At 43.9% G+C, this 109,718-nt stretch overlaps 3 protein-coding genes across 3 annotated transcripts; all 3 read right to left on the reverse strand.

The window, feature by feature from the left end:
* Positions 1–7,025: 7,025 nt before the first annotated feature.
* LOC129325324 (intelectin-1-like) lies at positions 7,026–29,157 on the reverse strand. The gene is made up of 7 exons (XM_054973006.1): positions 29,142–29,157; positions 28,528–28,674; positions 11,861–12,108; positions 10,591–10,749; positions 9,386–9,506; positions 8,214–8,317; positions 7,026–7,178 (listed from the first exon to the last, which is right to left on the reverse strand). Exons 1-7 carry the CDS (start codon positions 29,155–29,157, stop codon positions 7,026–7,028), a joined length of 948 nt encoding a protein of 315 aa, XP_054828981.1.
* Positions 29,158–37,845: 8,688 nt separating this feature from the next.
* LOC129325331 (intelectin-1-like) lies at positions 37,846–71,853 on the reverse strand. The gene is made up of 7 exons (XM_054973019.1): positions 71,709–71,853; positions 45,172–45,318; positions 44,762–45,009; positions 43,066–43,224; positions 42,678–42,798; positions 40,936–41,039; positions 37,846–37,998 (listed from the first exon to the last, which is right to left on the reverse strand). Exons 1-7 carry the CDS (start codon positions 71,851–71,853, stop codon positions 37,846–37,848), a joined length of 1,077 nt encoding a protein of 358 aa, XP_054828994.1.
* A 6,150-nt stretch (positions 71,854–78,003) lies between these two features.
* On the reverse strand, positions 78,004–84,430 carry LOC129325341 (intelectin-1-like). Its single transcript, XM_054973023.1, has 7 exons — positions 84,370–84,430; positions 82,926–83,072; positions 82,505–82,752; positions 81,184–81,342; positions 80,803–80,923; positions 79,235–79,338; positions 78,004–78,156 (listed from the first exon to the last, which is right to left on the reverse strand). Exons 1-7 carry the CDS (start codon positions 84,428–84,430, stop codon positions 78,004–78,006), a joined length of 993 nt encoding a protein of 330 aa, XP_054828998.1.
* Positions 84,431–109,718: the final 25,288 nt, after the last annotated feature.

A 109,718-nucleotide genomic window follows, 5' to 3' on the forward strand; every position in this document is an offset into this window, starting at 1 on the left:
TCATCCACAAACCGGAACCATACACTGGGTTTGTGGGGTGCTGATTCTAGAGCTGTTTTTTCAAAATGTTCCATGTAGAAGTTTGCTATAACTGGGCTGAGTGGGCTCCCCATGGCCACCCCATCCATCTGTTCATAGAATTCGTTGTCCCATTGGAAGTAACTGGTTGTCAGACAATGATGGAATAAGGCTGTTACATCCTCTGGGAAAATCTGATTAATCAGTGCAATAGTGTCTTTTACTGGAACCTTGGTAAACAGGGATACAACATCAAAACTGACAAGTATTTCTTGTGGATTGAGTTTCAGAGAACTGATTTTGTTGATGAAATCTGCTGAATCTTTGATGTAAGACGAGGTTTTCCCGATGTGGTCCTGCAGGAGATCTGCCAGATGTCTAGCTAATTCATATGTCGGTGAACCAATGGCACTCACAATGGGTCGGAGTGGGACTGAATCTTTATGTATTTTGGGGAGTCCATATAGTCTAGGTGGCTGTGCTTCAGTCTTGCATAGTTTTCTGTGCGTGTCGGGATGTAGTGAGGAATTCTTTGCTTGCATATCAACACCAGCCATAAAATGAGAAGTCAGGATTGGGACAAGGTCGATAATCTCACCTACAGGAAGATGGAACAAGTGTTTACCAACCACACATCCAGACAGAAGCAGAAGTTTAACAAACTACAGGAAAAAAGACAGACAAGCCCAATGCTCGACAATGCACGCATTGTCATCAATCTGACAGACCGTCAACTCTCACCAGAAGAAACCTCCATCTTGGCAAAGGGAGGAAACTTTGCAGTCACCCCCACCAGAATTCCTGTGGAAGACATCATTGCAAATGTAGAAGCTGCCATCCGTCATCTACCTGAAGAGGAAGCTGAGGAAATAAGAGGAGAGACAGCCAGGATTCTACGAAAGGCAAAGCTTCCCACCAGCAATATAACACGCAAGGAGAGAAATGCCATCAAGACCCTCAATGCAGATCCAGACATCATCATTCTACCAGCTGATAAAGGCAATGCTACAGTGATCATGAAAACGGAGGAATACATAAAGAAGATTAAGGAACTCCTGGACCCCTCCACCTACAAAAAACTAAAACGAGATCCCACTTGCAAAATCACCAGGCTAACAAATGCGGTGATCAAGAATTCCTCACTACATCCCGACACGCACAGAAAACTATGCTATGACCTCTTAGATTCGAGCCAGGATGCTGATGTTTGGCCTTAGGTCACCTGCATGAAAGTTGAAATCCAGACTTCCTGGACGCATAGTGATTTGAATGCTTCTCCAAATGGACGCTGCTTATTCTAGAGGTTGCGTGCCTCATCCACTTTTCTCGTCACCAGGACACAGGGCCAATGTCACCAGAAGTACAATGCAGGGCAGAGATCCTGATCCTTCAGAGAGTCCAACTCGAGATCTACCTAGAAGAACTCAAGAGTTACAAGAAGGGGTCAGCTATACTCAAGACCAGCATAGTACTCAAGTTGAACCCCTACCTCAATGATGACAGTCTACTTTGGGTAGGAAGGTGCTTGAAGGTGGCTGATGTGGCCCCAACAGTGGCAAATCCAATCATCCGTCCAGCTTGACATCACATCACTGTCCTTTTGATGCAACACCACTACAAACAGGTCCATCATCAAGGATGCCACTTCACGGAAGGAGCTATCAGAATAGCAGGTCTATGAATCATGGGAGCAAAAAGATGCATTCCTGCAGTCCTCCCAACCTATGTACAATGTCGGAAGCTCAAGGGCTCCCATCAACAACAGAAGATGGCCAACCTACCACCGAATCAACTCAATACCACCAGTGTTGGACTTGACATGTTTGGACACTTGACCCAAGTGACACACAAGACTAGGGGAGGACAGGCCAACAACAAGTGGTGGGCAGTGCTCTTCATGTGTCTGAGCACTGAGCCATCCATATGAAGGTGATTGAGTCCATGGATACCTCCAGCTTCATAAACACCCTCAGAAGATTCTTCATCATACAAGGACCTGTCAAACTACTGAGGTCTGACAACGGCACAAACTTCGTTGGCGCCTGCAGGGAGCTGGGAATCAATGGAATCACAGACATCAACCCGGCACTCAGTAGCTACTTGAGTGACCAGAATTGTATGTGGATCTTCAATCCTCCCCACACTCTTCATATGAGAGGAGCGTGGGAGCATATGATTGGCGTCACACGCAGAACATTGGACTCTATGCTGGTGGGAATTTTTTTTAAACTTTTTATTTTATTAATAATATTAAAAGCCCAATAAAAAGTGCAGAGAAATAGAAGAAGAAAGTAAAGAAAAAAGATACAAAGAAAATGATCAGATTGAAAATAACAAAGAAAAATAGTACATTTCATTTTCCGTTTTTCTCTACACCTATCATATTTTAACAAACATTATTCTTTTAGTTTATCTCAAAAATTTACCTTTTCAATACCACCTCCATTCTATTTATTTTTCCAAATTTATCTTCTTAAAAATCAAAACCACAGATCATCAGTCCATTTTTCCTTGTCTCATGCAGAAAGTCAATAAGGGGTTCCAGTTAACCATAAAAGTAGACAATGTTTTACCTCTGATCAAAGCTGTAAGTTTAGCCACCTCTGCTAACTTTGCTAACGTTGTGGAACATGCCAGGAAAAATGCAGAAGATCGCGTTTTCTCGTGCGAGTTTTTCCCGGCGTGTTCCACAACGTTCCGGCTTCAGGTAAGCTGTGCAGAATCAGCCACATACTACTGATACATCATTTTATAGACATTTTCTTTAAGTGTGGAACTCAAAGTGAATTTGAGCCCCTTTACCCACATATTTTCCCACTGGTCTGTTGGATTGGGAAAATCTTCTCTCACCCATGAGACCTTGACCACCCTCTTAGCAGAAGTATCCAACATTATCAATGCAGGACTATTGGTTCCAGTGTCCTCTGATCCTGAGAACCGATCTATCTTGACACTAGCCATCTTGTTGACACAGAAGACAGGTGCCTGACCTGCACCCCTGCTGCATTGCAAGCTGCAATGGAGTCAAGTTCAACTCGCTAACACCTTTTGGAAGCGATGGAAGCAAGAATACTTCCCAACTCTATAATGCTGATGTAAATGGAAGAAGTCTGAGCCCAACCTAGGATAAGGCGATGTCCCCCTGAAAGACAAGGATGCTCCAAGAAACTCAGCCCACGGATTTCATAGATCAGATCTTACCCAGCTCAGATCAGCTAGTCCGCAAAATTGACATTGAAGTTGTCAGACATAATGACCCTAAGACTATCACCAGACTGGTCACTGAAGTGGTCTTGTTTGTACCAAAGGTTGACCTTGAAGACTGAAGCTCAAGCTTTGCAGGCCACTGTTTTGCTTAGTTGTAGCTGGCAGCATGACCGTGTATAGTCATAGTCACACTAGAATTGCTTGTTGGGGGTGGAATCCACGAGATTCCAGGTGAGGAGTGTGCTGTGCTGTTACAGCAGAATAGAAATGCCTCTGTATTGGTAATAGAGACCACTAGAGAATAGGAATCTGCACCTTTAAAGGACAGACTCATGGGAAATGTAGCCTTTTAACTCTTTTCAGCCAATTTCCTCTAAGGGAGAGGGGGGTACTGTGTTTTTATGGTACCTCTTCTATTTTTTGTCTTTGTATTCACTCTCCAGCAAGGGATGGAGAACCATCTTTATCTTTTTACTGTTAGCACATAAATAGATCTGGTTAAATAAAAGATGTATCAATTTGAACCATGTCTGAACTGCTGTTTTGAACTGTAAGTAAGATTCTTTTTGAGAGCTGGAATCTCTAATGTCTACGTGTTAAAATGCACCAGGATAAGCTAGTTTAGCTATAGGATGGCATAGACTCTGTTGGCAAGTGGCAACTTAAGACTCCTTGAGGCAAAGAAGACAAAGTTCATGCTGATTGGTTTGAGGCGTTTTGGTAGAACACCGGGTACATTTCATGAACAAAGTCTTTTGAGCTATGAAGAATTCTACGGTTGTTATGAAGGAAACTGACCAGAATGAAAAAAAAGATACTCTGAGGTAAATTGAAATCTAGGAGCTGTCTTGACAGCAGCAAAAGGAGAACTGAGGGAAGCAGGCACCTCTCCATCACTACACATGACCATCTCGGTAGGAAACCGTGCCGGAGGAGTGGTGCCCTAGGAGCCTTCTAGAAGCTAGAAATATCTCACTGCTGTTGGCCTGCAGCGTTGCAGAACTCATCTGTGCCTGCACAGAAGACGTAGATGAACAACAATTACAGATAAGTGCAATCCTGTTTTCTTGCCATTGCAGTGCCCCTCACCCTCTGAACCTAACCAAGCAAAACTCCATTCTATTTTCCCTCCTCTTTAAGGTTGCACATTCTGAAAAGAAAATCCAGAGGTCATAGGACCAGAAAGAACCCATCTCCATTGCCTTGCCATTCCTCATGCCATCAGCAATGTATCCCTGTTAGAAGGCAACAGGACTCTAGTGTTGTGCCACTTTATAGTTGCAGCTCCATTGCCAGCTTTTTCCTTGTCATGATTGGGGACTGCTGGCTGTCACCTCTCTTCTGATACTGCTATGAAGCTGAGCTCATTCCTGTGCAGCCAGTGGTTTTAGTCTGCAGCAAGCAAAAGCCATTGCTGCCCCAAACCCATAGCCACCTGAAGAGGAGGTACAGTTCAAGACGGAACTCTCTTATCAATGGCCCACAAAAAAACAGAAGTGGCCATATAGATAGGCTGGAATTTGCAAAACAAATTTGAAAGGGCAAGACTACATAGCCCTATTCAGCTGAATAGGAGAGTCTGTTACTGGGAACAGGCCTCCTTGTGAGTAAGGGGAATTAGCAGCAAGGAGAAGGCTATGGGAGAGGGGTAACAAGTGGGATACACCACCAATTTTATGGGGTCCCCTCCCCAAGGAAACTAATAAAGAGTATTTTTATTTAAAAGGGAAAACTCTCTCACACACAAGAAGTAACTCACAAGTATACAAGATTCCTAGGAAAAGCAGTGGTGAATAGATTTGAGGACTTTTTGGGAGATAATTACCTATCCAGAAGTGGGGTAGTCCATGGAGGAAGAGGGTTTCAAATGGCCAATGTTCTTGACCAGGAGAAGCTCTGAGGGTACAGCACTCAGATCTGGATAAGTGTGCATAATTTGAATGGAGCAAAGCCCAGGTTCTTACAGGGTGAATCTTGCCCTGGAGCTGGGGAGCACCTCAGCCTTAGGAAAAACACCTTAAAGGTCATCTCATGGGAATGACAAAGGTTTTATTACCTTTGATTGGTGCTACTGGGGTGTGACAAAAGAATTAGATTGGTTACTCATGGTGTTGCATAAATAAACAGCAGTTAATTAATATTCCTGGATCTTGGCAAATGAATTTAGACTCTTGATTAGATGTTCCCAGGGAGAGCTTCAAACTTATCAGAGCTGATTGATGGCCCTCAATCTTAGGATAGGATTTAATCAAAGGAAAGAGGTGAGATTGGAATGTTCAGAGTGATGAATCATGAGCACCTTTATTGTCAAGATAGCACATTCCCCAGCATGGGGAGGCAGGAGCCAATCACGCCCATCCGCTTGGTTTGCATTCTTTCTATGCACAACTCATTCTCCCGGGTAGGATATGGCAACGCTTTGCTCAGCAGACTGGTTCATTAATGCAATTTAAGGCACATCAAATTAAAGGAGCTTATGAGCTGTTATAAAAAGGTGGATGCCAGGCTGACTGCTCACAAGCAGAGCTTGGAGTGGTCAGCAATTGTTGACACACACAGGGCAGAAGGGCAGTGAACAGAGCTGGACTTGCTTTCTTTCCAAGATTACACGATGATCTGCTTCCGTCCTACCACTTAGCATCCTAAAGCCTGTATTTCCATAATAGCTGTCACCAGGATAACTGGACATTCTCACTGAACGCTTCTGTTCAGTGTCCAAGAACTGATTCACAATGTAGTACAATTCATGGATCATACTATGGAAAAGTTTGCATAAACCACAGTTTAGAGACAAACTATAGTATGAGCTTACAAAATACAGGCCAGCTGTGGTCAGCAGCTGTTTTTCTCCTGTGCCCAGCGCTCCTGTGCAATGGCCTCTAGTGGCATGGGGTGGCTTTAACAATTATTTGTCAAGTCAGATATTCATGCCAAACGATATGCTACACCATGGTGTCAGAGCACTGCTGGAGGTAGTTGAGGCACTGACAAAGAGATGACAGAGGGTTCCATGCTTGTGAGGCTTTCCTGCTCCCTCCACAGGCCTTGACCAGGAGTAGACTGGGAGGCAAAAATAGTCCTGGAAAGGGCCCTGCCTCTTGGCCCACTTCCAGCCTACCTACTCAACAGAGGTGGGGTGGGGATGAAGAGCAGGCTTCCCGTGGCTGCAGGCCTGGATGGCCAGCTGGCTGGCTTGCTTTCTGAGGCTGCTGATCTCAGAAATCAAGTTGGCCACTTGGGGTTTGGGCTTGCTGGAGTTTCTCCTGTGTGGGTTGGCCTAGCCAGCCAGCTGCAACAGTTGCCTGGCGTAACCTTCAGAGCAGTAGGGGCAGCATGGCCCCTGGCTGCCTCGTGCTCAGGTCCCGAGCATGGTTACTGGAGCAGCTGCTCTGGATGCCCTGTGCCCAAAACAGCCCCTGGTTTTTGCTTTGAATTTTGATTAGCTACTTTCCAAATGGACATTCCGACTTGAGCGATGTCTGGCTGCCCACTGTAGGAAATGGGATGCTGGCTATGAGGGCCCATTGGTCAGCTGTAGCTGTGGGTGTTCTTAGGTGAAACTAGCAGGCACCAGCATATTTTCTGTGGTGACTGTGCATGTTTGGCATCCTGTTCTACAGTAGCGATCACCTTCGGAATCTTTTTCTTTGAGGCCTTCTCAGAAGAACAAACTGCACAAAAGGCACATCTTTGTTCAATTACTTTAATTATCAATTCCATTGACAGCATATATGCACAGAGGACAGGTGTTCATGCTCAAGACTGTGCCCCTGCTACTCCTCTTTCTACCACACCAGCCATCAACGGTAAAAGAGCAGAACAGCAGATTCAGTTATCTCTTTGGAAGCGCTCCAGGCACGATGTGTCCCATATCCATCCCAGTCAAAGCTGGTGAAGTCCCCACACTGCCGAGGAGCTCCTTTTAGGAAAAATCCTCCTCCGCCAATACAGTGCTAAGAAAAAGAAGGGAGAATAAAACAAATGGCACAAACTGGGAGGAACTGCCAACCCTGTGGAGATGGGATTAGAACTGGGCCATGAAGAACAAATCTAAGTTCATCAAATATTAATCTCAATTGAAAATACCTACAAAACAGGGACTAGACCTTATATGGGGCAGATGCAGGAAGGCAGCAAAATGTTATTTTGATCAAAAAGAGCAGTAAGTTGTTTTCACATACATTCATAAAGACACAGAATGCTAGACAGACGTGTCCCTTGAGCAGCATTGGTTTCTCCTCAGCTTTTTTTGGTGACTACCTTTCCATACGGAGCTCAACAAATACAATTTGCAGAGCTACTTTCAGATAGGTAATTGTGTAGGTTTGTGGAAGAACAGCATGTAGCTGATGAAGGAAGCTTTATACCCTGGAAACCTTGGTCTTTAACATGCTACAGGACTTGAATCTTATTGTATGCTATGTGTTGGAATTATATATTTATATATTTAGTTTAGTAAGTTAACAGAGTAACATAGCAGTCGTTAGTCAGAAGCGTTTAAACCCTTACAAATGTGCATTAATTAATCCTCAGACAAAATCCATAGAAAGATAGAACTTACAGTTTATTGTAGCAGATTGCTTGCATAGCTTCTGGTAATAAGAAGGGAAAGATCCTAATCTAAAGAGTTACATTCCCTAGTCTAATGCCACAGCCTGAAACTACGCAGCGAGGCTGGAAGTGGGTCTGTGGACAAAAACAAGGGCTCCATAAGGAGCATGGTGGCTTTACATCTTTTCTCTTTGGAAGACCATGAGGGAAGGTGTGAAATTTCCCAAGAGGCACAGAGGCAAGAGAGGAGGAGTCAGTAGGCATTCCCAACTTAGACAAGAGAGTGGCAGATTGCCAGACTTATACATTACATTCAAAGAGACATGCAGCACCCCCCAGTGTCCAAAGGCAGGCTGAGTTGCCTATTCCAACACTATGGAGCATGGGTGTTGTTGACAAGAGGTTGGAAGCTAAGAGCCTGTCACCAGGATACTCACATGTTCTGTGTTGCATCCTCTGACTCTAACCCCAGCACAGAGAGCCATGGCTGCTTTCTCATAATTGAACACTCGGAACTGAATGAAGCCAGGTTCAAATTCCTCTGAGAAACCACAAAGAAGAAATCATAAAGAGTAGGAAAGGCAAGAAGGATGAAGGGATGGGAATGAAATTGTCTGCTGAACACTGATTAAAATACCAGATGATGGGAAATCCTTGCCTATCAACTTCAAACTCCACATTTCCACAGAGAATGTCTGCTATCTTCCTAAGGTGGGTACCACATTTTAAAGAAGTGAATGAAAAGCATAACCAATAGAAACACCTATGGCCCGCTATAACTTTTCTATTAAAATTGGAATAGATAAGCGCCAATGGATTGTTATAGCACTGTATTAATTACCGATTTGTTTAAAAAAGTCCTCAAAACACAGTCCTGTGGTGTAGGTGGGGGCCCTGACCTGGATAGCCCAGGCAAGCTTGATCTCATTAGATCTTGGAAGCTAAGCAGGGTTGTCCTTGTTTAGTAATGGTATGGGAGACCTCCAAATAAGACCAGAGTTGCTCAACCAACATGTGGATGGGACTGTTGGAGGGCAGGAAAATGTGCTTCATTTCTTCAGTGGTCTTGGGCTGGGCTCCTGCCCATAAGATTGGAACAAAGTGGGTTTGGGAAAGAATGCATTGAGGGCAGGGATAACTCAGAAAGAAGACAATTAAAACATGAGGTTGTGTAGAAGACAATCACATCACAGGGTTGTGCAGAAGATCCATAAAAAGGGCTCCAGTTGAGAAGCCAGGTGAAAACAAACCTCCTTGTTGGACACATTCTAAGCTGTTTCTTGTTAACAAAGGGTTGTGTAAAATGATGATATCAATGTAAGCAAAGGTATCAGATCCTTCAGTAAAAATATAGATGAGGAAGGACGAGGCACTTAGACCTCCTCCTTGGTCCTTCTGGCGGGCCCTTTGAATCCTCTTTTCAATACCCAGTTTCTTTTCTCTCGTTTTTTAGTCCAGAGGTCTTGTCATCTACTTGTGAGCCTCACTATGAATAAGTAGGTATAGATGAGGAGGAGAATCAAAACATTCGAGTTGGGTCCTGCTTGTTTTGTCACAACACAGTTTTGGCGGATTGAGTATAGAATCTGAGCAAATGAAAAAGACTTACTCTGCCCAAATGGAGAGTAGTACTCAGCCGTCTTCTGGGCATCGCCCGCATCGTAGACAACAGGCACCACTGGGCCATTGTCAGCTAGGCATTTGCCAATTCCATATTTCACTGGGTATTTCTGAAAGGAGAAGCAAACTGATTACCGCCTTCCATTTATGGGCCAACTTCCTTTGTTAGGAGGGCACGATAATATATTGTGATATCTCTGCTACCATTTATTTACAAAATATTCAAGTTGAGCAAATACTTATTTGAGTGTAAGTCCCTGTGATTCACAATAGGGGACTAAGATCCATAAGCCCCAGGAGTGCTTGCCTTAATTCCCGTCTTCCAGAATTCCAAATGCTGAATAATCAGACGGAAATTCTGAGTCAAGCAACACAAGAGAATCTACCAGTCTAAATAGCAAATGTAAAGGGACTGCCCCCATGGTATACAATAATTCACACTTATATACAATAAGTAAAATTTTAAAATTATTTTTAAATATTGTAAAGTGCTAAGTGCTAAATACAATAAATAACAGTATCAAAAGGTCATCTATAAATAAATAAAGTCAATCACTATGAAGAATGACAGCCAAGACATTCGATAGCAATAAATATAATCCTGCTTACAATATATATTTCTTAAAGATACAGTGTTCCCCATACAATGTAACAAAATCCTTCAACTGCAGAGAATGTTATAAAAAGGGATCGAGGTAAGTGACTAATTCGAGGTAAGTGACTAATTCATATAAAGAGTCTTATTCATCTTTGTAATTCTTGTTTTCATAGGTCACCCTCGGGTCCAGAAGAAGCTGGAAGAATCAAAGATGGTCCTGACAGGCTGGTGGGTGGCCCGTTTCACAGAGCCCACGGGCACTATCCGTCAAAATCTTTTGGGATGCCCACGCTAGTTCCTATCTGATTGAGTACTGCCGCTGAAGGATCCCGTGAGGAAGGATAATAACTAGTATGGACATCATCTCCCAAAATATTTGATGGATAGTGCCCATGGGCTGACTTATTTATTGATATATGACCTTTTGATACTGTTATTTATTGTATTCAGCACTTTGCAGTTCTGAACTTTACTATATTTAAAAATAATTTAAAAACATTTACTGATTGTATATAACAGTGTGACTTATTGTATACCACGGGGGCAATCCATTTACTCTTGCTAGAAATTCTGAGTCACCAAGCAACCATCATTACCTGGTAAAGCCGGAGAAGGTTACCTCCTTCTGCAGCGAAGAACCCAATTTCGGTGCGGTACCTCAGGAGGGAGGCATCCCGCCATTCTTTCATTGGAGTTTTGTTGGGAACGTGCCATATAGCCAGATCTCTTGCTGTCAGGTCATAATAGCCAGGATTCTGGAAAGCAAGGAAGGAGAGAGGGATTTTTCTTTTAAAAAACTGAAGGAATTGAAGACCAAACAATAAGCAGATATTCATTAAAGGAAAATGTATCACTAGATATAAATTCAGAAAATAATGTTTAAGCAAAGGGGAAGGGCCATTGTTGATCACGATACTTGAGAGCAGGAGAAGGAAGAGTGAATTTTTGGAGTTGACTTATGCTGTCAGACCATTAATCTGTCCAGCCTGATACTGCATATTCTGGCACTTCTGGAGGAACACTTCATAGTTTCTCATAGGGGTTTTCTCCAGTCCTCTTACCTGTGATTATTTAACTGGATAGGCTGGCGGTTGAATCTGCAACATTATTCATGGAATTTGTGCGTTTGTTTGCTAGTAGTAGAGACTGCTCTCAAGTCATAGCTGACTTATGGCACCCTCTGTTGGGGTCTTCATAACAAGAGACCAACAGAGGTGGTTTGCCATTGCTAGCCCTTGAATATATGAAGCTGCTTTTAGTTTAGTTAGTCTGGTCTGTTCAGATTGCTTTCAGTTTCTTAAGATCATAGAATACAATTGTGAATATGATCTCAGAATAGGATCCCAGTGCTGCTGGGATCCTTTTAAACTGAGATGGCAGAGATTGAACCTGGGATATTCTGCATGCAAAGCAAGTGTCCTCCCAAATAACATGTGAAGTGGCCTTCTCTTGAGTGAGACCATTGGTCCCTCCAGCCCAACAGTATCACTTGGAAGTGACTCTCCAGGGTTTTATGCAATGAAAATTTTCTACTTGAGATCTTTTAACTAGCGATGCTGAGAAATGAAGTTCTACAGGAATACCTAAACTACTTAAAGTGGTGTTGGGATTTCCTTGTAACCAGTTCAAGAAAATTAATATCTTACAGCCTAAACAACAAAAACGCTCGGGCAGATTTATTGTGGGATATGGTTATATGAACCAAAACCACTTCAAGGTTCTTCCTTGGAAACTTTTAACGGCAGGCTGGGACAAAGTTGATTTATTATGCTTTACATGTATAGAGATAAAGTTGACCTTGCTGATATATTGTATCTACGGTTCCCGCTACTCTAATCCTCACATCTTCTAGGAAGAATTCCTCACCTTGTAATCATCACTGGTTGAGGCCATGGCTGACCCAAAGGTGGAGTTATTGGACCAGTTTCCATCTCCTTCTGGATAGTTGAGGTTGTTCCCTTGTTGGCTGGACCAACGATCCCCTACAGTGCACTTGCCATACATGTTGTTCTCATGGACACTGGCCACAAGAGTCCAACCTCCTCCATTGGTGGTCATGTCGCAGAAGGTTTGGTAGATCTCACCATCTTCTGTCTCCAGGAAATACAGCCCATCTGCACAGGCCCAGAAGGTGGTGTTGTGTAAGAGAAAGAATTTTGTTATTCAGTGCTTTTGTTATTGATTAATGTTATTATTTTGGAGACCTAAAATTGGATTTTAATGGTAGCTAGCTAAGTAGGTAAATTTGATGTATATGGCCATTGGCCTTTACAAAGCAAAACATATATACAAATTAGAGCCATACAATTTGAAAGGATTTCTAAAATACCAGACAGGATTTTAATGTAGGTTGCAACACATTTTCTGTCTGATGGGCAGAGACTTCATTTCTCACCTGTGGCCCTTGGTTTGGACTCCTTAATTTGTTTGCAGCTTTGAGGCAGATTCTTCTGTGGCAAGTTTGGAAGGCTGCAAGTCCTTTCCCATTTCTCTAGAAGTCTGAGGATATCCCTCTTCAGTAAATAGATGCAGTTGTCACTGCCTATATACATAACCAAAGTTAAATTTAGTGGGGAGAGACTCTGGAATAATAACTCTTTAGGATAACTGGAACAGCAAAGTTTTCACTCTGATCCCATCGCCAAAATGAAGGCACTGGTACCTCCAGTGCCCCTCTCCTCGTGAACAGAAATATAAAACTTTCACCCCTCCTGGCCCCCCTTTACTCCTAAGGCCTGTGCAGACAGAGGGACAGCGAGGCTCTTTATGAAGTCAAACCAGACAACCTTACTGTGGATTAAAGGCAGTAAAACATCTCAAAATATAAAAGCTAGGTCTTGGTGAGAAACTGTCACACAACCCTTAATCGGGGTGACTCCATGAGATCTCTCATCCAGTCGAAAATGAATGACCAGAGCTTGCAGAATAATAACCAGGATTTTTTTTTCTGGGCAAAGAGGTGGTGGAACTCAGTGGGTTGCCCTAGGAGAAAATGGTCACATGCCTGGTGGTCCCGCCCCCTGATTTCCAGACAGAGGGGAGTTGAGATTGCCCTCCATGCTGCTCGGCGGCGCAGAGGGCAATCTAAACTCCCCTCTGTCTGGAGATCAGAGGGCGGGGCCACCAGCCACATGACCATTTTCAAGAGGTTCCGGAACTCCGTTCCACTGCATTCCAGCTGAAAAAAAGCTCTGGGCCGTTTCCACATGGCTTACTGCTGCTCGTAACAACCTGGAAGATTGTGCAAAAAACATGGAAGATCGCGTTTTCTTGTGCAAGATTTGCGCAATGTCATGTGATGCCGCGCAAATCTCACGCGAGAAAACGTGATCTTCCGTGTTTTTTGCGCGATCTTCCGGGTTGTTACAAGCTGCGGTAATCCGTGTGGAAACGGCCCTGATAAAAACCAAATATTTCATTCCCACCCGGTGTGTCCCTCACTATATAGAACTGCCTGGTCACCTCATAAACTCCTTAATCAACAGGGTAGATCAACAAATCAGTCGGTTTCAGCATGCAGAGCTCACCATCTCCCATCTCCAGGAAATACAGCCCATCTGCACAGGCCCAGAAGGTGGTGTTGTGTAAGAGAAAGAATTTTGTTATTCAGCACTGTTGTTATTAATGTTATTGTTTTTGAGACTTGTCTGATGGGCAGAGACGTTATTTCTTACCTTTGCCTCCTTGTTGGGTCTCCTTGATTTGAGGCAGATTCTTCTGTGGTGAGTTTGAAAGGCAGGAAGTATCTTCCCATTTCTCTAGAAGTCTGAGGATATCCTGCTTCAGTGAAGTGAAGCAGTTGTCACTGCCTATATACACAACAAAAGTTAAATTTAGCAGGGAAGTAATCTTGACAACAATCACCCATCACCAAAATGAAGGCATGTTAAGCAGGCATTGTGGCCCAGAAATACAGAGCTGTCACCCCTCCTGGCCCCCCTGCACTCCCAAGGCCTGTGCAGACAGAGGGACAGCGAAACTCTTTATTAAATCAAACCAGAGAACTTTATTGTGGATTAAAGGCAGTAACACTCCATTTCATAATGAGACAGCTGTGTCTAAGTGAGAAACTGTCCCAACCCTGAATCCCAGTTTGTTTTGTGATTCCGTAAGTTCTCCTCACACCTCATCCAAAATAAATGACCAGGGGATGCAGAATAATAACCACATATTTCAGTCCCACTCAGTGTGTCCCTCACTATAAAAAACTGCCTGGTAACCTAATCCAGTCCTTAATCAACAGGGTAGATCAAAAAATCAACCCGTTTCAGCACTCGGATGATATGATCCCTGTATCCATCTTCTGACTATAACCTGGCTACTGCACTTTGGACCAATGGTCCCTTTTGAACAGTCTTCAAAGGCCAGTTTCTCCAGAAGGAAACTGCAGTCAATGGTATCAAAACCCACGAAGTGATCCAGCAGGAGCCACAGGGACATGTCTTCAGTTATTATGAAGATCACCAATCAGTTACTATGAAGATCACCAATCAGGGCAACCAAGCCATTTCTGTCCCAAACCCAGGCCTGACCCCACCCTTTGAAATAGGTCCAGATAATCTCCTGCCCCCAAGACTGCTTGGAGTTGCCCAGCTGCACTTGCTTGCACACCTTGCCCAAGAGCAAAATGGTGGCCATCACCAAAGTTGGATGGTCGAATATTATTTAGGTCATTTTGGTGCAGGGATGCTCTTTTTGGGAGGGGTTTCACCACTGCCTCTTCCTAAGAGTTGGAATTACAACCTCCCACAGAGAAGTATTTTTACCTCCTAGACCTACTCAACCAATTCAGCCTGGGTTGATACTACCAGCCTCAAAGAGCAGGGGTTGGGTCTACATGCAGTTGAATACACATTTTCACTTTGTCAGTCACCTGCTGAAATCTGTCCATGCAACTAGAACCAGACTGTGTTCTGAAAGCCTTTTGTCTGGAGTCATGGATGATGCCCCAGTCATACCACCACCACCCCCATCAGCAGAACCCACCTGGAGGTACCGGAGGCGGGAGCTTGCGAGAGGCCGCAGGGGCAAGGAACACTCTGATTGGAGGGAGAAGAGGCTCGCTGCCGGGACAACCAGACAGGCTGCCAAGGATCCTGTCAGCCAGCTGGGCCATGCCGCAACCACCAGGAGGAGGGGGTGAACCACCAAAGAGCCTGTCCACCTGCTGGGCCTCGCTACAGCACCCAGCGGCTTCCCCGAAGCAACCAGAAGCAGGAGTGAGCCGCAGCATGGGTAGGGCAGCTGCCCAAAGATGTGCAGCCCAGCTGCGGCTGCAGGCCACCACTGCCATGCCTTCTGGAATCTCCCAGGGCAGCAACTGGCCTTGGAAGCAGCAGGCCAACTGGTGGCCAGCCCACAGGGGCAGTCCTTGCCAAGGGGCAGGGCTGGAGAAGGGAACGGCCAACCAACCGCTGGAGGGGCCAAGGGAGGGGAGAGCAGGAGGGCTGTGGCCACCCCTTGCCCAGGTGTCGAGTCTTACCTTGAGGCCTGGGGGATGGTGCCATGGCAGAGCTGGTAGTCAGGGGAAGGGTATAAAAGGAGGCTCTGTACCCAGGCCAAGGAAGAGAGAGGAGGTCTGTTCCTGGAGTGAAGGGCAGCCTCCTCAGGGGTGATAGAAGCAGAGCAAGGGGAGAGCGCCCCAACCCAGTGTACCCCATTTCTGACACCTTAAAAAGGAGGAAGCCTTCCAATGGGAAGAGGGGCCCTTCCTGCTGGGGCCGACTAGGCAGCCCAGAAGACAAAAGTCAGGGCAAGGCAGCGTTCCTGTGGACAGCACCACAGCAAACAGGTGCACATGGGGCGGGGACATGCCTAAACCTGATACCTTTGTAATATGTCAGCCAGCCTGAACACCTTTTGCCCCCCAGGGAAACTTAATATATATTTATTTTTTCCATTTACAAATATAAAGCATAGATTAAGCATACAAACAAAGTATAGACTAAAGTCACTTATATCCATTTTTGTGTGTTTTTTAAAAAATAGTGTGGGAGGTCTTGGGCTGAGTTGGGTCTACTGGGTGCTCGTTACGAAGGGCAAGTCAAGAGGGACGGCCCTTGCCTCCTTTTCTGCCATCCATCGCACTGTGACATGCTTGATAGAGAGTGGTGATCAGGTGGATGCTTACAGCCCTGGGCATGAGCTAGGAAGAACGTGGAGGGTGCTTGATAAATAATTCATATGACAGCACTGCAGCTCTGTCTCCTGTCTACAAATAGGGAGGGGTTTTATGGCCCATGAGAAAAGAAGATGGTCTGTTCTTTCCAGGGCTTTTTCTCTGGGAAAAGAGGTGGTGAAACTCAGTGGTGGAACTCAGGATCGCACAATGATGTCACTTTGGGTCAGCTGGGAGTTTTTTAAAGTTTAAATCACCCTTGGTGAAAATGGTCACATGGCCGGTGGCCCCGCCCCCTGATCTCCAGACAGAGGGGAGTTTAGATTGCCCTCTGCGCCGCTGCAGCACGGAGGGCAATCTCAACTCCCCTCTGTCTGGAGATCAGGGGGCGGGGCTACTGGCCATGTGACCATTTTTAAGAGGTGCCGGAACTCCGTTCCACCATGTTCCCCCTGAAAAAAAGCCCTGGTTCTTTCTGTTGGAAGAATAGGAAGTGCTCCGGTAGGTACTGGCTTCTGAAGCTCCTCCTTCAACCTGTTGACCTTGTCAATGAACAGCAAAGTGTCAGTGTTCTCCTCCAGGGACTCCAGACCTTGGGAAATTGATGCTGTGCTACCTCATGGGCGTGGCCCAGATGTGTGCTTTAGATCAGGTGGTTTCCAACACCCTGTTCTTGACCAGACAGAAGTCTAGAAACAGAATTTACTAGGGCTCATGGGAATGCTTCTGTTTCTGGTGCTCTTGGCAGACCAGTTTCATGGCGTGCTAGAGCTTTTCCAACGTGGGCCTCAAGCCTCATATTCTGCTAACAACAGTACTAATTTCTGCCCTTTCTTCCCAGGTTCCAGCCCGGACATTAAATGGTTTCTTAGGGCTGCCTCCCTATTAGCTCCCTGTGTGGGTGACATAAGTGCCCCACTTGGCAGCCAGACTTCATTCTTGAACCCTCATCACCAAGCGAAGCTGCAGGAAATTTAAAGGGAAGGTAACCTGGCTTGGAGCCTCATGCTGGGGGTAATGTTGAATGACAAGCAGGGGACTTCCCTTGTGTGCCAATGGTGAGAAAGGCACGCTATGCATGAAGAAGGAAATAAATCACTAAGAGAGCAAATCACTTGGGCGGGGGGGGGGGGGAGGTTGAACTGACCTAAAAGAGGAGAAAACAGACTGTGCGTCAGCCAGAAACTACTCTGACTCCTCACTTTACAACCATATGGGGCTGTGTGAATTTGCTTTCAAGCCAATAGTGTTGCTGCCATCAACTGATCTTCTGCTCTGAGAATGGAAGAGTCTCACGTCACTTGATCCCATCCTTTAAAGAGCTCGGAGTGATGGATGTGGTTCTCTCTTCCTCCTATTTGCTCCAAGTTTTGCTTCTGACCAGGGGTCAGGTTAATGGTTTAAATTTAACCGTACAAATTTAATTTTTAAAAATGTTCTAGACCCGCTCTCCCAGATTCCACACCAGTGTCCCAACCCACCCTGCTCCCAGCACATACTTACTAAGTTCAGCCTTTGGGGCGAAAGCAGAGAGCAGAAGCAGAAGAGCAAGTTGCCTCATTGTGGACTGCGGGGAAAATCAGAGGGGCAGCTAGTCAATGGCTTGTCTTCTGGGGTGGTCGACCACTAAATAATATGCATTACATTCATTTATATCCTGCCTTTCTCCCAGTGGGGAACCAAAGCGGCTTACATTGTCCTCGCCTTCATTTTATCCCCAAAACAACCCTCTGAGGTAGCTTAGGCTGAGAGTATATAACTTGCCCAAGGTTACTCAGCAATCTTCCATAGCAGTGTAGGGATTCGAACCTGGGCCTTCTAGATCCTAGTCAGATGCTCTACCCACTACACTACACTGGCTGCCATCTCTAAATAGTAGGGATGTGCATTTGGATAGCAATGGAATCTGAAAATTATACACCGTTTCTTTACTGTAGTTTTAATTTTCACTCCTCCTAATTGCAAACTGAGTCCAGGTGCAGCTTACAGTTTGTAATTGTACACCTGCTTCTTCAGTTCAGTGCATAGTCTGAAAGCACCTGATCAAGCAGCCTTGCAGAAGATAAACTAATTTCAATCTGCTTAGTGTCTGGAGGGGAGCTGGGCTGGCCCATTCACTAGGCGCTCCTAGGGAATAGCCAAGGGTGCAAGGGGTAGAAGGGTGTCAGCCAGCCCTTGCCATCAGGATGTCGCCCCTAACCTCAGTGGGCAGCCTGCTGGACATCCTTCCGTGCAGGGGGTGAAGAAAGTGGGCAGCAGGCTCACTTCCCCATGTCACAGTGGAGTGGTGAAGAGGGTGGGCAGCTGTTCTGGTGCCTAGAGCACCAAATCTTGAGACCCAGCCCTGGAGGAGAGACATATTTGAAAATCCCATGAAACCTGCCTTCTTTCTCTTACATTTTTTATCATGCCCTTCATCCCATGAATTCAGGGTGGCATCCATGGCTCTTTCCCTGACATTTTATCTTCACAATAGTCCTGAAAGATAGACTAGGCTGAGAGAGAGACTTTCTTGGCTGCAGAGGGATTTGAACCTGGGTCTCCCCAAGAGTTCCTGAGGAATCCCACAATTTAATCATTGTACACACTGTCTGTTAATTCTATAAAGCAGGAAAGGTGGAATAGTGATGCAACAACATTTGTTTCCAATCGTTCACATATACCCATTAGTTTGAATAGCATTACTGTCCTTCAAAGGAAAATGGCCAGCTTACCTGAATAGCAGCTTCCTTTTCTTCAGTGCAAAAGCTCTGACCTTCTGTCTTATCTGTTCCTCTTCCTCAATATTTATTAGCCCCAGTTCCCAAGTGGCTAACAGCCAGACAATCAAAATAAGGCAATCCAATTGACAAGAACACCATTGTTTGCACACAGGGCAGGATGTTGACAAATAAGTATTGCATTCTTTTCATCACTTCTTCCAGGAAAAGATGTTAACCCCTTGGAAGGGCCTCCCCTCTGTAAGAGTCCAAGTAGAAAATCAAGATTTATGCAAGGGTATGTTGAAAACTGACCATTGCAAGAGATAGCTCGCATTGCAGAGCTGCTTATCAACTAGAGATCAAACCAGAAGAACTCTAGAAAGGTCCAAATGTCCCATTTATTCACCCTTAGGCCCTTTTTGAGATGATGGGGCTTTCCTTCATGTGAAAATTGGGACCATGAGTGAGGAAAGTGCTTGTAAACCCTCAGCGTATCAGCTCCCTGCTTGTGTATTATGTACACCCATTGATAGACAATACTTTTTAATACAATGTGAGAAAGGCTAAAAAGACACTTGTAGAAAAGAGCACAGTAGCATCTCAGATACAGATGGTTTGTCAGTGAAGCTAAGACCAATACTATCAGGAGTACAGACTTAGTCAAGAGTCTAAACTTGTAGAAGAGTCACTCAAGGCAGAATGTCCCTACCAGATTAAGATATCAGATTAAGACGCACCGCCCCCTTCAAGAATCAATGGTCACATCAGCAGAAGGAAATGGACTGTTCCAATGGTGATGGGAGCAGAGGAATTCTTGAAGATTAGCTACTGGGTAGCTACAGTGATGGAAGGCGACACTGGCAGAGGATCTTTCATAGACAACAGCAGTGGCACTTCAGTCCACAGTTAGTACTGTGCAGAAGAAGGCAATGGGAAACCACCTCTTACCTCCAAATCCAAAAGGAAAATCCAAAATAAAAGATGTCATAGTGCTGGAAGACAGGACCTTCAGGTCGCATGGCATTCAGGTCGGATAGTTACAGGGGTAGAGCAGAGGATAAGTATGAATAGCTCTGTTCTTAATGATGGGACTGGATTAAAGCTGAGAGGACATTCAGTTGCTGATGTGAATAAATGCAAAAGTATGTCCATAGCTCTGTGACACATATAATAGGAACATGGAACGTAAAAGGTATGAATCCAGGTAAGCTCAAAATCATAAAATGAGAATTTTAAAATTTGTAATCCTGGGCGTGAGTGAGCTAAAGTGGACTGGATTAGGCCATTTTAAGTCAGAAAATTACAAAGTGTTTTACTCTGGAAATGACAAACTCAAAAGAAACCACATTGCTCTAATAGTGAGGCAAGACATAGTACAAGCAGCCGACCTATAATGCAAAGTCTGACCTATCAATATCAATCAGAATTCGGGGTTGGCCTATTAAAATAACCTTCATTCAAGTTTCTGCCCCAACTACAGATGCTGAGGAGGAAGAAATCTAAAAATTTTACATGTCGAAAAAGAAATTGATCATTCACTTAAGTAAGATATGCTGATAAGCATAGGTGACCGGAATGTAAAATCAGGAGATAAAGCAAAATCAAACATCGGAAAATTTGGACTAGGATCACAAAATGAGGCAGCAGAGTGACTCAGAATTTTGTGACATCAACGACTGGTTCATGGGGGGTGGGTTTGAATTTTTTTATTTAGAAAAAGAAATAAAAATAACAATTGAAAGTGCATAGAACCTTATACAAAGAACATTAGGTTACATCAAATATATATATATATATATATATATATATGGTATAAAGTAGTGGATCTGAGCTACATGAAAGATATAATCAGAATATATAAGATACTTTTGTTCCTCTCCTTCAATTCCATTATATAAAAAAAAGAAAAAAAATTAGCTATGATGTTTTTAAATGTATTTGATGTTATATCACAGACTATTTGATATATTTAATTACTCATTTCATTATTTAACGGTTAGTCTATTTTTATATTAATTGTATATTCTAAATTTACCTATTATATGTATAATAAATTGATCCAATCATACAAAAAGAACACAACAGTAATAAGAACATAATAAAAGTACAATTCAAAACATTTTAAAAAGAAAGTTGACAATTTCTGTGACCTAATTATATAAATCATGTTAATTGTAATTTTAAAAGTTTTTTGCTTCTCATATTGGCTTAAGCATTCAGCACTATACAATGGATACCCAATAAGATAGAGATCTTTTTTACTTGTGTTGCACCAAGGCTGTTTCCACACGGCCTTAGTGTAGCACAAAACTCGCACATACTATCGCTGTTCTTTAGCTAAACCTTGTGAATACCTTTATCATCCCGCAAGCAGTTATTCCACTTAATGATGCTTTTTAAGCGGTTCGTGAGAATGACTGGTGACGATTAGGAACTATTGGAAACTCTTCACCAGAGACTCCCCACCTAGCCCATCCCCCTTTTCCTTTTCCCGAACCCTTTACGGGCTCTCATGACCAATTGCGATATGGCGATGTTTCTTTGAACAAACCAACAGCTGATTACGTACAGGCATAGTCTGTTGGTAACGTTGAAGTTCTGTTCCCTCAGTGACCACAAAATGGCCAGTCTGAGCATGTGGACAATCCAAAAAAAAAATTTTTTTAAAGGAAGAGATTTGCACAATTGCAATGTTTCTACTGATGGGGAAACACCGGGCAAATATTGCCGTGTCCTACAGTGACTGCCGGTCACATTTGTATGTGTTCATTAGCTGCTGTGAGTTTTGCACCATGAAGAAGTGGACCACTCTGGTATTTGAAGTTTCCCTCTGTGGACGCAAAATTGCAGAGTCCCGCAAGTCTGCACCATCGGGCAGTCTAGACCTTTGTTTTAAATGAAGAGATTTGTGCCAAAGCGATCTCCCTGCCGTGGCAGCTGGTCATGTTCTGCATGTGTTCAACAAATGATGTGAATTACTTACTGTGAGGAGGATAACCTCTCTATTCGTAAGAGTTTCCCTCGGTGGCCACATGTTTGCGATGTTCCACAAGTCTGTGCGGGCAAAATTTGTGCAACTGTGCAGTTTCTATCAATAAAAACTACACACCCGTCTGGACATTTATGAGGTGGTGTAGTTCCTATTGATACAAACAATGGATTTGTTTCTATCAATTTTTTTTTCAAGAATCTATAGTTGATGGTGTGCTTTTTAAATCAAGGATGTAACTTATGCAGTCATGAAGAGACATAACCTCCATTGTATTGTCGAAGGCTTTCACGGCCGGAGAACGATGGTTGTTGTGGGTTTTCCGGGCTGTATTGCCGTGGTCTTGGCATTGTAGTTCCTGACGTTTTGCCAGCAGCTGTGGCTGGCATCTTCAGAGGTGCTGGCATCTTCAGAGGTGCCAAGACCACGGCAATACAGCCCGGAAAACCCACAACAACCATCATAACCTCCATTTTCACCTTTCTTTTTGACTTTTCTCTCAGTGGTTGCACAGTAGCGCAAATCTACTGTCTTAAAGGCTGGTAGTGGTTTGTGGATCATTGGCGCGCCATTTTGTGACAACAACTCCCAAAATTCCCCATACTGATGACCCCTAACCTACCCATCCAGCTCCATGTTTTGAGGAATTCTAGGTGGGATTTGCACATTCCAAGTAAGTGGCCATTCCACCAGGACTGCTTTCTTCTACTATGGCTGAAACCAGCAATATCATTGGGAAAGATGGGGTTTCATGGCAGCATAGAGAGATTTTGGATCTTTTACATTTTTGGGGAGAGGAGAAAATACAGGAGGCTTTATGCAGCACCCACAGAAATCTGGGCTACTTCGAAAAAGTATCTCAATAGAGGGCTGCATGAGACCGCCGAAGGTTGGCAATGGAATGTGTTTGGAGTACAAGAGGGTTGTGGTGCACAAAACTGCTCTGGAAATGCACCCATGACTTGCCCATACTTCAGGGAGCTTCACAGCCTCCTTACAGAAGATGCCAACGTCAACCCCAAATGTGTGGCAAGAAGTATTGTGCTGGAGGTCGAGGGACAAATGGGGACAGACCGAGTGGACATTCAGGAAGGCTTGGAGGAGCTTTTCTTGCATGACTTAATCACAATCAACACAGACTATCTAAGGAGCTCCACACCATACCCAATAGGTAAACCAGGTCAGGGGAGGGCATAGGGCGATGTTGGTTTATTCAGTGTTCCAACTCAGTCAAGTGAACAAGCAACCCTTTTCTCTTACTTGCCCCTTCTACAGAGTCCCCACACCATGCAGATAAAAGCTTCTTAGATCTGGGTAGAGACCCTGATGCCACAGTAAACGGCCTTGTAGGAACCGGTGAGAGAGGGTGCCCATCGCTGTTTTTTTTTTTCCAGTGCCTTATGCTTGTGGCTGGGTTGTGCTTTGTTCTGTTCTGTGGCGTTCTCCCACTAGCTGACCCCGGTACCTGGCTTCTGTGAATGTAACTAGTTCTGTTGGGCCAAAACGCAAGAGTGTCCCTTGCTTTGGTTTGGGTGGTATGGGTATGATTCTCTGGTATAATGTTGGCCACCTTTCCTCACTTTGATTCTGGGTTGATTCCATCCCATTGATTCCTTTTGCTTTTGTTAAACCTGTCCCTCGCCACATTTTGGTTGGAGAGGCATAGATGAGATTCTCTGTTGTGAGGTTGGTCCTCATTGGGTACTATGGAGAATGTCTAATCAGCCAGCTCAGGAGACACATATGGGTAAGAGGCATGTGTGTTGGTTCAGTGTGTGTATGTGCACTGAGACCTGGCTTGGAAAAACTCCCATCATTGGGAAGAATGGACTGTTGGGCTTTCTTTACACAGAACAAGAATTTGAGAGTTTGTCCTCGGCCGTGGAACTATATTCCAAGGTTCTGGGGGGACCTCAGTTGACACCTCTTCCAAAATAATGCCATGGCACTAGAATGACACACTAAAGTCTAATACAAGTCAGGTGCTGTGTTTGATGAGCCCCCTGTCCCAGGCACATTGGTTCCCCATTTTGCGTTGAGGTGTGTGTGTGAATGCTGGTGAGTGGTTAAGGGCATGTTAGTTTTTTTCAGTACATATGTTCATGGATTCTTGTATTTGGGTGGCAATGGGTCATGAGCCGCTCATTCATAGGGGCTGAAAACCTATGCCGGCCTGATAACCATGGGAAAGTAACCTTTACTGTCACTAAACTGTTGTTCCCTATTGTTCGGATGAGACAGAAGATCAGTCTGGAAGCAGGGCGGAGGACAACTTGGACAAAGAGAACTGCCCACCATCCCAACAGGCCCACTGACAAGGTAGGATTCCAATGCTGGTATGCCCAAGAGGGATGTCCTCTCACTACAGACAGGGGACATAATTCATTCTAAATAAAAGGGGGCACCCCAGACTGCCACTAACAGTTAATCAATAAATTTTTCGAAAGCAGGACACACATCATCCTTCATGGTGGTGTGCTGAACTGTGAAACCACTTTAGTCAGCATTGTCAACATCAACCATCTTGGACGAGGTTCGTGAGCTCTAGGACCACGGGCTCCATGGCTGGTGCAGGAGATGCTAACGCTTCTGTCATGCATTGCAGCAGTGTTAAACGCAGTGATTATGTAAACGCTGCCCTTCTCTCTTTCATTCAGGAACTCCAACCAAAACCACGGCAGAGCTTTCTCCGGCTGACAGTTGCTGCTCCCTCCTGCTCTTTCTCCTCTCCAGGGACAGAAGGCATCGTCCTTGTCCATGAATAGTTCATTCCAGGGTCGTTAGCCGGCTCTGGAAGGTGTTCACTGTGAATTTAAAACAGACAAACAAAAATTAGCATCATGTTGCTCAAACCAAGATAAAAATTAAGGCATACTCACAGGTGGTCATGATTCTATGCTCTATGCCCTGGAATGAGTATAAAAGTATTTCAAAGGCAGCGTGTGTGTGTGTGTGTGCGTGTGCATGCATGTGTGTGGTAGGAGAGACTTGCACACCGCTGGTGGATGGTATTGGCTCTGGTTCGGCAGAGGCCACATCCTTGCCAGTTCTCACAGCTGTAGGAAAAATTGTTCGATTAACTGTGCATTGACAGCTTCTGTCTGAATTTGGTGCATGGATCACTGCTAGTTTTGTTGTATTTTGGATCTGTTTGTGTAAGTTTGTGTAAAACGTTATGCTTTAAGCAAATCCATACTAATTTGAGAACAAGTGCTGATTCACTGTGCTGGTTTCTTGGTATTGATGAACGCCTGGTCGTCTTGCAAGATGTGTGCTAATGCATGTGAATAGCTAGTGTCATGGATGGAAAAAAGGGATCATGTGAAGATTGACAAACGTGCGGCAGGCACGATCAGAAGTCAGGCACACCCTACCTCATCCACCCAGAAGTGCTCTCCCACTGCGGTTCATGGAGTTCACAAGTATTGGATTGTGTTTTACCTTGGGGTCCCTCAGTGGACTCCTGGACATCTGCGGCCTCTGATGGCCCCCCCAGCCTGGCTCCCCGCTGTCCCTGGAGTGTCAGCAGCACCCTCATGGCCTCCTTCCCGCTGTGGCCTCTCTCTCCCCCTCAGGACAGCTGCAAACAATGTGGGCAGTGCAGCATTAATCTGTTTGCTTGAATTTGCCTCTGAACAGTGTCTTTGATGGCTGTCTTGTGCAGTATTGGCTCATGGCTTGGACCTTGCATTTGGGGGGCAAAACGGCCGCTGTTACCAAGGCCCTGCCCAATTAACAGAATGCAAGACAAGTCACCTACAAGACATCTGTTAACTCAGGAACAATCAGACATGAACTGTCACCTTGCAGATCACACCTCCCTTCCAGAGAAACATAGCCAGGCATCATACACTGAATAGAGTCATCTCATGATGGGCACACTACGCAAAGGGTAGGTTTGGGGAATGCCATATACAAGTAGGGAAATTCCTGGAGATTTGGTGGGGCTAAGCCTTGAGATTTAAGGTTTGGGGAAGGATCAGGACTTCAGCATGGAGTCACTCCATAGTGTCCATACTCCAACCATTAACTTTCTCCTGGTGAACTCCAAGCAAAAACCAGGGAAAGGGTGCAGAGGAGAGCGACGAGGATGATCAGGGGTCTGGAGACTGAGCCCTACGAGGAAAGGCTGAGGGCCTTGGAAATGTTTAGTTTGGAGAAGAGGAGGTTGAGGGGGGACATGATTGCTCTCTTTAAATATTTGAAAGGCTGTCATTTGGAGGAGGGCAGGGAGCTGTTCCAGTTGGCAGCAGAGGGTAGGACGCGAAGCAACGGGCTTAAATTACATGCAGAAAAGTACCAGCTGGATATTAGGAAACACTTTTTCACGATCAGAGTAGTTAAAAGGCCTAGGTAGACCATGAAGAGATTCAGTAAAGGTGTCTTTTTGTGTGTTTGTGTGTGTGACAGTAAGCACTTGGTTGTCACCACTTTTATTGTATATTGTGATTGCATGGCTTGAGCTGCCACTGATTTTATTTGTAGCTGAGCCTTCCTATGATGGCAAGGGGTGGGGGAGGGGAGAGAAGGAGGGAGAGCTCTGAGGCAAACGTCTCTTGGACTGAATGCTGTCCTATTACCCCCCATACTCTGGCCTCTTCTTCTGTTTAAACCTCAGCCACCAAAATATCCTTAAAAAGGGGGTACACAAGCTTTATTTACTGGATGGTAATATGTAACTTCATTTAGCTAAATGCAGCTTTATTTATTTATTTACAGAAAATAAGTTATAGAAACAGTTATAAGAGTTTGTGTGAAAATAATAGTAAGACAGATATACAACCACCTCACAACTCCACTCCCCAACATCATTCTTTTAAACTTTCAGAGAACCTGGCCTCAGAAAAGTTAGATTTTGGATGGGCCCTTTTCAGGGTGCAATTTGGTACAATGGCCTCTGGAGGCAGGGGGATGGCTTTAACAATTGTTTTTCAAGTCAGATATTCATGCCAAACCATATAATGCCACACCACAGTATAAGGGCACTGCTGGAGATGGTGGGGGCATTGACAAACAGGTGGCAGAGGGCTGCATGCTTGAGAGGCTGATTCTTTCTCCTGCAGACCTGGACTGGATTCACAATAGGGGACTAAGATCCATAAGGCCCAGGAGTGCTTGTCTTAACTCCCATCTTCTTGAACTCCAAATACTGAATCATCAGGCAGAAATTCTGTATCTCCAAGCAACCATCATTACCTGGTAAAGCCGGAGAAGGTTACCTCCTGCAGCCAAGAACCCAGTTTCGGTGTGGTACTTCAGGAGGGAGGTGTCCCGCCATTCTTTCATTGGGATTTTGTTGGGAACATGCCATATAGCCAGATCTTTTGCTGCCAGGTCATAATAGCCAGGATTCTGGAAACCAAGGAAGGAATGAAGGATTTTTAAAAAAATGAATGTATTGAAGACCAAATGGTGGTAAGCAGCCATTTGTTAAAGGAAAGTGTATCACTAGATCTAAATTCAGAAAAAAGTGTTAGAGCAAAGGGGAAGGACCATTATTGATCATGGAGAGCTGTGACTGCCCCAAGGTCACCCAGTTGCCTTGAAGCAGAGGAGTGGGGAATCAAACACAGTTCTCCACTACACCAGACTGGCTCTGCAGTACACTGTGCAATTTTATGCCAAGTTTTTCCACAGTCCTCTTACCTGTGATTCTTTAATTGGACATGTTGGAGGTTGAACCTGGAACCTCATTCATGCAATTTGTATGCTAGATTGTTAGTCCCTGGATATATGAAGCTGCCTTCAGCTGAGTCAGTCTGATTTGTTCAGATTGTTCAGGTTCTTAAGATCAAAGAATACAATTGCAGAATGATATCTTGGGATAGGATCCCAGTTCTGCTGCTGGGATCCTTTTAAACTAGAGATGGCAGATACTGAACCTGGGATATTCTGCATGTAAAGCAAGTGTCCTCCCAAATAACATGTGAAGTGGCCTTCTCTTGAGTGAGATGATTGGTCTATCCAGCCCAACAGTGTGACTTGGAAGTGGCTCTCCAGGGTCTTTTGCAATGAAAACTTTCTACTTGAGGGCTTTGAGCTAGTGATGCCCAATACTGAAAGTCTACAGGAGTAGCTCAATTACTTAAAGTGGTGTCAGAATTTCCTTGTAACCAGTACAAGAAAGTTAGTATCTTACAGCCTATACAACCAAAAGGCTCGGGCAGATTTATTGTGGCATAAGGTTATACGAACCAAAACCACTTCAAACTTCTTCCTTGGAAACTTTTAAAGGCAGGCTAGGCCAGAATCAATTAAGCAGGCTTTACATGTACAGAGGGAAAGTTTACCTAGATGATATTTTGTATTTATGGTTCCCTCTATTCCAGTCCTCATATCTTCTAGGCAATATTCCTCACCTTATAATCATCACTGGTTGAGGCCACAGCTGACCCAAAGGTGGAGTTATTGGACCAGTTTCCATCTCCTTCTGGGTAGTTGGGGTCATTCCCTTGTTGGTTGGACCAACGATCCCCCACAGTGCACTTGCCATACATGTTGTTCTCATGGACACTGGCTACCAGAGTCCAACCTCCTCCTTTGGTGGTCATGTCACAGAAGGTTTGGTAGACCTCACCTTCTCCTGTCTGCAGGAAATACAGCCCATCTGCACACACCCAGAAGGTTGTGTTGTGTAAGAGAAAGAATTTTGTTATTCAGTGCTGTTGTTGTTAATGTTATTATTTTGGAGACTTGTCTAATGAGTAGAGACTTCATTTCTCACCTGAGGCCTCTTGTTGGGACTCCTTGATTTGTTTGCAGCTTTGAGGCAGGGTCTTCTGTGGAGAGTTTGGAAGGCAGGAACTCCCTCCCCATTTATCTAGAAGATTGAGGATGTCCTGCTTCAGTGAAGTGAAGCAGCTGTCACTGCCTATATACACAACAAAAGTTAAATTTAGCAGGGAGGTAATCTAGAACCCGTAACCCTTTAGGATAACTGGAATTGCAAAGTGCTCAGATTCTCATCCCATCACCAAAATGAAGGCATGTTAAGCATGCATTGTTACCTCCAGTGGCCTCCTGAACACATATACAGAACTGTCACCCCTCCAGTGGTCCCTCTGCACTCCTAAGGCCTGTGCAGACAGAGGGACAGGGAGACTAGAGAACCTTGCTGTGGATTAAAGGGAGTAGAACATCTCAAGATATAATAGCTAGGTCTTGGTGATAAACTTTCACATTCCTTAATCGGGTTTGTTTTGTGATTCCATGGGATCTCTCACCCAGTCCAAAATGAATGACCAGGGCTTGCAGAATAATAACCAAATATTTCATTCCCATCCAATGTGTCCCCCACTACCTCATAAAATCCTTAATCAACAGGGTAGATCAACATACCAGCCAGTTTCAGCATGTAGATGATATGATCCCTGTATCCGTCCTCTGACAATAATCTGGCTGCTGCACTTTGCACCACTGGTGCTTTTGGAACAGTCTTCAAAGGCAGCCCCAAAACCAGTTTCTCCAGAGGGAAACTACAGTCAGTGGTATCAAAAGCAATGAAGAGGTCCAACAGGAGCCACAGGGACAGTTCCCAGTTACTTTCCCTCCCCTATGAAGATCATAAGTCAGGGCGACCAAGCCGTTTCTGTCCCAAACCCAGGCCTGAACCCCTCCCCCTTTGAAATGGGTCCAGATAATCTCCTGCCCCTAGATCTGCTTGGAGCTGTCCAGCTGCATTCGCTTACACACCTTGCCCAAGAACAGAATTGTGGTCACCACCAAGGTTGGATGGTGGAATATTATTGAGGTCATTTTGGTCCAGGGATTGCCATCTTGAGGAAGAGTTTTATGACTGCCTCATCCTAAGTGGTTGGAGTTACAACCTCCCACAGAGAAGTATTTTTACCTCCTGAACCCACTCAGCCAAATCAGCCTGGGTTGAGATTATCAGCCACAAAGAGCAGGGGTTGAGCCTACGTGCAGTTGGCCACACACTTTTACTTTGTTAGTCACCTGCTGAAATTCATCCATGCAACTAGAACCAGATTGACAGCTATCTCAACTGAGCCCTTGTAGTAGTCTGTCAGCTGGCCAGAACCCCTTTTGCCCCCGCCCTCAAGCAGAGCTGCAGGAGATTTAAAGGGGAGGTCACCTGGCTTGGAGCCATATGCTGTGGGTAATGTTGCGTGACCAGCAGTGGATATGCCGTGTATGCCAATGCTGAGAAAGGCACACTATGGATGAAGTAAGCAAATAAATCATTAAGAGAACAAATTACCTTAGTGGTGTGTGTGGTGGTGGTGGTGGTGGTGGTAGGGAGGTCGGACTGTGCTAAAAGTGGAGAAAGCAGACGGCATCCGCCAGAAATTACTCTGACTCCTCACTTTACAACTATATGGGGCTGTGTGAATTGGCTTTCAAGCCAATAGTGTTGCTGCCATCAACTGATGTTCTCCTCTGAGAATGGAAGAGTATGAGCCAAACTACAAGTGACGCCTTACACAGGTTGGACACTAGTCGGCTTCCCTCAAGTTTTGATGGGAAATGTAGGCACCCTGGTTTTACAGCTTGGCTCTCCATTACAGCTGCAAGACCAGGATGCCTACATTTCCCATCAAAACTTGAGGGAAGCCGACTAGTGTCCAACCTGTGTAAGACGTCACTTGTAGTTTGGCTCTATGTCTCATGACACTTGATCCCATCCTTCCTTTACGGAGCTCGGAGTGACGGATGTGGTTCTCTCTTCCTCCTATTTGCTCCAGCATTTGCTTTTGACCATGGGTCAGGTAAATGGTTTAAATTTAACCATAAAAATTTAATCTTTAAAAAAAAATTGTAGACCAACTCTCCCCGAGTCCACACCAGTGTTCCAACCCACCCTCCTCCCAGCACATACTTACTACACAGTTTGGCTGTTGGGACGAAAGCTGAGAGCAGAAGCAGGAGAGCAAGTTGCCTCATTGTGGACTGCGGGGAAAATCAGAGGGGCAGCTAGTCAATGGCTTGTCTTCTGGGTGGGTGACCATTAAATAATATTTATTTAATTCATTTATATCCTGCCTTTCTCCCAGTGGGGACCCAAAGGGGCTTATATTATTCTCTCCATTTTATCCTCAAAACAACCCTCTGAGGTAGCTTAGGCTGAGAGTATGTAACTTGCCCAAGGTAACTCAGTAATCTTCCATAGCAGTGTAGGGATTCAAACCTGGGCCTTCTAGATCCTAGTCAGATGCTCTAACCACTACACTACACTGGCTGTCATCTCTAAATAATACAGATGTGCATTTGGATAGAAATAGAATCTGCACCTTATATACCTTTACTATAGGTATAATTTTTACTATACTGGACTTGGACTTCAGTGGTGCCTGGACTTGGTCTTCAGTGGTGCTCCGAAGCTGGTGCAAGGCAAAAGCATTGTTGAACCAGCTGGGAAGAGGGACCACAGTGCTAGTAAGTTAAGTAGAACAGAATTGTATGGCCTGTCCCCTGTTGCAGTCCATTAATCTTCCCAAAATGCTGCTCGAGGCAAACAGAGGATCCAGGAAAAGCATGAATGGCAACTGGGACTCTGCAGCAAGAAGGGGGAATCGGACGAAATTATTCCTCTGCTTCTGTTCCTGGGAAATTTCATTCTGGACCCAGCACACTATTTTCAGACAGGGTGTGCAAAGAACCGAGTCACAGAGGGGACAAGAGATGACGTTCCAGGCCTGATGGACAAATTTAAAAATCAAGTTATCAGCTGCAGTTTACAATTTGTAATTTTAGACTTAATTGTTCAATTCAATGCATAGTCTGAAAGCACCTGATGAAGCAACCTTGCAGAAGATGAAACCAATTTCAATCTGGTTAGTGTCTGGAGGGGAACAGGGCTGGCCCATTCACTAGGCACTCCTCGGGAATAGCCTGGGACACAAGGGGGAGAAGGGTGTCTACCAGTGTATGGCATCAGGAAGGGGCCCCTGACCTCAATGAGAAGCCTGCTGGACATCCTTCCGTGCAGGGGGTGAAGAAAGTGGGCAGCAGGCCCACTTCCCCATGTCACAGTGGGGTGATGAACAGGGTGGGCACCTGTTTTGGTGACTAGAGCACCAAAAATCTTGGGACCAGCCCTGAAGGAGAGACATATTTGAAAATCCAGTGAAACCTGCCTTCTCTCCCTTCCATTTTTATTATGCCCTTCATCCCATGAATTCAGGGTGGTATACATGGTTGTCTTCCTGACATTTTATTTTCACAACAATCCTGAGAGATAGACTGGGCTGAGACAGAGTTTCTTGGCTTCAGGGGGATTTGAACCCGGGTCTCCCTGAGGAATCCCACAATCAAATTATTATACACACTGTCTGTTAATTCTATAATGAAGGAAAGACGGGATAGTAATGCAACAAAATTTGTTTCCAGTAGTTCACATTTACCCATTAATTTAAACAGCATACCTGTCCTTCGAAGAAAAGTTGCCGGATCACCTGAACAGCAGCTTCCTCTTCTTTAGCTCAAAAACTTCAGCCTTCTGTCTTCTGTTCCCCTTGTTTATATTTATTAGCCCTGGTTCTCAAGTAGCTCAGAGCCCGGCAATCATAATAAGGAACTTTGATTGATGAGAACACAATTGTTTGCACACAGGGCAGGAGGTTGACAAATAAGGATCACATTATTTTCATCACTTCTTCCAGGAAAAGATGCCAATCCCTTGGACGGGGCATCCCCCCCTGTCAGAGTCTGGGTGGAAAATCAAGATTCATGATTTTCTGTATTTTATGCTCTTAATTTTGTAACTCTTGTATTTTATTGTTCTGTGCCACTCTGAGCCCATTTGTGGGGAGTGCAGGATATAAATACAATAATATAAAATAAACAAATAAAAATAAATATGCTAGAGTATGCTGAGAATTGAACATTGTCAGAGATCACTCGCTTTGCAGAGCTACATATCAACTAAAGAGTAGACCAGGAGAACTCTAGAAAGGTCAAAATGTCTCTGTTTATTCACCCTTAGGCCCTTTTTGAGATGACGGGGCTTTCCTTCATGTGACAATTGAGACCACGGGTGAGGAAATTGCTTGAAAACCCTGAGCATATCAGTTCCCTGCTTATTATTTACACCCTTTAACAGACCATCTTTTTAAAATAAAGTGTGAAGAGGGTTAGAAAGACACTTGTGTAAAAGTAGCACAGTAGCACAAGTACCCCCTCCTAGATACACATCTTAATGTGGTGAGAGGGTTCGAGTTAGTCAGTGAAGCAAAGACCAATACCATCAGGAGCAGAGCTCATTTTGAGGGGGAACGCCAGGAACGCAGTTCCGACAGTTCCCCAAAGAGGTCACATGTCAGGTGGCCCCACCAACTGACTCTCGGCCATTTGGGGCCCGTTTCAGCCTAGAATGGGGCCAAAACGGCCCGGATCAGGCCTCTGATGGGTGGTGGATTACTCTCCCACTCAGCAGTGGCCCGATCCTGACCATTTGGGGCCCCTTTTCAGCCCAAAATGGCAAAAGGGGGCCATTTTCAGCCCCTTTTTGCCATTTGGGGCCCAATTTCTGCCCTGAATGTCCAGGATTGGGTCCAAAACAGCCATGATAGGTGGCTGTTTATTAAATATTGTGAAGAGGTGCAAAGGGCCAGCCAGAAGGACCAAGGGAGGGGGGGACTAAGTGCCCTGTCCTTCCACTACTACATTTTAACTAAAGGATCTGATACCTTTGCTTACATCGAGAACACCATTTTACACAACCCTTTGTTAACAAGAAGCAGCTTAGGATGTATCCAAAGAAGAAGGTTTGTTTTCACCTGGCTTCCCAACTGGAGCCCTTATTATCATTATCATTATCATTATCATTATCATTATCATTATCATTATCATTATCATTATCATTATTCATAAACAAACATAACATAGTTGTAGTGGATTTTCCGAGCTGTATAGCCGTGGTCTTGGCATTGTAGTTCCTGATGTTTTGCCAGGAACTATACAGCTATAAAGCCCAGAAAATCCACAACAACCGTCATTGTCCGGCCGTGAAAGCCTTCGACAATACAAACATAACATATTTAAACGGTGAAATGCAAATCAGTTATGCTAATGACACACTTCTGGTGATGGCAAGGGGCGTGGCATATGCTAATGAGTTATGCTGATGAGTTATGCTAATGAGTTCCTCCAGCTCTTTTTCTACGAAATGACCCCTGATCAGGAGCACAAACTTAGTCAAAAGTCTAAATTTCTAGATGAGTCATGCAAGGAGACACCAGACTAAGATGCACCCATACCATTCAGTAATCAACGGTCACATCAGCAGAAAGGAACTGAGTGTTCCAATGATATAGGAGTGGAGGAATTCTTGAAATTTAGCTACTGGCAGCAACATTAATGGAAGGTTACACTGGTAGAGGATCTTTCACAGACAACAGTAGAGAGACTTCAGCCAGCAGTGACACTTTTGATTACTACTGTGCAGAAGAAGGCAATGGTAAACCCCTTCTGGTCATCTCTTACCTCAAAAACCCTATGATGAGATAATCCAAAATGAGAGAAGTGCTGCTAAGACAGGAACCCCAGGTCAGAAAGCACGCAATTGTCTACTGAGGAAGAGCAGAGGGCAAGTACAAATAGTGCTGTTCTTAATGATAACAACAACAACATTCAATTTATCTACTGCTCTTCAAGACAACTTAACACCTTCTCAGAGCTGTTTACAAAGTAGGTTATTATTATCCCCACAACAATCACCCTGTGAGAGCTTCAGAGAGCTGGGACTGTCCCAAGGTCACCCAGCTGGCTTCAAGTGGAAGAGTGGGGAATCAAATCTGTTTCTCCAAACTAGAGTCCCGTCACTAACCGCTACACCAAACTGATGGGATTGGATCAAAGCTGAAAGGACATCCAGTTGCTGATGTGTGGAGATGCATAATTGGAAGCAGAAGCTGGAGAAACTCTATTATGTCTGCTAAAACAAGACCAGGAACTGATTGTGGTGGTACAGATGTGAAATGTTAAGATCAAATCTTAGAATAAAGCTGCAAAGAAACACTAGAAGAATCACAGAGCCAAAATATAATCTAAATAACATTCCTGAAGAACTTGAAGACCATGTAAAGAAAATAGATTCATTTGAAATGAGAGATTTGAAGACCATGTAAAGAAAATAGATTCATTTGAAATGAGATGCTGGAGGAGAGTTTTGCTGATACTATAGATGGCCAAAAAGTCAAATAAGTGGGTTCTCTGTCAAATCAAGCCTGAAGATGAACTCTCTGGAATAGTCAATAATGCTAGGAAAAGTTGAAGGCTGTAGGAAAAGAAGACCCAAAATGAGATGGTTTGACTTAATAAAGGAAATCATGCCCTCCAGTTTGCAGGATCTGAGCAAGTCCATTAATGATAGGATGTTTTGGAGGTCTTTCATTCATATGGTCACCATAAGTCAGAAGTGACTTGACTGCACATAGCACACACATGCACTACACAGGCCAAATCCTACATACATGCATGGTGTGTGCAGAAAGGGTACTGGTCTTGTGCATTCAAATGATTCCCCTCTGGCTACTGTGTGTTGATCCACCCCACCACATTTTAGCTGGGCAAAACCATATCCCATCTCTTCTGTTCAAGTGAAGAGTAATTTCCTGGGAAAAGAATATCTACATTGCTCCCACAGTATCATTATCCCTCTTAAGCAGGTGACGTATCTAGAAACGTAAATTGGTAACCTCAGTGAAAGGTTTTATGTATGCAAATATATAACCTCAACAGAAGGTTTTATTTATTTAAAACATTTACACTCTACATGTTCAACCAACAGTATCTGGCAAACTTCAGAAATCAACACTGCAGTTCATGGATGGGAAGAGGCCATGGCTCGGTGGTACATGTTACTGATGGCTGCTGTGCTGTGTGTGAAACGGTAGGCTGTGCATTGCATGGTAACTTAGTGGTTACAACTATACATAGATGTACATGTGCATGAGAGATACAGGGGTGGATTCAACCATCCTCAGAGGAGACTTCCTCCAACTTAAGTGGTTCTTCCTCCAGCTGAAGAGCAGTTTGAGTTGGTGGGATGTTCATTAAGCTGGAGGAAGGCTTCAGACTTTGCTCAGTGGAGTGGTAGGATAGGGGGAGTATCTATCCCATGATGTTTTACCTGCTTGTCCATTCAGAGGTCTAGAGTCCTTGAGCACAGAGCTGAATCCTGAAGGGTGACAATTCCAGCATCTCACACTAAAAACATTTTAATAAGGCATCCACTCCATCCCCCCCCAATGATCCTGTCTCACTTTTCTTGAAATAACTGCTCAAATTGGCTCACAAAATTAATATCAACTAATTTACATTACTCAGACAAGTAACATAATAAACCGGTATGGTAGTGGCTCAATGGTATAGCATCTGCCTTGCATGTAGAAGGTCCCTGGTTCAATCCCAAGCATCTTGCTTTAAAAGAATGAGATACTGTATTTATCCAAAATAGTAGACAAACCCCTTAAAATGTTACACCCAACAGTTTTTTATAGTGTATACTTTTAATTTGTATATGAATGTAATTTAATGCCATTTTTTCTTGATGGCTCACTTGGAAAAATAAACCTTTTCTTCCTTTTGAGTAGTAGGTGATTTGAAAGACCATGCATAGCTGCTGCCACCAGTCAGAGAAGGCAATACTGGCCCTGATAGATGAGGTTCACTAGGAGGTGTCTTTTTGTGTGTTTGTGTGTATGACAGTTAGCACCTGGTTGTCACCATTTTTATTGTATATTGTGAGTAACTGCATGGCCTGGGCTGCCACTGATTTTATTTGCCTTCCTACAATGGGGGAAGAAGGAGAAGGAGGAAGAACTCTGAGGTAAAAGACTCTTTGGCCTGAATACTGTCCTATTACCCCAACACCCTGGCCTCTCCTTTCCTTCTGTTTAAACCCCAGCTGCCAAAATATCCTTTAAAAGGAGGTACACATGCTTTTATTAACTCAATGGTAATGTGTAGCTTTATTTGGCTAAATGTAGCTTTACTTATTTATTTACAGAAAATAAGTTATAGAAACAGTTCTAGTTTTTTGTGTGGAAAAAAAAACAGTAAGACAGATATACAACTGGCTCGCAACTCCATTCCCCAGAAGTTATGCTTTTCCCCCTGTAGGGAGTTGACTGACTGAATCTGAGCCTGAGAGCTAAGCTACCAGAGACGAATTACACAAGGAGGAGCATGTGAAGGGGATCCCAATGTTAGCCGGGGCGCTGTGTTTTAAAAGAGATCGGAAGGCTTTGTCAATTTCCCCTCTCTACAGAGCCAGGGAGATGGCTGCTCAGAGGGTTTGTCTATTTCCTCTTTGCCTCTTAGAAGGAAACTGACAGAGCCTTCCAGAGGCAAAGAGGAAATTACTTGAAATCTATTTGTAAACATTTATATATGTGTGTGTGTAGCCTTTTTCAGTACTTCCCCCAACTTGTGGGTTGCCACTGGTCAATAGTTTACTGTTGGGGTGAGGCTTCCTTGTAGCTTGCTTGCTGAGGCTGCTGACTCCTGCAAGCAAGCTGGCCACTTAGGGCTTGGGCTTGCTTGTGGTGGCTGGCCCAGCCTACCAGCTTGTTTGGTCTCTGCTGCAGTGATTGCTTGGGTTGCCTTTGGAGCAGTAGGGGCAGCGTGGCACCTGGCTGCCTGGTGTTTAGGTCCCCAGCATGGGAACTGGGGCAGCTGCCCTGGATGCCCCATGCCCAAAACAGCCCCTAGTTTTTGCTTTGGGTTTTGATTAACTACTTTCCAAATAGACACTCTGAATTCAGAGATGTCTGGCTGCCCATCGTAGGAAACTGGATCCTGGATTTGAGGACCCATTGGTCACCTCCAGCTGTGAGTGTTCTTAGGTGAAACTTGCTGGGACCAGCACATTTTCTATGGTGACGGCGCATGTTTGGCATCCTGTTCTACTGTGAAATCCTTTACTTGGAAGCCTTCTCAGAAGAACAAATGGCACAAAAGGTGCATCTCCATACAGTTATTTTAATTTTCAATTCCATTGACAGTATATAACCACAGAGGACAGGTTTTCATGCTCAAGATTGTGCTCCAGGTACTTCTGTTTCTAACACACCATCTATTAACGGTAAAAGAGCAGAACAGCAGATTCAGTTATCTCTTTAGAAACGCTCCAGCCACGGTGTGTCCCATAGCCATGCCCGTCAAAGCCGGTGAAATCCCCACACTGCCGAGGAGCTGCTTCTGGGAAAAATCCTCCTCCGCCAATACAGTGCTAAGAAAAAGAAGGGAGAGTAAAACAAATGGTACCAACTGGGAGGAGCTGCCATCCCTGTGGAGATGGGATTAGAACTGGGCCATGAAGAACAAATCTAAATTCAGCAAATGTTATTCTCAATTGAAAATACATACAAAATAGGGAGAGGTCAACATGGCGACTGACTGAGAGACACACTCCGGCGGGTTCTCATGCCAGTTGTTTCCTGGGCTCATTGCCAGGCAGGGTTGGGAAACCAGCCTGAACCCGTATCAGTATCATTACTGGTATGTTCCAGCTTATACGTATCAAGGGGGGAGTTTGGGGCTCTTTTTAATTAAAGAGCTCAAGATTATTCTGTGTTCTGATGATGTAGCAACCATCAATGCAGGAACACGCTGAGGCCCCATTCCAACCTCATAAAATTCATAAGAACTCCATTTAAATATTTAATATTCAACATGTTTTTCCCCTCCTTTTTCATCTTTTCTGCTTTTTTTATTCCTCTATGGTTTGAAGAATGAACTGGGCTGAAAAATAAACTGACATTCAACACCTTAAAAAATTCAACACTTAAAAAGAATCTATTTGTTGGATGCTGGTCTGATTTTAAAGCAGAGATAAGAAGATTTAAACAGCCACATGATTTATTAGTATAGTTTGACTAGCTAATTTTGATATCTATACTGAATACCAGTGTTTATACTTATATTGATACCTCTATTGAATACCAGTGTTTATTAATTATTACAAAATTAACAATAGCACTAAAGTATTATCTACACAATGTGTTAACCTAAGATTTAGACTATTTATCTGCTCACCTGGTTATTTTGCTATATGAATGTTGGATATATTGAATGCTGAATATTGAAAAATGAACTTATAAGTATAGTTTTATAAATATATTGTTATATGGGTAAGTTGCATATGATCTTCAGGAGACAAAAGAGATTAGCTAAACTTGAGAAAATGGGCAAAGGCACCAGAATAGCAAAGGAGTGAACTCTCCTCAGAGGACAACTTCAATATATTAGTGGAGAAAGTAATGTCTTCCATGTCACGACAGTTTCAAACTTTATCTACTGATGAATTGGTTTGGAAGACACAGGTGAAGATAAAATTTAGGGAAGACATACAAAATCTAAGAACTGAGTTATCTTCTGTACTACAAGACATCAGTAAAAAACCTCAGGAAAATAAACAAGATATTAAAGATATCAAGGACCCGCAGAAAGGACTCAGAGGCACACAGAAACAAATTCAATTAGTACAAAAACTACATGCAGGCTTCTTCATAAAAGCAGAACAGAGAATAGAAATTTTGGAAGCAAAACTCAGGAGCAACCAATTGAGATTTCGTGGGATTCCAGAAACACTTGGGAACTTGGGCTTAGAGAATGTATTCCAAAAGTTAATATAAAGTTATTTGAAAGTACAAGGGGATTTCCCAATTGTATATTTATGTGACAAAGGCTAAATTAACTTCTTATATGCTTAACAGACCAATTTCAGAACTTCAGGAAAAACAGAATGCCTTTTTTGATTATGTGCCTGAAAGATAAGGATTTTTTTTTAATACGCTGAATATAAAATAGCAAGTATAATGCATTTTAACATAAATAAGTGAAGGGATGGAGAGGAGAAATGCTATGTAGTTTAAATAATCTGTTATATATTCTGTTTTTGATATTCTGTTTATTCTTTAATGTTCCTTTTTGTTATATTATTATGTGGTTTTAATACTATGCTTACTGTCTAATCTTACATTCTGTTATATCGTTTGCTTTTGATATTCTTTCTACAGTTCAATGCTATTTCCTTTTTTATTACATAATTTTTTTAAAAAAATACGTACAAAATAGGGACTGGAGCTAAAATGGGTTAGAAGCAGTAAGGCAGCAATATGTTATTTGGACCCCCCACCCAAAAAAATAGCATACCATTTTGGGATGCATTAATAAACACACTGAATACTAGACAGATGCACCTCTTGAGCAGCACTGGTTTGGCCTCAGCTTGTTTCGGTGATTACCTTTCCATACAGAGTCCAACAAATAGGTAACTATGTTACAGAGCTAGTTTCAGGTGGGCTTGCTGTAGAACAGCAAGTATCTGATCTGATGAAGGGAGCTTTGACTCTCAAAAGCTAGGTATTGGTTATCACATACAAAGCTCTTCATGGCCTTGGCCCAGCATACCTATGGGACCACCTCCCTCCCTATGTTTCTCCATGGCAGCTCTGCTCATCGGAACAGGTGCCAACCTGCACATGGGCGAAATTAATAACAGTCCATCCATGGGCTTTGTCTGAGGTGGCCCCTACCCTGTGGAACGGTCTGCCCAAGGAGGTCAGGAGAGCCCCCACGCTCCTAGCTTTCCATAAATGATGTAAAACCAAATTATTCAAAAAGGATTTTGTACTGTAGGGAGGGGCTTTCAGATGCTTCGCTAATGAGTTACGGATCATAAACTTCACCACTATATCACCTTATGTACTACTGATCGTCTTAAATATGTGCTCCTATGAGCTACTTGTGTGGTCTAATGTCATCCCGAGAATTGCTTATGTTCTGTTTCAGCATTTTTTCAGCTCTGTACTGCATTCTTACTAATGCTATGTCCTTGTAAAATTGTGTTTATTTACCTTATGGCATTGTTTATGGAAATTTGCTTGAAACTGATTGTTCTGGTCTCACATTGTGTAATCTGCTTTGAGTCTCAGTGAGAAAGGCGGACTATAAATGACACTGAATGAATGAATGAATGAATGAATGAATGAATGAATGAATGAATGAATGAATGAATGAATGAAGCTTATATCCAGGAAATAATGGTCTTTAGGGTGCTACTGGGCTTGATTCTTGCTGTATGCTATGGAGCTTGGCTGTTGTTGTCAAAAGGTTTGAGAACCATCCCTGGTTGAGGCTAAGAGCATGAAGCCAGGTTACTCACGTGTTCATTGTGACATCCTCTGACTTTAACCCCAGCACAGAGAGCCATGGCTGCTTTCTCATGATTGAACACTCGGAACTGAATGAAGCCAGGATCGAATTGAGCTGAGAAAATACAAAGAAGAAATCATAGATGGTAGGAAAGGCTGGAAGAATGAAGGGATGGCAACAAAACTGTCTGCTGAACACTGCTTAAAATAACTGATGATGGGAATTCCTTGCCTATCAGCTTCAAACTCCACATTTCCACAGAGAACATCTGCCATCCTCCCGAGGCGGGTGCCACATTTTGCAGGAGTGAATGAAAAGCACTGTTCTCATAACCAATAGAAACACCTATCGCCCGCTATAACTCCTCTATTAAAATTGGAATAGATAAGTGGCAATGGTTTGTATTGTATTAATTACCATTTTTAAAGCCCTTAGAAATGATGCTGTGTTGTAGCAGTAAAAAAAAAAGGCACCTATGTGGGTGGGGCCCAGTCTTGATCTCATTAAATCTTGAAAGTTAAGCAGGGTCGGGATTAGTTAGTAATTGTATGGGAGACCTCCAACAAAGACCAAGGTTGCAGAGGCAGGCAGTGGAAAGCCACCTCTGTTAGAGCTAAACTACACAAGACGCCTGACACGTGTCATGTTCCCACAAGTTTAAGTGTGAAGTGTATTTAATCCCCATCCCTGAACCCCCAGAGGAAAACCTGAGCAGAACACGGTGGGAAGGGGGATGTCAGAAGAGCAGCAGCAGCAGAGCCAGAAGAGAAAGAGTCAGCGAGGGAAGCCTGAAGAGAACCAAGCCTGAAGCTGACAGGCAGCTAGCAGTGGCAGAAGGAGCTGCTGAGGCTGCCACCACCGCAGCTGCTGGACTCAACCATCCCTTCTCACAAAAAGGGAGAGGAGACTTTATCCCCCTGAGCCTGGAGCTCTGTGGGAAGGGATGGTTGAATCTACATTTCATTAGATCTTGGAAGCTAAGCAGGGTCGGGCTTGGTTAGTAATTGTATGAGAGACGTCCAAAACAAGACCAGGGTAGTTATGCAGAGGCAGGCAATGGCAAACCACCTCTGTTCGTCTCTTGCCTTGAAAACCCCAGCAAGGGTTGCTATAAGTCAGCTCTGACTCGACAGCATTTTCCACTACCACCATGTGGATGGAACTGTTGGAGAGCAGGAAAATATGCTTCATGTCTTCCAAACAGTACGACTGTGCTTTTGAGCTGGGCTCCTTCCCATAGCATAGGAGCAAAGTGGGTTTGGGAAAGAGTGCCTTGAGGGCGGGGGTAACTCAGAAAGAAGACATTCACAGTACGAGATGCAGAAGATCAATAAAAGGGCTCCAGTTGGGAAGCCAGGTAAAAATAAACCTTCTTGTTGGATACATCCTAAGCTGCTGCTTGTTAACAAAGGATTGTGTAAAATGGTGTCATCAATGTAAGCAAAGGTATCAGATCCTTTAGTAAAAATATATAAGAGGAAGGATGGGGCACTTAGCCCTCCCCCCCCTTGGTCCTTCTGGCTAGCCCTTTGAATCCTCTTCAAAATACCCAGTTTCTTTTCTCACATTTTTTTTTATCTAGAGTTGTTGTCATCTACTTGTGAGGCTCACTATGAATACATGAATAAGGAGGTATAGAATCTATAGATGAGGAGGGAGAATCACAAAACTCAAGTTGGTTCCTGCTTGTTTTGTCACAACAGAGGTTTTGACAGAGTGACTGCAGAATCTGAGCAAATGAAAAAGTCTTACTTCGCCCATTTGGAGAATAATACCAAGCTGTCTTCTGGGCATCACCCGCATCGTAGACAACAGGCACCGCTGGGCCATTGTTAGCTGGGCAATGGCCAATTCCAAATTTCACAGGGTATTTCTGAAAGGAAAAGCAAATTGTTTACTGCTTTCCATTTATGGGCCAACTGTTAGGAGGGCAGGATAATATATTGTGATATCTCTGTTACCATTTATTTACAAAATATTCAAGTTGAGCAAATATTTGTTGAGTGTAAGTCTCTGTGATTCAAAATAGGGGACTAAGATCCATAAACCCCATGAATACTTGTCTTAACTCTCATCTTCCTGAACTCCAAATGCTGAATTATCAGGCAGAAATTTTGAGTCACCAAGCAACTATCATTACCTGGTAAAGCTGGAGAAGGTTACCTCCTTCGGCAGCCAAGAACCCAGTTTCGGTGTGGTACCTCAGTAGGGAGGTGTCCCGCCATTTTTTCATTGGGGTTTTGTTGGGAACATGCCATATAGCCAGATCTCTTGCTGCCAGGTCATAATAGCCAGGATTCTGGAAAGCAAGGAAGGAGAGAGGGATTTTTAAAAAAAACATGAAGGCATTGAAGACCAAATGGTAAGCAGACATTTGTTAAAGGAAAGTGTATCACTAGATCTAAATTCATGGATTTAAATGTATGGATTAAGAACCATGAACAATAGAAAAAAGAGGGCTTTTATGTTTAACTTAGAACAAGTAAGATTCTGAAAATGATCTATATTTGTGATGGAGAAAATTGGAAATCAATCTGTAGTTTAGTTTAAGGGTTTCCTTTTCTTTTTTTTTCACTTGTCTATGTATTGTTGGTGTGTCTTCCTTTTAGAATGTTTTTTATCCTTTATGTTTGTTGCCTGTGGTTTTTATGTTATTGTTTATAGCTTAAATAAAGAAAAATTATAACTGGACTAGGGCCGTTTCCAGACGGCTTACCTGGCTCCGGAACGTTGCGCCATCTTGCGGGGAAAACACGATATTTTGCGTTTTCTCTGCAAGATGGCGCAACGTTCCGGAGCCAGGTAAGCCGTCTGGAAACGGCCTAGATCTAAATTCAGAAAAGAATGTTAGAGCAAATGGGAAGGACCATTGTTGATCACGATCCTTGAGAACAAGGCAAGGAAGAGTGAATATCAGAAGCTGCTTTATGCTGTCAGACCATCAATCTGTCTCTCTAAGTACTGTATATTCTGGCACAGCTGTCGAGACACTTCACAGTTTCATCCAGGGCTTTCCCCCAGTCCTCTTACATGTGATTCTTTAATTGGATTTGCTGCCGGTTGAACCTGAAACCTTGTTCATGCAGTTCATGTGCTTGATTGCTAGCCCCTGAATATATGAAGCCGCCATCAGCTGAGTCAGTCTAGTCTGTTCAGATTGCTCTCAGTTTCTTAACATCTCAGAATACAACTGCAGAATAAGATCTCGGAATAGGATCCCAGTTCTGCTGCTGGAATCCTTTTAAACCAGAGATGGCAGGGATTGAACCTGGGATATTCTGCATGAAAGCAAGTGCTCTCCCAAATAACATGTGAAGTGACTGTCTCTTGAGTGAGACCATTAGTCCATCCAGCCCAACAGTACTACTTGGAAGTGGCTCTCCAGGGTCTTATGCAATGAAAACTTTCTACTTGAGATCTTTTAACTAGTGATGCTGGGAGCTGAAGTTCTCCAGGAGTAGCTAAACTACTTAAAGTGGTGTAACAATTTCCTTGTAACCAATTCAAGCAAGTTAATATCTTACAGCCTAAACAACAAAAAGGCTTGAGTAGATTTTCAGTGCAGTCCTATGGAGAGTTACTCCAGTCTAAGGCTATTGACTTCAATGGGCTTAGACTGGAGTAACTCTGCATAGGATTGCACTGTTATTGTGGCATAAGGTGACATAAGCCAAAACCACTTCAAGATTCTTCCTTGGAAACTTTTATAGGCAGGCTGGGCCCTGCCGCTGAGTCAGTTTAGCATGCCTTATATGTACACAGTTAACCTAGATGATATATTGTCTCTATGGTTCCCTCTACTCTAGTCCTGACAACTTGTAGGAAGAATTCCTCACCTTGTAATCATCACTGGTTGAGGCCACGGCTGACCCAAAGGTGGAGTTATTGGACCAGTTTCCATCTCCTTCTGGGTAGTTGGGGTTGTTCCCTTGTTGGCTGGACCAACGATCCCCCACAGTGCACTTCCCATACATGTTGTTCTCATGGACACTGGCCACCAGAGTCCAACCTCCTCCATTGGTGGTCATGTCACAGAAGGTTTGGTAGATCTCACCATCTCCTGTCTCCAAGAAATACAACCCATCTGCAGTGGCCCAGAAGGTTGTGTGGTGTGTTAAAAAAAAAGAATTTTGTTATTCAGTGCTATTGATATTGATTAATGTTATTATTTCAGAGACCTAAAATGGGATTTTAACGTAGGGTGCATTAAATTTTCTGTCTGGTGGGCACAGACTTCATATCTTACCTGTGGCCCCTTGTTGGGATTCCTTGATTTGTTTGCAGCTTTGAGGCAGGGTCTTCTGTGGAGAGTTTGGAAGCCAGGAAGCCCCTCCCCATCTTGCTAGAAGACTGAGGATGTCTTGCTTCAGTGAAGTGAAGCAGCTGTCACTGCCTATATATACAACCGAAGTTAAATTTAATGGGGAGGGAATCTAGAACTATAACCCTTTAGGATAACTGGAACAGCAAAGTCACTGCTATCTTGGACTTGATCCTCACTGGTTGACAAAGTGAGAGTAGTGGGCAGCCTGGGTTGCCATGACCATGTAATGTCAGTCTTGGGGAAGGGAAAAACTGTATGTAGTCAGACCTATAGGTCAGATTTCAGGAATACAGATCTTAACAAACTGAAAGTGATGCTATATAGAATCCCAGAAAAGGGAGTTCAAGGGGCTGGGAGTTTCTTAAAGGTGAAATACTGAAAGCCCAATCACAAATGATTCCTCTGAGAAGGAAAAATGGAAGAAGTCTTAAGAAGCCAAGGTATGTCCATAAACAGCTTTGTAAAGACTTGAGAAATTAAAAAAATCATTTAGGATATGAAAGGAGGGCCTTATAACCAAAGATGACTATAAACAAATAACTAGTGCTTGTAGGAAGAGTGTTAGAAAAGCTAAAGCTGAGAGCCAAGCTACAAGTGACACCGTACACAGGTTGGACACTCGTCAGCTTCCCTCAAGTTTTGATGGGAAATGTAGGTGTCCTAGTTTTACAGCTTGGCCCTCCATTACAGCTGCAAGACCAGGATGCCTACATTTCCCATCAAAACTTGAGGGAAGCTGACAAGTGTCCAACCTGTGTACGGTGTCACTTGTAGCTCGGCTCTCAGTATGAGCGCAGGCTAGAAAGAGATGCTAAAAACAACAAAAATAGATTCTTTACTTATGTTCAAAGTAAAAAAAAAAGAGCAAGGACATGATAGGCCCATTGCAGGGACAGAGAAGTGAAGAGAGGGCAGAACTGCTCAATTCCTACTTTTTCTCAGTCTTCTCCTGCGAGGGAAATGGTGCTCAACATTGAAATAACAGAACACATGATGAGGGAAGGGAGTGGCAGCCTAGGATGGGCATAGAAGTAGTACATAAACACCTAATTTCTTTAAATGAAACTAAGTCCTCAGGGCCGGATGAATTGCGGCCAAGGGTACTAAAAGAACTTGCAGTGTAATTTCTGAACCTCTGTCTATTATGTTTGAGAATTCTTGGAGATCAGGCGAGGTGCCAGAAGATTGGCGGCAGGCAAATGTTGTCCCCATCTTGGAGAAGGGGGAAAAGTAGGGTTTGGGTAACTCCTGACCTATCAGCTTGACGTCTATCCCTAGAAAAGTTTTAGAACAAATCATCAAACAGTCAGTCCTTGAGCATTTAGAAAGGATGGCTGTGATTACTAAGAACCAGCATGGGTTTCTCAAGAACCAAGTCATGTCAGACTAACCTTATCTCTCTTTTTCAGAAAGGTAATGCCTTGCAGGATTAGGGGAATGCTGTAGACATTATTTATCTTAAATTCAGTAAGGCTTTTGATAAGGTTCCACATAATATCCTTGTTGACATGTTGGAAAAATGTGGTCTGAATCCTATTACTCTTAGGTGGATCTGTAATTGGCTGATAGATCTCACCCAAAGAGTGCGTGTTAATGGTTCCTCATTTTCTTGGAGAAGAGTGACAAGTGGTATGCGTCATGGATCAGTCCTGGGACCTGTTTTGTTCAAAATTTTAATAAATGATTTGAATGAAGGAATAGAAGGAATGTTTATTAAATTTGCAGATGATACTAAATTGGGAGGGACAGTAAACACGGCAGCAGACAGGACACAGGATGATCTTGACAGGCTGGAAAACTGGGCTAAAAGAAAATGAATTTCAACAGAGATAAATGTTAAGTTCTGCATTTGGGTAGGAAAAATCAAATGCATAACTATAGGATGTGGAAGACTTGTCTTGGCACTAGTATGTGTGAAAATGATCTAGGGGTCTTAGTAGACCTTACACTGAATATGAGTCAGCAATGTGATGTGGTAGCTAAAAAGGCCAATGCGATTTTGGGCTGTATCAACAGAAGTATCGTTTCCCGATCACACAAAGTGATGGCATTGCTCTACTCTACTCTGGTTAGACCTAACCTAGAGCATTGTGTTCAGTTTTGAGCACCAAAATTTAAGAAGGATATAGACAATCTGGAACGTGTCCAGAGGAGGGTAACAAAGATGGTGAGGGGTCTGGAGACCAAGTCCTATGAGGAAAGGTTGAAGGAGCTTGATATATTTAGCCTGAAGAGGAGATGACTGAGAGGTGATATGTTAACCATGTTTAAGTACATGAAGGACTGTCATATAGAGGATGGTGTGGAGTTGTTTGTTTCCATTGCCCCAGAAGGTCGTACCTGAACCAATGGGTTAAAATTAAATCAAAAGAGTTTTCGGTGCAACATTAGGAAGAACTTCCTGACAGAGTGGTCCCTCAGTGGAATAGGTTTCCTCATGAGGACTCTCCTTCTTTAGAGGTTTTTAAGGAGAAGCTAGACACAGCCATCTGACAGCAATGCTGATTCTGTGAACCTAGGCAGATCATAAGAAGGGTACATCAGTGCTTTGTTCTCTCGCCCCCTTCTTACATGCCTGGGGTAATGCCAATTTGGGTCAGGAAGCAATTTTCCCCAGACCAGTTTGGCTAGGTTTCCTGACATGTTTTGCCATCTTCTTGGCATGGAGGAGGGATCACTGGGGTGAGGACGGGGAGGTAGTTGTAAATCTCTTGCATTGTGCAGGGGGCAGGGCTAGACGACAGTAGAGGTACCTTCCAATCCTATGATTCCAAGTGTTCAGACTCCGATCTCGTTGCCAAAATGAAGGCATGTTAAACGTGCATTGTTACCTCCACTGGCCCCCTGAACAGAAACACCGAACTGTCTCCCCCTCCTGGCCTCCCTACACTCCTAGCGCCTATGGAGATAGAGGGATAGGGAGGCTCTTTATTAAATCAAACCTGATAGCCTTACTATGACTTAAAGGCAGCAAAACTCTATCTCTTGATGCGACAGGTAGGTCTAAGTGAGTAACTGTCATACCCCTTAATCGGGGTTTGTTTTGTGTTCCCATGAGATCCCCCACATCCTGTCAAAAATGAATGACCGGGACCAACATAGACTTTAAAAATCATTATATTAGGAGAGCCATCTTGAGAATTTGGAATATAAACTGAGACGATCACCACTTTGGATTTCAACACAGGAAGCTTTCTATAGTAGTGAAATGATAACTAAACAGAGATGGTTGACATATGGAGAACCAGGGCTTTTTTTCAGCAGGAACACGGTGGAACAGAGTTCTGGAACATCTTGAAAAGGGTAACATGGCTGGTGGCCCCGCCCCCTGATCTCCAGACAGAGGGGAGTTTATATTGCCCTCTGCGCCGCTTGGCGGCACGGAGGGCAATCTAAACTCCCCTCTGTCTGGAGATCAGGGGGCGAGGCCACTGGCCATGTGACCATTTTCTCCCACTGAGTTCCACCACTTCCTTTCCTAGAAAAAAAGCCCTGTGGAGAACTATTAGAGTTCTCACAAAGAGATTGTAAAATGAAGACAAGGGAAGATCTAATAGCTCAAGGTTATAAATGTCAATGGTTCTTCTATGCACAATTGATTGAAATGTTTAAATTAGATAAAAAATACGAAGGTTTAAATTAGATTAAAAATATGGGGCTTTGATTACGATAAAACAGTTTGAAAAAGAGCTTTGAACAAATGATGAATATGTTATTGCTAAAATGTACAAACTTTTGTTGAAATTTGAAACAGAAGGAGAATGTGTGAAAGACTGTATAGTAATGGTTGTTGTGGGTTTTCCGGGCTGTATTGCCGTGGTCTTGGCATTGTAGTTCCTGACGTTTCGCCAGCAGCTGTGGCTGGCATCTTCAGAGGTGTAGCACCAAAAGACAGACACTGAGAGATCTCTGTCTTTTGGTGCTACACCTCTGAAGATGCCAGCCACAGCTGCTGGCGAAACGTCAGGAACTACAATGCCAAGACCACGGCAATACAGCCCAGAAAACCCACAACAACCATCGTTCTCCGGCCGTGAAAGCCTTCGACAACACTGTATAGTAAAATGGGCTAAAAACTTTGGGTATAATATACAAATGCTCCAGTGAGAAGATATGTGGGTAAAGGGGCTTAAATTCACTTTGAGTTCCACATAAAAGAATTTTTTTACAAAATGATGTATCGGTGGTATATGTCTCCTGATAAATTAGCAAAAATGAGTAAAGGTATGTCAAACAAATATTGGAAATGTGAACAACATGAAGGTACATCTTTGGTGGACTTGTGTTAAAGCAAAAAAAAATTGGTCACAAATCCATATGTTGGATTGAAGATCAATATACAATTTAAACCAGAAGCCTTTTTGTTGGGATGAATGGACAAACAGTTGGAAAACAAACATGGTATCTATTTCTATATATGACAATGGCGGCTAGGCTTTTATATGTGCAAAATGGAAAAGTATAGTATTGCCTTCAATGGATGACTGAATTGTGAAAATGACAGAGTTAGTGGAGATGGCTAAACTAACAGCTCTGATCAGAGATAAAATGCTGTCTACTTTCATGGTTAATTGGAAACTCCTTATTGACTTTCTGTGTGAGACGAGAAAAAAATGAATTGATGATTTGGGGATTTGATTTCTAAGAAGTTAAATTTGAGAAAAAGAAATAGAAGTGGGGCAAGAAGTTAAATTTGAGAAAAAGAAATAGAAGGTAAATTTTAGAAGTATTAAAACTACAAGTATAATGTGTGTAAAGATATAATAGGTGTTGTAGAGGAAAATGGAAAATGAAATATATATCATTTTTCTTTGTTTTTTCTTTCCATTAACTTTCATGTCTTTCTTTTTTCTTTCTATTCTTTTTTCTTTAATTTTTCCTTTATTTGGCCTTTAATCTTATTAATAAAATAAAAATTATTACCAAAAAAAATGAATGACCAGGGCTTGCAGAATAATAACCGAACATTTCATTCCTATCCAGAGTGTCCCTCACTGTACAGACCTGCCTGGTCACCTCATAAAGTCCTTAATCTACAAAGTAAATCAACAGATCAGCTAAGCTTGGTCAGCCTTGGTTAGTAATTGAATGGGAGACTTCCAATGAAGACCAGAGTTGCAGAGGGAAGCAATGACAAACCATCTCCGTAAGTCTCTTGCCATGAAAACATCACTAGGTGTTGCCATCAGTCAGCTGTGACTTGAGGGCACTCTTCACTCCAACCTGGCTTGGAGACACATGCTGTGGGTAGTGTTGAATGACCAGCAGTGGACTTTTGGTGTATGCCAATGGTGAGAAAGGCACGTTATGGATGAAGTAAACATCACTAGGAGAGCAAATCACCTTAGTGTTGCATGTGGTAGGGGACGGGCAGAAGGTTGGGCTGAACTAAAAGAGGAATAAGCAGACTGTGAATCTGGGCATGATGACAGATATTTCATGACACTCCTCTCCCCCAGTACCTTAGTTTCCAGTGCAGGAAACAAAACTGTACTTCTCAGGGTAGCATTTTCTAAATCTGAAACCCAGCTAGGAGAAGAGTGATTGGAGAAGTGGTTTGGGGAGTGGGCAGGGAACAACATATGTCGGAGAAGTGTTCATCACTCCCCTCTGTGTGTCAGCCAGAAGTGATTCCCGCTCATCCATTTAAAACTATTTCTTATCAAGCAAATAGTTTTGCTGGCATCACTTGATCTTCTGCTCCGAGAACAGAAGAATACATCCAGTGTTAAGTTGGCCCCATCGTTCCTTTCAACTGAGTTTGGAGTGAAGGATGTGGTTCTGCTTCTGACCAGGGGTCAGGTTTATGGTTTAAACTTAACCATAAACATTTATTTTTTTTGACATTTTCTAGACAAACTCTCCCAAATTCCACACCAGTGTCCCAACCCATTCTCCTCCCAGCACATACTTACTACAGAGTTCGGCCTTTGGGATGAAAGCAGAGAGCAGAAGCAAGAGAGCAAGTTGTTTCATTGTGTACTGTGGGAAAAATCAGAGGGGTAGTTGACCACTAAATAACATTTGTTTAATTCATTTATATCCCATCTTTCTCCCAGTGGGAATCCAAAGTGGCTTATATTCTTTCCATTTCCTCCTCACAACAGCCTTCTGAGGTAGTTTAGTCTGACAGTGTGTAACTTGCCCAAGTTCACCCAGCAAGCTTTCACAGCAGAGTAGGGGATTCGAAGCTGGGTCTTCCAGATCTTAGTCTGATGCTCTAACCTCTACACACACTGGCTGTCCTCTCTAAATAATAGGGATGTGCATTTGGATAACAATGGAATCTGAACCGTATACACTATTTCTTTACTATAATTATAATTTCCACATATTCTAATAGCAAACTGATGAGAGCCTTGCTATAAGTGACATTTTACACGTGAAGGACACTTGATCATTTTCGCAAGTCTTTCTGGGAACTGAAGTCCCTCTCCCCCATCCCTTTTCCTTCTGTTCCCCTCTCTGTTAGAATCACTGCCTGAAGAGAGGACTTCCGGTTTGGGATCCATGGAGGTCTAACGCAGCTCCACTTGCGGAGCTGACCGGACTGCCGTTTTAACCGGCCGGCGGGGTGAAAATAGCCCGCGGCCGACTGCTCTCAGGCGGAGAGCAGGCAAAGAACGCTCAAGACCCTAGGGTGAGATAGATCTCGGACGAGGGGGGGCTCTACACAACGGGTCCCCGCTCGATCCTTGAGGTCCCACCTTGCGACGGGTCGGCTACAATCTCTGCGGCAGTTTTGGGGCCAATTCGGCTGGCATAAGACCTACATACCCAAGCTTCGATTGGGGGAAGAAGCTGAGAGGAGAACTTAAAATCGAAACAGCGATTACAACCCGAGAAAAGTGAAGAGAAGGTAAAGATCATTATCTTCTGATACGGGACAGATTGATAAAAACAGAGAGGAAAAAAAGTAGATTTTTAAACTGCAACAGACTAGTGAAAAGGAGGGGAAGACTCGGCAGGAGTTGTATTTGAAAAGAGACTAAGTTTAAAGAAGTTATTAAAGAAAACGGACTATTGTTTTGAATACTTGTGGCTTTGGAGCTGTGAGGAAAAGACACCATCGCGAGATCTGCTGTGGGAAGACGGGAGACAGGAAGTGCGTAATAACAATAGAGTGGCTGGAGAGAAGCGGCCCTTGCAGGAGGGCAGGAAGAAGGGAATCGCCATCTTTGAAAGGGGAAGGGTCGCGGCTTCAGCGGAAAAGGAAGTAGGCCATCTTGGATTACAAAATCATAGAGAAACCATAGAGAAAAGACGCCCGACATTTTGGACTCTTTAAAATTTAATTTTTGCAAGAAGACCGGGACATTTAAAATAAAAAGACTTTAAATTTTACGCCACGGAGTTAAGGAAGAGAGCGGACTCGTGGGAGCGAGCTAAAGCAAGCCCCACGATGTCAAAAAAAGAGTGGCAATCGGCAATAGAAAACCTGGATAAAAAACTTTTAGATGTGATTAAAGAACTTAAGGACACGAAACTGGAACTGATTAAAGAGGTTAAAGAGGTTACACAGACAGTAAAATCGGAGCTGTCAGAAGTGAAAAAAGGTATGGAAACAATACAAAGTGAACTACAAGGAACGCAGCAGAGAGTTAAAACAGTAGAAGACGCGATGGAGAATTTAGCAGACACGCAACAAACAGAGATGAGACTGGTGAAGGGGAGAATGTCAGTTGCAGAAACTAAACACATGGAGAAGCAGCTACGTTTTCGTGGCTTGCCAGAAGTGGAAGGAAAGTCAGCGCAAGAACAGATGACTGAGGTGTTAGCTGAATACCTGGGGAAGGAGGAGGAGGAAGTTGTGGCTATCCTAGATGTGGCATATCGTGTGAACTCGAGAATTGCAACCCAGAGGAAACTACCAAGAGATGTGATTGTGCAGTTTACGACACGAAATATGAAAGAGAAGATTGTGACAAAACAGTTTCAAGATCCATTGGAGATTGATGGCAAGACGATTATTATAATGAAGGAACTACCTAGGTCAGTGTTATTGGACCGGAAAAAATATAAAGTGCTAATTCAGATCTTGAAGGACATGAAAATCAGGTACAGATGGGAGTTACCAGAAGGAGTGTCCTTTGAGTTTGGAGGGGTCAAAAAACGTATCAGATCTGAGCGAGAGATGGAGCGATTTATTAAGGACAATGAAAAAGACTTACCAACAAGATTATGAGCATGGAATGTAAAGTAATATCTTGGAATGTAAATGGACTAAATTCACCGAATAAGAGGAAAAATATTTTTCACTGGCTACTAAAACAAAAATGTGATATTGTTTGTTTGCAAGAGACCCATATTAGAAAGCAGGATGTAAAATATTTAAAATCTGGAAAATTGGGCAAAGAATTTGTAGCGGCCTCCAACAAGAAAAAAAGAGGAGTGGTGTTGTACATAAAAGAGGAGCTACAGCCAAAATTTGTTATGAGAGATGTGGAAGCCAGATTTGTAGCAGTGGAATGTATTTGGAATTTAAAGAGAGTGTTGGTAGTCGGACTTTATGCACCTAACAGTGCAAAAGAAAGCTTCTTTGAGGATTTGAGGAAGCATTTAGATGACCTTTCATATGACCAGATAATTCTTGCTGGAGACTTCAATGGAGTGACAGACTTGGAACTAGATAAAAAGACTACAACGGCACAAAAGAAAAGAGGACTATTGCCAAAGCTCTTTTTTGAGTTGATTCAACAAGAGACTCTCGAAGATGTATGGAGGAGAGAATATCCTAAAAGTAGACAGTTTACTTTTTATTCTGCAAGGCATTCTACATTATCAAGAATTGACATGATCTGGGCCTCAAAAGACTTAGCGTTATGGACTAAGGAGGTAGAAATAATGCCAATGGTAGGCTCAGATCACAACCCAATTATGTGGAAACTAGGAAAAAGGAGAAAGAGGAAAGCATGGAGAATAAATGAGGACTTGTTACAGGAAAGAGAGAATACGGAAATATTGAGAAGAGAGACAAAGTTTTTTATACAATATAATGTGAATAAAGAAGTACCAACCAATAAAGTTTGGGATGCTTATAAGGCGGTTATAAGGGGCATACTAATGGACTTAAATGGTAGAGCAAGAAAGAAGAAAGAGGAGAAAAGACAAGAGATTGAGGAGAAAATAAAAGTCAAAGAAATACAGCTAAAAAAGAGACCAGGGAAAAAGAAATTATACCAGGAAATTAAAATACTCCAAGAGCAGCTAACAGCAATGAGTAATAAAGAATTGGAGTGGAATCTTAAAAGACTGAATCAAAAAGCGTTTGAGGGTGCCAATAAACCTGGGAAGTACCTGGCATGGCAATTGAAGAAGAGAAGGGAAAAGAAAATAATAAATAAAATTTGCGAAGATAACAAAACGTATCTGGAGCAGACTACCATTAGTAGAGCCTTTTACAAATTTTACGCTAAGCTGTACAATAAGAAAGAAGTAAATAAAGAATCAATAGCGACATATTTGGAGAAAACCAAACTTCCAGAAATCTCGGAAGCTTGGAGAAATAAATTGAATAGTGAAGTAACTGACGAGGAAATAAGCAAGGCAATACAATCCGCAAATCTAGGAAAGGCGCCAGGGCCAGATGGACTTACGGCTAAATTTTATAAGACAATGGCTAATGAACTGGCACCATTCCTAAAAGAGGTGATGAATGGAGTTTTTAGGGATCAAAGGATTCCAGACACTTGGAGTGAAGCGAACATATCATTGATCCCAAAAGAGGGCCAAGACTTGACTAACGTGAAAAATTACAGACCTATATCGCTACTTAACAATGACTATAAAATTTTTGCGAAGATATTGGCGGAGAGACTGAAGGGATGGCTCTCGGAAGTTATAGAAGAGGAACAAGCAGGCTTTTTGCCAGACAGACAAATAAGAGATAACTTAAGGACAGTGATCAATGCTATTGAATATTATGACAAGCGTTGTGATAAAGAGGTTGGTTTCTTCTTTGTTGACGCTGAAAAGGCGTTTGACAATTTAAACTGGGACTTTATGTTTGCCACTATGGAAAAGCTACAATTGGGAGAAAGATTCATCAGAGCAATTAAGGAAATTTACAGAGACCAGACTGCAGCAATTGTGGTGAATGATGAAGTGACTAAGAAACTGACGATTAGTAAAGGAACAAGACAAGGTTGCCCGTTGTCTCCACTGTTGTTTATTTTAGTATTGGAGATTCTGATGATATAAATACGACAAGATGAAGAAATTCGTGGAATAAAAATAAAGGACTATTCATATAAGGTCAGAGCATTTGCGGACGATATAATGTTAATTGTAGAGGACCCATTGGAGAACATGCCAAAAGTGATAGATAAGATCAAGGAGTTTGGGGACTTGGCAGGTTTTTATATCAACAAAAAGAAGTCAAAGATATTATGTAAAAATATGACTAAGCAGAAACAACAATTGTTAACGGAAACAACGGATTGTGAAGTAACAAGCAAAGTGAAATATTCGGGAGTTGAACTGACTGCAAAGAATATAGATTTATTTAAAAACAACTATGAAAAACTATGGACTCAGATAGAGAGAGACTTGATTAAATGGAATAGACTGAATTTGTCATGGTTGGGCAGGATTGCAGCAGTTAAGATGAATGTGTTACCAAGAGTAATGTTTTTGCTACAGACAATACCAATCATCAGAGACTCTAAACAATTTGAAAAATGGCAGAGGAAAATATCAGATTTTGTTTGGGCAGGCAAGAAGCCTCGAGTGAAAGTAAAAGTTTTACAAGATGCAAAGGAAAGAGGCGGAATGCAACTGCCCAATCTGAGACTTTACCATGATGCAATCTGCCTAGTTTGGTTGAAAGAGTGGATGACATTAAAGAACAAGAAACTATTAGCCCTAGAGGGATATAAAAAAATTTTTGGATGGCACGCATACCTATGGCATGACAAAGTAAAGGTCAACTCGATGTTCCTGCACCATTTTGTACGGAGAAGTCTATATATAATCTGGAAGAAGTACAGAATTTACTTACAAGAAGGAACTCCCTTGTGGGTGGTTCCATATGAGGTGATAGATCCGAGAGCTGTTGATAATGAACAACAATGTTTAACGTACAAAGAAATAACTAAAACTGAAGCATCTAAACTCAGAATAAAGACGCAAGAGGAACTATCACCTAATTATGACTGGTTCCAGTATAGACAGATCAGAGACTTATATAATTCGGACTCTGTAAAGGGGGGTATACGAACAGAGAACTCGGAACTAGAGCAGACCCTTCTTAAAGAAGACAAGAAACGAATATCCAAGGTATACCAAGTACTGTTGAAATGGTATACCGAGGATGAGACAGTTAAAACACAGATGGTGAAATGGGCTATAAATTTTAATAAAGAAATAACAATGGAGGCATGGGAATACTTGTGGAAAACTACAATGAAGACAACGACATGTACTAATATTAAAGAGAACATTTACAAAATGATCTATCGTTGGTACATGACACCAAAGAAGATTGCGCTAGGGAACTTGAACACTTCTAATAAATGCTGGAAATGTAGGAAGCATGAGGGCTCCCTCTATCACATGTGGTGGTCGTGTGATGTAGCTAGGCAGTACTGGGGGGAAATAATAAGAGAAATGAGTGAAATTTTACAATTTCAAATAAATAAGAACCCAGAACTCCTGCTACTAAACTTGGGAATGGAGGGAATTCCAGCCCATCATAGGACGTTGATATTTTATATGACAGCAGCAGCCAGACTTTTGTATGCGCAAAAATGGAAAGTACAAGAAGTGCCAACTATTGAAGATTGGATCTACAAATTGCTGTACATGGCAGAAATGGACAAGATGACAAGAAAACTGAGAAATCTGGACTCAGGGCAGTTTAACACAGATTGGGAGAAGCTGAAACAATATCTGGAGAAGAAATGGGAGGTGGGAGGAAAACTGTGGCAGTTTGAGAACTACTGAAGTATAATAAAATGTAGAGGGGGGTGACTTTACCGGGGGGGGAAGAGATAAATGTGAATTTATAAGCAGTTAGATTAACAGATTGATATATATATAGATATATATAGGTTAATAGATAGAATATTGATAGAAAATAATTAAGGATAAGGTTTAAATATAAGGATTGAGTAACCAACAATATTTTCTTTCTTTGATAAGACTTGTATAATGCACCAAACTGAATGTACAGAAGAGTCAAATTGATTGACTATGTGATGAGCTATATAGAATTACCATAAAAAGATACAATGAGTAATTTATAGAGAATAAGTCAAATTGTTTGATTTAAATGTAAGATTTTTATGGTTTATGATATATAGGTTTATGATATATAGAAATATTTAAAACTGGAAAATTGGATAAATTGTTTATCCAAGATGGAAATAAGGACTTACAGTTTGGGTATATAAAAAGAAAAGTAGTTAAGGATGTACTGCTTAGTATAATGGAGAATGTATATTTGTTTTAGATAGAGGAAGTTAATAGAAGTAAGGGAAAAGGGACAAAGGGTGGGAAAGCTGTTGGAAGTCAGCAAAAGGGGGGGAAAGGGAGGGGGTTAGAAATGGAAAATTTGGGGGAAATTGAATGTAATGTAAAAATAACGGATTCTAACCCAATAAAAAAATTTAAAAAAAAAAAAAGAATCACTGCCTGAAGAGACAGAGAAAGCCTACGGCAACAGCAGCTTTTGCAAATTGTCTTGCTCTGGGGTGGGGGGGAATGCTCTGGAGAAAGCTGACATGTCGGTGAAGCTGAGCAGGACGCCCAGGGAAGGGAGAAAGTTGCAGCTGCCCCCCAAAGATCGTTGAGAGCAGGCTTGTGACTGGAGGAACCATTTGCAAAAGCTGCTGTTGCTGCAGGCTTTCTCTGACTTTTCAGGCAGCGATTCTAACAGAGAGGGGAAGGACACTGGGACTTCACCGACATGTCAGCTTTCTCCAGAGCATCCCCTTCCCCAGAGCATTATACACACTGTATTTTAATTCTATAAAGCAGGAAAGGTGGGATAGTAATGCAGCAAAATTTGTTTCCAGTAGTTAACATATACCTATTAATTTAAACAGCATACCTGTCCTTCAAGGAAAAGTTGCCAGCTCACCTGTACAGCAGCTTCCTCTTCTTTAGTGCAAAAGCTCCGGCCTTCTGTTTTATCTGTCCCTCTTGCTTGATATTTATTAGCCCCAGTTCCCAAGGAAATCCTATTGATGAGAGCACAATTGTTTGCATACAGGGTAGGAGGCATGCAAATAAGGATCATGTTTTTTTAATCACTTCTTCCAGGAAAAGATGTTAACCTCTTGGAAGGGGCCTCCACCCATCCGAGTCTGGGTAGAAAATCAAGGTTTAAGCAAGAGTATGCTGAGAACTGAATATTGCATGAGATAGCTTGCATTGCAGAACTGCATATCAACTAGAGATTAGACCAGAAAAACTCCAGAACCGTCAAAATGTCTCCTTCTGTTTATTCACCTGTGGGCCCTTTTTGAAATGATGGGGCTTTCCTTCATGTGACAATTGGGATCATGAGTGGGGAAAGTGCTTGAAAACCCAGAGTATATCAGCTCCTTGCTTGTGTACACCCATTGATAGACAATACTTTTTAAATACAGTGTGAGAGAGGCTAGAAATACACTTGTGGAAAAGTAGCACAGTAGCACAAATACCCCCTCTTAGATATGTCTCTTTATGTGGCAAGGGGCTTTGAGTGTGTCAGTGAAGCTAAGACCAATATTGTCAGATTCACAGATTTGGTCAAAAGTCTAAATTTCTAGAAGGGTCACTCACGGCGGAACAGCCAAAGCTGAGACACCAGACTAAGATGCACCAACTCCTTCAGGAATCAACGGACATATCCGCAGAAGAGAATTGACTGTTCCAATGGTGATGGCAGTGGAGGATTTCTTGAAGGTTAGCTACTGGGCAGTTACAGAGTGATTCTGCACACGTTGGATAATGCACTTCCAATCCTCTTTATAGATAATTGGAACGGATATTTTTGTGTGCGGAACAAAAATCCACCTCAAATGATCGATAAAGTGCATTGAAAGTGCATTATCCAACGTGTGCGGAATCAGCCACAGTAAAGGAAGGTGATACTGGTGGAGGATCTTTCACAGATTTCAGCAGTGACATTTTAGTTTAGTACTGAGCAGACGAAGGCAATGGTAAACCCTTTATGACCATCTCTTACCTCAAAACCCCTATGATGAGAAAATCCAAAATGAAAGATGTTATAGTGCTGGGAGACAGGACCTCCAGGTCACATGGCATTCAGGTCAGATAGCTACAAAGGAAGAGCAGAGGCTAAGTGCCAATAGCTCTGTTCTGAATGATGGGACTGGATTAAAGCTGAAAGGACATCCAGTTGCTGATGTGAATAGATGCAAAAGGAATGGCCAATGCTCTGTGACACATATAATAGGAATATGGAATGTAAAAAGTATGAACCCAGGTAAACTCAAAATCATAAAATGAGAAATGGAACGATGTATTGTCGAAGGCTTTCATGGCCGGAGAACAATGGTTGTTGTGGATTTTCCGGGCTGTATTGCCGTGGTCTTGGCATTGTAGTTCCTGACGTTTCACCAGCAGCTGTGACTGGCATCTTCAGAGGTGTAGCACCTTGGTGCTACATCAGGAACTTCAATGCCAAGACCACAGCTATACAGCCCAGAAAATCCACAACAACCATGAGAAATTGAATGTTTAAACATTGCAATCCTGAGTGTGAATGAGCTAAAGTGGACTGGATCAGGACATTTTCAGTTAGAAAATTACCAAGTGTTTTACTTTGGAAATGACAAACTCAAAAGAAACCATGTTGCTCTAATAGTGAGGCAAGACATAGCACAAGCAGTTGAGCTATAATGCAAAGTCTGACCTATTAATCTCAATCAGAATTCATGGTAAGCCTATTAACATAATCTTCGTTCAAGTTTCTGCCCCAACTACAGAAGAAGAAATCGAAAACTTTTAAACAAGTGTCCAAAAATAAATTGATCATACACTTAAGCAAGATATGCTGATAAGCAGAGGTGACTGGAATGTAAAAGTAGGAAATAAAGCAGAATCTAACATTTTTGGAAAATAGGATCACAAAATAAAGCAGGAGAAAGACTCAAAATTTTGTGATGCCAACAAGTGGTTCATTGTTAACACTTGCTTTACAGTTGATTGTATACATGGAAATCACCAGGTGGCCAATACAGGAACCAATAGATTACATAATTGGAAGCAGAAGATAGAGAAGCTCGATTCTCTCTTCTAAAACAAAACCAGGAGCTGATTGTGGTGGTACAGATCATGATGAATTATCAGGTACAGATCATGAATGATCAAAACTTAGAATAAAACTGAAGAGAAACACTAAAAGAATCATAGTGCCAAAATATAATCGAAATAACATTCCTGAAGAATTTAAAGACTAAGTGAAGAACAGATTTTCAATGTTAGTTTAATAGATCATAAACCAGAAGAACTATGGGATGAAACCATAGGCTGAGAAAACTCTTAAAATTGCTAGAGACAGTGCCCAACCATATCTAACTGGTTACTAAAGATCTGGTATTTATTTATTTTAGCTAAATTGACTGATTACACCAAACAACATGAAAACCCAAACTACAAATCGCAGTTTATTGAATTTTGGTTTCCGGTTTTAGAATATTTGTCAACAGATGATTATACTAAAAAACTTGTTAAATCTAAAGACTGTTTTGATGTTCTACTTAGCTTGTAAGAACACCCTCAATCAAACCGCATAAATCTCTATGGTGTTGGTGACATATCTTTGAATATATAATCATTCAGATTGCCTAGTTAGATGTTAACTATTTGGTTTCTATGTATATCTATGTATAGTGTTGACTGTCCTTGTACTTCTTTATATATAAAATAAAATAAATATATATTTAAAAAAATTGCTAGAGACAGAAGTGAAGACAAAAGCAAAAGGTGATCGAAATAGTATCAGAATTCCAAAGGCAGCTTTTCAGTGACTGTTGCAAGCAAAGAAATCTATTATAATAACCAGTGCAAAGAAACAGAAGAGAACAACAAAAAAGGAAGAACGAGAGATCTGTTCCACAAGATTCAGGAAATCGAAGGGAAATTCAACCACGGCTAGGGAAGATGAATGATCATCATTAACACGAAAATACAGTGTCCGATCAGGACAAAATAAAGGAAAGATGGAAGCAATACACTGAGGAACTATACAGAAGAGATAGAAGGATGAAGCAAGGGAAACAAGGGAATCAGCTATCTTGGACTTGATTCTCACCAAGAGGGAGAACTGGTTGATGAGGTGAAAGTAATGGGAGCCGTTGGTAGTACTGACCATGTAATTTTGGAATTTACAGTCTTGGGGACCATGTAATTTTGGAATTTACAGTCTTGTAGTTAGACATATCAGTTGGACTTCAGGAACCAAATTTTAACAGAGTTATGCTGGGTAGAATCCCATGGTCAGGAATACTTAAGGAGAAGGTAGTTCAAGAGGGGTGGGAATTTCTTAAAGGTGAAATGTTGAAGTTTTAGAACAAATAATCAAATAGACAGTTCTTGAGCATTTAGAAAGGATTGCTGTGATTACTAAAAGGCCTTTTCCACACGACTTACCAGCCTCTGGAGCGTTGCGCAAAACACGCGGAAGATAGCGTCTTCTCGCACGAAATCGCGTCACGAAGAAGCAATGTTGCGCAAAACTCCTGGATGATAGCATCTTCCTGGTGCGATTTCGCGCGAGAAGACGCTATCTTCTGCATGTTTTGTGCAATGCTCCGGAGGCCGGTAAGTCATATGGAAACGGCCAAAGTCAGCAAAGGTTTCTCAAGAACAAGTCATGTCAGACTAACCTTATCTCTTTTTTTGAGAAAGTTACTACTTTGCTGGATCAGGGGAGTGCTGTAGACATAGTTTATCTCGATTTCAATAAGGCTTTTGATAAGGTTCCACGTAATATCCTTGTTGACAAGTTGGTAAAATGTGGTTTGGATCCTATTACTGTTAGGGAGATCTGTAATCAGTTGACAGATCACACCCAAAGAGTGCTTGTTAATGATTCCTCATCCTCTTGGAGAAGACTGACAAGTGGCGTGCCTCAGGGATCAGTCCTGGGACCTGTTCTGTTCAACATCTTTATAAATGATTTGAATGAAGGAATAGAGGATATGCTTGTCAGGGCTTGCCGCCGCTGCCGCTGGGCGTGGCATTGGGTGGTCTGCTCCTGACATCATAGGGGGGCCAGGGATGCTGCAGGACCCTGCTCTGTGAAAGGAGGGGCGGTATACCTCACCCAGACTCCCTCTCAGTCCACTTGCTGGCCTGCTCAACCTGGCCTGCTTGCCCCCTGTGTCCTTCTTCATCCCCTCCTTCCAGAACTCTCCTCCAAACCTCCACTCTTGCATTGCACCACTCTCACTCCACATTATCACTCCTTACTCACATCCACCACCACAGGGCTCTTCCCAGCCAGCTTTTATAGGGCTTCCTTCTACTGCCCCACCCCTCTTCCAGCCCAGTCTTGGGCTGCACCAAGCAGTTGCAGCTGGGGTAGCTGATCTGGCCCCACTGACCAGCACCTGCTGTGCCTTGTTCCCTGGCTGCCCAGCCTCCCTGCCTTGGCTGATTGCTGAAGGCCTGTCCAGCTGCAGTCCCCTGGCTAGCAGCTCGGCCTCCCTGGCTGAGCTGATGGCTGAAGGTGGGTCCAGCTGCGGCTCCTTGGCTGGTTGCCCAGGGCTTCCTGCAGAGTGCCTCCAATAGCCCCACCTGGAGTGGCTTGGCTTTTGGCAACTCCTGGGCCAGGCTACTATTTTCTAGCTGGGGCGTGGCTTTGGGCTGTTGGGGCTGCTGCTGCTTCTCCTCCTTAGGTAAGGTCTTTGGGTGGGTGACTGCTGGGCCCCCAATCCCTCTGCCCTTGCCCCCTTCTGCCTTGCTTAGTCCCCTTTCCTTCCCCAGGGGAGTGGGACTCGCTGGCTTCTCTCTGTCTCCCCCTGACTCCTGAAGCCCTGGGCCTTTGCCTCTTGCCCCTGGCGCTGGCAGGTTCTGGCTCCATTTGCCCGTGGGAGGGGATGACCTGCTGTCCCCAGGCTGCCCCCTCTGCTTGCCAGTCAGACCGGTTGACCTACTGCCTGCTGGCTGACCGGTTGACCTGCTGGCTGCTGGCTGCCCCATCAGTTTGCCCGTCACCCCGGTTGACCTGCTGTTCCCTCTTGTCAAGTCTGGGGGCTGGGGCTCAGACCCCGGACATGCTTATTAAATTTGCAGATAATACTAAATTGGGAGGGATAGCAAATATGGTAGAAGGCAGAGTCAGGATACAAGATGATCTTGGCAGGCTGGAAAATTGGGCTCCAACAAATAAAATGAATTTCAACAGAGATTAATGCAAAGTTCTGCATTTAGGTAGAAAAAATAAAACGCATAATTATAGGATGGGGGAGAGTTGTCTTGGCAGTACTATGTGCAAAAAGGATCTAGGGGGCTTAGTAGACCATACACTGAACATGAGTCAGCAGTGTGATGTAGCTAAAAAGGCAAATGCAATTTTGGACTGTATCAACAGAAGTGTAGTGTCCAGATCACGTGAATAATAACATTCGATTTATATACCAGCCTTCAGATGACTTAACATCCACTCAGAGCGATTTACAAAGTGTCATTATTATCCCCACAACAACAAACACCCTGTGATGAGGGTGGGACTGAGAGAGCTCCTACAAGCTGTGACTGACCCAAGGTCACTCAGCTGGCTTCAAGTGGAGTAGTGGGGAATCAAACATGGTTCTCAAGATTAGAGTCTCGTGCTCTTAACCACTACATCAAACTTGCAAAGTGATGGTATTACTCTACTCCGCTCTGGTTAGACCTCACCTAGAGTATTGTGTTCAGTTTTGGGCACCAAGCTAGAACATGTCCAGAGGAGGGCAATGAAGATCGTGAGAGGTCTGGAGACCAATTCCTATGAGGAAAGGTTGAAGGAGCTTGGAATGTTTTGCCTGGAGAGGAGATAACTGAGAGGTGATATGATAACCATCTTCAAGTACTTGAAGGGCAGTTAGATAGAGGATGGTACAGAGTTGTTTTTCATTGCCCCAGAATATTGGACAGGAACCAACAGGTTGAAATTAAATCAAAAGAGTTTTCAGCTAACCATTAGGAAGAACTTCCTGACATTTAGAATGGACCTTCAATGAAACAGGCTTCCTTAGGAGGTGGTGAGCTCTTCTTCTTTGGAGGTTTTTAAGGAGAGGTTAGATGACCATCTGACAGCAATGCTGATTCTGTGAACATGAGAGGACAGAAAAGTTTACATCAGTGCTTAGTGACCCCTTCCTACATACCCAGGGCAATGCCAATTACCACTTTGGGGTCAGAAAGCAATTTTCCCCAGGCCAGTTTGGCTTGGGATCATGATGGTGGTTTACCATCTTCTGGGCATGGAGCAGGGGTCACTGGGTGTGTGTGGGGGGGTAGTTATGAATTTCCTGCATTGTGCAGAAGGTTGGACTAGATGACCCTGGAAGTCCCTTCCAACCCTATGATTCTATGAGAGATACCTTCAAAGAGGAATCTTTTTATGAAGAACCAGAAATTTTAGTGAGTGAAGTAAAAACTGCATTCAAAGAAATTGGGAGAAACAAATCACCTGAAGTAGATGGAACACCAATAGAACTATTTCAAACTGCGGAAACTGAGTACATCAAAATCTTAACTAGAATCTGTCAACAAATATGGAAAACAAAACAATGGCCCACAGAACGGAAATGCTCAGTCTACATTCCAGTTCCAAAAAAGTGGATGCCAAAGACTGCAGCTACTATTTGACCATCGTGCTAATTTCCCACACAAGCAAAGTGATGCTCAAAATTTTACAGCAAAAACTCTTACTATACTTGGAATGAGAAATGTCAGATGTGCAAACTGGATTCAGAAAAGAAAGAGGCACTAGAGATCACAGTGCAAATTTATGATGGCTAATGGAACATACCAGTGAATTTCAAAAGGAAATCAGCCTGTGTTTTATAGATTACAGCAAAGCTTTTAACTGGGTGGATCATGAAAAGCTATTGATGGTGGTCAAGAAAATGGGTGTGCCACAACATCTGATTGTTTTGATGAGCAACCTGTACTCTGGACAACCTGTACATCTGTTTTGATATACGACCTGTACTCTGTCAAGATAGACTATGGGGAAACAGAATGGCTTCTGAATGGTGAGGGTGTCAGACAAGGATACATATTATCTCCCTACCTGTTCAACCTCTATACAGAGCATAACAAGGAAAAATGGATTGGACTTAGAAGAAGGCGGAGTGAAAACTGGTGAAAGGAATGTTAATTTGAGATACACACATGACACCATGTTACTGGCAGAAAATAGTGAAGACTTGAAATGACTACTGATGAAGGTTAAAGGACAAAGTGCCAAAGGGTTACCACTGAATATCAAGAAGACTAAAGTAATGACTACTGAGGAATTACACAGTTTTAAAGTTGACAAGGAAGAAATTGAAATGGTTCAAGATTTCCTTGACTCAATCATCAAACAAAAGGGAGACTGCAACCTGGAAACTGGAAGAAGATTGAGACTTGGAGGAGCAGCCATGAGGGGACTAGAAAAGATCCTCAAGGATAAGAATGTCTCCCGGATTTCAGTTTTGTTTTCTCGGCCATGTCGGATGCTCCTCTCCGCAGGTCCGGGAGGAAGCGCCCGAGCAGCCTGACCGGGTGGCTGACCTGCGAAGGTTAGCCCCCGAGACTCCCAGTGAGGGTGTCAGGGTCCGGAGCATGACGGGAAGAACCCCCCGAAGTCGATGCGGGGGGTAAATTGCCCGTTTGCGCCTATGGAGGCCGGCAGACTTGCGCAGCACATCGCGTGCCGCCGGGCCATGGAGAACGGCAAAAAGCAGATTTAAGGTGAAAACCTGTAAGTAGCGAATCCCTTCTGTTACTACAAGCGTATGCGAAGGATTGGTGGGATTTGAAGCTAAGAAGGCTTGGATTTCTTCCCCCTTACTGAGTTTCGAAAATTGGCTGGCATATCCCCCCCCTAAGATGGCAACGAAAAAGCAGAGCCCCGCTATGGGCAAATCCATCTCGGCTGCTTTGCAGGGGAAAGGAGAGTCTCTTGAGGAGCTAGTAAAGCGGTCGGTCGTCGAAGCCATAAAGCCCTTTGTTGACAAGTTAAACGAAACTGATCAAAGGGTTGGCTTAATTGAGAGTGAAGTGAAAACCATTAAGGAAGCAGCGGTGGGGGCGGAAAAGTCTGCTCAGGAAAACACAGCACTCATGAGGGCAACAAACAAAGAACTAAAGCTGTTGGAGAACCAACTGATTGGGTTGCAAGTGGATCATGCTCAGACAATATTGCGTCTCCAGAATGTGAAGGAGGAGGAAAATGAGAATGTAAAGGATCTGGCGTCGGAACTTTTGGTGATACCCACGAAGGCAACTAAAGAAGAGTTAAAAAGCGCCATTTTGCAAGTCCGTTGGGCAAATTCAAAATATGCAACGAAGCATCAGCTGCCTCGCGAGATTATTATTGACTTTTCATCTAAGAAGATTCGGGACACCATCCTATATAATTCATACAATGCGGACTTGGATTTTCTGGGCAATAAGGTTAAGATATTGAAGGACGTTCCATTTTTAGCTCGGAAAAGAAGATTTAAATATAAAAGGTTTGCAGCTCTTCTGAGGAAATGTGAAATAAAATACAAATGGTTATTTCCGGAAGGTATCTGGTTTAGCTATAAAGATCAAGCTCACAAGATAACATCGGAAGACCAGCTAAGGGACTTTGTGTGTAAACATCAAGAGTTCCAGCAAGAAGAAGAGGATTTCAAGCCTGAAGGGGGAGGGGAGGAGGGAACGAGCACAGTGACTGTAGCTGTTCAGAGAGAATTGCGACCGAGACCCAGAGGGGGGAAGAAGACCTAATCCTGATTGTAGTTTGTATTTTATAAGATCTACCAATCTAACAGCATTTTACAAAGTTCTAATGTTAAATAATTGCAGTATGAAGGGAATGCATTACTTGTAGATGTAGTGTTTGTGTTGTTATGTGTTGTTTCTTCCCCTTCTCCCTGTTCCCACTTTTTCCTTTTTGTAGTACTAGTAATTAAAAAATAAAAAAACTTTCAAAAAAAAAAGGATAAGAATGTCTCCCTGGGAACCAAGATCAAGATAATTACTATGTAATGAATGTGAAAGTTGGACAGTGAAGAAAGCTGACAGGAAGAAAATTGACTCATTTGAAATGTGGTGCTGGAGGAGAGTTTTGCGGATACCATGGATGGCCAAAAAGACAAATAAGTGGGTTCTAGATCAGATCAAGCACAAATTTTCCCTAGAAGCAAAAATGACCAAACTGAGGCTATCACACTTTGATCACATCATAAGAAGACAAGATTCTCTGGAGAAATCAAAATTGCTGAGAAAGGTTGAAGGCTGGAGGAAAAGAGGAAGACCCAAAATGAGATGGCTTGACTCAATGAAGGAAGCCATGTTCTCCCGTTTGCAGGATCTGTTGATGATAGGACGTTTTGGAGGTCTTTCATTCATACAGTAACCATAAGTTGGAAGTGACTGCACATAGCACACAGATACACAACAGAGCCCAAATCCTACTTACATGTGTGGTATATACAGAAAGGGCACTGGCCTTGTGCATTCAAATGATTTCCCCCTGGCTACCATGTGTAGATCCACCCCACCCCCTTTTAGGTGAGCAAAACCATATCCCACCTCTTCTGTGTAAGTGAAGAGTAATTTCCTAGGAAGATAATATCCACACCTCTCCCATGATATCATTATCTTAAACAGGTGACTTATCTGGAAATGTAAATTTGTAATCTCAGTGAAAAGTTTTATGTATGCAAATACGCAACCTCAATGGAAGGTTTTATTTATTTAAAACATTTACATTCTACATGTTCAACCAATAGTGTTTGGCAAGGTTCAGAAATCAACACTGCAGTTCCATGGATGGGAAGAAGCCATGGCTCAGTGGTAAAGCATTTGCTTAGCATCTAACATGTCCCAGATTCAGTTCCTGGCATCTCCAATTTAAAAGCCTCAAGTAGGAGATGATATGAAAGACCTCTGCTTGTGAACTTTGACTGAGACCCTGGAGAACCCCTTCTGGTCTAAATAGACATCTGGACGCTGGTGGACACTGATTCGATATAAGGCAGCTTCATGTGCGGATCTCCAGAACTGTGGACAACCTATTGTTGTGAGTTTGGTTTTGTGATTATTGGGAATGGCTCTATCTACATGATTTTTGTCTCATGAAGCTGGCTTTGCTAGACCATTGGTTTATCAAAGTCTGTACTGCCCACTCTCACTGGCTAATGACTCTGGCAGAGTTCTTTCACATCACCTACCTCCTCTTCCTTTTAACTGAACTTGAGGGGGATTGAGGCCTTCTGCATGCAAAGCAGAGGCTGTACCAGTGAGCATGGAAGTAGAGGTGGGCACGATCCAAAAAAAAAATACTGATCAAGCTGATTGTGGATCGGCGCCAGCGACGATCCCGAATTAACGATCCACACCGATCATCTCCCGTTTCCGATCCGTGGATCGTGGAGGCAAAAGCGGAGGGACGCCCCGCTGTTCCCAGTGATACAGGAACGGTGGCTGATGCCAGCCGCATCTGTGTTGGTGTTTGGCTGTCTGTGTTTGGCCGTCAGAGCTGCCTATCAGGGTTTGCAGGGATGAGATTGGAGTGCCCATGGCTACAGAACACCCCCTTCCCCCTCCCTCCCTTGGGTGTCTTCTCCCAGCTAGTGACTGCTTTGCTACTCCATGGTTGGAAGGAAGCCCTGCTGATCAAGGCAAGCTTGGCTTCCATTTGGGTTTCCAGGGCGACAGAAGGAGGGCAAACATAGCTCAGGCATTCCCCTGGCTCCGTTGTCAGGAGAATAGATTGCTGGCGCCTGAGTGTCTGGCTTCTTGATCCGAGCACGATCACCCCGATCAAGCCTCCCGACCGCTGGATCATTGGCCATGCCCGAGCACGATCTGCTGGGTCCCGATCATGCGATCGCCATTATCGTGGGGGTTTTTTCAGTCGTAATGCAGATTGTGCCCATCTCTACATGGAAGTCACTTTAAAGTGGAAGTGGAAATTTGAGAAAAGCTCCTTTTTTGGCTGTAGATATTTCCGGAATGGGTAGTCTCAGACCAGGGCCCAGGAGATCATTGTATGAGGGCCAGGGCTTTTTTTGTGCCAGAATGCTCCGGAATGGAGTTCTGGCATCTCTGCCTGTGTGGTGGCCCTACCCCTTAATCTCCAGACAGAGATCAGTTTCCTTGGAGCAAATGGCCTAAGGTAAGCCTGCTCCTGGTGGCGGGGGAAGGGAAGCACACATGGCAGGAGGGTGGGAAATGGCCTGTAATGGGCTGCTTCCGAGTGAGGGAGCACATCCAGGTTGAATTGGGCCTGATCCTGACCATGTTGGGCCCTTTTTGGCCATGTTGGGCCCAATTTGGGGCCAAAATGGCCAGAATCAGACCACTGCCCAGTGGGGGAGTGCTCTCCTGTGCAGCAGCAGTCCATTCCAGGCTGATTTGGGCCCAAAATGGCCAGGATTGGGCCACTGCCCAGTGGGGGAAGTGCTCTCCTATGCGGCAGCAGCCCGTTCAACGCCAATTTGGGCCCGATCTGGGCTGTTTTGGGTCTGTTTGGGCCCAATTTGGGCCCAAAATGGACCAGATGGGGCTGCTACCAGGCAGGAGAGTGCTCCCCCACACTTCAGTGGCCTGTTTCAGGCTGATTCAGGCCCGATTCGGGCCAAATTTGGCCTGATCCAGAGGCCAAATTGGCACCCTGTAGAACATGGGAGTGCTCCCGGGGTGGCTACAGCCTGTGTGATGACATCACTTCCCAAAAGTGATATCATGGCGCAGGCACATGTAATGACAGTGGTGCCACCTCCTCCTGGGAGTTGCCCCGGGTGAGAGTTCCCCCACATCTTTGCCCAGAAAAAAAAGCCCTGATGAGGGCCGATTTAAATGTTATAACATCCATGTATCCCCCATGTGGACTTAGTAAAGGCGTGTTCTGGAATTCCCAGCTGGGTTTTAATTTCCAAGCATATGCAGACTCAGTTTGGATCAGGACAATGGTATGTGGAGAGAAGGAGCTTAGCCTTCTGCCTGCCAGTGCCATATTGGGGGTCTGTAAGGCCCTGGAGTACAGCCGTTTGAGAAATATACATTTGGCTGCACTGTGTGTGAAATGGCAGGTTGTGCGTTGCATGATATCTTAGTGGTTATAACTATACATTGATGTACATGTGCAATCGAGATATAGGGATGGAGCTAAAAGGAAAAAAGTCTGTCTAAGCTTACACTGTTATCCACAGCCACATTCTCTCTCTCTAAAGGAAAATGTAACAATCTTCCCCTTTCAGTGAACACTGAACAGTCTACATAAGCCTTGGTTTTGAAGTTAAAGTTGTCAGCGCTTGAGAGACTGTACATAATCTCACTGGCGTACTTGAAACCCCACAACCTACAGACTAATTCAGGAATGTTTCCCTTACCAAAAGATACCCCTGAGGTTCTTCTCAGATATGTTGATTTTGTCCTTTCCTGCTTCTCTGTTCACTGCTGAACAAGATTGCCATCATCATAAAGGAAAAACAAAGATCTGTTCTTCTTTCAAGGGAGAATACATTACTAGCATTTTTTGTGCATATAGTTCGGAACCTTACTGTGGTGAAGCCATTACAAAATGGTATTTCAGTACAGTGGAACAGTCAACCTTACTAGAGAGAGAAACATGCTACTGAAAAGGGCCAGTTAGTATTATCCATCCAACTTGCTCCCACCAAATCTTAACCATGTCCATGTATCAGTCCCCCCCCCTCCCCAGACAATTCTATGGGATCCAAGGCCAGTGTGCTGCAATTACTACACACAGACCTTCCAGAACAGTATTTGAAAATGTCTTTCCCGTCTTTACACAGCATGAGGCCTTACCAGGCTATCCTGTGCCCTTGTAAGGCAATAAAAAGCTTACAAGGATTCCCCACCCCACTATCTGCAACTGCCACTTAAAGGGCCTCATAATCAAAGAAGGAAAGGCAGTATATGAGAGTCTTGGGCCCCACTGGCCTGCCTCGGGGAAGGACAGCCATAGAAATGTGGCTTGGCATGGCAAAGCAGGGTACTGGTGTGGAGAAGGGAGGAGCTGGGTGTGGTGGCTGGAGCCTCCTCCGGTTCCTAGCTGGAGTAAGTGGAGTATATTTTTGGGGCATGTGTTAAAGAATTGGCCCCAGCACGACACCATTGCTTCAAGGTTGCAATGGAAGTGACATCATTTAGCAGACTGAGCCCCCCCCCCCAGTATGCCCCCATTCCTCCCACCTCCCACTGGTTGCTGGGGGAGATCCATCAATCATGCCCAAACACCTCCTCCCTGGCCTGAAGCTGAGAGGGTTTGAATAGGCCCTCACGGCCTTTACATGCTCCATTCCCTATAGCTTGGGCCAGTTGGCCCATGAAGGCTTCCTCCAGCTCTGATCCAACCCCATCATCCCCTCCCATCCAATCAGCTCCCTGGCTGGGTCTCTGCCTGTTGGCTGTGTTGGGCCCTCGTTGGGTCCCCATGCTGGCCAGCTGAGTTGCAGGGGTAGAATCATAGAATCATAGAGTTGGAAGGTGCCATACAGACCATCTAGTCCAACCCACTGCCCAGTGCAGGATCCGCCTAAAGCGTCTCTGACAAGTATTCATCCAGCCTCCTCTTGAAAACTGCCAGTGAAGGGGAGCTCACCACCTCCCTAGGCAGCTGATTCCACTTTTGAACTACTCTGACCGTGAAAAAGTTTTTCCTAATATCCAGCCGGTACCTTTGTGCATGTAGTTTTAGCCCATTGCTTCGCGTCCTACCCTCTGCTGCCAACTGGAACAGCTCTTTGCCCTCCTCCAAATGACAGCCTTTCAAATATTTAAAGAGAGCAATCATGTCCCCCCTCAACCTCCTCTTCTCCAAACTAAACATTCCCAAGGCCCTCAGCCTTTCATCATAGGGCTTAGTCTCCAGACCCCTGATCATCCTCATCGCTCTCCTCTGCACCTTCTCGATTTTGTCCACATCCTTTTTGAAGTGAGGCCTCCAGAACTGCACACAATACTCCAGGTGTGGCCTGACCAAGGCAGTATAGAGAAGGGCTATGACCTCCTGCGATTTCGACGCTATGGCCCCTTTGATACAACCCAGGATTGAATTAGCCTTTTTTGCCACCGCATCACACTGACTGCTCATATTCAGTTTACAATCCACTCTTACCCCAAGATCCCTTTCACATATACTACTGCCCAGAAGTGTATCCCCCATCCAGTATTTGTGCTTCCCATTTTTGTGGCCCAGATGTAATACTGTGCACTTGTCTTTGTTGAATTGCATCCTATTCACAGCTGCCCACTTCTCCAGAGTATTCAGGTCTTGTTGAATTTTAATTCTATCTTCTTGGGTGTTTGCTACCGCTCCCAATTTGGTATCATCAGCAAATTTAATGAGCAGCCCTTCCACTCCTTCATCCAGATCATTGATAAAAATATTGAAAAGTACCGGGCCCAAAACCGAGCCCTGCGGCACCCCACTGGACACCTCCCTCCAATCTGATGAAACGGTTGACCACCACTCTTTGAGTGCGGTGCTCCAACCAGTTCCCTATCCACCGAACTGTCCTATAGTCCACTCCACAGTCTTCCAGTTTGCCCATCAGAATGTCATGGGGGACCTTATCAAAAGCTTTACTGAAATCCAGATAAATCACGTCAACAGAGTTCCCCCAATCCAGTAAGCTGGTCACTCGATCAAAGAAGGAAACCAGGTTGGTCTGGCAAGATTTGTTAGGAACAAAACCATGCTGACTTCCCTGGATCACTGAGCGGTCCTTCAGATGCTTACAGATTGATCCCTTTAAAATCTGTTCTAATATCTTCCCAGCAACAGAAGTCAGACTGACTGGCCTGTAGTTTCCCGGGTCATCCTTCCTCCCTTTCTTAAAGATTGGGATAACATTCGCTCTTCTCCAATCTTGTGGCACATCCCCAGTCCTCCAGGAGGCCTTAAAGATGATGGACAGAGGTTCTGCAAGTTCTCTAGAAAGTTCTTTCAGCACTCTTGGGTGCACCCCATCCGGCCCAGGGGATTTGTATTCATCCAGTGCAGCCAGATGCCTCTCCACAACCTCTCTGTCAATGTCAATTAGCCACTCAGGTGTCCTGCCACATTTTCTACTATCTCTAGATGTGCCTGAGTTCTTCAGGGAGAAAACAGAGGCAAAAAAGTCATTAAGCCTGTCTGCTTTTTCTCTGTCCTGCATCAGAGTTTCTCCATCTACTCCCAACAGCGGTCCAATTGCCTCTTTTACCTTGCGTTTGCTTCTCACATATCTGTAGAAGTTTTTTTATTGTAGCAAGCCCTCCTGGCCAGACCCAGCTTGTACTGAGCTTTGGCCTCTCTGATGGCTGATCTGCAGTACCTAGTAACCCTCATATACGCCTCTTTAGAGGTCTGTCCTTCTCTCCATTTCCTGAACATTTCCTTTTTCTCCCTTAGCTCATTCTGGAGCTCTCTGTGCATCCACATCGGTTTCTTGGAGCCCTTACCATGTTTCCATCTTGCTGGGATAGTGAGGGCTTGAGCTTGCAAAAGCTCGTGTTTGAGAATGGCCCACCCTTCACTCGCTCCTTTCCCTTCCAGCACACTCCCCCACGGAATGACTCTCATCAAGCCTCTGAGTTCATCAAAGTTGGCCCTATGAAAATCTAACCTACGAGTCTGGCTATGAACTTCCTTGGCTCCCCACAGCAACTGGAATTCAAGAAGGACATGGTCACTTCCCCCTAAGGTCCCCACCACCTTCATCTCATCTACCAATTCTTCCCTGTTGGTTAATATCAAGTCTAGTATGGCTGAGCCCCTTGTAGCTTCCTCCACCTTTTGAAAAAGGAAGTTATCGGCCAGGCAGGTCAGGAAATGGCGTGATTCATGACACTTTGCTGAGCCTGTCTCCCAGCACACATCGGGGAAGTTGAAGTCACCCATAACTACAAGGTTCTGATGTCTGGATACTCTGCCAATCTGTTCAAAGAGGGCAGCATCCATTTCTTCTTGCTGGTCAGGTGGTCTGTAGCAGACTCCAACAATAATACCCTTTGTCCTTCCTCCCCTTATTTCTACCCATATACTTTCCACTGGGCTGTCCACCCCATTCTCCATAACTTCTTGACAATCAAGCCCTTTCCTCACATACAACGCCACTCCACCTCCTCTTCTACACTTCCGGTTTTTCTTGAACAACTCATACCCATCCACTAGCACATTCCAGTCATGGGAATCATCCCACCAAGTCTCAGTAATTCCTACTATATCATAGCCCTCTGTTTGCAATAGAAGCTCAAGCTCTTCTTTCTTATTGCCCATACTTTGGACATTGGTATATAGACACTTGCAGCCTTGTACCTTTGTTTGACCTTTCCTACCCAGGTGGGTCCCCACTGTGTTCACTTCATCATTGACACAGCCCCACTTTCATTAATTTTTAATAAGAAAAACCCTGTTTTCATCATCCGTCTTCTGTGCAGTCCTACGCTGGAGACTGTGCAAGCACAGACCAGCTGTGGAGAGATTTTTCTATCTTCTAGATGGCCAAGCAGGGTACTTGAGGGGAGAAGGGAGGAGCTGGGTGTGGTGGCTGGAGCCTCCTCTGGTTCTCAGCTGGAGTGAATGTATTTTTGGCCCAAACACTATATTTCTGGCCAAGTGCTAAATAACTGGCCCAAGCATGACATCTTTGCTTCAAGGTTGCACTGAAAGTGACATCATCTTGCACAGACAAGGGAAACCCTGTTTTCATCATCTGTCTTCTATGCAGTCCCACACTGGGGACTGCGCAGGTGCAGGCCAGCTGTTGAGAGATCTTTCTAGAAGATTCCTAGGGCTTCTAGGACTTCTAGAAGGTTCCTAGGGTGGCCCTCCCCTGGCACAGTTTCCTGCCAAAGCAGTCACATGCCATGAGGATGAGGGGCCTTTTCCCCTCAGTTCTCCTTTTGCGGCCGTCAGGAGAGCACATCTAACGTTTTGGCTCCTAGTTTTCAATTTACCTCAGAGTGCCTTCTTCCATTATGCTCAGTTTCCTCCATAACAACGCTGGAATTTTTCAGGGATCAAAAGACTTTGTTCAAGAAATGCTCTACCAAAATGACTCAACCTGATCCGTATGAGCTTTGTCACCTTTGCCTCAGGGAATCTCACAATGTTGCTGCTTGCCAAATATTCACTCCTAAGGCCCACTGTTGATCAGTCTTTGAGACTTTGGATTAGCTGGGGAAACATTCAATTCAAGAGCCTGAGCCATTCTCAGCATCTGCTTAGAGAAATTCCTATAATCCTCTATTGGGGAAGCAGAAACGGAGCCATAATTTCATTTGGAATGGACTCTGAGACCATCTCAGACGCCTGGTCAAACTTGGATGCTATTTTGTCCTCTTCAGAGTCAGAATCAAGCATGCATTACTGGGCATTGTAACTGTAGGCAGGGTCAGTATGGAAAAGGATAGAGCTGATGAGGACATCCTGGAACCAGCACAAGTTGCGTGGCATCTAATAAAGCCTTCCATGCTGCCAATGCAGGTGAAATGGCTGGAAAAGAAGATCCTGGCACCAAGGCTGGAACCAGCTGTGGAACAAAGTGAAGAGTTGGCACTGCTGGTATGTGGCAATATTGTAAGACTCCCCAAGGCAAAGAAGACGAAACTCATGCTGAACTGTTTGAGTCATTTTGGTTGAGCGCTAGGTACGTTTCTTGAACAAAGTCTTTTGAGCCATGAAGAATTCTATAGTTGTTATGGAGGAAACTGACCAGAATGGAAGAAGGCATTCTGAGGTAAATTGAAATCTAGGAGCCAAAATGCCAGACATGCTCTCCTGATGGCAGAAAAACGAGAACTGAGGGAAGCAGGCACCTCTCCCTCACAGCACGTGGCTGTTTTGGTAGGAAATGGTGTTGGGGGAGGGGTGCCCTAGGAGCTTTCTAGAAGCTAGAAAGATCTCTCCACAGCTGGCCAGTATGCCAAGAGCTTAGAGCAGCCAGAAATTGTTGACACACACAGAGCAGGAGGACAGTGAACAGAGCTGGACTCACTTTCTTTCCCAAGATTATACCATGATCCTCTCTCCTACCACTTAAGATCCTGCAGCCTGTATTTTCGTAACAGTTGTCACCAGGAGGGCTGGACATTCTCACAGAATGCTTCCGTTCAGTGTCCAGGAACTGATCCACCATGTAATTCAATTCATGCATCATACTATGGTAAAGTTTGCACAAACCACAGTTTAGAGCCAAACCATGGTATGAGCTTCCAAATGTACAGGCAAGCCATGGTCAGCAGCTGCTGTTTCCCCTGCGCTCAGCACTTCAGTGCAATGGCCTATGGAGGCAGGGAGTGGATTTAACAATTGTTTGTCAAGCCAGATTTTCATGCCAAACCATATCATGCCACACCATGGCGTCAGGGCACTGCTGGAGGTGGCTGGGGCACTGACAAAGTGGTGGTGGAAGGCCTGCTCAAGAGGCTTTGCTGCCCCCACTGCAGACCCTTACCAGGTGTAGACTAGGAGGCAAAAACAGTCCTGGAAAGGGTCCTGCCTCTTGGTCCGCTCCCAGCCCTACTCCTTCAACAGGGGAGGTGGGAGGCCTGGGCAGCCAGCTGGCTTCCTTGCTCGCTGAGGCTGCTGACCTCAGCAAGCAAGCTGGCCACTTGAAGCCTGGGCTTGCTTGATTTCTCCTGTGGTGGCTGCTCCAGCCAGCCTGTTTGGTTTCTGCTACTGCGGCTGCCTGGACAGCCTTTGGAGCAGTAAGGGCAGCATGGCCCCGGGCTGCCTGGTGTTCAGGTCCCCCAACGTGGGAACTGGGGCAGCTGCCCTGGATGCCCCATGCCCAAAACAGTCAGAATCACAGAATCACAGAGCTGGAAGGGGCCATAAAGATCTTCTAGTTCAGCCCCCTGCCCAATGCAGGATGAGCCTAAAGCATCCCTGACAAATATTCATCCAGCCTCTTCTTGAAAACTGCCAGTGAAGGGGGACTCACCACCTCCCTAGGCAGCTGATTGCGCCTTTGAACTACTCTAACGGTGAAAAAGTTTTTCCTAATATCCAGCCAGTACCTTTCTGCATGTAATTTAAGCCCGTTGCTTCGGGTCCTATCCTCTGCTGCCAACTGGAACAGCTCCTTGCCCTCCTCCAAATGACAGCCTTTCAAATATTTAAAGAGAGCAATCATGTCCCCCCTCAATCTCGCCTTCTCCAAACTAAACATTACCAAGGCCCTCAGCCTTTCCTCGTAGGGCTCAGTCTCCAGACCCCTGATCATCCTCGTCGCTCTCTTCTGCACCCTTTCCCTCGTTTTTGCTTTGAGTTTTGATTAGCTACTTTCCAAATGGACACTCCGACTTGAGAGATGTCTGCCTGCCCACGATAGGAAACTGGAAGCTGGGTCCCTCAAGTCAGATCCAGATATGGGTGTTCTTAGGAGAAAGTAGCTGGGAGCAGCACATTTTTTGTGGTGACTGCGTATATCTGGCATACAATTCTACCTCAGCCATCTCAGATGAACAAACTGCACAAAAGCACATCTCTGCCAAGTTATTTTAATTTTCAATTCCATTGACAGTATATATGCACAGAGGACAGGTTTTCATGTCAAGACTGTGCTCCAGGTACTTCTGTTTCTACCACACCATCTATCAACGGTAAAAGATCAGTACAGCAGATTCAGTTATCTCTTTAGAAGCACTCCAGTCACGGTGTGTCCCGTAGCCAGTCCAGTCAAAGCTAGTGAAGTCTCCACACTGCCGAGGAGTGCCTTCTGCAAAATATCCTCCTCCGCCAATACAGCTCTAAGAAAAAGAAGGAAGAGTAAAACAAATGACACAAACTGGGAGGAGCTGCCAATCCTATGGAGATGGCATTAGAATTGGGCGATTAACGAATCTAAATTTAGCAAACGTTAATCTCAGTTGAAAAATATCTACAAAACAGGAACTAGAGCTTATATGGGTCAGAAGCAGGAAGTCAACAATGTGTTATTTTGATCAAGAACAGTAGTTTGCCGTTTTGGGATACATTAAAAAACACACTGAATACTAGACAGATGTACCCTGACCTGGATAGCCAAGGTGAGCCTGATCTCATCCAATCTCAAAAGCTATGCAGCATTGGCCTTGCTTCATAATTGCATGGGAGACCTCAAACAAAGACCAGGGTTGCAGAGGCAGGCAATGGCAAACCACCTCTGATAGGCTCTTACCAGGAAAACCCTGCCAGGGGTCACCTACTCCAGCTATCACTTGAGGGCACCACACACACAAACACTAGACAGATCCAGAGGAGTTAGCCGTGTTAGTCTGTAGTAGCAAAATCAAAAAGAGTCCAGTAGCACCTTTAAGACTAACCAATTTTATTGTAGCATAAGCTTTCGAGAATCAAGTTCTCTTTGTCAGATGCATGGTACATAAACTGGTCAAATATAGAAGAGGAGGGGAGAAGAGAGAAGATGCAGTTGGGGGGGAGAGAGGGAGGGTGCAATCAAAACATTCCTTTGCTAGTAAATGTAAGCATCTCCTTTTGGTGTCCTTTTGGGGTCAGTTGGCTTGAGTGAGGCTTCAAGTATCCCTTAAGCAGCTCTGGTTTGGCCTCAGCTTGTTTTGGTGACTACCTTTCCATACAGAATCCAACAAATAGATAACTATGTTACAAAGCCAGTTTCAGATGGGTAACTGTGTTGGTTTGAGTTAGAACAACAGGTATCTGATGAAGGGAGCTTGGACTATCTAAAACTTATACCATGGAAATCTTGGTCTTTAAGGTGCTACTGAACTTAAATCTTGCTGTATGCTATGGAGTATGACTGTTCTTGACAAGAGATTTGAGAATCATCCCTGGTTGAGGCTAAGCGCCTGTCGCCAGGACACTCACATGTTCTGTGTTGCATCCGGTGACTTTAACCCCAGCACAGAGAGCCATGGCTGCTTTCTCACGATTGAACACTCGGAACTGAATGAAGCCAGCAACAAATTCAGCTGAGAAGACAGGAAAAAGAAATTTTAGAGAGAAGGAAAGGGTGGAAGAATGAAGGGATGGGAACAAAATTCTCTGTTGAACACTGCTTAAAATAATTGATGATGGAAATAACTTAAAACAGATCTATAGAATTCCTTGCCTATCAGCTTCAATCCAGTTTGGTGTAGTGGTTAAGAGTGGCGGGACTAATCTGGAGAACTGGGTTTGATTCCCCACTCCTCCACTTGAAGCTACTTAGGGGACCTTGTGTCAGTCACAGCTTTTCCAGTGCTCTCTCAGCCCCACCCACCTCACAGGGCAATTGTTGTGGGGATAATAACATACATTGGCTGAATCCACACTTACCAGCATAGCGCTAAACAGTCAGAACGATAGCGTCTTCCTGACGCTTTTTCTGATGTCATCACGCCATGAGAGCGGCATCGTGGTATGATGACATCATAAAACGCGCCAGGAAGACGCTATCATTCCGACTGTTTAGCACTATGCCAGTAAGTGTAGATTCAGCCATTGTAAACCATTCTGAGTGGGTATTAAGTTGTCCTGCAGGGCGATATATAAATCAGATATTGTTATTGTTATTGTTAGTATAAACTTGACGTTCCCACAGGGAATGTCTGCCATCTTTCCAAGGTAGTAGCCACATTTACAAGAAGTTAATGAAAAACACTGTCTTCATAATCAATAGAAAATAGAAAGATTGTTATTGTACTGTATTAATTACCGATTTTTTAAAAAGTCCTCATAAAATGGTCCTGTGGTGTAGCAGTTTTAAAAAAAGGGTGTGTGGGGTGTGTGGTGAATGGCAACTATGTGGGTAGAGCCCTGACCTGGATAGCCCAGACAAGCTAAGGAGGGTCTGGCTTGGTTAGTAATTGTATGGGAGACTTCCAAATAAAACCAGGGTTGCACTAGTACCAATATGTGGATGAGACTGTTGGAGGGCAGGAAAATGTGCTTCATTTCTTCCAAATAGCATGGCAGTGCTCTTGGGCTGAGCTCCTTCCCATAAGATTGGAGCAAAGTGGGTTTGGCAAATAGTGTATTGAGGGCAGGAATAACCCATAAAGAAGACTATTACAGCAAAAGATCCATTAAAAGGGCTTCAGTTGGGAAGCCTTGGTGAAAGCAAAGTCTGAGCTGTTTCTTGTTAACAAAGTATTCTGTAGAATGGTGATATCAGACCCTTTACTGCTTACAGATGTAAAAGTATAGAAGAGGGAAACACTGGGCACTTAGCCTCCCCCGCCCCCAGGTCTTTCTGGATGGCTCTTTGCAATACCCAGTTTCCTTTCCTCACATCTTTTTGTCTAGAGGTCTTGTCATCTACTTATGAGGCTCATTATGAATACATGAATAAGTTGGTATACAGGAGGAGAAATGGAGAATCACAAAACTCGAATTGGTTCCTGCTTGTTTTGTCACAACATAGATTTTGAAGAAGTGTAAATGAAAAGACTTACTCCGTCCACCTGGAGAATAATACTCAGCTGTCTTCTGGGCATTGCCCGCATCATAGACTACAGGCACTGCTGGGCCATTGTCAGCTAGGCATTTGCCAATTCCATATTTCACTGGGTATTTCTGAAAGGAGAAGCCAACTGGTTACTGCTTTCCATTTATGGGCCAACTTCCTTTGCTAGGAGGGCATGTTAATATATTGTGATATCTCTGTTACCCTTTATGTACAAAATATTCAAGTTGAGCAAATATTTGTTGAATGTAAGTCCCTGTGATCTGAGATCCATAAGCCCCAGGAGTGCTTGCCTTAACTCCCATCTTCCTGAACTCCAAATGCTGAATCATGAGACAGAAACTCTGAGTCTCCAAGCAACCATCATTACCTGGTAAAGCCGGAGAAGGTTACCTCCTTCTGCAGCCAAGAACCCAGTTTCAGTGCGGTACCTCAGGAGGGAGGTGTCCCGCCATTCTTTCATTGGGGTTTTGTTGGGAACGTGCCATATAGCCAGATCTTTTGCTGCCAGGTCGTAATAGCCAGGGTTCTGGAAAGCAAGGAAGGAGAGAGGGATTTTTTTAAAACCATGAAGGTATTGAAGGTCAAATGGTAAGCAGACATTTGTTAAAGGAAAGTGTATCACTAGATCTAAATTCAGAAAAGAATGTTATAGCAAAGGGGAAGAACCATTATTGATCATGATACTTGAGAATAATCTGAAGCTGCTTTATGCTGTCAGACCATCAGCCTGTCTAACTAACCCAAGGAGGAAACCCCCAGGGAGACCAAAAACAGCCCAATAATTGCTAAATTGGATTATTATTATTATTATCATCAAAGTGCAAGTGCTCAAGTGTGAAATGGTACAGTAATAATAATAATAATAATCCAATTTAGCACTTATTGGATTGTTTTTGGTCTCCCTGGGGGTTTCTTCCTTGGGTTAGTTGGTTTCTACTCCGGAGACTTCCCCTTGTGTTGGTTAACATCAGTCTATCTAGCCAAGCACTGTATATTCCGGCACTGCTGGAGGGACACTTATCAGTTTCATGCAGGGCTTCCCCCCAGTCCCCTAACCTGTGGTTATTTAATTGGATATGCTGGGGGTTGAACTTGGAACCTTATTCATACAATTCCAGTGCTTGATTGCTATCCCCTGAATATATGAAGCTGCCATCAGCTGAGTCGTTTGGTCTGTTCAGATGGCTATCAGTTTCTTAAGATCAAAGAATACAATTGCCAAGTAAGATCTCGGAATAGGATCCCAGTTCTGCTGCTGGAATTCTTTTAAACTAGAGATGGCAGGGGCTGAACCTGGGATATTCTGCGTGCAAAGCAAGTGCTGGCCCACTTGGCCTTCTCTTGAGCAGGGCCGGATCTAAGGTTGCTCACACTTGGGTCAACCCAAGCCCAACACACTCCTGGCACTGCATGATGATGTCACTTTCATGACATCATCACCCGGGGTTCCCCAGAAAGCATGCCGCCCACACTGCTGCTGGAGGGAAGGGAGCACACGGCAAGCTGGTCACCCTGGCACATGGCGCGCCACAGAGCTGGCGGCGGCTGCGCTGGTGGCAGCTGCTCAGGCAGCTGAATGGAGGGCTGGAAGGCTTTACGTGTGCAGAGAAAGAGGTGACCTGGAAAATATATTGTATCTATGGTTCCCGCTATTTCAGTCCTCAGATCTTCTAGGCAATATTCCTCACCTTGTAATCATCACTGGTTGAGGCCACAGCTGACCCAAACGTGGAGTTATTGGACCAGTTTCCATCTCCTTCTGGGTAGTTGGGGTCGTTCCCTTGTTGGCTGGACCAACGATCCCCCACAGTGCACTTCCCATACATGTTGTTCTCATGGACACTGGCTACCAGAGTCCAACCTCCTCCATTGGTGGTCATGTCACAGAAGGTTTGGTAGACCTCACCATCTCCCGTCTGCAGGAAATACAGCCCATCTGCACAGGCCCAGAAGGTGGTGTTGTGAGTTAAGAGAAAGAATTAAGACAATGTGATCTTTTGTTATTCAATGCTTTTGTTATCGATTAATGTTATTATTTCAGAGACCTAAAATGGGATTTTAATGTAAATTGCATTAAAATTTGTCTGATGAGCAGAGACCATATCTCACCTGAGGCCTCTTGTTGGGACTCCTTGATTTGTTTGCAGCTTTGAGGCAGTTTCTTCTGTGGAGAGTTTGGAAGACAGGAAGACCCTTCCCATTTCGCTAGAAGGTTGAGGATGTCCTGCTTCAGTGAATTCATGCAGCTGTCACTGCCTATATACACAACCAAAGTTAAATTTAGTGGGGAGGGATTCTAGAACCATAACCTTTTAGGATAACTGGAACAGCAAATCCTGTTCCCATCACCAAAATGAAGACATGTTTACCACGCTCGTTACCTCCAGTGGCCCCCTGAACATAAGTATAAAACTGTCATCCCTCATGGCCCCCTTGCACTCCTAGGGCCTATGAAGAAAAAGGGACAGGAAGACATTATTAAATCAAACCAGAGAACCTTACAGTGTCTTAAAGGCAGTGAAACTCCATCTCATGATTTCATAGCTAGGTCGAGGTGGAAAACTGTCACACCCCTTAATGGGGGTCTATTTGTTGATTCTATTATTTCTCCTCACACACTGTCCAAAACAAATGGCCAGTGCTTGCAAAATAACATTTGACATCACATTCGATATACCGCCCTTCAACTCAACTTAATGCCCACTCAGAATCGGTTAACAAAGGGTGTTATTTATTATCCCCACAACAATCACCCTATGAAGTGGGTTGGGCTGAGAGAGCCTGAAGAAGCTGTGGTTGACCCAAGGTCACCCAGCTGACTTCTAGTGGAGGAGTGGGGAATTAAACTCTGTTCTCCAGATTAGAGTTCTGCCGTTCTTAACCACTACACCAACCTGTCGAACATTTCATTTCCAGAGTGTACCTCACTATACAGACCTGCCTGGTAACCTCATAAAGTGCTTAATCAACAGGGTAGCCCAACAGATCAGCCAGTGCAGGTCTTTCAGCACTCTGATGATATGATCCCCACATCCATCTTCTGACAACAACCTGGCTATTGCCCTTTCGACCAATGGAAGTTTCTGAACTGTCTTCAAGGGCATCCCCATGTATATCACATTACATTAGTCGCACATGGATGTGATCGGAGCACAGATCACTGTGGCCAATTCATGCTTGTTGAGGAAGGACAGAGGCTATCATATCAGCTGATAAAAGGCACTGTTTGCCAGAGAAGAAGCCTGAGTCTCTGACTATAGACCAGGATCCAGTAGCACCAACAAGTAATGGTCCAGCCCCCTCCAGAACTGGCTGATGCCTCAGTCCTCAAGGGGCTTAGTTATTGATCAACATCTCAATCCTATCTGGAATCTCTGAAGCAGGATGCTCTCCACTCCCAACGCAGCCAGTTTCTCCAGAAGGAGACTATGGCCGATGGTATCAAAAGCCATCAAGGTAGGCTTTTGTGTTATTACCAGAAAACCAGTTAAATATTTGAGAATAAATATAACAGGACAAAATGATAACGTATATAAAGATAGCACATACTTACTACACAGTTCAGCCTTTGAGGCGAAAGCAGAGAGCAGAAGCAGGACAGCAAGTTGCCTCATTGTGGACTGTGTGGAAAGTCAGAGGGGCAGCTAGTCAATGGCTTGTCTTCTGGAGTGGTTGACCATTAAATAATATTTATTTAATGCATTTATATCCTGACTTTCTGGGGACCCAAAGCAGCTTACATTTCTTATTTATTTTATTTATTTATGTCATTTACAGTCTGCCTTTCTCAAGGAGGATTACACAGTGCAAGATTAGTACAGTCAACATCAAGGACATTTCCATAAGCAATGCCATAGGGTAAATAAATACAAAAGACATAGCATTAGCAAGAATCTAATACAGAATTGAAGAAATCCTGCCACAGAGCATAAGCAATTCTGGGACTGACATTAGACAACGTAGAACTACATAGTAGGATCATATCTGAAGCACAGGTAGCACATAGAAGCACATACTTAAAGCAACAGTATGTAAGGTAACATCTTGGTGAATGGTCCCTTACTCATTAGCGAAGCATCTGAAACCACTTCCCTGCAATACAGCCTTCCTATCTCAGTAAAAAAAGCCTTTTTGAATAATTCAGTTTTGCATCATTTGCGGAAAGCGAGGAAGGTGGGGCCACCACAGAGAAAGACCATGTATGGGGCTGCTGTTGATTTCACCCTTCATTTTGTCCTCACAACAATCCTCTGAGGTAGTTTAGGCTGAGACTATGTAACTTGCCCAAGGTCACCCAGGAAGCTTTCAAAGCAGAGTAGGGATTCGACCCTGAGTCTTCCAGTCGTTAATCCAATGTTCTAACCACTACACTGGCTGTCATCTTTAAATAATAGGGATGTGCATTTGGAGAGCAATGGAATCTAAACCTTACACACCATTTCTTTACTATGGTTATAATCTTCACTCCTTCTAAACAGCAAACTGAGTCCAGCGTCTCCCAGAACTTGGCCTTCAGTGGTGCTTCAAAGCTGGTGCAAAGCAAAGCATTCTCAAATCCGCTGGGAACAGGGACCACAGTGCTATTAAGTTCAGCGGAACAGACTTTTCTAACCCACCTTTTGTTACAGTCCATTAATCTCCCCAAATGGTGCTCCAGGCAAACAGAGGATCCAGAAAGGCACGAAGGGCAACTGGGGGTTTGCAGCAAGAAGGGGGAATTGGTAGAAATTACACCTCTCCTTCTGTTACTGGGAAATTGAGTTACCAGGCGCAGTTTACAGTTTTTAATTTTAGACCTGTTTGTTCAATTCAATGCATAGTCTGAAAGTACCTGATGAAGCAACCTTACAGAAGATAAACTAATTTCAATCTGGTTAGTGTCTGGAGGGGAGCAGGGCTGCCCCATTTTCTAGGCACTCCTAGGGAATAGCCTGGGGCACAATGGTTAGAAGGGTGTTTGCCAGCCTATGGCATCAGGAAGGGGCCCCTGACCTCCATGGGCAGCCTGCTGGACATCCATCAGTGCAGGGGGTGAAGAAAGTGGGCAGCAGGCTCACTTCCCCATGTCAGTGGGGTGTTGAAGAGGATGGACAACTGTTTTGGTGCCTAGAGCACCAAAAATCTTGGCCATCCTTGGAGGAGAGACATATTTGAAAATCCCATGAACCCTGCCTTCTCTCTCTTACATTTTTATCATGCCCTTCATCCCATGAATTCAGGGTAGTATACATGGCTCTCTCCTTGACCTTTTATCTTCACAACAATCCTAAGAGATAGGCTGGGTTGAGAGAGAGAGAGTTTATTGGCTTAAGGGGGATTTGAACCCGGGTCTCCCTGATAGTCCCCGATGAATCCCATGATCTAATCATTATACACACTGTCTTTTAATTCTATAATGGAGGAAAGGTGGGATAGTAATGCAGCAAAATTTGTTTCCAGTAGTTCACATTAATTTAAACAGCATACCTGTCCTTCAAAGAAAAGTTGCCAGCTCACCTGAATAGCAGCTTCCTTTTCTTCAGCTCAAAAGCTCCGACTTTCTGTCTTATCTGTTCCTCTTCCTCGATATTTATTAGCCCCAGTTCCCAGGTGGCTAACAGCCAGGCAATCAAAATAAGGCAATCCAATTCATGAGAACACCATTGTTTGCATATAGGGCAGGAGGTTGACAAATAAGGATCACATTCTTTTCATCACTTCTTCCAGGAAAAGATGTTGACCCCTTGGAAGGTACATCCCCCCGCATCAGATGTATGCAAGATTATGCTGAGAATTAAATGTTGCGAGAGATAGCTAGCATTGCAGAGCTACATATCAACTAGAGATTAGATCAGAAAAACTCTAGATGGTCAAAATTTCTCCTTCTGTCTATTCACCTGTGGGCCCTTTTTGAGATGACGGGGCTTTCCTTCATGTCACAGTTGGGACCATGAATGGGGAAAGTGCTTGATAACCCTGAGCATGTCAGATCCTTGCCTGTGTATGATGTACACCCATTGATAGACAATACAGTGTGATGAGGGCTGGAAAGACACTTGTGTAAAAGTAGCACAGTAGCACAAGTACCCCCTCTTAGATACACATCTCAGTGTGGTGAGAGGGTTTGAGTGTGTCAGTGAAGTTAAGACCAATATTGTCAGGAGCACAGACTTGGTCAAGAGTCTAAACTTCTTGAACAGTCACGCAAAGAGACAGCAGACTAAGATGCATCCACCCCCTTCAGGAATCAACGGTCACCTCTGCAGAAGAGAATTGACTATTCCAGTGCTGATGGGAGAAGAAAAGCTCGTGAAGGTTAGCTACTGGGCAGCAGCAGTAATGGAAGGTGACACTGACAGAGGATCTTTCACAGCAACAGCAATGACAGTTCAGTCAGCAGTGACACTTTTGGTTAGTACTGTGCAGAAGAAGGCAATGGTAAACCACTTCTGCTCATCTCTTACCTCAAAACCCCTATGTTGAGAAAATCCAAAATGAAAGACGATATAGTGCTGGAAGACAGGACCTCCGGGTCGCATGGCGTTCAGGCCGGATAGCTACTGGGGAAGAGCAGAGGACAAGTATGAGAAATGGAATGTTTAAACATTGCAATCCTGGGTGTGAGTGAAGTAACATGGACTGGATTTGGACATTTACAGTCAGAAAATTACATTTTTTAAAATTACAAAATGTGTTATGTTGTGCATATTTTGTACCTTATCCCCTCAGTTACAAAATTACAAACTCTGGAAATGATAAACTCAAAAGAAATAGTATTGCTCTGATAGTGAGGCAAGACATAGCACAAGCAGTCAAGAGGTATAATACAATGTCTGACCAATTAATATCAATCGGACTTCATGGAAGGCCTATTAACATAACCGTCATTCAAATTTGTGCCCCAACTACAGGTGCTGAGGAGGAAGACATTGAAAATTTTTACACAAGTGTCCAAGAAGAAATTGATCATACATCTAAATAAGATACGCTGATAATCATAGGTGACTAGAAAGCAAAAGTGGGAGACAAAACAGAATCAAACATTGTTGGAAAATTTGGACTAGGATCACAAAATGAAGCAGGAGAGCTACTCATAGAATTTTGTGACTCCAAGAACTTGTTCATTGTTAACACATGCTTCAGGCAACCAAACAGATGACTTTACATGTGGAAATCACCAGGTGGCCAATACAAGAACCATTACATAATTGGAAGCAGAAGATGGAGAAGCTCGATTCTCTCTTCTAAAAGAAGACCAGCAGTTGATTGTGGTGGTACAGATCATGGAATGTTAATATCAAAACTTAGAATAAAGCTGAACAGAAACACTAAAAGAATCATAGTGCCAATATATAATCGAAATAACATTCTTGAAGAATTTGAAGACCATGTAAAGAATAGATTTGCATTTCTAAATTTAATTAATCGTGAGCCAGAAGAACTAGGGGCTGAAACCAGAGACATTATCAAGGAAGAATGTGCAAAGACTATTTCTGCAGCCAAAAGAAAGGAGAAGACTGAGGAAACTTAAAATTACTAGAGACAGCTGAGATGCAAAAGCAAAAGGTGACAGAAATAGTATCAGAATTCCAAAGGCAGCTTTTCAGTGACTGTTGTAAGCAAAGAAATCTATTATAATAACCAGGGCAAAGAAAAAGAAGAGAACAACAAAAAAGTAAAAACAAGAGATATGTTCCACAAGATCCAGGAACTCAAAGGGAAATTCAAGCCAAGATTAGGGGAGCGGAAAGATCAACATGAAAATATATTATCCAATTGGGACAATATAAAAGAAAGATGGGCCGTCATCACACGGGCTTTTATTTAGCACTAAAATGGTGCTATTTCCCGGCAAACACCCACCTTATTCCAGCACTGTAGCGATTTTCTCTCTTCTGCTTTGTGCTTGATAGTCACGCTATTTTGTACCTCAGTGTGAATGCCTCACATCGATGTATTTCGCCTGGCAACATCCTATGCCCTCCCTTCAATCCCAGAATCCATTTCTTCCTGCGACTCCCCTTTTTTTAATTTTATTATGTCCTTATAACGCCATAATGACATAACACAATGCAAACTTTCTGCTGAAGTAAAAATGACTCAATCGCCATGGCAGAGTCTTCAGCGATGGGGATCACGTCAGACAGGGAGTTTTCTGCGGGCAAAGGGCTATTTATATAATTTCAAAGTTGGTAAAACAAAAAGGTCGTAATGTTTTGCTCTAACGGAATGTTTATATGCTGTTATTCCGTTATAGTGGAATTAAATGCCAGAATAATTTAAAAGGGGGGGGGAGGAGCTGCTTCTGCGCGGTTAGAGAGAACAGAACAGAGTGCTTCGGTGTGGACAGCTGGTAGCGCGAAGAGCCGTTAGGTGACCCAAAGAAACGTTACTGTGCCGATAACAGGTAGGACGCTATATGCTGTAAATTTAACGGAAGAGATGCCCGTGTGACGACGGCCATGGAAACAATACACTGAAGAACTATACAGGAAAGATAGAAAGATGACAGATTCCTTCAAAGAAGAATAATTTTGATGAAGAACCTGAAATCTTAGAAAGTGAAATGAAAGCTGCAAATCACCTGCAGTAGATGGAATACCAATAGAGGTATTTCAAGCTACAGAAACTAAGTACATCAAAATCTTAACAAAATCTGTCAACAAATATGGAAAATGAAACAATGGCCCACAGACTGGAAACACTCAGTCTACATTCCAGTTCCAAAAAAGGAACTATTGAATTAATTTCCAACACAAGCAAAGTGATGCTCAAAATTCTACAGTGAAGACTCTTACCATATATAGAACAAGAAATGCCAGATGTGCAAACTGGTTTCGGAAAAGGAAGAGAATCTAGAGATCACATTGCAAATTTACATTTGCTAAAGGAGCACACCAGAGAATTTCAGATGAAAATCAGCATGTGTTGGTTGTTGGGGGTTTTCCGGGCTGTATTGCCGTGGTCTTGGCATTGTAGTTCCTGACGTTTCGCCAGCAGCTGTGGCTGGCATCTTCAGAGGTGTAGCACCAAAAGACAGAGATCTCTCAGTGTCACAGTGTGGAAAAGATGTAGGTCATTTGTATCTACTCAGGAGGGGTGGGGTTGAGCTGAGTCATTCTGTAAGAGTTTCCCAGGGTGTGGAATGCTAATGGCGGGAGGCTTCACTGTATCCTGAGGAGGTTCTTTTGCATATGGATTGGTGCTTGATGTGCTAATCTTCTCTGCAGGGCTATTGTCGGGTGTGGAGTGTTTTGTTGGCCTGGTGTTTTTCAGAACTGGAGCCCATGCTCTGTTCATTCTTAAGGTTTCTTCTTTCCTGTTGAAGTTTTGCTTATGCTTGTGAATTTCAATGGCTTCCCTGTGCAGTCTGACAAAGTAGTTGGAAGTGTTGTCCAGTATTTTGGTGTCCTGGAATAAGATACTGTGCCCTGTTTGAGTTAGGCTATGTTCAGCCACTGCTGATTTTTCAGGCTGTCCAAGTCTGCAGTGTCTTTCATGTTCTTTTATTCTTGTCTGGATGCTACGCTTTGTGGTCCCAATGTAAACTTGTCCACAGCTGCAGGGTATACGGTATACTCCTGCAGAGGTGAGGGGGTCTCTGCTGTCTTTTGCTGATCGTAGCATCTGTTGTATTTTTCGGGTGGGTCTGAATACTGCTTGAAGGTTATGCTTTTCCATAAGCTTTCCCATCTGATCAGTAATTCCTTTGATATATGGCAAAAACACTTTTCCTGTAGGTGACTGTTTTTCCTTGGTTGTTTGATTCATCCTGGGTTTGATTGCTCTTCGGATTTCATTTCTGGAGTAGCCATTTGCCTGAAGTGCGTGGTTTAGATGATTAATTTCCTCATTGAGAAAGCGCGGCTCACATATCCGTCTTGCACGATCCACTAATGTTTTCATTATGCCTCTTTTCTGTCGGGGGTGGTGATTGGAGTTTTTGTGTAAGTACCGATCAGTGTGAGTTGGTTTCCTGTAGACCTTGTGACCTAACTGAAAGTTTGCTTTGCGGATGACCAAGGTATCCAGGAATGAGAGTTTTCCCTCACTTTCTTTCTCCATTGTGAATTGTATGTTCAGGTGGATGTTGTTGAGATGATTCAAAAACTCCCTCAATTCTTCCTCCCCATGGCTCCAAATGATGAATGTATCATCCACAAACCGGAACCATACACTGGGTTTGTGGGGTGCTGATTCTAGAGCTGTTTTTTCAAAGAAAGTGAAAGGAGGGAAAACTCTCATTCCTGGATACCTTGGTCATCCGCAAAGCAAACTTTCAGTTAGGTCACAAGGTCTACAGGAAACCAACTCACACTGATCGGTACTTACACAAAAACTCCAATCACCACCCCCGACAGAAAAGAGGCATAATGAAAACATTAGTGGATCGTGCAAGACGGATATGTGAGCCGCGCTTTCTCAATGAGGAAATTAATCATCTAAACCACGCACTTCAGGCAAATGGCTACTCCAGAAATGAAATCCGAAGAGCAATCAAACCCAGGATGAATCAAACAACCAAGGAAAAACAGTCACCTACAGGAAAAGTGTTTTTGCCATATATCAAAGGAATTACTGATCAGATGGGAAAGCTTATGGAAAAGCATAACCTTCAAGCAGTATTCAGACCCACCCGAAAAATACAACAGATGCTACGATCAGCAAAAGACAGCAGAGACCCCCTCACCTCTGCAGGAGTATACCGTATACCCTGCAGCTGTGGACAAGTTTACATCGGGACCACAAAGCGTAGCATCCAGACAAGAATAAAAGAACATGAAAGACACTGCAGACTTGGACAGCCTGAAAAATCAGCAGTGGCTGAACATAGCCTAACTCAAACAGGGCACAGTATCTTATTCCAGGACACCAAAATACTGGACAACACTTCCAACTACTTTGTCAGACTGCACAGGGAAGCCATTGAAATTCACAAGCATAAGCAAAACTTCAACAGGAAAGAAGAAACCTTAAGAATGAACAGAGCATGGGCTCCAGTTCTGAAAAACACCAGGCCAACAAAACACTCCACACCCGACAATAGCCCTGCAGAGAAGATTAGCACATCAAGCACCAATCCATATGCAAAAGAACCTCAGGATACAGTGAAGCCTCCCGCCATTAGCATTCCACACCCTGGGAAACTCTTACAGAATGACTCAGCTCAACCCCACCCCTCCTGAGTAGATACAAATGACCTACATCTTTTCCACACTGTGACACTGAGAGATCTCTGTCTTTTGGTGCTACACCTCTGAAGATGCCAGCCACAGCTGCTGGCGAAACGTCAGGAACTACAATGCCAAGACCACGGCAATACAGCCCGGAAAACCCCCAACAACCATCGTTCTCCGGCCGTGAAAGCCTTCGACAATACATCAGCATGTGTTTTATAGATTACAGCAAAGCTTTTGACTTTGTGGATCATGCAAAGCTATAGAGGGTGTTAAAAGAAATGGGGGTATGCCACAACATCTGATTGGTTTGATATGCAATCTGTATTCTGGGCAAGAGGCTATGGTCATGACAGAATATGGGGAACCAAATTGTTTCCAATTAGCAAAGGTGTCAGACAAGGATATATATTATCTCCCTATCTGTTTAACCTCTATGGTGAGCATATCATAAGGAAAGCTGGATTAGGTTTAGAAGAAGGTAGAATGAAAACTGGTGAAAGGAATGTTAATTTGAGATACACAGATGACACTACGTTACTGGCAGAAAACAGTGAAGACTTGAAACAGCTACTTGTGAAGGTTAAAGGGAAAAGTATGAAAGCAAGATTATAGCTGAACGTCAAGAAAAAACTAATGATTACTGAGCAATCATGCAATTTTAAAGTTGACAATGAAGAAATTGAAGTTGTTAAAGATTTTCTATTCCTTGGCACAATCATCAACCAAAAGGGAGACTGCACCCAAGAAATCAGAAGAAGATTAAGACTTGGAAAAACATCTATGAGGGAACTAGAAAAGATCCTTAAGAAGAAGGATGTCTCTCTGGGGAACAAGAGCAAGGTAATTACTTCATTATGTATGGATGTGAAAATTGGACAATAAAGAACGCTTATAGGAAGAAAATTGGTTCATTTGAAATGTGCTGAAGGAGAGTTTTGCAGATACCATGGATGGCCAAAAAGACAAATAAGTGGGTTCTAGATCAAATCAAGCCTGAATTTTCCCTAGAAGCAAAAATGACAAAACTGAGGCTATCACACATAGATCACATAATAAGAAAAGATTCTCTGGAGAATTCTCCCTATCTTGCTATTGTGCTTTGATCACATCATGAGAAGACAACACTCTCTGGAAAAATCAATAATGCTTGGAAAAGTGGAAGGCAGTAGGAAAAGAGGAAGACTCAAAAGGAGATAGCTTGACTCTATAAAGGAAGCCATGCCTTCCATTTTGCAGGATCTGAGCAAATCTGTTAATGATAGGATGTTTTGGAGGTCTTTCATTCATACAGTAACCATAAGTCGGAAGTGACTTGACTGCACATAGCATATAGATACACAACACAGCCCAAATCCTACTTACATGTGTGGTATGTATAGAAAGGGCACTGGCCTTGTGCATTCAAATGACTTCCCCATGGCTCCCATGTGTTGATCTAACCCAGTCCATTTTAGGTGAACAAAACCATATCCTATTTCTTTAGTGTAAGTGGAGCGTAATTTCCTGGGAAGAGAATATCTATATTCCTCCCACGGTATCATTTTCTCCCTTAAACAGGTGACTTATCTGGAAATGTAAATTTGTAATCTCAGTGAAAAGTTTTATGTATGCAAATATGCAACCTCAATGGAAGGTTTTATTTATTTAAAACATTTACATTCTACATGTTCAACCAATAGTGTTTGGCAAGGTTCAGAAATCAACACTGCAGTTCCATGGATGGGAAGAAGCCATGGCTCAGTGGTAAAGCATTTGCTTAGCATCTAGCATGTCCCAGATTCAGTTCCTGGCATCTCCAATTTAAAAGCCTCAAAGTAGGAGACGCTATGAAAGACCTCTGCTTGAGATCTTTGACTAAGACCCTGGTGAACCTCTTCCAGTTTGAGTAGACATACGGAAAACTGATGGACACTGATTCAATATAAGGCAGCTTCATGTGTGGATCTCCAGAACTGTGGACAACTTATTGTTGTGAGTTCGGTCTTGTGATTATCGTGAATGGCTCTGTCTGTAGGATATGTGGACTAAATTTGGATCACAACTAGACATGGGCATGAACTGGGGGGGGGGGGGAGAACACACTGTTCGTAATTCGTTGCTGTCGATGAACACAAATAGATGAACAGTAACGAACATGTCCTGTTAACGAACATGTTTGGTGTTCGTAGTTCATGGGGGCCAGAACGGCCCCTGTTGGACTTAGAGAGCCCATATTCACAGGGAGTGTTCAACAGGCTCCCCTCCAGCCATCAACCAAGTTTGGTCAAGATTGCAATATGTATCTTGGAGTTATACATTCCCAAATCTAACGCCCCCAGGAAACTCCCATTCGATACAATTGGAGCCATCAGTTGACTTTGGCCCCGTTTACAAGTGGAGGACTTGAAGGCGGGTTGCCTCCCCTCTAGGGGGTGGTGGATCCAGCCGCAGGCTGGGGGCACCCCCCATATGCTCGCCCACCCGCCAGACCTCAGAGTACTGCACTGTACTTTCCTACACAGACAGGGACAAGGGTGATACCGGGCCTGGTGGGCATGGGGAGGTGGCAGCAGGTTGCCTCCCCTCTAGGGGGTGGGGGGCCAGCTGCTCACCGGCACTCCCCCCCACCATGTGCCTGCCCGCCCACCAGGCCTCAGAGTACTGCACTGTACTTACTTGCACAGACAGGGACGTGGGTGATGAGTGCAGCTGCTGGGCCTGGTGGGCTCAGGGAGGTGGTGGTGGGCCGCCTCCCCTCTAGGGGGTGGGGGGTCTGGCTGCTCACCAGCAGCACCCTTCATGTGCCCTCTCGCCTGCCAGGCCTCAGAGTACTGCACTGTACATTCCTGCGCAGACAAGGACGTGGGTGATGAGTGCAGCCACCGGGCCTGGTGGGCTCGGGAGGTGGTGGTGGGCCGCCTCCCCTCTAGGGGGTGGGAGGTCCAACTCCTTCCCTGCGGCACCCCCTCATGTGCCCGCCCGCCTGCCAGGCCTCAGAGTACTGAGGCCTGGCAGATGCCCCATGCCCCTGCTCCTGCCCTAGATGCCCCATGCCCCAAACAGCTTGTGGTTTTTGCTTTGGGCTTTGATTAACTACTTTCCAAATGGACACTCCAACTTGAATAATGTCTGGCTTTCCACCTTAGGAAATTGGATCCTGGATTTGAGGGACCACTGATCAGCTCCAGCTGTGAGTGTTCGTACATGAAATTAGCTAGGACCAGCACATTTTCTATGGTGACTGTGCATGTTTGACATCCTATTCTACTGTAGCGGTCACTTGTCAAATCCTTTACTTGGAAGCCTTCTCAGAAGAACAAATTGCACAAACGGCACATCTCTGTTCAGTTTTTTTAAAAAAATTCAGTTCCATTGACAGCATATATCAGGAATGGTCAAACTGCGGCTCAGGAGCCACATGTGGCTCTTCTAGACGTATTGTGTAGCTCCCAGAGGTCCCTGAATATTGCTGTGGCCATACATTTTATTTTATTTTAGTTTCTTTCCCTCCCTCCCTTCTTTCTTTCCATGTCTTTACCTCCCTCCCTTTCCTTTTTTTCTTTCCATGACTTTCATATTGTCAATAAAAATGTTGGGGTTGCCAAGTCTAACTCAGAAAATACCTGGGGACTTTGGGGGTGAAGCTTAGCAAAGCATGTGACATCATTTTTGTGATGTCACTTCCAGCATACTGCACCAAAACCCTACCCCTTCCTGTGATGTCACTTTCAGGACACTCCCCCCAAACCCACCTCATCTGAATTCAATGCATCATGTCTTTCGTCTCTCAAACATCTGAAGTTTATTCTACGTGGCTCTTACATTAAGCAAGTTTGGCCACCCCTGGCATATATGCACAGAGGACAGGTTTTCATGCTCAAGACGGTGCCCTCGGTACTCCTGTTTCTGCCACACCAGCCATCAACGGTAAAAGATCAGTACAACAGATTCAGTTATCTCTTTAGAAACGCTCCAGCCACTGTGTGTCCCGTAGCCACTCCCATCAAAGCTGGTGAAGTCCCCACACCTAGAACCACAACCCTTCAGGTTAGTTGGAACAGCAAAGGGTTCAGGCTCTGATTCCATCACCCAAATGAAGGCATGTTAAGCATGCATTGGTACCTCCAGTGGCTCTCTGAACAAAAATAAACGGCTGTCACCCCTCCTGGCCCCCCTGCACTCCTAAGGCCTGTGCAGACAGAGGGACAGCGAGGCTCTTTATTAAATGACACCAGAGAATGACATTTGGACCAATGGAAGTTTCTAAACAGTCTTTGAAGGCAGCCCCATGTATATTGCATTGTATTAGTCTCAGGTGGATGCGATCAGAGCACAGAGCACTGTGGCCAATTCATGCTTGTTGAGGAAGGATAGTGGCTAGCGTATCAGCCAATAAAAGGCACTGTTTGCCAGAGAAGAAGCCTGAGTCTCCAACCCACATGCTCTGGGTTGTGTTGAATGACCAACAGGGGACTTCCCGTGTATGCCCATGGTGAGAAAGGCACACTATGGATGAAGTAAGAAAATAAATCACTAGAAGAACAAATCATCTTAGTGTGTGTGGTATGTGTGGTGCGGAAGGGGCAGGAGGTTGGGCTGAACTAAAGGAGGAATAAGCAGACTGTGAATCTGGACATGATGGCGGATCTTTCAAGCCACCCGTCTCCTCCAGCACCTTAGTTTCCAGTAACTAAGTCTAAAGTAATTTGGTTCCATCCTTCCTTTAAAGAATTCAAAGTGATGGATGTAACTTCTCTCTCATCCTCATATTTGCTCCAAGTTTTGCTTCTGACCAGGGGGTCAGGTTTACAGTTCAAATTTAACCATAAAAATTTAATTTTTAAAATTTTTCTAGACCAACTCTCCCACATTCCACACCAGTGGCCCAACCCACAATCCACCCAGCAGATACTTACTATTCAGTTCGGCCTTTGGGACGAAAGTTGAGAGCAGAAACAAGAGAACAAGTTGCCTCATTGTGGACTGCGGGGAGAATCAGAGGGGCAGCTAGTCAATGGCTTGTCTCCTGGGGTCATTGGCCACTAAATACAACATTATAAATAATGTTAAATAAACATTATTTATATCTCGCCTTTCTCTCAGTGGGAACCCAAAGGGGCTTATATTATCCTCTCCTTTATTTTATCTTCAAAACAACCCTCTTAGGTAGCCTTGGCTGAGAGTATGCAACTTGCCCAAGGTCACCCAGCAACCTTTCACAGCAAAGCAGGGATTCAAACCTGGGTCTTCCAGATCCTCGTCTGATGCTCTAACCACTACATTATACTATCTGGCTGTCATCTCTAAGTAACAGGGATGTGCATTTGGATAGCAATGGAATCTTATACAGCATTTCTTTATTATAATTATCATTTTCATTTCTTCTAATAGCAAACTGAGTCCAGGGCTATTCAGTTCAGCAGAACAGAATTTTCTGGCCCACCTCCTGTTGCAGTCCATTAATCTCCTCAAATGCTGATCTAGGCAAACAGAGGATCCAGGAAAACCATGAAGGGCAATTGAGGGTCTGCAGCAAGAAGAGGGGATTTCTTAGAAATTATACCTCTGCTTCTGTTACTGGAAATTTAGTTCTGTATCCAACCCACTAATTTCAGACAGCTTGTGCGAAGAAGTGAGTCACAGAGGTGACAAGAGATGACATTCCAAGGCTGATGGACAAATTTAAAAATCCAGTTACCAAGTGCAGTTTACGGTTGTAATTTTAGACCTGTTTGTTCAATTCAATGCATAGTCTGAAAGCACCTGATGAAGCAACCTTGCAGAAGATAAGCTAATTTCAATCTGGTTAGTCTCTGGAGGGGAGCAGGGCTGGCCCAATCACCTAGGCACTCCTAGGGAAAAGCCTGGGGTGCAAGGGGTATATGAGTGTCAGCCAGCTCATGGCATCAGGAAGGGGCCCCTGACCTCAGTGGGCAACCTCCTGACACCCTTCAATGCAGAGGGGGAGGAAAGGGGACAGCAGGCTCCCTTCCCCATGTCACAGTGGGGTGGTGAAGAGGTTAGGCAGCTGTTTTGGTGCCATCCCTGGAAGAGAGACATATCTGAAAATCCCATGTAATCTGTCTTATCTCTCATACATTTTTATCATGCCCTTCATCGCATGAATTCAGGATGGTATATATAGTTGTCTCCCTGTCATTTTATCTTCACAGCAATCCTGAGAGAGAGACTGGGCTGAGAATTTCTTGGCTACAGGGGGATTTGATCCTGGATCTCCCTGACAGTCCCTGAGGAATCCCACAATCTAATTATTATACATACGGTCTTTTAATTCTATAATGAAGCAAAGGTGGGATAGAAATGCAACAAAATTTGTTTCTAGTGGTTCACATATACCCATTAATTTAAACAGCTTACCTGTCCTTCAAAGAAAAGTCACCAGCTCACCTGAACAGCAGCTCCCTCTTCTTCAACTCAAAAGCTCCGACCTTCTGTCTTATCCGTCCCCCTTGCTCAATATTTATTACTCCCAGTTTCCTCATGGCTAGCACTCAGGCAATCAATTTTTTTAAAAAAAATTGATTAACAAGAATTGTTTACACACAGGGCAGGACGTTGGCAAATAAGGTTTGCATCACTTTTTCCAGAAAAAGATGTTAACCCCCTTGGAAGGAAAACAGTCAATAGGAATCACAGTGTATCAGACAGTCAGCTACAAGGAAAACACTGTGATAAAGGTTGCTAAATGCAAGAATTAAATAACAATACAATCAAATTATCGTATCCAGGGGTCATTTCGTAGAAAAAGAGCTGCAGGAATTCATTAGCATAACTCATTAGCACAACTCATTAGCATATGCCACACCCCTCGACATCACCAGAAATGTGTCATTAGCATAACTGATTTGGATATGCCACACCCCCTGACATCACCTATCCTGGCTGTTTTGGACCCAATCCTGGCTATTCAGGGTCGAAATTGGGCCCAAAAAGAGGCTGAAAATGGCCGAAAAGGGGCCTAAAATGGTCAGAACTGGGCCGCTGCTGAGCGGGAGAATGATCCACCACCCACCAGAGGCCCGATCCTGGCCATTTGGGGACCAATCCTGGCTGTTTTAGGCCTGAACCTGGACATTTGGGGCCAAATCCAGGCCAAAACAGGCCCCAAATGCCCGAAAATTAGGTGGGTGGGGCCACCTGACATGTGATCTCTTAGGAGAACTACCAGAACTGCGTTCCTGCACGTTCCCCCTCAAAATGAGCCCTGATCGTATCAAATAAAAATCATCCAGCATGCAATATATACAATGGGACATATAGAGGATTCCTTGTTTAACTATTGGGTTAATGAGTTCTCCAGAGTCCTTTTCTAAATATATTTTACCAAAAGTATATTAACCAGGATTTCCACCTCCTGGTTGTGTCATTTCCCCACATATCAGTTCTGTGCAGCACAGGCGAGCGCAGCAAGCGTCTTCTTGCGGCTCAGCCTGGGGAAGCAGGTAAGTGTGGTAGGGGGTACCCTATGGCAGTGCCAGTGCCTGCATTCTAATACTTTGTAAGCCACGGCCTCGTCTGTCCTGTTGGTCCACCCCGCTGTCATCCTGGCCTGCGTGCGGGTAGAGGAGGAAGTTGCACCAACTGGTTCCTCTTCCTACCCTCTTGGCCAGGTCATGCCAGCCTACTTTATCCCTGGCTTCACTGGGAACAGCCTCCTTTATACCCACCCCAGTGCCACCCCTGCCCTGGATCCCACCAATCCCCACTGCCCAATCACCTGGCACCAATCCCACTCCTGGTACCCACTCGATGTGACCGGCCTGTGGCCCGCTGGTTACTCCTTGCTGGGCTCCTTTGGCATCCTCAAGCCTAAGGTGGGTGGGGTGCTGCCCTCCAGCCTCTCCCAGGCTCCTGCTCTCCAGCCTGGGCACACCTGGCTCACCTGTGGCTGGCAGGGCCTTTCTCCAGCCGCTCCTGCACCCATCACAGGCTGTGGCAGCCCTGGAGGCTCCAGCACCACCGCCTTGGACGTTTACGCCATTGGCCCATGGCCCTTCTTCACTTCCTGCCCGTGCTGCACCTCTGCCACTGCAACCCCCTTTCCCTGCCTGCCTGCAGCCCTCCCCCACCCCATGGCGTCCCCTGGGATGCCAGCTTGCCCCATGTCTTCATCGTTGCCTGGGCTGACCCTGGGCCAGGTAAGCTGGCTTGCAGATCTGGGGCAGCACAGGGAGGACAGCTGGCCGGCGGTAGGCAAATATGGCCCCACCAAGTCCAGCTCAGGTGGTCGCCCCAGACAGGCAGATTTGGAGGCTTGTCCAACTACAGACCTCTGAACCTGCATTTCACGAAATAAAGTTTTGTTGCCTTTGGATCCTCAAGCCTCTTGTGAATATTGGCAAGTCACACCAGGTAGAGCCTGCATTTTTGCAACAATTTGCATCCCAGGTGGGACCTCAACCAGGTCACTTGGGAGTTCAGCAATCGGACTGAAGTAACTGATGATGAAGTGTGCACCAGACGTCCCTAGAGTCTGTCATCCAACCTTGATTCAAGACAACACCCAGGGAGGCATCAGGTGAATGTACCATTTTATAAGTCTATGAGATAGACAGATAAGACCTTGAAAACGTAGGTGCAGTCTGTCATCTAGCGAAGATGGGTCAGGGCTCTGTTCAAAAGTTGTTCCAATATGTCCTCACAGAAGCATGCTAAGGAACATTTGGAATATTCAGGAACTCGCATAAAATGTATGTTAGAAAATTGGAAGGAATTTTGTGAGAGTAGAAATGTAAAGAAAGAAAAAAAAAGTAAATCTTGGTTGTTGGGGGTTTTCCGGGCTGTATTGCCGTGGTCTTGGCATTGTAGTTCCTGACGTTTCGCCAGCAGCTGTGGCTGGCATCTTCAGAGGTGTAGCACCAAAAGACAGAGATCTCTCAGTGTCACAGTGTGGAAAAGATGTAGGTCATTTGTATCTACTCAGGAGGGGTGGAGTTGAGCTGAGTCATTCTGTAAGAGTTTCCCAGGGTGTGGAATGCTAATGGCGGGAGGCTTCACTGTATCCTGAGGAGGTTCTTTTGCATATGGATTGGTGCTTGATGTGCTAATCTTCTCTGCAGGGCTATTGTCGGGTGTGGAGTGTTTTGTTGGCCTGGTGTTTTTCAGAACTGGAGCCCATGCTCTGTTCATTCTTAAGGTTTCTTCTTTCCTGTTGAAGTTTTGCTTATGCTTGTGAATTTCAATGGCTTCCCTGTGCAGTCTGACAAAGTAGTTGGAAGTGTTGTCCAGTATTTTGGTGTCCTGGAATAAGATACTGTGCCCTGTTTGAGTTAGGCTATGTTCAGCCACTGCTGATTTTTCAGGCTGTCCAAGTCTGCAGTGTCTTTCATGTTCTTTTATTCTTGTCTGGATGCTACGCTTTGTGGTCCCAATGTAAACTTGTCCACAGCTGCAGGGTATACGGTATACTCCTGCAGAGGTGAGGGGGTCTCTGCTGTCTTTTGCTGATCGTAGCATCTGTTGTATTTTTCGGGTGGGTCTGAATACTGCTTGAAGGTTATGCTTTTCCATAAGCTTTCCCATCTGATCAGTAATTCCTTTGATATATGGCAAAAACACTTTTCCTGTAGGTGACTGTTTTTCCTTGGTTGTTTGATTCATCCTGGGTTTGATTGCTCTTCGGATTTCATTTCTGGAGTAGCCATTTGCCTGAAGTGCGTGGTTTAGATGATTAATTTCCTCATTGAGAAAGCGCGGCTCACATATCCGTCTTGCACGATCCACTAATGTTTTCATTATGCCTCTTTTCTGTCGGGGGTGGTGATTGGAGTTTTTGTGTAAGTACCGATCAGTGTGAGTTGGTTTCCTGTAGACCTTGTGACCTAACTGAAAGTTTGCTTTGCGGATGACCAAGGTATCCAGGAATGAGAGTTTTCCCTCCTTTCACTTTCTTTGAAAAAACAGCTCTAGAATCAGCACCCCACAAACCCAGTGTATGGTTCCGGTTTGTGGATGATACATTCATCATTTGGAGCCATGGGGAGGAAGAATTGAGGGAGTTTTTGAATCATCTCAACAACATCCACCTGAACATACAATTCACAATGGAGAAAGAAAGTGAGGGAAAACTCTCATTCCTGGATACCTTGGTCATCCGCAAAGCAAACTTTCAGTTAGGTCACAAGGTCTACAGGAAACCAACTCACACTGATCGGTACTTACACAAAAACTCCAATCACCACCCCCGACAGAAAAGAGGCATAATGAAAACATTAGTGGATCGTGCAAGACGGATATGTGAGCCGCGCTTTCTCAATGAGGAAATTAATCATCTAAACCACGCACTTCAGGCAAATGGCTACTCCAGAAATGAAATCCGAAGAGCAATCAAACCCAGGATGAATCAAACAACCAAGGAAAAACAGTCACCTACAGGAAAAGTGTTTTTGCCATATATCAAAGGAATTACTGATCAGATGGGAAAGCTTATGGAAAAGCATAACCTTCAAGCAGTATTCAGACCCACCCGAAAAATACAACAGATGCTACGATCAGCAAAAGACAGCAGAGACCCCCTCACCTCTGCAGGAGTATACCGTATACCCTGCAGCTGTGGACAAGTTTACATTGGGACCACAAAGCGTAGCATCCAGACAAGAATAAAAGAACATGAAAGACACTGCAGACTTGGACAGCCTGAAAAATCAGCAGTGGCTGAACATAGCCTAACTCAAACAGGGCACAGTATCTTATTCCAGGACACCAAAATACTGGACAACACTTCCAACTACTTTGTCAGACTGCACAGGGAAGCCATTGAAATTCACAAGCATAAGCAAAACTTCAACAGGAAAGAAGAAACCTTAAGAATGAACAGAGCATGGGCTCCAGTTCTGAAAAACACCAGGCCAACAAAACACTCCACACCCGACAATAGCCCTGCAGAGAAGATTAGCACATCAAGCACCAATCCATATGCAAAAGAACCTCCTCAGGATACAGTGAAGCCTCCCGCCATTAGCATTCCACACCCTGGGAAACTCTTACAGAATGACTCAGCTCAACTCCACCCCTCCTGAGTAGATACAAATGACCTACATCTTTTCCACACTGTGACACTGAGAGATCTCTGTCTTTTGGTGCTACACCTCTGAAGATGCCAGCCACAGCTGCTGGCGAAACGTCAGGAACTACAATGCCAAGACCACGGCAATACAGCCCGGAAAACCCCCAACAACCATCGTTCTCCGGCCGTGAAAGCCTTCGACAATACAAAGTAAATCTTGTTTGCTAATCAGGAATGGCTGACATTGAGACAGAATGGCTTATATAGGGCTCTGGATAAAAACATTATAAACTGGCGGAACAATAGAAGCAAGTGGCAAAGCATAATAGCTGGGAGAATATTGAACTGATAGCGACTCATATGCTACTAAGAGAGACCCCAATGGAGGACGGCTCAACTTCAATTTACCACATCGGATTTAGTCAACTGGACAAAAAACACTCCTTGTTACCGGGAAGATCCAGACAAAATATATAGACTGCATAGTTCAATTTTTGCCATTCACTAACTGAATTGGAGTGATATTCAGATGTTGCTAGAAACTCTTTTAAGCTCAGAAAAGACTGGTGGAAGAAAAGGTGACGTCAATAATAGATGGGGATAATACAGATAAAAAAGAAGCAGCAGGAAAAGAAAGAAAGATGGAGGTTGAAGACGCAGGCATCCTTCACTGCCACCAAAAGGCGGCAACCCGAAAAGGAACAAAGGAGGGGTCAGGTCAAAGCGAAGGGACAGACCCCCTTTAGGAAAAGACACGTGTGCCTACTACAAGGAGAAAAGGTCCTCGAAAGAGAGAGTGTCCCAAGAGACCTCAGAGGAAGAAAAGAATTATGGTGGGATATGGGTCAGTTAAGAAATTAGGATGACTGGCCCTATAAAGATGTACATAGAAAAAAGCCTCTCATGGGACAACTAACCCAAATCTTAACACCTCATGGGATGGCTCAGGTATTAAATAAAAGCGTCAGCAGAAGTCCATCCAACTATTTCAATACAAAAAGAAGAATAACCCTACACAACCATGGAACACACTACCCTGGCCAGAAAGTCTTGACAGATGAGCAGTTGTTTAGGCCAGAAATGAATTTGTTCATGGATAGATCTAGAAGGGTGGAAGGGAAACACCATACCAGGTGAAAAGTAGAGAAAATCTACTTCATAAAGCAATTCCCTGCCATTAGTCAGCTCAAGCAGCCAAGATCAAGGCTTTAATCAAGGCGCTGCAAATAGCAACAGAAACAAGAACTTAAGGCAAAAAGAAAAAATCAGCAGATGGATGGTGGATTGTGCCAGAAGGGAAAAAAAATTACCTAGAGCCAATGTACTTCCATGAGTGCAACAAGTACATCAATTCACTCATCTGGGAGGCAACACAATGTAGGGGACGTTTGCAAACCTTCTGCAGACCTTAAAAACTTGATAGGCAGCTTTACCAGAGAGCTCCCGTTCTGCTCTATGTGAGCAAAGAGGAAGAATAAATTCCCTAGGCAACAGAGGAGTGGATATTCTGCAGCCATAGGAACATCAATCTTAGCCCTCAAAACCTTGATCGGTAGCTCTGCCTGCCAAGCAGAGAGCTCTCATTCTGCTCTATGCGAGCAAGGAGGAAGAATTAATTCCCTAGGCAATAGCTGGGAAGGTGTCTGTGCAGTGAGTGAGGGGGCTCTTCTGCCACCCTTTTCTGTTTGATTTTGCTTCATTGCAGCTTTTTGGTGCTGCAAGCCAATGTAAGTCAATTGGCATTTGCGACTCCTGGTATCTACTGGAAGTTTCCTGGGGGCGGCCGCTTTGGGGGTCTGTAACTTGGACCTCCAAAATGCAATCTTGGCCAAAGTTGGAGGGTGGCTGGAGGAGAGCCTGCTGAAGCCTTGCTGTGAGTTTGGCATCTCTGAGTGTGAAGATGGCGGTCCTAGGGCCCCTGGAAATAATGGACCACAGACCGACAAACCGGTCTGTGAACGGGCTGGTCCATGAAAAGTCTGTGGTCTATGAAAATCGATGGACCATTGTTATGCCAATATAGATTAAGATCATATGCCAATGATCAATACTGAACAATACTAGGCCTAGCTTCTATACTCTCTAGATGAACTTTTAAACTTTACATGAACTTTCAGTGTATTTTTTCTATGTATAAGGTAATTCAACAGGTGTGCTTTCATCCTTTGACAATTAATTAAAATAGTGGACTCTACCAAGATTGATGTTCTTCTATCAGAGATTCAACCAATGGTGATCGTCCAACTTAACTTTTCTTGACACTTGTCAGAGATTTATAGTATTTTCCTGCAGTACAGATTATGACATAATTTTTTAACTAATTGGAAGGCTGTACTATGAAATTATGAATATTCAGTGAAGTGTCAAACCAATCAATATTTGTTTGTGCTATCATGTGAATAGACCCTAAATATTTGCATATGATTAGGTATATCATTGCAAACACAGAAAGAATAAGCAGGGTACTGATGGAAGAGATCTCTTGGGAGAATCTAGGTGAGAAACCATTTCTACCTATGTATTTCATAGAAACTTTGAGCAATGTAAACTTAGGATTTATTGAGAAATGTTAGTGAACTTATTTCTTATTGCCTTTCTATGTTCTGTTGTTATAGGATTCATATTAATAGCCATTTATATTTTGATTGCTTGCTTCATTAAAAAACTAGGGTATATTTTCAATAAAGTGAAATAAACTCTAGATTGGTGTCTGTGTGTTTGATGGGGAGTTGCAAAGCAATATTGAACCCTATATAAATAAATGTACTGATAAACAGCTGGTTCAAAGAACTTATCTGTTTGACAGGTCTAAAGACTAACTGCTTTCGGCTTCCCCGGAGAGAGATCCATCTTTCTCTTGGCAAGTTGAAACTTGGTTTTAGACACGGGAACTGTCTCATTACACCATGGGCCAGCGGTCCATGGTGTATTCCTAGTCCATGCCCACCTCTGATCAAGACCTAGAAAGATACCTCACTACAGAAAAATATGTTGTTTTTATTGTATTTTGTATTTTAATATGTTGTTATCCACCCTGAGCCTGCTCGTGGGGAGGGTGGAATAGAAATCTGAAATAAATAAAATAAAATGAAAAGTGGAAAAACCGTTCCAGATTCTCCTCAGCAGTCACACGTCAGTAAAACCTGAAGAAGGCAAGGCATGGCTCCACTACACCCGAATAAAGAGGACACCTAAACCATCCTTGCCTCTAAAACCACATTCAAAACCTTGACAGTTAAGAGAGCAACATGGACTGCTAAGCACACCTTAAATGCACTGTCCAGGAAACAGATAACATCAGGGTAGCCAAGGCCCTAGCAACACAATAAAAAGAAAACAGGAGCTCATATGCTAAATATACCAAACTGTAAAAGGTGTGGATTAATGCCCAAAATTTCCACAACAGGTTTCCCTATGATAGCCACCCCCCGTAACTAGGTCAGAAAGGCCCTTTAATACACCTATACATCCCAATGTTACCTGGCCTACAACAAAGCAAACTATCTTTATGTTCAGGCCACAGCGGGATACTCATGTTTCCAAAAAATTTTCTAACCTCCTCAAAGTAAAATATTTTTAGAAAAAGTCAGGAAGGGGAGGTGAAATGGCATCCCAAAATTTTCAAAAGCCTGTCAAAACCTTAGTGGTCTTCTCATAATCATATTGGTTCCTAGGCAACACGTCTATTGCCAGAGGGATTGGGCATCCTGTTCAGTCTGCTCAACGCAATTATAATACCCAAACTTAAAAGGCAACCTTGATCTCAAGAAGCATAATAAGCTTACTATTTGCCGCTTTTTGTTTCTAAGGGTGGAAATAGATGAGAAAAACCCCAAGGTGTATTGTCGAAGGCTTTCACGGCCGGAGAACGATGGCTGTTGTGGGTTTTCCGGGCTGTATTGCCGTGGTCTTGGCATTGTAGTTCCTGACGTTCGCCAGCAGCTGTGGCTGGCATCTTCAGAGGTGTAGCACCAAAAGTCTTTTGGTGCTACACCTCTGAAGATGCCAGCCACAGCTGCTGGCGAAACGTCAGGAACTACAATGCCAAGACCACGGCAATACAGCCCGGAAAAACCACAAAATCCCCAAGGTGTCTGATTTTGTCACTTTACTGCCTCAGGGTACAATAGGATTGCCAGGTCCAGGTTGTAGAATTCCTGGAGATTTTGGGAGTGGAGCCTGCACGGCTGGGTTTGGGAAGGCAAGTGGCTTCAGCAGTCTATAATGTCATGGAGTCCACCTTTCCTTGGCAGCCATTTTCTCCAAGGAAACTGATCTCTATCACCGGGAGACAGTTGTAATTTAGGGGAGATCTTCAGCCACTACCTGGAGGCTGGTAACCCTAGACAGGCTATTGCAAACTAAGCTGTTTCAAAAGAAATTTCAAAATTTCCTGTTATGCTACAAATATATTCACCAAAATAATACTAAGAGCAAAAAACCACAAAAGCAGTACAAACTAGCTCAAAACCAGTTTTTACAGCTTGCTAAGGACATGCGCAGAAGAGCTTAGAAAGTTATAGCATGAGGGAAAATTCCATCAGAATAAATAGGCATGAGCAGAAAAGTTGTTTGTATCACATTATAAAAAGCCAATCCAACAGCTTGTGGCCAGATGTGGAGGCTTGTCTAGCTATGGACCTCTGAATCCTTCCTGTCAAAGGAAGAGGAATGCAAAGGGAGCGGACCATACTCGAAGTGAATTGTTGGCTGAGGTGGTGAGGCATTCACACTGAGGCACAAAATAGCGCGACTATCAAGCACAAAGCAGAAGAGAGAAAATCGCTACAGTGTTGGAATAAGGTGGGTGTTTGCTGGGAAATAGCGCCATTTTAGCGCTAAATAAAAGCCTGTGTGACAACGGCCAGGGAAGAAGGAGCACCCAGGAAACTACAGGCCAGTCACTCTGACTTCTGTTGTTGGGAAGATATTAGAGCAAATTTTAAAGGGATCAATCTGTATGCATTGGGGAAGTGAACATGGTTTCGTTCCCAACAGATCTTGTCAGACCAACCTGGTTTCCTTCTTTGATCGAGTGACGAGCTTACTGGATCATGGGAACTCTGTCGACGTGATTTACCTGGATTTCATTAAAGCTTTTGATAAGGTTCCCCATGACATTCTAATGGGTAAACTGGAAGACTGTGGACTGGACTATAGGACAGTTCGGTGGATAGGGAACTGGTTAGAGGACTGCACCCCAAGAGTGGTGGTTAATGGCTTTTCATCAGATTGGAGAGAGGTGTCCAGTGGGGTGCCAAAGGGCTCAGTTTTGGCCCCGGTACTTTTCAATATTTTTATCAATGATCTAGATGAAGGGTAAACGGACTAATCATTCAGGCCCCAAACAGCCCAAAACGGGCCACTGCCAGGTGGGAAAGTGCTCCCCCATGCCACAGAGGCCCAAATTGAGCCCCCATGGACACAGGAGCATTCCCGGGGCGGCCACAGCCTGCATGATGTCATTTCCCAGAATGGGCGTGCACACACTTCATGTATTTGTGACTGAGACCCCCCCCCCCAAGGTAGGTGCTGGGCCCCCACCTCCCATCGGGAGTAGAGGGGGACCTGGCAACCCTCGTTTCTGATTATCTTATTCATAGTGATAAGAACACATTAATTGTTATCAAGCTACCTCGCAACTGGCCTCTTCCTCATATAGCATAAATGCAAGGCACTGTGCTAGGCCTGAAATAAAACAAAATGGACACCAACAGAGCAAGAGCCTGGAAAAATATTTTAAAAGGAGAATCAGAGTGGCTGGCTGACTAATGCTATTCAACAAATCTGGTAGCTTTCCCCTTCTGGTATGCAAAGCGTCATCAAGCATCATTCACACCTTTAGTCCACCTTAGGAGAAACTCATTAAGTCATTGTTTTGAGGACAAAGATATCAGCTTGCCCCAGGGAGCATTTTGCCGTATATCTGGGCTCCCTAGCCATCAGCAAGTGTGTTTGTGTATGTTCTTGGATATGTCCACATGATCACAAATCCATTTGGGTCTTTTCTCCATGAAACACTGGTTGTTTTGCTGATATCTCCGTGGACCTCTGTTCTCAAAGAGTGGTAACTATTGATGGATATAGATTTGAAGAAAAGGATTATATATTACTTTTATATATCACTTATATGCCTTGCACTTTTTTCCTACGCTCAGGAGCAAATGTAGTACTTGTAATGCAACCTATAAGAATATGACACTTGAAACAAGAAGATCAAGAGAAGTATGCTGAAACTCTGCAAGAACTGAGAAATAATAATATACTGCTTGTAGAGCTGCATTTATGAAGTATTATGCATATGTTATATTATTCTATAAGATTCCAAAAGGAACCAGTTCCAGAGAGCCTTTTGTAGAAAACTGATTTGATGCAGCAAGCTGGTTTTGGCTTCCTGTGGCCTATTTTCCTTAAGGCCGAGAAGGAACTGGAGGAAAAGGCACAGAGAAAAAAGAAAACATCCCTTCTTACCAACAGACTTCAGTTATCACAGGGTACCAGGCTTGCCAGATTGAGACGCATTGGCGCTATTATGCCCAGAAGAAAGTAGGTGAGAGGTTAGAGGATGTCCTTCTAAATTGAGGACAAGATAAGGGGATGGCAGGATTTGGAATTCTCCCAAGTAGAAGTGCCAACCCAGAATTGCATCTTCAAATCAGAACTAACCCTAGATACTTTACGAGCCAATAAGATAACAGATATTAGAATATTGTAATATTGTTATGATTATCTGAAAGT

This window comes from Eublepharis macularius, chromosome 1 (assembly GCF_028583425.1).
Source record: "Eublepharis macularius isolate TG4126 chromosome 1, MPM_Emac_v1.0, whole genome shotgun sequence".
NCBI classification, from domain to species: Eukaryota; Metazoa; Chordata; class Lepidosauria; order Squamata; family Eublepharidae; genus Eublepharis; species Eublepharis macularius.

What these genes read in the sequence shown, in the direction of transcription:
- LOC129325331 (XM_054973019.1), bottom strand. Translation starts at nt 71,853, where the DNA reads ATGGGGACCCAACGAGGGCCCAACACAGCCAACAGGCAGAGACCCAGC. An exon ending in AGCTATAGGGAATGGAGCAT is followed by an intron (nt 45,319 to 71,708) that starts GTAAAGGCCGTG and finishes TTGTATATATAG; the next exon opens with GCAGTGACAGCTGCTTCACT. An exon ending in GAGGATGTCACAATGAACAC is followed by an intron (nt 37,999 to 40,935) that starts GTGAGTAACCTG and finishes TCTTTTTCTTAG; the next exon opens with CACTGTATTGGCGGAGGAGG.
- LOC129325324 (XM_054973006.1), bottom strand. An exon ending in GTCCCAACAAGAGGCCTCAG is followed by an intron (nt 12,109 to 28,527) that starts GTGAGAAATGAA and finishes GGGCCTGTGCAG; the next exon opens with ATGGGCTGTATTTCCTGGAG. An exon ending in CTACTCTCCATTTGGGCAGA is followed by an intron (nt 8,318 to 9,385) that starts GTAAGTCTTTTT and finishes GTGGTTTCTCAG; the next exon opens with AGGAATTTGAACCTGGCTTC.
- LOC129325341 (XM_054973023.1), bottom strand. Translation starts at nt 84,430, where the DNA reads ATGAGGCAACTTGCTGTCCTGCTTCTGCTCTCTGCTTTCGCCTCAAAG. An exon ending in GTCCCAACAAGAGGCCTCAG is followed by an intron (nt 82,753 to 82,925) that starts GTGAGATATGGT and finishes GGGCCTGTGCAG; the next exon opens with ATGGGCTGTATTTCCTGCAG. An exon ending in CAACCAGTGATGATTACAAG is followed by an intron (nt 81,343 to 82,504) that starts GTGAGGAATATT and finishes CTTGCTTTCCAG; the next exon opens with AACCCTGGCTATTACGACCT.